Source organism: Macrobrachium nipponense, chromosome 13 (assembly GCF_015104395.2).
Source record: "Macrobrachium nipponense isolate FS-2020 chromosome 13, ASM1510439v2, whole genome shotgun sequence".
Lineage (NCBI taxonomy): Eukaryota > Metazoa > Arthropoda > Malacostraca > Decapoda > Palaemonidae > Macrobrachium > Macrobrachium nipponense.
The window spans coordinates 88061981-88184480 of NC_087206.1; the positions used below are offsets into that span (position 1 = coordinate 88061981).

Here is a 122500-nt window from a genome sequence, read left to right on the forward strand (position 1 = left end):
ACAATAAGTTTGTTCATACTTACCTGGCAGATATATATATAGCTGTATTCTCGACGTCCGACAGAATTTCAAAACTCCCGGCACACGCAGTGGGCGGCCAGGTGGTTAGTACCCATTCCCGCCGCTGGGGAGGCGGATATCAGGAATCATTCCCATTTTCTATTCAGATTTTCATACCACTGTCCCCTGAGGGGAGGTGGTGGGTACTTTAATTAATATATATCTGCCAGGTAAGTATGAACAAACTTTATTGTATCATAACAATAACATTTTGTTCACGAAACTTACCTGTCAGATATATATATAGCTGAATCCCACCATGGAGGTGGGAAGGGACAGAATAGAAGGATTTAGGAAAAACCCTCAAGTGCAGATGATTGACATCTTGATTCCTTACCTGTTAGCATAGCTGACTTCTTGATTACTGTCACCGAAGTCTGCTTTTGCTTTACTAGAGTTGCCAACAAGGTAGTGACCTGTGTAGTTGGTGCGCTCTAGATGATCTGTCAACGGGGGCGTGACCACAATGTGACTAAGACCATATTGACCATACTGTGAGGGCAACGAAGCTAAAACCACCACCTGACCTAACCTATCGAAGTTAGTCCCATAACTTCTAGGCTAACGAAAGGGAAAGCGCCTCAAGCGACCAACCCTTCAAAGTTAAAAGCACACCTATCCCTTTTTCTATAGGATAGGATTCGTGCTGCTTCCTGCCTCCAATAATATTTCTTCTTACGGATATGTATGGTCCTAGCGACTCGCAGATCTCATATGTCGTCTTCACATCCCGTCGGGAGTGTGAATCGAACACAGAGTTGCTTCGCTCAAACGTGGCACTCAGGATATTACTGAGTGTCATGCTCTGTTGAAATGCTTCCGAGGCCGCGCCCTCACCTCGTGAGCACTTACTTTAAAAGGTTTCAAATCTTTGTTCAAACATGACGAATGAGCCTCTTAGAAAGACTCCTTAAAAATAACGCCAGGGCGTTCTTCTTTTCGACATGGGCAAGTCTGGTCTTTTTACGGAACACCGCAGATTGTCCGAATGACCTTGACTTTCTTTAGTTTTATCAAGATAAAACTTGAGAGCCCCGACAGGGCACAGGACTCTCTGTGGCTCTTGCCCAATAATTTGTGCCATCCCCTTGATCTCCAGGCCTCTGGGCAAGGGTTAGACGGGTTTTCGTCTTAGCAAGAAAACGGAAGGCTTAGAGGACACCGAATTATGTCCTCTAAAGCCAAAACCTCTGATGATGGCTAAAACCTCACTAACCCTCATTGCCGTAGCTAGAGTGGTTAGAAAATTAGCCTTTCTGGTCACGTGTATTAAGTTTACAGAAAGGAGAGGTTCGAAATGCTTTGACATCAAGAACTTCAGACTACGTCTAAGTTCCATCAAGATTTCCGCAGACCTCAAAGATCGTGAAGGGCTTTGTTGTTTGACAGATCCGAATCTCTGAGCCTAGAGGCCGTCAACAACATAATTTCCGTATTCTACAATCGTTGGGACTGTTAGCTTATCCCATACTTCAGACGGAATGGGAAGGCGGTAAAGTCATTCACAGAGGTCAGAGGTAGAGGAACAGTCATTCTTCCTGCCCTATGTCCAGAAACGGCCCACTCCGATTGGTACACTGCAAAATATGCATCACTGCTTTGCTTTGGCAATGAGACTTGCAATTAATCTTGAAGATCCTCGCTTCTTGACAGTCTGAACGCATTCAGACTCAGAGCGGAGAGATTTTAGGTACCTCTCGAAGTGAGGCTGTTAGAGTAGACCGATTCTCTCGGGAAGGGTCCTTGGAAAGTGCTCTCTGAAGGACGTGACCTCTGTGAATCCAGCCTCTCGAAGGCCAACATGGGGCGATCAGCTCTTTTTCTCACTCCCTCTGACGCCAGCGATTATCTTATTACATTTCCTAAGCTTTTGAATAGGGGAAAAGGGCTAACCAACTATCCCCATTCCATACTATAGGATGGCGTCTATTGCTACCGCTCTCGGATCGAGAATAAGGGCGCAACGTAGAGGAAGCTTCTTCGTCTTCAATATTGCAAAATCTACGAAAGGACGTCCCCAAAGTCCTCCACAACTCTCGACTACTCTAAGCGAGGATTACTCAAAAGTCAAACGTCAGTAGTTGCTGCCGTCGATCGAGAAGATCCGCACGGACGTGCAATCGTGTAACGAACCTCTTAAGGATCGTTACGTTCCGTGCCTATGCCGATAACCATCTCTCTTTTCTTGGGATATGAGAGAGCTGCGGAATTATCCGAGATGATTTGGACCACTCGACCAAAACCACCTCACTCTTCGAGGAACTGGAGAGCCAACCAAATTGCTTCCAATTCTTTTAGATTATGTGCCAGGACCTCTGTCCGGATGCCTGGCTCCCTCTCATTATCACTGAGGTGATCCTTAACCCATTGAGAGACGTTTAGAATTATCTCTAGATCTTTGATGTTATTTCAGTTCTCCTGTAGGAAAAAACTGTAGAGGTCTGAATTGCAGTCTATTCAGGGAGGGAAACAAGCTTCTCCAGCGAGGAAATGGTGCCAGCAGACTCATCCATTCCCTCACTAAGCATGCTTCCTTCCCTAATAAGGCTGCGCTTTGCATAAGCAGGAGAGCATTATTATAGTGCTATGCTGCGGTAGACTCGTACAGAATTCTGTTACAGTGCGGTAAGCAGCGCCGAACATGTCTAAGAGATATCTCTGTTGAAAATTTCTTAGCAAAATGAAGTCGTTTATTCATGATTACCAGAAATCCCCTCACCCGAGGCGAAAGTCATGATTGTAGGGCAGAGATACGGTTCGTAAATCAATCCCGCGGGAGAGAGAGACGTAACCGACTGAGCAGTACAACGAGCTACCTAACACTGAGTTGGTGACAGTGTGAGACACTGTGACAGTTACAGGCAGCAGCTTATGTTCACCTTCTCGCAGTCTTATGCCGAGTTGCCAGCTATTCTATTCATCTAAGGAATAGATTTTCCATTATTTGAACAGAAACTCTCAAGTTGGCATATCTAAGCGAAACAGAATTCGCTAATACAGAAGCTGATTTTGTGTTGTCGTAACATTACGCTTAATTAACCAAATGTTAAATCGGAAACTCCTGAAAGTTGCTGGGAGTACCGATTAAATATACTGCGTCATCCACAATGACAGCAACCTCTCGTTTCGCACTATTCTGCCTGAGTTACCAGCTACTCTCTTCTACGAAGGAATAGGTTCGTTACTATTATCGATCATAAGAACATTCTCAAGCAGGCATATTCAAGCGAAACATAATTCGCTACATGCAGAAGCTGAGTTGGTGTTGTTGTAACAATACCTTCAAGCATTGTCCTTACACCGGAAACTCCTGGAAGTTTGCAGGAAGGACCGATTAAATACACTTAAAATAACAGTCCTTTCGGTTGCCATCTGTAGAGGTAACCACGATATGCGTATATGAACTTGAAACTTTACATTAGTAATATGACGCGAAGATAAAATACCTAAGTATTGCAGTCACTTGAACATCTAATTCTCTACTACATTCTTTCCTCGACGAGGAAGAGAGAGAGAATGGAAATCGACTGTCTTCATTCTCTTTGCCAAGAAAAGGAATAATATTATTCCAATGGAAATCCTCAAGTGAGAACCGAAGATCGAAAAGGAAAGTTCAAGCTTCTTATGATATTTGACATAAGACTTCATGGACGTAGTCTATAAGTCTTTTTCCTGGATGAGCCTCTGACTAATGAATGAGAGCTCTTTCGAAATTTTGTTACTTATCCGCTTATGCGATAAAATGTTATTAAGAACTTTGTCAATGAGAACTAACCCAATTGCATGACGGAAAGTAATCCAGGAATTCGAGCATATAGCCTTCCCGATTCCCGCAGAAATCGAGGAAGGGGCAGGATTCCTGATTAGAGACTGGGCTTACGACAGGAATGACCTTAATGTTCCCCTTCGGCAGCGCAATCCCGAAAGCAGACGAGGCGTTTTATGACACCGAAATCTGCTTACAGTTTTCCTGGAATTCATCAAGTGATGGATTCTCTTGAACGCTCCCTTCGTAGAAAGAGAAGGTATACATCTTGACGAGACCAAACTCCTTCCTCTACTTCGACGACGCTCTCTTGAAGAGCGTTCTTGCAGGAATCCTGCCGAACGTCTTGATGCGTAGGACGCCTATCGTTCTGAAGAACGTCCTGGCAAGTGCTCTACCGAGCGTCATGACGTGTAGGATGCCGAGCGTCTTCAAAAGCGTCCTCGCTAGCGTCCTGGCGAGCGTCCAGATGTGTAAGACATCGAGCGTCTTCCAAAAAGCTTATCAATGTTTATGACGTCGAGCGTCTTCTGAAAGGCCACCCGAAAAGCGTCCTGGAGAGCCGCACACTGCTCCTGAAGTGTGAGAGCACTATAGGAAGACGTAAGGCTATCGTCTCCAAGACGGCCTTAAAGACTTTCGTTACCTTCTAACAAAGACGGTGGCCGCCTGTGCAACATTTTGCGTCTTAGTAATGCAAGTGAAAATATCCAGACACGCGCTCAAAAAAGGAACGCCGAGCGTTCCGAAAGGCATCGTCGCGAGGTGCTTGCCGAACGTCCTGATTGCATTCTTTGAGCGTCTTGAAGAGCGTCCGGAATAGAAGAGCGACGAACATCAAGGGAAGCGTCATAGTGAATGACGTGCGTCAACACGAGTAACTTGAGAGGCTTCCTGGCGAGGGGGAGAGCCGCTCATGAAACGCGAGCGTCCTAAGCATAAGTACGGTGATCGTCATCAGGACGAGTCTTAAGGACGTTCGCCACTCTTGACAAAAACGACGGCCGGCTGTGCGACATCTTGCGTCTTTGTCACGCTCATCGACACTGCAGAAGGGCATTTAAAAGGACGCCTGTGTGTTCTTGGTATGAGGAATTCTTTGCCCTTCTCCTGTCGAAAACTAGGATAGTCTGTCCAGTGTCATCTCTGTCCGCTGACAGAGCGTCCCTTAGGGACGAGTAAGATGCGTCTTGGCGAGCTGTTTGACTATGCAAATCAGCTTGCCGGACGTCAATCTTATGAGCTTGAACAATATCCCGTTTCGAAGTAAAGCGAACGTCACCTAACGTATACATAGCGCCATGAGGGGAGGAGGAAACCTTAGCCGATGACAAATAAGACCTTGGAGCGTCCACCAAATTGGCGAAATCTCCTTGAGAAGAAGACGGTGCTTTCAATCCTGCTTCTTCTCCTGTTTCGTACCAGATCCCAGCTCTCCCTTTCAGTCTAGATGGAGGAAGTGCAAACGAAGTCTTCCCTTTAACCTTCCTTGAATCCATCCAATCCTGGACTCTCTTAAACGCTCTCTTCGCAGAGAGCGAAGTGGCCATCTTAACGAAGCCAGGGGCCTTCCTGGCCTTCGATGAGGCAAATTGTGAAGGTGGAGCGTCTTGGAAAGCAAGAAAACAATCCTTGCTACAAGAGTAAAGACGTTCCTTCCTCTCGATAGAGCGTTGAATGTCTCGAAAGGCGTCCTTGTGAGGGTCCTGCCTTAAGGACATTTTTAATCTCTTGACCAAGACGACAGCCGCCTGTGCGACATTTTGCGTCTTTGTCACGCTTATCGATATTAAGTCAAGCCGAAGGGACGCCAGATCGATGTGGGTTCCCCGTAACCCTCCTTCGGCTTTCGACATGCCCTCTCCCTAGTCCTGGGAGTCCGACAGAGGTCCAGGCCTAGAGGCGTTATGGGGCGGATCTGACGTTCCCTCCTTACGAGAGAGAGGACGTGAAAGCGTCCTCTCTCTAAAAGCTTCTTAGAGGGCGCGAGTCCTTCCGAGAGCTCCAACCTTGCGGGGAGACGCCTCGGAGGACGAGAAGCAATCTTTCATGATTCGTGCACGTGCACGATCTTTGGCAGCCTTATCCTGCCGAAGGGACGCCAGATCGGTGGGGGGGGTTCCCGTAACCCTCCTTCGGTTTTCAACTTGCCCCCTCCCTGGTCCTGGGAGTCCGACAGAGGTTTAGACCTAGAGGCGTTATAGGACCGATCTGACGCCCCCTCCACAACACTAGGGGCAAAATCAACATCACTACACTCACAACACTGATTGGAGAGCGAGCACTTTTTCAAGCTTACTTGATGTAATCCACAATAATAGAAAGGGCATTACTTCTCACAGAACTTCCTCTAGGCCCGTAAGCCATACCACAGGGTTAGGCAAAATAAAGTCTACTGGAGGTTAGTAGGTTCATTATCCTAACTTCTGTTACTGTGGAGGAAGACCTCCTGATTCTATCACGCTCTAATTTGCGTACATACGAATCATACGTCTCTTTCGGAATCAGTCAACATTACACTAATTACATTGATCTCTCAACAAAGAAAACATGTATACTAAACGAGTGTCTACCGAAGGTTTCGGTAGCCTCCCCTTACCCGTTGCAGACAACAAAATCTGAAACTAGGCTAACTAGATTCAGACATCATATGCAATGAAAAAATTTTAATTAATTTATGATAGCGTATGCCTAGCCACAAATCCAAGTCAATCATTCAAAAAAATAAGTAGGATACTTAAGCGGCTAATGAAGTTTCAAAATCCTAGGCGGAGGTAGTGGAAACAGGTGTTTTCACTACCGCGACAGAGAAAAATCTGAATAGAAAATGGGAATGATTCCTGATATCCGCCTCCCCAGCGGCGGGAATGGGTACTAACCACCTGGCCGCCCACTGCGTGTGCCGGGAGTTTTGAAATTCTGTCGGACGTCGGAGAATACAGCTATATATATATCTGACAGGTAAGTTTCGTGAACAAACCTGACAGTATTACAAAAAGGTTTTGGCAAGTAACAATGGTGGAAAGAAATCATACTTATCAAAAATGAGATAAGCATGTAGATATGGCTAAATGCATGACAAGATGTGATACAATAGAAAAACTTTGTCAACTTTTCTGTGAGAACCCTTTAAACAAGTCTGAGGACATTCATACACATGACGTTTAGAGTGAAGTATATAAAAAAAACTTGGTGATATTTCCTTTTGGCATTAGGTATATGTAGATTATAGCATCCCAGTACATATCGTAATAACCTCTTACCATCTACGTCACCAAATTTCAAAGACAAATGTAAACAGTAAAGATTCTATGAATCCTCAAATGGTAAGAGAATGAACATCCATTGTAAGTTATTGAGGATATACCTATGTAACTCAGTCTTCACATATCATTCAGAAAATGCAAAAACTATGTACGTAATAGCCTTTACAAAGCCTCAAGTACATATATAATTTCCACCAAGGTTGCATGACTACATTAGAAGCAAAAGTAAAGCCATTCTTGCTATGACTTTTACAAGGCTATATGAACACATAGTACATAAAGATATTCTTTTAATATCACAAAAACACTTTTAATTCACTTCCTTCTAAGGTTAATGAACATACTAAAAGGCCTAAAAACTTTTACTATTTGGAACAGAAAACAAACCAGGCAGAAGCATTACTCCCATTACCAAAAAGTATGAACAGATTCAGACTTCACGACTACAAAACCTAAAATTTATCAAAATGTGTCTAAAGGACAAATATGTAGTTTTATATAAGTATTTAACTTACCAAGTAATTACATAGATATTAAATGTTTTACTCGCTTGGTAGCTAAAATTTAGAAATTAGTGGGTCACGTTATTTTGTTTTGGGTAGGTGACTTTCCCCACCCCTTTTGGGGGAAAGATAGGAACAACTTAGCAAAGAGGTTCAATTTGCTGCTGCCGGCTGATGGCTGTACACCAGTTATTAGCAGCAACTTTATTTTTGAATCAGTTATTTTTCCAGTTATTCATTTCATCAACTAGTGAAGTATTCTTATATTGGTAGCCTTTCAGCACACTTAGATAGCGTTAGGTTTCTTTTTAAGACCATTATTAACTGAATTACAACTTTTTCCCCAATTGTGACTTATTAGTTGACTTGTTTTCTTCATCACGATGTCAGACTCAAGTTCAACTAGCTTTAGGTATTGCAGCAAAGGCTGCAATAAGCAACTTACTAAAGAATCCTTAGACTCACATACGATTTGTACAGACTGTAGGGGGCAAGTATGATCAGTTGACTTGAGATATCATTAGTGCTCAGACTGGGACAATAAAAAGTGGAAGGCTTTGAGGTCACATTTGAATATGGCAGTCCCCGGTTATCAGCAGGGATTCTGTTCTCGTACGTTATGGCACCAAAACTCTATCAACGACCCCTTATGGCTGATTTTATAGCACTAGACAAGTGCCATAAAACCAGATTGCCATTAACTAAGTTTGCTGATAACTGGGGACTGGCTGTATTTTAATAGTTTTATCACAAAAAGTGCATTTAGCCAAAAAATTATACGAAAATACAGTAATCTGTGAATATTTCGCAGTTAAAAATACTACGAATAGGAGAATTTTCCGGGAATAATGGGGATATATATACAGACCATAGAAAAATCCACAAATAGGAAAGTCTGTGAATTGTGAGTCCACGAATAGAGGGGGTCGACTGTAGTTAGCCAGGAATCTCCTAGATCTAATGTTAATGTTGATATTGATATTCCTGTGATTTCTGTGACCCCTGTTCCCAGTCCTCGATCTGTGTCACCCTCTCCTATACCTGGCTCCTATGCTTCCAAACCCAACCCCATTGCCTTGAGTTGAAAATTGACAAAAGGTTTGCGTTAATAGTGGAGACCATGGGTCAATTAGGGTCATCAGTGAAAGTCCTAATGGACAAAGTGAGTGCTTCAGAGCACCCCGTAGCGGTTAGTGCTAGCGAAGTGTTGGTGGAGGAGGTGGCTGCTCATTCCGCTGATTTTCCTAGGCAAAGGTCAATGGCATACTCCCCTAATCCTGGAAGGAGTCAAACTGGTAGCCGAAGGGAGGTCATTGAGATCTGCCTACGGGTAGTCGCCCCCTCGGTTGAACCTGTTGCTGAGTCCCAGGTTGCAACAAAGTGCCACTGGAAAGGTTTATCTATGGATGTACATTGTGTTTTGTCAAGTTCAGAGGAGTTTAGTTCCAAGCACCAATGGTGCTTTGTGGACAAATCATGGCCTGAGAAAAGGCATGCGCTGGATGTGTTGCATTCTTTTCCATTGCCTTATAAGAGGTTCATGGAGCCTGTGTGTAGCCCTCATCCATCCTGTAGTCACTGGGATAGTCCAGAGTGTTCTTTTCAGTGGTGGCCCCCTTGGTAGGGAGTCAAGAGTTTACCTCCGAAACACTCTACTTCTCGTAAGCACTCCTCATCATCCAGGAATGTGTCTTCACCTAACAGACCCCCAGCACCCTGAGGGCCATCTGGCATCCAAGCTTCCTGTAGTTCTTGAATTTTCCTTGGGGTTTGAGTGCCCAGTAGGGTCAGAGTTCCCAAGAATGTTTAAGCGCTCATTAGTGCAAATGCTCATCAGTGACAAAGTACCCAAATGTTCAGCTGTTACAAGCACCTGAAGGCAGGCAAATGACCGACTTCAGCCAATCATCCAGTTTCAGCCATCAGCCTCTCAGCTCCATCTTCTTTGGTTGGGGCTCCAGCAGTCCAGTGCCCAGTGCTCCCATTTGCACAGCTGATTCCTCTCCTTCAGGCTAATCCTGCTAATAGTTCTCAGGTGCCTGCAGCTGTGGAGCCTCTTCAAAGTAAGCTGGGTAGTATTTTAAGCCTAGTCAAGAAGGCCCCATTGACTCCTCAACCTCCAGACTTCTTTGTCTCAAGAATCCTCTGATGAGGAGGATGATGTAATGGACCAGGACACTTGCCCATTGGCTTATGCATCCTTACAGAGATATCTCCTTGTTACTTTTCCGAGTTTCTTTTCACCAGCAGCTCCGTCTTTGCCCACTTTTGCCTTTTTGATGGAATCTCAGGCTTCTGGAGCAGTGAAGTTGCCCAAGTTAGAGCTTTCTTCTTCAGGAAGAAAGCTTTGAATGAATTTAAAGGATGGCTAGCGAAGATGAGGGACCAAGGAAGACCATTCTTCAGTTATCCTCCTTCTAGATGATCTAGGAGATACAGTGGAGCCCCCGTATTTGCGTTCTCTGCATTTGCGCATTTCTCTCTGGAACGTATCCCCCAATTATTCAAGGGAAATTTGCCTATTTGCAGTATTTTTCTATGAGAAATATATACAAATTCCTGGGGTTTTTTTTCATCAATTTCACCATAAAATACACTTTTTGTGATAAAACTATTAAAAAATCAAGTACATATAACAATTTTTAGTGGGTTTTTCTTGAGTTTTAACTAACAAAATAGGCCATTTTTATAGAGGTTTTAATTGTTTGCGGGTTGTAACTATTTGTGGGGGCTCTGGTACGAATCCCCCGCAAATACGGGGGGACCACTGTATTTATCTTATGCCATGGGAGAAGCTCCTTCCCTGGGAGTTTCTGCCTCCTCCCAGAGGGACTTCTCCAGTATGACAGACACATCCCAAAGATCTGTGTTTTCTTCAGTGAAGATTATGTTCTGAGCTTCGGAATTAGCTCTTCTTCTTGAAAACTTTTTCAGAGTTTTCGAAGTTTTGAGCTTCCTTAACTGGTCAGTTGGTGCTGTGGCACTTAGGATCGAAGATTGTGCAGTTTTACCTGAAGATTGTGCCATAGACTAGTTAGGTGTCCTCTCATGTATCGATAAAGGCATCAGGGATGGCTCCCAAGAGTTAGCCTCCCTTTATGCAATGGGAATACTTTAAAAGAGGGAGCTTTGGTGCTCATACACTTCTAAGGGAGTTACTCCCTCTCCGAAGTAAGTTGGCACTCATGTTTTCTCCACTGGACCGTCATCATTTGTTCCCACAGGCCAAAGTACATATGTACTTAGATCAGATCTCCAAAAGAAAAGCACCCAGGAACTTTTGACCCAGTCTTTTAGGTATCCTAAAGAGATGTCAGCCTTTGGCTCCAAGACAGTCTCTCCTCCTCCTTGACATAAGTGTGTCAAGTTGTTTTTCTGGTTGTATGTTATGGTACTGCACCCTGGGCAGGGATATCTTTTTTTATGCTTTGTCAACCATTGGAATCATTCTTCGCTACAAAGTCCCCACTAAAGTAGTAAGTGCTCCATGGCTATACTACCACCACGCCTTTATATGATAAGATGAGCACCAACCAGAGGCAGTATCTTCCTGTAGCGGTTATCAGGTAAGGAAACAACAAGCATCATATCTATGCTAGCAATTTTTTCTTTTCTCAAATTCATTATCATTCCTTTTGGGGGATAGATATGTCCATGCATCATACATCCCACTTTCAATATGGGAATCTGTTATGTAATTACTTGGTAAGTTACTTACATATAAAAGACATATTCATGATAAAGTTTTATATACACTGTATATACTTACCTAGTAATTATATGATAGGATCCCTCCCTCCTCCCCTCGCATGAACATAAGGGTATAAACAAATTGAAGCACTTTGCTAAGTTGTTCCTGTCTTTCCCCCAGAAGTGGGCAGGGCAAGTCACTTACACCATCCCCCCCAAAAAAACAAGCACAACCCACAAATTTCACAATTTTAGCTACCAAGCAGGTGAAACTAATAGCTACATAATTACTTGGTAAATATATATAAAACTTTATCTTATCATAAAAATGTCATTTTCCCCAAAAAGAATTTAAATTTTGTTTTATAAAATACAACGTCAAGCTAGCATAGTAAAAATTTTGAAATGAACTATGCTATACTGAATAAGTATAAAATTTGTTCAACATTGTCTTACCTTTACGGCCTCAGCCAATTTCCCTCCATCTACGTTTGCTTTTATATCAAAGAAGTTGAATCTTCTCCACTGAAAGCAAAAAAATACACTTCTATAAACAGAGAATATGCTCAAAAGTAAGTAACCTGAGTATCCAGGCTGTTCAAAGAAAAAATACTTTTACAAATATTCCTATTTAACTTACCTCCCACTTACTGGTGCTCTTCCTAATTCCTACACTTGTCCTGGACCAAGAAATCTGATATGATGCTTTATATTAACTTTATATAAAGATATTTGTAAGGAAAAACTTAACATATCACTTCTTGGACAGTTATGGCACAAATCTTATGCTAAGTTTGCAAGGCTGAAGCACTCTATAGATCCCTTGAGACTAGTTTTCCTCTTCTTGTAAACTATTTACCTGAATCACCTCTCACCAAACTTTTTTTTCATTCATGAGGTGTTAGCAAGTTAAGAGAAAACTTAAATACGTACACTGGTTTCGGTAAATATCTAAATGGATTTTCTTGCTATTTTTACATAATAACCTCTAAGGTCCAGTCTCCCAAAATTGGTATATGTACTATTTATCATTTTGATATTTCATTATTTTTCCAAATGGAAAGAACATGGCAATGCTGTGCATCTTCAAAAGAGTTAAATATGCATTGGCTACAGCAGTTACCGACCAATTAGCCTTCCATTGCTCTCAACTTGCACTGACTTAATTTGAAATAAATGATGCATTTTTCCGAAGGGTTACCATGTGGTTATGCATTTTAGACCATTTTTGTTAATGCAATCCATTAATTTTTTAATACCCCTTAAAGACCTGAGTTTCCCATTGGGGTCATACCATAATTATGGAAACAGTGGTTTACACAAAGCAGAGAGCACAGAAAAATCTTGTGATGCCAGCAAGCTGAAGTGTGAAGTAGGGTTTTCAGTATTAGTTGGAATCAAAACAAAAAAAAAGAGACAAGCTGAACGTGGCAAGCGATCTCCAATGTCCATTGAGCCAAACATCACCAAATATTCCCCGACTAGTTTGTCAATATCACCCATCCCACTGATGACTACTACCAAGTCAAAAAGGCCACAGGCTGCAATTCACTGTTTTGTTGATATTATTACATCCAATTAAACTAGTAACAAAGACAAAGAATTGTAATAAATATGGTTTCATTGTCATCAGTTTATAAAAGGCAAAAATTTCAGGGGTAGGGGGGTTGGGATCTATACATAATGAAGAGGGGTCCACAAAGCAAAAAAGATTAAGAACCACTGCTTTATATCTAATAGCTAAACAAATGCTAAGGCCTGCTGTAGGTCTGGCTATGTACATTTTTTCTTAGCCAGTGATCAATTAAACTAGAAGGCTAGGCCTCCCTACACAAATGCAACAACAGGATATGAATAAAAGAAATCAAAATGGTAAAACTGAAGACTGCTACTGTGGCCTGATTCCTGCAGGTCATTGACCGGAATATTTGCCTTTTTTTATATTTTGTCTTCTGTTCATGTTTATGTTTTCCATCTTTTTATTATATTCTTCCCATCGCCAAGAGTCTGGTACTAAACACTGCACCCATTTTGCACATGAACTGGTAGTTACGAAACCAGAGTGGGGCAGTAGTAGTAACTTCAGTTTTAACAATTCATGTATATTTGCAGTATAATTAGCCTTGACTGCTGGGAAGGATGACAGAAATCTTGATACATCATTACACTTATTTCAATTATGAAAAATATAGCTAAACTAAATTATCCATTAAACTAAGGCTAAGGCCTAGGTATGCTGATTTTTTCTTATAAGGTAGTAGTACGTAGGCCTTCTAATAGATTAACCTAGTCCAAGCAAAGTCAAAGGCCAAACGACATACTAAATGCAATAATTAAATGAATCACAAGCATATTTAAACTAGTTGGCAATGAGGCCAAAATTCAAAAACCAATTAAGACAGGCCTAAGGGCTTGCTTACCCTCGGTAAGGCGGTGCTACCCATTCCCCGAGACAAATTACAGGTAGCTACTCTTAATTAGCTACTAGCTAGGCCATTCAGAGGTAAAGTATGGGCGTTTATTTGACAAAATAATAAATAAATTTCTTATTAATGTATTAAAGTAAAATTCAAGCCTCACCTGAAGTAAGGCTGCCATAAATCTTGCAGTTTGCTTCAAATCGACTCGAAAATGTTTAACTTCCTTCCAATGTTTACATCAGCTGTCTCTCCCACCCACAAAATGTCAATTTGTAATGTATTATCTGTTGGGCTTTCGGGAATTATTATGCGTTTAGTTTGATTTTCGTGTTGTCTCTTTATTCCAGCAAGACCGCAATGAATTTCGTGTAACATTGTCAAACAAAATTCATATTCTTGTTTATCTTTTAAATGTATTTTATGATTCCACATCACTGTAATACCTAATATATCATCTTCACCATCCATATTTACATTCTGTAAGCCTTACAAACTGCGAAGAATTCCTAGTAATATTTTAAAGTTTTAAAGTAATGATTTACAATTTTGTTTTATTTTTTAATGAATTGTATAATGCCACATCACTTTGTTCCCCACTTTATCAGTACCTTCATCTTCCACCTTCCATATTTACTACTTTAGGAGCCTCTACATGGGCCTACTACTTTGTTTAAGAGAGTCCGTTTCAATTTTATATATTTTTTAGTTGTAACCTACAGTTTCCGTCACTTTTGTTAAAGTATGTCTTTGCTTTTAGCCTGAAATATGAGTCTTCATACAGTACTATTTATGTACAGTATCATTTCTTTATCTGATGATGATGATGATGATGATTCCGATTGTATTGAAGTTCACAACAGGGTCACGAGGGTGAAGCTGTAGACCACGAATGAGTTACGAGTATTGTTTCTTAAAAATCGAGTGACCATCTCATAATGTAGGAATGAAGGATGTATTTTGAAACAAAAACTGGATATTAGTACTGTATTATCTTGTCACCTTGGGAACAGTTCGCAATATGTGATAAAAGAGAAAGAAATAAGGGGATATGCCAAGCAAAACAGATGAATCAATAAGCACTGGAATATTTACGTGCAAAAATAACCAAAAAATGAAAGGAAGTAAAGAAAAGGGTTTGATAGTATGACAGTAGAGCTCAGCAGTTATGGGAACTAATACTCTGCTAAATACGAGTTTCCTGTTGAAACTGAGTTTATGACAGTTAGCCTAATAGTATGCCTTTTAACCGTGATCTAAACTTTACTGAATGCCGGAGCAAGAGCCCGTGGCATCAAGAGGCCGGGTTTATCTAAACAGATAGTCTAAACTTTGTTTGAAGAGAAAGGAACTTGGAAGGCTGAATTCATGCATCCAGGCAAGCAAACAGTATTCAGTATCCCAAAATTGGTAGCATTAGCAGGTAGAAGAATGTGACGAACACCGTCATATCTGTGGAGACAAGAAGCCTTATGAATAATATACCAATAATACAGTTTCTGGCAATTTTGGAGGAATATTTTCAAGAACCGTTCAACTGAAAATTTGTGTCGACGGCGATACCAAGTACTGTCAAATATTCAGAATCATCAAGTACAGTACAGCTAGTAGGCCTATAGTTATGCACGATGCGAGACCAGCCTACCCAAGAAAGTTTTAGCTTCCCTAGGTGTCTGTCTCAAAACCTTCTGGTTGTCCCGCTTATTAGATCAAGTCTTGCCAGAGAGATTAATTCTCTATATTTTTCTGTGGATTTCTTCTCCCTTTCCTTTTTAAGATAGTGCAGGTCAACGATTTTCATATGTCAAACCACAGAGCCCATCGCATTAACATTGGTTATTAGATATGCACGATCATCTGGTTACAAAGGATACCAATAAATAGACCCCCTTTCCAGCAAATTCTTTGGGTTCTTAAATTGTTTTCATTATCTTAATCCTTCCTGCGATTATTATAGGTAGAGCGTAAGAGCAAGCCAGGTTCGGATATGTGTCTGCTTCTAAAGTTGTCACCTACAGGGTCTCTCAAGGAGGTAAATAGAGGCAGAATATTTTTTCATTTATATTATTGTACTCAACATAATATAACGCCATTGTTTGTAGCTCACACGTCAGGAATAGCCGAGACTGATACACTACACAGACAGGAAGATATTGGAGAAGGAAAAAGTCGTCTGCTCCAGTGGTCTGCTCCACTTTCACGAGATCCAAGCGTTAGGCTTAAGTCGCAAGGCTCGCCATTTCGATTCAGCTTTCTGCGAGATGTAGTCACATGCAGGAATGATTATAACTGACAAACACTAGACAAGAAGATCTTATTTTATATGTAACGAGTAAGCTTTAGTTAGTATTTCAATCGAAGTCACGCGACTTCCCTATCTAGTTGTTAATCTTGAAAATTTAGTATGCCGACATAGCGTTTGTTCGTGGCTCGAACTGATACCGACAACAAAAGTAAAAAAAACAATTTGTGTGATGGCCTTTGTCAGATGTTGCAACTCACTAACTTAGTAAAGAATAATGAAAATTATAGAAAAAAATATGGGAGAATATTCCCAGCGGTGAAGGGAATCATTTTATGAAACGCGAAAATAAGAAAAAGACGTGTTGGGTGTGAAAGCGGGGGGAAAACTCAGTTTTTGTGTGTGTGGGGTGTTGTGTAGGGTGTGTGTGTGGAGCGAAGAGAGGAGGAGGAGGGGGAGAGGGAAGAGGGAGGAGAGAGAGACGAGAGCTGGAGGGAGATGGAGAGAGAGAGAGAGAGAGAGAGAGAGAGAGGAGAGAGAGTTGACACAAGATTATTTCAAAGGATTGCCAGCCAAACTCTCTATGCTTCATCGCCAGCCGTAATAATACTATTTACGAAAATAGAGAGAGAGAGAGAGATTATAGTCTGTTGACCTTGATAATAGAAAATTAACAATTTACATTTATATGTTATTTCCTGGAAGATAGCATGAAATTATGTATACCAACAATCTTACTGTATGGTTATTCGGACAGTGAGAGGAGACATGTCTTCTTCAGCATAAGAAAGTCTTCTAGGTTATTTATTTATGATTATGAATCACCCAAAGAATGATGCTGAATAATTTCATGTGTATTTATGTAATTGTTTTTTTAGATTGCAGATTGATGGCGTTAAAAAAAAAAGAAAAGAAAAGAAAAAAAAAAAAACACTGCGCAGCGCCAGTAGGACTGAACAGAGCCTATAGTTAGAGTTGTTAGACTCAGTCATAGATAGAGCTTCCCTCTATATCTATGGTATGTCCAAAACTCCCAATTCCCAATTAAAGTTAACATGACCCTTTTTCCACCATGCATCATTGGGTTAAACTGCCATTTTACAGACCAAGCTCCATTGTTCTTATTTTCATTGTAGCGATGTGTCGTTATGAAAACCAATAGCACTGAACGATAGTAATGAACCTGCATAGCTACAATCCTATATCCTACGGCCACAAGCAAGAGTACCTGGATTATAAACTGTTTATTACTCTGTTTGCCCTCTACGAAACGGCTGACTCGTTGAAATAGTTAAATTACACTTTATATGAATAGTCAGTCGCTACAGGGGAATATTTTGTTAACGAAAGTAGCTATAGCTACGTGTATATTTTAGCCTCTGGATACAATCTCGAAAAGCAAAATTTTGGTAGGTTTTACCAAGACCGCTCACTTTCGTCAGACAAAGACTATGTACTAAACGAGTGACCAATGTTTTGTAAGAATTGTCTACAAAATCGAGAAACATATCCCCTACACTTACCAAGCCATGTCCATTATCTGGGGGATGTAGTAGAAATCCGGTATCTAGATCCATATCAGCGATCAGCCCACCCGTGATATCTCTGAAGCTTGGTCCTTCCAAATGCACAGTGACAGTATTGGAATTTAGACAGAGATCTTAGTAAATCTTCTGCTGCTGGTATCACGTGACTCCCGAATTCCGCGTGGACAGATGCATGCTTTGTCCCACTGCTGGCGGGTAACTGTGTCATTTCAGGTCCTGCGTTGAACTCTGGCATTTGCTGTTCTAGGTCATTCACACCCAAGTCCAGAGATGGGCTTGGAATCACACTGTAGTCTGAATGCCGACCTCCAACGAAATTTCTTGGGAAAAAATTCGTATTCTGAATGACTTCGAAAGCTCCTCTCTCTCTCTCTCTCTCTCTCTCTCTCTCTCTCTCTCCTCTCTTCCCTCTCCTCTCCTTCTCTCTTCTTCTCTCTCTGCTCTCTCTCTCTTCCTCTCTACTCTCTCTCTCTCTCTCTCTCTATCTCTCTTCTCTTCGCTCCCTCTCTCTCTCTCTCTCTCTCTCTCCTCTCCTCTCTCTCTCTCGCTCTCTCTCTCTCTCTCTCTCTCTCTCTCGTTTTGATATCGTTTTTGGGTACATCATTTACATTTATATAATAATCTGAGTATGCGAGTATGGCCACGAGGAAAGTGAAACAATGCTGCTGTTTTAAAGCGTGCCCAATAAGGTCACCAATTAGTCTGCTTAAGAAACAAGAAATAATCCCCCGAAGTTTCTTTGGCGCTATCGAGCCGCAGTCCATAAAGCCTTCAACCACGTTCCCAGTGGTGGCCTTTCCTATAGCGTTGCTAGACGCATGATTGTGGCTGACTTTAACCTTAGATAGAATAAAAAAAAAAAAAATACTGAGGTTAAAGGGCTTCTTGACATGTTTGATGATTGGAGGATAGATGATTAACATACCAATTTGCAGCCTTCTAGCCTCAGTGTTTTTTAAGATCTGAGGGCGGGTGGTCTCTGACAGAGCTCGTCAGGGGAAGTGAATTTAGTGGTAGCGAGCACTGATGCAGCGCGTTTAGTAATTAAACATTTGAAAATAAATACAATTTCGTTAAACTGTGAGGGGTCCCGGTACAGACAAAAATGCCCAACACCTAACATACCACTGAAAAGAAAAAGAAAATTTGCTTTTTCTTACCTCTCAAATAAGCGTTGAGGGCACACACACACACACACACACACACACACACACACACACACACACACACACACACATATATATATATATATATATATATATATATATATATAGATATATATATAAATATATTAAAGAGAACAACGGCTTTTTACCAAATAAAATTATTGCTAATGGTTAAAATTATACATTGTCTATGTGCTTTACCGATATCTATAATTGCATTTTCATTTTCATGCAGCATAAACTTACTGTACTTCATTCTGAGGAAATATAGAAAGATTTGCTTGCAGTAGGTTTCTCAAGAAAAAAAAAAAACTTACAAAGAAATATGTTCCTCTTTTACATTTACTATTTTTTGTCAACACAAAATATGACATCTGATGCCAAAATTCATATTAATCCTAAAATTTTAGTGTTCGGTACTTAAAAGGTATAGTTATAATGGGAATATAAACTATATTAAACTACTATTTAAAAATGCTTACGAAAAAAAAAAGAATGTTTGTTGCTCTCGTCTTGAAAAACAAACGATAGAATCTCTTGACGCTTAAAAGACTGTCCACCTCTGAGTTTCAGGTTATGTTTTACTTCATAATAGTTTTTGTCGTAGATGGTCTCTGCTGTTTTCTTGCAACAGGTATCTAAAATACGCCCTAGTACTATCGTGACTTCCTCTCCTTCGTTATCTGGAAGTTCAGAACCTGCAATATTGTTCAGAATCTCTCAAACATTATCCAAAGATCCCTTGAAAATGTTTCAGATATTGCTTTCATAAATGAACTTTTTTCACACCGTTATTTTTCTTGTGTGTTGGTGGCATTATTCTGGAAAAGAATACTGATTTCTATGTATATTTCAAAGGCCTGGTTCCTTTTGAAAGTTAATATATGTTTATAGTTTTATTTTCGTCAAGAAATGGATGGATACATTGATGTTTTCTGTAAACCGAAACGAACCGGCATAAGGTGTGGAAGAACTGTCGTGATAGAACTATTAGAGTACGTACGGTAAAGTCAGACCACCTAATTGTATTTCCAGTATTGTGAATAATATGGATCCCGTTATTCGTCTCTTTATTACCACGTCCCAGAGAAAATTGATCCTGGTCTCTACTAGGCTTCTGTGGACACCAGAGGAGCTTGAAGACTTCGACTGACACAGGTTAGAGCTATGGGACTAAGGGAAACTAAACGTAGGTTGGTACTATACTCTGTTTCTTTTTTTTTTTTCTTTTTATCTGTCCATCCGACTGTGGTGTTTTTTTTATGGTAACACTGCGTCCCGGGCTCTAGATAGTTACATTCAGCTTACATTCAACATTATAATAATATCCTATTTCGAATATTAACGGTGTAATTCGCATACAGTAAATTATTAAAACACTTTTCAGTTGCAAATGTACACCCAGATATCCTTTTATTTACCTAAAACTTACACATAGCGTAACTATCTAAAGCCCGGGACGCAGTGTTACCATACAAAAACACCACAGGCGGATGGACAGATGAAAAAAAACAGAGTATAGTTTCGGGAAGAAAGCAAAGACATGCGTGATAAAATTGCGTCGTACGGCGTTGGAGGAGATGATTTAGGAAAAAAAAAAAAAAAAAAAAAAAAAACTTACTCAGGGAATAAGCCTATAAACTACTTTGTTGTTGTTGCTGTAGCTGTGGAAGGGGGTAGGAAAGGTCTAAAAGGGTCTAAAAAATGTTTCGTGTTGAGTTAAAGATAAGGAATTTTAGGATAGGATATTTATGCTTTATTTATTTAGAATGAAAATGTGAAAAAAATGCATAATGTGCATATTAAACAGTACAGAAAAATTATTTATAATAATATATATCGTGTTGTATTTAAAAACAACGGTCTATCTGTCTGTAGATTTAAGCACCTTTTAATCTATTTCATGTACTGAATTTAGAGGCTATATTTTTGCTCAGTTATTTTGTGTTTGCACTTATAACTGAGTGCGTTTGATTCGTGTCCTTTGTATTTGATCCTTGTTGTTAGTATGAGTAGTACTAATTATGAATATTAATTACGAAGACCACTTCACGTTGAGTTAGGAATATAATGTTTGCAAGCGTCACTGGAAAATCTTGCACACGTCCAGAGCTAGTAAGCTGGAGGTCAGATCATGCCTTGGTAACATCTGGCAATGATGAATAGATAACACGAATACAATGAAAGAAAAAATATTTCATTGTTAATTTTTTTTTATCTTCATTGGTTGTCTGGCTTATTTCTCTGTCTCAGCTTCCTTTCCTTTTCTCTGCAGACTTTTAAACATTACTCTTATATTGAAACAAACAGAACTTCATAATTCCCAACATACGGGAAAATATTCTCCCTGTGTTTTCTAAATCATCGCCTCCAACCGTGGCCATGATGTTGGGTATTATGAAGAGTTCAGTTTGCTTCAATATAAGAGCAATATTTAATCCTGAAGAGAAAAGGAAAGTGAAAAGTGAAAAACAGGCTGAGAAAGAGGAATAAGCCAGACAAATCATAAAAACTATTAGCGCAAAATATTAGTCTAGCAATAATGGAAATTTTCTTCTTCTTAGTATAAAGTCAAAGATCGCCGGCATCCCGTCCCTCTCTCTCTCTCTCTCTCTGTCTCTCTCTCTCTCTCTCTCTCGCTCTCTCTCTCTCTCTCTTCTCTCTCTCTCTCTCTCTATATATAATATATATATATATATATATATATATATATATATATATATCCTCTTAGTATAAAGTCAAGACTCCTCTCTCTCTCTCTCTCTATATATACTATATATATATATATATATATATATATATATTATATAATATAATATATATATATTACATACGTACATACAAAATGTTCTTACAAAATTAACCAATCGCCACCACGACAGCAGATTGCTAAGCCCGGAACACTTGACCAATTATGAAGTTTTGACGTTTGTACACACGTGTGACTTTTTATACTTACAATATCAAACTGCCTATAAACGAATTTACTTCATCTTGGTAAATAATTTAACCTTAGAAGGATTATAATTGATAAAGACAGTCGATGTGTCTTTACTTAGAATAGAAATGACTCATGCACCACATTGGAAGTAAATAAGTAAATTTATCACAAGTATACTACGCATGACTTTTTATTGCTTACATATTACTCCAATAATACAACTTTATCGAATTCACTTTACCCTGTGATTGGCTGTGAATAACATTCATCCAGTTCGCCCTGAGTGTAAGCAATTCCTAAGACATAATAAATTCGATATAACTGATTTTTGTGGCTCATATGTATGTATGTATGTCTGTATATATATATATATATATATATATATATATATATATATATATATATATTATATGAACGTATGCATAACAAGGACTGATTTTTCTCAACCGGAACTTGGGATTAGTATTTATGGAGCAATGGTTGAAACTGGAGGCGATAGTGACTCAACGTCAACGGGCGAATACCGAAGAAGGAAAAGATTGGGACTGTCTAGACTTAACACTGCTAAATCTAATTATGCGCGGAGTAACACAGTTTTGTGTTCGTGAATAAAATTGATTTGAACTGATTATATTCCAGGGAGAGATAAACATAATAAATTATCAATTAATTATAACTTTTTTTGCGGTTGATGCAGCAAATGTTGCACCACTACATCTGCACTAACTTTGCTACTCAGGTGCGCATAATCCTGACTGGGTTGAATGACTATCGAAACAAGTTTGTTTTAAAAAGTCGCCTTAACTCGTTTCAATTTAACAGATATTACTCATATGACATAGGAACACGATCCCTTTGTCGTGTGTATATTTAAAGAACCATGTGACGTATAATTAAATGTTTGTTGTGATCTTTGTTTGTTTACAGTTTAACAGCTGATGTCTTTGCGCATGCGTCGAGTCCAGCTGTATTTTCCTGTTCGTATTTGTTTCATCTCGTGTAAATTCACGAAAAAATTAGTTTCTGATGTCATGAATGTGTATTAGATATTATTTTATACAAATATATATTTTTATATGCTGTTTATTGTGAAGTATTTGTGATTTTATATTTGAAAAAGTAAAAATAATAATACCGGATTTCACCATCTCGCGAAAAATCGGACAAGTGTTCTACGATCTATCATTTGTATGAGAAGACTGTTGTTCGCGTAGGACTGTAGCAAGTGTTTTTGCTTTCTTTATGTCCTCTAGGAAACTTCGTAAGACGTTTTCTTCCCCATAGAACGACAGATGGAACGATGAAGTACGGCATCATCAACTCGCCGGAGGAAACAACGTCTTGCGACAAGAGAAATACGGAAGGGGAAAGAGATATGGCGTCGGAGGAGGTTCAGTCGTCAGAAGCTGCAGCTATGGCGAAGCAGCGACAGCAGTCGGACATTGATGCCGTCATATTTTCGATCCAGTTCTATGGCAAGACCATTGGCGAAGTCGGGTTGATGGACCAGGACCTGTCCGAGCTGGACTGGAAAAAATTCAAGTCTTACTTGGTTTGTATTTCGGTTTTTCGTCGCTTAAAAGATTTACATTAGGCTAAGCCTGAGTCATCTTTAGGTAACGGGGTTAGGTATTTCTTCTGCCAGACTTTTAAATCCTTCGAGACAAAGATAACGCGACCACGAATGGTGTTTAGATTACTGTTTAGTTTTGCCCTAGAAATCACGAGTTTCGGATTGCTGTATCCCTGGTCAACCTTTAAGTAACTCGAATTGTCAGATTAATAATCATGGCTAAAGCCATTTGAACCACCTCCAGTATTTACTCCAAGGTCCTCTTTACTAGGTATATAGCAATAGGAAAAATGCAAAAAACAAATAATTTGTATGAATGATAATTTTATAAACAACCATAAGATAAAGTTAAAATTGTAGACAACTACTGCATCCCTCTCGTTCTGCAACTACTTCAGTTCACGCTCATATGAAAGACAGTAACTATCATAAACATTAACAAAAGATATAAAAACACCAGGAAGAGGTGGTAAATGTTCCGGGCAGCAACGGATAAAAACATGAGGAACAGGCGATAAATATTCTGAGTTGTTTCACAAAATAAAATTAGTCTCCCAGAAATCTGTGTTAGCCTTACCTAGTCTATCAGATGCCTGATTCTTGTCATTAGACAATTTAAAAATGAAAAACTCTTGGTTTTAACTAACAGTAAAGGTTAAAAATGCACAAAACACAAGATAAACATCTGGAAACTTATGTCTTGGTTCCACATTATAAGAATATCTTAACAGAATTTGTGATATTACAAAATTTATCCAGATTATTAAAAATCTGGGGTACTAAATAAGTCTAGATTGGTGAGGTTTGATTGTACCTATTTAGTTCATTGTAATCATTTTCTGTTATAGCCTGTGCTGACAGTAGAGTATACAAAACTTGTTTTTGATGACCAAAATACTTAAAAAAAAATTAAATTTTTCTTTTATACTAAGTGGTAGAGCTGAAGTTAAAGTAAATCATTTTGCAAAATTTGATGCACAACAATGTTGTGGCAGTAGGCTAAACAGTAGGTTTTCCTCATACCATTTCTAAAAGAAAATGTGAAAGGACAATATCGGTAGACAAACTGTTGCCCTTAATTTCAATATGTAAATGTATCTAATAACTATCACATGGCTGTTTCTTCTGATGATTTTGGTCACAAGCTGTTAAAAAAAGTAATGAAAGTAGCTAGTTGTCAGAGTAGTAACAGGCTCATTGCGTTTTAATGTCCATTACATTGTATATCTAGATGAAATATTTCAGATTTCTTATTGATTTTATAACCATAGTTAAGAACAAATAGACACACACAATAAAATAAAATGAATAGGTGCAGTGCACCGCTCCTAAGAATCTGATCTAGTGTCACATTAGCAATGTGCTGAGATTCAGCTCCCTTATCATGGGTTTGGTAGAGTTGTTGAATGGTTGCCAGATACTACTTACTGAGAATGGTAGTCGATGAATGGTTGCCAGATACTACTTACTGAGAATGGTAGAGTTGATGAATGGTTGCCGGATACTACTTACAGAGAATTTTGACGTGGCAGTATGTTTAGTAATGTTTAAAATGTAATTCCAGGTTTGTTGTAAACATGTACAATGAAAATCCTTAAGCTTTATGAAGATTACTGTCTTATATGATATTAGTAAGCTTTAAGAAAACAACTCTCCTTATAGGACATTAGTTTTTATAAAGCTTAAAGATTTCAGTGTATCTTAAGAAATACAACAGGAATTAGACTTTAGATCTAAAAGGTCCTGTTTTGTCGTCATCTGTAAATAATATGATTGTTATTCATATTCATGACATTTTGTCCCAGATATTTCAGAATCAGTTGAAATATTTTCTATTGGGATTGTACTGTAGCTCAATCTTATGCATTGCCATTGTGAAGTTATCAGTAGGCATTTGAAAGAGTGGGGTTATATATTTTGTACTCATATTTCATTCACTTTCAGTGCTGAATGTTTGTTCCGACACGGCATACAAACCTTCGGTCCTTTTACAATAGGAAGGTACTAGCGGCAGCTGGATAGGTCGTAAGCTTTCGAACAAGGGGTTCGGTAGTTAACTGCTTGTCCGACAGGCGCGCGCGCGCGACTGGGAGGTAAACAAATCACTTTTGCTTTCGGCCTCACAGCGAGTAGACGTGTGTGTTCGACGCTCTCTGCCCGCTTCTCGTCGTTTGCTTTCCTTGAGTATATGGTTGTGTTTGTGTATGAAAGAATCATTGTAAGTACAATCATTTCTCTTTATTCATTTAATTGTGATTTATTGGTCAATCATGGAATCTCCTCGCCTCGCTACCCCACGGAGACTATGCCCGGGTACCGAAGGGCGTAAATGCGGAAAGTTCCGCTCATTCCCAGAAATTGACCCACATATTTCAAACATCTAACTCACCTGGTAGTTATATATATAGCTTACGTCCCTGACGTCACGGCAGAATTTCAAAACTCGCGGCAATCGCCGATTGGGTAGTCAGGTGCACCACCTGTGCGCCCTCTACCAGGTACGTAGCACCATACCAACTATTCCTCAGATCTTCCCTGCCGCCGCTACGGTGACATCGTTGGAACTTCGCTCGTTATAGCCCGTGTCTTTTGCAGTATTATTTGGTGAAGTACACTTTGGCTTTGGCTTTCGCTTGATTGGATTTTGATTTCGTTTCGATATTGTTGGTTTGACCTTTGCTTGTTTTTGATCTCTCTTTTTGATTTCTCATCATGTCTGATTCTGCTTCAAGTTTGAGAATGTGTGTGAAAGGTTGCAAGACTAGACTTGCTAAATCCTCTTTAGATCCTCATTCTATTTGTAGTAAATGCAGAGGAAAAGTTTGTGAGATAGGTGATAGATGTGATGAATGTGTGGGCTTGCCTGAGACTGAATGGATTGAATATTACCGCTATGTGCGTAAATTAGAGAAGGATAGGATAAGGAGAGCGAAGAAGACCTTGTCTCACTCCTCCATAGACAGTCAAGGAATAGATAGTTCTCTATCCCTCGATAATCCTATTGATCCTTCCTCCTGTTGTATCATTACAAATCCAGTTTCAGAAACAGGTAAAAGTCCATCATTACAGGACATGATGACGGCCATTCAAGCCCTTGGTCAACGGGTAGAATCCCTGGCACAAGACAGGGATAAATTATGGTCTAATATGAGAGATATTAAAGTGAATAGTGAAATTAGTGCAAGTGCAGTGGAGGGTGCGGCCGCTCGACTTGTCGTGCTCCTAGTCCTAGACCTCTTCCAAGCTCACCAACCCCTGTGAGAAGGAAAGTCGACCGACGAAGGGAGGCGAGAGGTTTTAGCTCCCGAGCGGTCGTCCCTCGAGGCGTACCTGTAGACGATCCCCAGGACGCTCACCCTCGCTATAGGAAAGGCGAGGTTAAAGTGTTTTCTTCGTCTTCTGACGACGCAGTACCTAGACGGGGCTGGCGTCAGACTTCTAAATCCAGACCCATTAAAAGGAAATCCCAGGACGCCGAGCGTCTTGATACTGGACGCCAGGACGATATACGTCAAGAGCGTCCAGGATGTAGTCATTGGAGCAGCCCCGAGCGCTTCCCTTCAGGTTCCGATATTTGCTCTCCTACCAAATTAAGACGTAAGACGTCGCACAGGCGACCATCGTCTTTGGTAGGAGGCAAGGAAATATTGGAAAGGGGGAAACCTTCGGTGCAAACTGCAACTCCGGATCGTTTCTCTTTCGATTCCGATGCTTGCTCTCCTGCCAAATCAAGACGCATGATGTCGCACAACGCGCCGTCGTCTTGGCAGGAAGTAAGGAAGGATCGGACGAAGGGAGACTTTCGGTGCGTGCTACAACTCCTGTTCGCTTCCATTTCGTCTCCGATGTTTGCTCTCCTACCAATATAAGACGTAAGATACCGCACAGGCGGCCGTCGTCTTTGGTAGGAGTAAAGGAAGCATCGGACGATTGGATGCCTTCAGTGCATGCTCCTGCTCCTCCTTCGGATTGGCGTTCTTCAGGCCTTTCATCTCAAGACGAACAGAATGAAGAGAGAGAGATTGACTTTGCAACTTCTCTAGTCTGTTCCCAGCAGCAAGAAGCTCCACAGTTTTCCGTACTGCAAGATTTTAAGCAGAAACTCTCCTCTCTTATGCAGTCATATCAACCTGCTACTCTTACTGTTAAACGCCAGGATAAAGCACGACGACAGGACGAAAAACGTCTTGAAACAAGACGCCAGGATGAAAAACATCTTGAAGCAAGACAGCAGGACGATAAGCGTCTTGAAGCAAGACGCCAGGACGAAAGAAGTCTTGAAGGAAGACACCAGGACGAAAAACGTCTTGAAGCAAGACGCCAGGACGAAAAACGTCTTGAAGCAAGACGCAAGGACGAAAAACGTCTTGAAGCAAGACGCCAGGACGAAAAACGTCTTGAAGCAAGACGCCAGGACGAAAATCGTCATGAGACAGGATGCCGAGACTCCAGGCATCAAGAAACTGGACAGCAGGATGCACAAACGCAACATGACATCGCTACATCAGTTGTGTCTCAATCAGAAGAAAGGTAATGAAGACATCCCCCATTCTCCTTTTGATCAGATGCAAGTCGTTTCCGAGGAAGAATATCAAACAGATCTACAACCTTCAGCAGATCTTAAAAGGCTTATGAAAGTTTTTGCGGAACTTTTCCAGAAAGTTTTGTGCCAGCTGCCCCTCGTTCTCCACCTTCAGAGTTCACTTTAGGGAAGGCTTCTAAAGAATCCGACTTTACGAAGATGGTATTATCGCGCTCTTCGAAAAGAGCCTTGAAATTAATGAAGGAATGGATGGACTCTAAGAAAGACCAGGGAAAAACAGCTTTCTCATTTCCTCCGGCCAGATTAGCTTCCAGATCCAGCATCTGGTACGACACTGGAGAAGTCCTAGGTTTGGGAGTTCCAGCTTCTTCCCATGGGGACTTCTCTAGTCTTGTGGACTCTTCTCGTCGGACGGCCATGGGGAAGACGAAAGTGTTTTGGTCTTCCTCTGAAATGGACCACCTCCTCAAAGGGATTTTTAGAGCCTTCGAAGTCTTTAACTTCCTAGACTGGACTCTGGGTTCGTTGGGGAAAGAAAATGAAAACTTGAAGTCTTACCAAAACGGAAGAACTCGTTCACCTTATGTCATGCATTGACAAAGCGCTTCGAGACGGGTCGAACGAGCTAGCAGCCCTTTTCTCAGCTGGAATCTTGAAGAAAAGGGCCCAATTTTGTTCTTTTCTTTCGAGTGGAGTAACGCTCACTCAGAGAGCGGAACTGCTTTTCGCTCCCCTTTCGACTCATCTTTTTCCGCATAGTTTGGTAAAAGAAGTATCCTCAGCTCTGACTCAAAAAGCGACACAAGATCTGATGACTAAAGCAGCAAGGAGAGTTGTTCCGTCAAGTTTTGCAGGACAGAAACTTAAAGAAACCACTCCTCTACCACGTAGTTCTCGGCCCTTTCGAGGTAGATCCCTCAGGAGAGGGAATGCAAGACCTATTACAAAAAACTCCAAGAAAGGAGGCTTCAGAGGAGGAAGTAATAAAGTCTGACAAAGTTCTTCTTCAGACAGTGGTAGGAGCCAGACTCAAAAATTTCTGGCAAACATGGGAGAAAAAGGGAGCAGATCCTTGGTCTATTCAGCTTCTCAAAGAAGGATACAAGATCCCTTTCTGGAAAAAACCCCCCTTAGCAGAAAAACCGATTTTGGACGTGAGTTCCCTGAATTTTTTCGTGAAGAAAACAAAATTCACTATGGAGACAACGAAATCAGTTCTTGCTGCAGTCAGACGAGACGACTGGATGGTTTCGTTGGATCTCCAGGATGCTTATTTTCACGTCCCGATCCACCCAAACTCCAGAAAGTACCTAAGATTTGTTTACAAGACAGAAACATTTCAATTCCGAGCTCTTTGTTTCGGTCTAAATACCGCACCTCAAATTTTCACAAAACTTATGAGCAACGTAGCAGCAATGCTACACAAGAAACGCATCAGAGCCTCATTGTATCTGGACGATTGGCTCCTCAGAGCCCATTCCTACGCCAACTGTCTGGAGAATCTTCAGAAAACAATTCGATTATCAGAAGACCTAGGCCTTCTGATAAACCACCAGAAATCCCAACTGATCCCATCCCAGGAAATCTTGTACTTGGGGATGAGGATTCAGAGTCAGGTTTTTCGGGCTTTTCCGTCCACATTGAGAACGGAACAAGCTTTAGAGAAAATAAGAAACTTCCTAAAGAAACAGAAGTGCTCTGCGAGGGAATGGATGAGTCTGCTGGGGACCTTTTCCTCGCTAGAACAGTTTGTCTCCTTGGGAAGACTGAACCTACGCCCTCTGCAGTTTCATCTAAATCAGCATTGGGACAAGAAGAAGACACTAGAGTCAATGTGTATTCCTGTTTCGAACGACATGAAACACTATCTACAGTGGTGGAACGATCCCGTCAAGCTCCAGGAAGGCCTCTCCCTAGAGCAGAGGAACCCAGACCTAGTGTTGTTTTCCGACGCCTCGGACTCGGGCTGGGGAGCAACACTGGGGAAGTTAGAAGTCTCGGGCTTCTGGAACAAGGAGCAAGTAAAGTTCCACATCAATCTGAAAGAATTGACTGCAGTTTTCCTAGCTCTCAAGGAATTAGAGAGCGTAGTCCGGAACAAAGTGGTACAGGTCAACTCCGACAACACAACGGCGTTGGCCTACATCAGCAAACAAGGCGGGACTCACTCAGTCTCTCTATACAGAGCAGCAAGAGAACTGCTCCTCTGGACAAAAAGGAAAAAACGTGATTCTGGTAACACGCTTCATTCAGGGAGAAAAGAATGTGAGAGCAGACATCCTGAGCAGAAAACATCAAGTCTTGACAACAGAATGGACTCTCCATCAGGAAGTTTGCAAGAGTCTATGGCGAATCTGGGGGCGCCCTTGCATAGATCTCTTTGCAACAGCGCAGACAAGACGGATGGAGACTTACTGTTCTCCAGTCCCAGACCCCGAAGCAATCCACATAGATGCGTTCCTTCTGAATTGGACACATCTAGACGTGTACGCCTTTCCCCCATTCAAAGTGGTACACAGAGTGTTACAAAAGTTTGTGGCTCACGAAGGAACCAGGATGACTCTAGTGGCACCCTTCTGGCCGACAAGAAAATGGTTCACAGAGGTACTGGAATGGATGGTGGACACCCAAGAAGCCTTCCGTTAAGAGTAGATCTACTCAAACAGCCCCACTTGGAAAGGTATCACCAAAACCTCCAAGCTCTTCAGCTAACTGCCTTCAGACTATCGAAAAACTCACAAGAGCTAGAGGATTTTCGAGGGAGGCAGCGAGTGCAATTGCAAGAGCAAGGAGGTCTTCAACCATTAAGGGTACCAATCGAAGTGGGAGACTTTTAGAGGATGGTGCAGGAACAACTCTATTTCCTCTTCCAGTACCTCTGTGACTCAGATAGCAGATTTTCTGCTATACCTCAAGAAGAGGACGTAAACTTTTCTGCTTCTACTATCAAGGGTTATAGGAGCATGCTAGCAGCTGTCTTCAGGCATAGAAACCTTAATCTATCTGATAATAAGGATCTACAAGATCTTCTTAGATCCTTCGAGACAACTAAGGAAAGAATACAATCCTCAACATCTTGGAATTTGGATGTAGTCCTCAAGTTTCTCATGAGTGACAGGTTCGAACCCTTACAGGAAACTGTAGGTTTCAGACAGGGCAAAGCCATCTGCTCGCTACAGTTGGGATTCCTAGCCAAAAACGAACGCTCTCAACCCTGGCCCAAGTCATTCGAAATTCCGAACCTCTCGGATCTCACGGGTGAGGAAGTAGAGAGAGTTCTTTGTCCGGTAAGGTCTCTGAGGCATTACTTGGAGAGAACGAGACAAATACGTGGCACTTCAGAAGGGCTTTGGTGTTCGGTCAAGAAACCCTCTCTGCAAATGTCGAAGAATGCGCTATCCTTTTTTATAAGGCAATTAATTAGGGAAGCGCATTCAGCATGTACTGAAGCAGATATGAAGCTACTTAAAGTTAAGACTCACGAGGTTAGAGCTGTAGCAACCTCGGTAGCATTTAAACAAAATAGATCTCTTCAGAATATCCTGGACGCAACATTCTGGAGGAGCAAGTCAGTTTTTGCGTCGCACTATCTTACGCAAGTGCAAACTTTGTATGAAGACTGCTACACACTGGGTCCGTTTGTAGCAGCTCTTTCAGTAGTGGGAAAAGGGTCTACCCCTTAAAACCATAATCCAATACTCTTTTTCTTCTCTTGGAACTATTGAAAAGTTATGGTTGTTTGTGGAGACTGGATGCAGTCTTCCACAATCATTGATCTTTAGTCAGGTGATCAACTTGTTCCTTAGTAGTGCCCGGAACAAGAGTATTGTAGGGAGTCTAGTCACATAGAGGTTTGACCGGTTGACAGTCTCCAAGAGGTCTTCAGCCCCCTGGGTGGATCGCTGGACCTCATAAGGAAAGCAGACACAATGAGACAGGATATCATTAAAGTCAGCTTCCTTAACAGGTACGAACCCGTAAGTTTGTTTTTATTAACACTTATGTCAATTCCAACGATGATAGCTGTTTCTGACCCTCCACCAAAGGTGTTAATCAGCTATATATATAACTACCAGGTGAGTTAGATGTTTGAAAATGTTATTTTCATGATAAAATAAATTTTTGAACATACTCACCTGGTAGTTATATATAATTAAATTCCCACCCTCCTCCCCTCTAGAAACTATGGGCATGGAAGATCTGAGGAATAGTTGGTATGGTGCTACGTACCTGGTAGAGGGCGCACAGGTGGTGCACCTGACTACCCAATCGGCGATTGCCGCGAGTTTTGAAATTCTGCCGTGACGTCAGGGACGTAAGCTATATATATAACTACCAGGTGAGTATGTTCAAAAATTTATTTTATCATGAAAATAACATTTTTGTGCGCTCGGTGTCGGGGGCGCGAATGCACCCGAGCCGAGCCCTGTGAAGTGTGTAATAATTGGTCGGAGGCGCAGTGGACTTTGTATGAGGGCAGGAAGAGGCGAAGGCCTGCAAAGGAGTCGTCGGAAAGCTCTCCCGCGACTCCTTTGGTTACGGACACTTCGTCTCTTTCCTGCCGCCCGCTCAGCTTCCACGTTTGGCGCCTTCCCCTTCGGGGGGGGTTTCTGGGTCCTTCTCCTCACCTGACTTGTCGAGAGTGGAGGAGGGCGCTAGATACCCTGACGTCGAGTTGTACTCTGGGTCCTCTATCCGTTCGTCTTCGCGCGAGCGGGTAGAGGATCCTGCTAATCACCCGACTTTTGCTTCCTCAGGTGCGGTTGCCGAGAAGGACGACCTCGGACAGGTGTGGGCATCGTTGGGGCTGCAGGGCGTACCGAGTGTCCAGGGGCTGCTCTATCATCTCGCTGGCTCAGTGGCGGTCACCCATGCGACGGTTACGACCACCACCACGACCCTTACAACACCTGGCTACGCTTCACCTCCTCATCTGGTGTACACCCCGCACGCGGTCTCTGTAATACCTACTACATCGGTGCAGGGGCCAGTCGCCGTACCACGGGGGAGTGTGATGCCGCCACCTGGGTTTGCCGTGCTGCCGCGACCGGACTTCATGTGCCCGAAGAGCTCGCCCCTGGACCTCCCACCAGTACCAAGGATGTCTGTTCCGCTGGTCCGTCCAACTGGACAGCCTGCACAGCCTGCCGTACCGGCCGTACCTGCCCAGCCGCCGTTCACGGACGTGACGTTGATGACCACTGCTGCCGTTACTGTACCTGCTCCTGCCGTCTCTACTGCTGTTCCTGTGATGCCTGCACCTGCTGACGTTGTTCCTGTTCCTGGCCCCGCTGCTCCGATGCTGATTCTGTTCGGACAGGTGCGTCCGGGCCCTGTTGCTTCGGCAACAGCAGCCCCGGCTCCGCTCTGGATGACAGATCTGACGTCGGTCCTGAGGAGGTTGACGAAGAAGAAAAGAAGAAGAGGAGGAAGGTGTCGTCGTCGTCTTCATCGTCTTGTTTCTTCGTCGTCGTCGTCGTCTGCCGCCTCTTCCCCTTCTTCTTCTAAGGCTCCCCCGCCGAAGAAGAAGAAGGTCGTCTCCCCCCCCCCCCCCCCTAAGAAGTCTCCTTCGGAACTTCTAAGGGCCCGTCTCGCTCTGGTGAGACGGGGGGTTCTTCCGCTGGTCACCCTGCTCCTTCGGGGGCAGGACCCGTCTCTTCTTCCGCGAGGAAGAAGACTACGGGGACCAGAGGAGTGCCGGCTAACACCGGCACTTACTTACCTGCTGGTAGTGGTTCGGCCACGGCAGCAGGATCCGTCTCGGCCTCTCGTTCGCGAGAGGTACCGAGTGTACGGTCGCCTAACAGCGACCGTGCAGCCAGGAACCAGACCTCTGAGTCCGCTCAGCGTCAGGTTCACGGCACGGAGCGGAAGACTGGTGACAGCCGCTCACGCGACTCTCACCAGACCAGCTCTCGCTCTCGTGGCGAGCAGCTGGCTACCCGGGCGGACGTGACGGTCCATGACCGGCCACGGGCTGAGGCTGGGAAGAGGTCCCCCCGTTCGCCGGCACCAGCCACGGCTGGTACCAGCGAACTGACGCGCCGTGAGGACACGCACCGGTCTCACCGTGACAGTAGAGCTCGCCGGTCGCCTGACCGTCACTCGCACAGAGAGCGATCGGGTACGGCGACCAGCACCAGCTCTTCTGACACACGAGACCGGGGCCGCTGTTCTCGGTCCAGCCGTTCTCCACAGCGAGACGGCTCGACTAGGTCTGCAGCTCGATCGCCACCGCGGGTTGACGATCGCCTGCAGTCTTCCAAGCCCGCTGGTTCTGCCAGCGAGCGAGGAGGGAGCGTCAGGTCTGCCTCTCCCACACCTTCAACCTCCTCGGGTTACACCGGGAGGGGCGAGGTATTGAGGAGTGATCGTGAGGGGTGCGCCCCTCAGGATCCCACCACGTCGTCGTACGTACCAGGCACGGTTCTCGGACCAGCCAGGTCGTACGCACAAGTGGTTGGAGGAGACCGAGAGGGGTCTGTCGCTGTTCCTCCCCTTGAGGGAGGAGGGTCTCGGGAGATGCTCCTGTTTGAGGGACTGGATGGTCCGACTCCGCAGGACGCAGTCACTCCTGAGATCCAGAGGAACTTTGCCGAGGTTATTGCGCTGATTCGTCAGCACAACGACCTCGGGGAAGGATCGCCGCTCCCACCATCCGAGCCCACGTCCCGGCTCGAGTCGTTCTGGGGCCCGAAGAGGGAACCCAGACCGACGGTGGGTTTGCCGCGTTCCGAGCTTGCTGACTCAGTGCTGGACCAGGTTGAATCGCTTGTTTCCGGACAAGACGGTTCGCTCAAGGCTAGCAGGTCGAGCAAGCTGCTTCCACCTCCTCTGCTGCGACAGCGGCGGTTTTACGTGCCATCTGAAGACCCGATGCCGCCCAAACAGGTGAACCCGGAGTTAGCCAGGCTGACTCCGGGTGTGTCTCTGCAGCAGCTCCTGTCCGAGAACCTATGGTTCTCGCAGCAAGAGGCACTCGGCCTGGAATCTACCGCCATGGCAGCTTTCCAGGCCGTCTCCTGGCTAGATCTGTGGTCCCTCACAGTATCTAAGGTCGCAGCCAACTCCGGGGGAATTTCTACCTGAAGATGACTCGGCCTTTAGGAGACTTTGCCAGTCTGGAGGAAGAGCCATCTCCTTCCTTGCCCACCAGACGGTGAACCTGTGGGCCAACCTGGTTCTCCGACGAAGGGACGCGTCCTTACTCGGGTTTTCCAGGGTGGCGGCCGGGCGTGAAGCGGCGTTGGGACTTCGCAACAGACCTTTACGGAGTTCCACGTCTCTCTTTCCAGGAGAGATGGTGGACGCTGCGGTGGACAGACGGCGCACTGACGACAGTGACCGTCTGGTACACCAGGCAGTCTCGAAGGCTTCTGGGCAGCCTCGGACTGCGGCCAAGTCTATGAGCTCGGCTAGCGCTTCCTCGGTGGCCAAGACGGTAGCTGCGTCGAAGCCCCGGGGAAAGACTCTGTCTTCTTCGACTTCTAACAAGGGGAGCCGTAACCAGCCCTCCTCCCAGCCCTCCTCCTCCCGTGGAGGCTCTGGGAAGAAGTCGAAGAAAGGGGGGAAACGCTAGGGACGGCGTTCCCCCTCACCTGCTGCCGGAAGTGGGGGGGTGCCTGGCCAGCCATTGGGCAACTTGGCAGCGCTACGGCACCGAGACTGGATTGTAGATGTCCTTCGGACGGATATCTATTACCCTTCGAATCTCGGCCACCCCTCACCTCCAAACCCGGTCCAACAGCAGTCGTACGTTCCAGGGTCATCGAAGGACGTAGCACTGAAGACAGGAGATCAAGACCATGCTGAGCAAGGAGAGCTGTAGAAATCGTCACGGATCAGTCACCGGGCTTTTACAGCCGACTCTTCCTGGTGGAAAAGTCTACGGGGAGGCTGGCGCCCGGTGATAGATCTCTCTCCCCTGAACCGGGTTGTTCGCCAGATCCCTGGCTCACGATGGAGACGGCACGCTCAGTGCTCGACTCCATCAGGGAGAACGATTTCATGCTTTCGGTGGACTTGAAGGATGCGTATTTCCAAATACCCATTCATCAGTCCTCCAGAAAGTACCTCCGCTTCATCATCGACGGGACGGTGTACCAATTCAGGACACTTTGCTTCGGTCTCTCAACCGCCCCACAGGTGTTCACGCGAGTGTTCACTCTGGTGTCTGCTTGGGCCCATTCACACGGGATACGTCTGATGAGGTATCTCGATGATTGGTTAGTCCTGGCGAGCTCCCGCTCGCAGTTGCTACAGGACAGGGATCGACTGCTCGAGTTCTGTCGCGATCTGGGGATCGTTGTGAACTTCGAAAAGTCCGATCTCGAGCCCAAGCAGAGGATGAAGTACCTGGGTATGCTGATCGACACGGTAGCAGGGCGAGTCTTCCCCGCAGACTCGCGGATCAGCAGATTCAGGAAGGCAGCCAACCAGTTCCTGTCTCGACAGGAGCAGGTAGCTCAGCGGTGGGTGGCAAGTCGTGATCGGACACCTGTCGTCACTCGAGAAGTAGTCCCTCACGGGCGTCTTCACCTGCGGTCTCTTCAGTGGAGGCTAAAGGAGAGTTGGTCGCAGGCGACGGATCCCCCAAGCTTTCCAGTGTCACTGACACCGGAAATAAGGCAGGATCTAGCCTGGTGGCTGGACGACAGGAACCTCTTAAGAGGAGTGCCTCTGCGCACTCCCCCCCCGGACATGCAGCTGTTCTCAGACGCATCGACCGAGGGATGGGGCGCACACCTGGAGGAGTTGCTGACTTCAGGAGTGTGGGACGAGAACGACAAGCACCTTCACATCAATGTACTGGAACTCAAGGTAGCGTTCCTCGCTCTCCAAGAGTTCCAGGACCGCTTGGTGAGACACTCAGTGGTGTTGATGTGCGACAACACCACGGTAGTGGCCTACGTCAACAGACAGGGGGCCTAGTGTCTCTCCCGTTGTACCAGTTGACTCGGCAGGTGCACGAGTGGGCCAGAGGCCACACTCAATAGAGCTGTCGGCACGCTACATTCCAGGGAAGAGGAATGTAGTAGCAGACACGCTCAGCCGTCGGGATCAGGTGATAGGGACCGAATGGTCTCTACACCAGGACGTGGTGGAAAGGCTCTTCGACCTATGGGGGCAATCAGTCGTGGATCTGTTCGCCAACCGGCACAACAGGAAGCTCCAGGTGTTCTTCTCGGCCGTGCCGGACCCATGGGCAGCTGCAGAGGACGCTCTTCAACACCCGTGGGACAAACCTCTTCGCCTATGCCTTTCCCCGTTCTGCCAGCCTGATTCGCAAGGTGATCAGTCGAGCACTGGTCACCCCGAATCTCAGGATGATCCTGGTGGCTCCCAAATGGCCACAGGCCATTTGGTATCCGGACCTGCTGGCTCTTCTCGCAGGAGAACCGAGAGAGATTCCCCCTTGGCACAACCTTCTCGCCCAGCCACACGTCGAGCGGTACCACCGAGCAGTCCAGTCCCTACGTCTTCACGGCTGGCTGTTATCCACCATCTCTTGCGAACGAGAGGCTTTTCTCGTAGTGCAGCAACAGAGATGGCTGGAAACGTCCGTCAGTCCTCTGCAGCTGTGTACAGGGGAAGTCGGCCGTTCTTCTGGGTTGGTGTCGTAGACGGGGTCTATCTCCTCTCAGAGCCACTCTTCAGCAGGTAGCGGATTTCCTCGTTTTTCTTCGCCGAGAGAAGCTCCTCTCAGTCCCCACAGTCAAAGGATACAGAGCCGCCTTGGCGCTCGTCCTGAAACTGCAGGGATTGGACATCTCGAACTCGTTCGAGATCTCCTTGCTCATGAGGAGCTTCGAAAGGTCTTGCCCACCCAGGGAACTCAGGCTCCCTGCGTGGGATGTGACTCTCGTCCTTAGGAGTTTGACTCGAACGCCGTTCGAGCCACTCCGAGAGTCGTCAGACAGGGATCTGACCCTCAAGACCCTCTTCTTGCTGGCCCTGGCATCGGCGAAGAGAGTACGGGAACTTCATGGTCTTTCCCATGATGTACGACATTCCAGGGGATGGGGATCTGTGACCGGCTCGATTTCGTCCCGAACTTCGTTGCGAAGACTCAGAAACCGTCGATCCCTGACGACAGGTTCGAGTCGTTTCACGATTCCCTCCCTAATGGACTTCACCGATAATGATGCGGATGAGATGCTGCTTTGTCCTGGGAGGGCGCTACGCGCCTATCTGAAGAGAACTCGACACCTCAGGCCTGAGTGTCGACGCCTCTTCGTTAGCACCGGGGTAACCAAGAAAGGAGTATCCAAGAACACTCTTTCATTCCGGCTGCGTGAGGTCATCAGGAGGGCGTATGAGGCTGATGGTAGTGACGACTCCGTACGTCCCGTCCAGAGCTCACGAGTCAGAAGTATTGGCCCCTCGTTGGCGTTTCGTAAGAACTTCTCCGTGGCGCAGGTACTAAAGGCAGGGGTCTGGTCTAACCAGACTACCTTTACGTCCTTCTACCTTCGGGATATTGCCCACAGGTCCTTGGATACCTTTTCCTTGGGACCCGTTGGTGGCTGCTCAACAAGTTGTGTAGCAAACCCAGACCCTCGCAGGCTGAAACAGCATCGAGTCCTGGTGTGACTGTGGGGATGGATGTGGAATGAGTGAGTGACTGGCTCCCTCTTCCCGTCTTTTCCTCCTCCTCTACCTATGGGCAGAGGGCCACGGTCGTCACTACGCTGGATGAGGACGAGATGCAGGTGAGCTATATGACAGAGCCCCATCCTATCCCTTTCACTAGGGATGGGAGCAGAATATCCACCACTTCCTCCTACAAGGGGGGGGAAGTGGATGCCTACAGGAGTCAAATCCATGACTTTATATTTGCTCCTGTACAGGAACAAGTTCTTACATTGCTGGTACGAAGAGATACGCTTGCCTCTCTCTTAGTACTCGGTCCAGAGGTCTGACCATTGATCCTGCGGTGCACACCCCGATCAATCGGACAGAGGCTTGGATCCCTCCCTCGCTCTTACGACCAGGGAGGCTTCCAAGGTTGGGCGAACACCAGTCTGTTCACAAAAGACTCAGATTCCACCCCACCAAAAGAATGAGTCTTCCTATTGTAAAAGGACCGAAGGTTTGTATGCCGTGTCGGAACAAATGACAATTTGTCCAAAATTGCATTTTTAAATAACCTACAAAACCTGAGGTAACAAACCTGAGGCGGTCCTTTTACACATAGCCCCACCTCATGCCACCCCTCACTCTGCAGTTTTTGCTTGGGCCAAAAGCAAAAGTGATTTGTTTACCTCCCAGTCGCGCGCGCGCGCCTGTCGGACAAGCAGTTAACTACCGAACCCCTTGTTCGAAAGCTTACGACCTATCCAGCTGCCGCTAGTACCTTCCTATTGTAAAAGGACCTCAGGTTTGTATAGTTAGGAAAAATGCAATTTTGGACAAATTGTCATTTTGTAAACACAGAATGTGATTGTTTATAAGAGGTATCTCTGTATATGGTGTCTGTAGATTGCTCAGTTTAGTCACAAGTTCTATTGCCAATTATGTAATTAGTTCTGTTTAACTTGCAGGTTATTTTGACTTGCAGATGAAATTTAAGATTATGCTTTCCAGATTAATTCAGTTTATACGCTATTTATTAATTGGAACTTAAGCCAAATGCAATGTTTGGTCTATTTTGAATAGGTTCAATAGGCCTATTCAGAGTGATATATGATAGGCCTATTTGAGACTGATAAGACAGATATGGTCTTTATTGCATTAGTAATATACATGCTGCCAATTGTATTCAGGATTTCTTTAGAAGTGTACATACAACCCTTTTGGTATGACCCTTAATTATTTCTTCAATTGTGATGGCTTATCTTTGAAGTTAAGAGCTGTTTTTTTTTTTTTTTAGAATTATGCACTCTTTAAAGAATACAGGGAATGCATTATCAAACCTTAGTGGAAACATGACAAAACAAAGTTTAAGGAGTACAGTATATATAACAGTTTAGTTAAATAGTTGAAAAAATTCTAAATACGCTATGTCATTTATCTTAAATTGGAAGGTGTTCATGGGAAATGTAGGTGCTGATTTAGGTCAGGCAGCAGAGAGGCGACAGTAAGCAAATTGGGATAATAATTTTAGTTATTAGATCTCTTAAAATGAAAGAAATTGAAATCACTTAATATTAACAGTTACGTAAACCTAAATCCAGAAACAGGACAGAAGTTATAATTATGAAGATAGTAAGAAATTTGACAAGTGTATTTTATTATTCAGAGGCAGTCAAGTTAAGTCTACATAGTATATGATAGTTTATAACTGAATTGTATAACATAAATAATGCTCTGTCAGTCCGTACAGTCCGTGTTCAGGGCATGTAAAACAGACTTATAGCTTGTGTTTCCCCTGTTGAAAAGATGTTTTATATGTAAAGAATTTATTATACCATGTTGTCCACCATTCTTGTTTTTAATTTCAAGTAAATACTTGCAATCCTAGGTTAGGAGCCTCTTATTGTATGAAATTTTCACACAACCTAAACTAAGTTAAGGTAAATTAAATAAAATACACTGTTTTTATTCTTTACTTTTATTGCTTGATTGGCTAAATGTGAGTGAATGCCCATTGTAGGTTATGTAAATTTATGTTAGGTTGGAGTCTTTGGTTTGTGTAACATTGGCCAGGAGTAGAACATCCTTTTAGCTATAATTTGCAATTTTCTACATCCCCCTGGGACATAGATTTGTGCTGAAGAGGAAGGTTAATGGGCTAGTATACGTAGAGCTCCACATTACTTCACTTCTTACAAATGAAAACATGGGGTAGTTTTTGTTAAGCAATAGAACAGGTTGTGTTCTTTCTACATTGGTAATGATGAGAAGGAGTTTGTACATGTGATAATCTGTGTTGTAGTTGTGCAGAGCTAGTAAAAATGTTATGTAGTATTTGCCTTCAATTTGATTTTAAGGTCATTTCATAATTATCAGGTTATAAGCAAATGAATAAGTAGTTTGCAGGCAATTTGGTAGGTTTTGAGTAGTAATCAGGATTTCCATAATATAATGGTTCATCATTGCTGTTGTTGCCTTCCATATCCTTCTTCATCAATTCATCATGTGGTAAATTTCAGCTGTTCTTTGTCTTTAACTGTTGTGGTTGTGGCTTGGTCACTTTTTACAACAGCTTTGCTGGTAATGATAGGATGTTGAGGAGAGAAAGGGGTCTATATCCCTTTTAGGGTGCTGTAACTGCTTAATATGAATCCTAATTCTGAGTTGTCCAAGGTCTGTCTTGCCCAAATTCGACCAAGTCACTTTTGGGTGAACCAGTGGATGAAAACAACTCCATGCTAGGAAGATTAAAATTTTATTTGTTCATGAAACTTACCTGTCAGATATATATATAGCTGTATTTTCTGAAGTCCGACAGAATTTTAAAAACTTCCGACACACGCAGTGGTCGGCCAGGTGGTTAGTACCCATTCCCGCCGCTGGGAGGCGGGTATCAGGAACCATTCCCATTTTCTATTCATAATTTTTCTGTCGCTGGTGCTGAAAACACCTGTTTTCATACAATCAACTTACCTGTCAGATATATACATAGCTAAGACTCCGTCGTCCCCGACAGAAATTCAAATTTCGCGCCACTCGCTACAGGTAGGTCAGGTGATCTACCGGCCTGCCCTGGGCGGCAGGACTAGGAACCATCCCCGTTTTCTATCATATTTTCTCTGTCGCCGGTGGTATCAACATTGTTGTTATTACCTCCTGACTTAGATTCATTTTTCATCCTTTGATCATCGTTTTTCGGCTTTTTGGTGACGTATTTGGATCGTGATTCGCTACAGTGGACTGTTTTTGGAATAACTCTTTTGGATTTTTCTCAGTATGTCTGATTCTAATGTGAGTGTGAGAATGTGTGTGAATGTAGGCTGCAGGGTGAGGATACCGAAAGCTTCGGTTGATCCTCACACTGTATGCCGTAAATGTAGGGGGTTTCAGTGTTCTGCTATTAATACTTGTAAGGAATGCGAGGGATTCAATGCAGAAGAGTGGAAGACTTTGACTTCTTATTTGAAGAAGTTAGAGAGGGATAGAATTAGACGATTGAAAGGTGTGAGTTCAAGGCCTATTGAGCCTTTCACTGATAATTCTAATCCTACTGATGTAGATTCTCCCTATGTATCTCATTCTCAGAGTGCTTTTTCGGATTCGGCATTTTTTTCGGAAATCGACAACTTGAAAGCTACAATTAGAGACATGAAGTCCAAGATGGCTGACTTCAAAGGTTTAAGGCTAGTGAAAGTGAGCATTACAGTGAAGTGAGTTCTCCCAGTGTTGTGGAGGGGGCGTTTGATCGTCCCTGCGACGCTCCCAGGCCTAGACCTCTTCCAAGCTCACGAGCCCAGAGGAGAAGGAAAGTCGAAAGCCTTAAGGAGGTTGTGGGGAATCCCCAACGGTCAGACGTCCCTTCAGCTAGCTCTGCTTCGTTGCAGGCGGCTCAAGGGCGCTATAGAAAAAAGCGTCCTTCGCGAGTGTTTCTCGTCCTCTCCCTCTCCCTCACCTAAACGAGGGTGGAAGGAATCGAACTTGTCGAGACCGCTGAAGCGTCATATGACGCCTGACATGGATTCTAGTCCAGAGCGTTTCTCAGATGACGCTCCGTCTTCTAGCAAGAAAGCGAAGGGGGCGTCAGCGTCACCTGAAGTGTACGCGGAACTACCCTTTCCTTCTTCTCCACCGAGTGATGACGAAAGACGTCATGCACTGGACGTGGGAGAAACGTCAAGAAAAATCATTATAGCAGTTCAAGAGCAACTGTCATCTCGAGTGGGAGTTTTAGCGCCACGTCGGAAGGACGTGACGCTTCCAATTAAGAAGTCTCGTCCTCTCTTACCTGTTCAACGACAAGCGTCATACAGACGGGAAACGGCTAAACGTCTTACAGAAGCGTCTAGTGCGAGAGCGAGAACAGGTGCTTACGAGAGTTTCGTAACGCCAGAGAGACGTAAGACGTCTTTTAGACGCGAAGCGTCATTGGAAACGGAGCATAGACATGACGCTCCGTCCAATATTATGACGCCAAGTAGGACGCCTTTGGAGAGCGGAGCGTCTTCCAAGCGCGAAGCGTCATCGAGACGTCAGCAAAAGACGTCATCCATGACGCTTGGCGAACGGGAAACGTCATGTAAGCATGAAGAGTCTTCTAAAATTCTAGAGAAGCCGAAGCTTATGACGCCTTCCAAGACTATTAGAGCGGGAAAGAGGAAGGATTATCATTCCCTTAGCTCCTCTCCTGTTAGGAGTTTGTCTCCGCAAGAAGAAGAATGTTCGGAAAGGAGAGCGGAGACGCTTTTAGATCCCGAGTTAGAGGAAAACTCGGATGACGAATATAGTGGAAGAGAAGGTCTGTCTAACTATAAGGTGTTGACTACCCTACTTCTTGAGGAGTACGGAGACGAGTTGACGCCTGCCGCTCCTCCTTCTCCTCACTCGCTCTTTTCCAGTGCTAAGACGAAGAAGCCTTCGTCTTTTCTTAAAATGAAACCCACCATATCGATGAAGAGAGCATTACATTCCTTAGACTCATGGATGAAGTCTAAGAAAGACTTAGTGAGGACAGTCTTCTGCATGCCTCCAGCAAGATTAGCTGGGAAAAGAGGCATTTGGTATCGGACGGGAGAAAATATGGGTATTGCTCTCCCTTCTACAACCGAAACAGTTTTTTTCGACTTTGGTTGACGCTTCAAGGCGTCAAAGTCTCAATTCTGCACGGATTACGTGGGGAATTTCGGAACTGGATCATCTCCTCAAGGGACGCTTTCGTGTATTGGAAGTTTTTTAACTTCTTAGATTGGTCCCTTGGGGTGATGTCCAAGAAAGCCCATGATTCGGAAGGAATCGAACCTGAAGCCCTGTTATGCATATTGTCTTGTATTGACAAGGCGGTACAGGATCTGCTGACGCAGTCAGCAAGAAAGAAACCTGTTGCTGCATCGGACAAGAAAAGACCCAGTACAACGGTGCAGCCCTTTCGAGGTGGTCCGACCTCCAGACCTTCCACAAGGAGGAAGGCTACAGAGAAGAGAGGTAGATCTGCTTTTCGTCCCTTTAAGAAGGGAAAATGAAGATTCTCTCCTCCAAGCACCAGTAGGTGCCAGGCTCCTGGGATTTGTGGAAGCCTGGACACTGATAAATGCAGAAGCGTCATCTTTGGCGATCTTAAGGAGGGGATATCGTATCCCTTTCTGAACACTCCTCCCCACTAACGTCAATACCAAGGGAACTATCAGCAAATACAAGGATCCTGTGCTGAGGGATACTCTTCGATCGATGGTGGAACAAATGTGGGACAAGAGAGTGATAGAATTGGTACGGGATCAACACTCCCCGGGGTTTTACAATCGCCTTTTTCTGGTGACGAAAGCCTCGGGAGGCTGGAGACCAGTACTGGACGTCAGCTCTCTGAACAAATTTGTTCAGAAGGAGAAGTTCTCCATGGAGACTTCTGCTTCAGTCATGGCGTCATTACAACAGGGAGATTGGATGGTGTCTTTAGATCTCCAGGACGCCTACTTTCACGTCCCGATCCACCCTTCATCGAAGAAGTACCTCCGTTTCATGACGGGGGAAGGATCTTTCAGTTCAGAGCCTTGTGTTTCGGCCTGTCCACAGCTCCTCAGGTCTTCACAAGCCTGATGAAGAATGTGGCGAGGTTTCTTCACCTCAAAGGAGTGAATGTCTCTATGTATCTAGACGACTGGCTCATCAGGGGGGCCAGATCGGAGAGACAGTGCTTGGAGGACCTAAAGTTAACTCTGGATTTGATCAAAGCGTTGGGATTGCTTGTGAACCTCGAGAAGTCTCAGCTGACCCCCAGACAAGACCTAGTCTATCTGGGGATTCGGATGGATTCTCGGGGTTTTCGAGTTTTCCTTCGCAAGAGAGAATCGCAAAAGGTTTGCGGATAGTCTCTCTCTTCTTAGAGAAGCAACAAACGTCGGCGAGGGAATGGTTGAACCTTCTGGGGACGCTTTCCTCGCTAGAACAATTCTTCCCTCTAGGAAGACTTCATATACGTCCGCTTCAATTCTTCCTCAAGAGGTCTTGGAGCTGGAAAACCGGACAACTGTCGGACGTTTTTTCCCATTCCAGTGGAGATAAAGTCACACCTACAGTGGTGTTGCGCCCTCTGGAAGAGAACAAAGGGATCTCTCTAAGACACAGAACCCAGACCTAGTGTTGTTCTCCGACGCGTCGGAGAGAGGTTGGGGAGCGACATTAGGCTCAGAGGAAGTGTCAGGCACCTGGGAACCACAGGTGTCTTGGCACATAAACTGCAAAGAGCTCTTCGCCGTACATCTGGCCTTGAAGAGCCTAGAACCTCTGGTGTCAAGCAAGGTAGTGCAAGTAAACGTGGACAACACCACCGCACTTGCCTACATTCGGAAACAGGGAGGGACGCACTCCTCGTTCCTTTACGAGCTCACGAGGAGACCTATTACTTTGGACGTCTCACAGGAACATCTCCCTGATGACAAGGTTCGTACAGGGAGTAAGAATGTGAGGGCGGACAGGCTCAGCAGGAGGAACCAGGTCCTTCATACAGAATGGACTCTACCGAGGAAGTGTGTCTCGATCTCTGGTCTCTGTGGGGAACCTCCTCATGTGGATGTCTTCGCAACATTCATTTCAAAAAAGGCTCCCAGTGTTTTGCTCGTCGTGGAAGATCCAAGAGCACTTATGGTAGACGCCTTCCTGCTAAATTGGTCTCGAGTAGACGTTTATGCTTTTCCCCATTCAAAATCCTGGGTTAGTAATGAAAAAGTTTGTGGCGTCAAAGGAGACGAGGATGACGTTAATAGCCCCCTTTTGGCCGGCCCAGGAATGGTTCACGGAGGTGGTAGAGTGGATCGTAGACTTTACCAAGATCCCTACCAGGAAGGACGGATCTTCTCAGACAACCGCACTTCAAGAGGTACCATCAAAACCTCCCGCCTCTCGCTCTGACTGCTTTTCGACTATCGAAAGACTTGCAAAGCGAGAGGCTTTTCCTCGCGAAGTGGCAAGCGCGATCGCGAGAGCACGCAGAACCTCCACTACGAAAGTGTACCAATCGAAGTGGGAGGTATTTAGAAGGTGGTGTAGATCCCAAGAAGTTGTCCCTCCTCCACTACCTCTATAGCGGAAATTTGCTGATTTCCTGCTATTCCTGAGAGAAAAATCTCATCGAGCCGTATCCACAATAAAGGGATACAGAAGTATGCTCTCGGCTGTATTCAGGAACAGAGGATTAGATCTGGCAGATAATAAAGATCTCCACGATCTCATAAGTCTTTGAGACTTCAAAGTCTAAGGAACCAGTATCTCCGAACTGGAACCTAGACGTAGTTCTAAAGTATCTGTCATCGGAAAGATTCGAACCTCCTCATCGGGCATCGTTTAGAGGACATTACCGAAATGAAAAAACTGCCTATTCCTATTATCTTTAGCTACGGCAAAAGAGAATTAGTGAATTGCATGCTCTGCAGGATAAAGTAGGATTCAAGGGAGACTCAGCGATTTGCTCGTTTAAGACCCTAAGCGAAAACGAGAATCCTACGAATCCCTGGCCTAAGTCATTCGAAGTCAAATGGCATGTCGAGTCTCGTAGGCAGAGAAAGCAGAGAGGTCTCTATGCCCTGTTAGAGCTCTGAAGTTCTACCTTCAGAGAAAGCATCAAATGGGGTGGAGGCTCTAGACAAGGTCTTTGGTGCGCGGTATAAGACCCCACAAGACTGATGTCCAAGAATGCGCTGGCATTCTTTGTAAGAAACGTCATTACAGACGCTCATAAGGCCTGTCCTGACGAACAGTTACAACTGTTGAGAGTATAAGCTCATGAAGTGAGAGCTATAGCGACGTCTCTCTCGTTTCATAAGAATATGTCGTTTAAAAACATCATAGATACGACATTTTGGAGATGCAACTCAGTATTTGCATCTCATTACTTGAAAGACGTGCGTGTGACATATGAGAAATGTTTTTCTCTAGGTCCTTTGGTATCGGCGGATACGATTCTGGGTACGGGAGCCGACCCACCATCCTTAAATGTATATACTTTTCTTCTTTTTGGATATGGTCGAGTCTCTTCGAACAATGGAGGACTTAGGCTAGCACGGCGGCCGTCTATGTTGTTCAGTAAGAGAATTCTTGTCATATCCAATTAGTTGAGTATAATTTTTTTTGAAAATTATGTATGTGTGCGTAGTGGTTTTGAGTTACGGTTGTTGTGACGAGTTCGGGGATAACTCTTAACAATCTTTAGTTCTAACATATGGTTAGGATCAGGTGGTCGGGATTGGTTGTGTGCTCCTTCATAAGGTGTATTGTCATATAAGTGGATCAGCACCCATTGACAAAGTCCTTTTAGGCTCTGCCGAGTAAGTGGGTAAGACCCCATCGGCAGACCCACAAGAACTCTTGGCCATAGATCATATATCTCGCTAAAGTTTCTTGAGGTGATGCAGACTACTGGGCAAACACCCACGAAGTCTACCACCTATCAGGTAGGAACCAAGGTTTTATTTATACCTACAACATATGTTGTTTACCTGTCTATTCCATATAGAAGCTGTCTCTTACCCTCCACCGAAGGGTGCCAATCAGCTATGTATATATCTGACAGGTAAGTTGATTGTATGAAAATGATATTGTTATGTTACAATAAAGTTTCATACATACTTACCTGGCAGATATATACAATTAAAGGCCCACCCAGCCTCCCCGCAGGAGACAGGTGGAAGAGAGAAAATATGATAGAAAACGGGGATGGTTCCTAGTCCTGCCGCCCAGGGCAGGCCGGTAGATCACCTGACCTACCTGTAGCGAGTGGCGCGAAATTTGAATTTCTGTCGGGGACGACGGAGTCTTAGCTATGTATATATCTGCCAGGTAAGTATGTATGAAACTTTATTGTAACATAACAATATCATTTTCAGTACCTCCGTCTTAGGATTTTGGAAACTTCATTGCCGCTAAGTATCCTAATTGTCTTTTGATTTATTTACTTGGATTTGTGGGATTTGTGGCTAGGCATACGCTATCTTAAAATTGATTTGAATTTGATTCATTTTTGCATAAAATATCTGAATCTAGTTAGGCTAGTTTCAGACGGGGTTTGTCTGCAAAGATAAGGGTGTGGCTACCGAAAGCTTCGGTAGATCCGCACTTGGTATGTACGAGGGGTATGGGTCTTGCTTCTTTGATTGAGAATTGTCATGTAAGGAGTGTGAGACTTGTCTATTCCGTAAGGAAGACGTATGATTCGTATGTACGCAATTAATCAGTAACAAAAGTCAGGGTAGTGAACCTGCTAACCTTCCTGTAGACTTTATTTTGCCTAACCCTGTAGTATGGCCTACGGGCTATGAATATGTCTACGAGAGGTGCTCGCTCTCCTTCATTGCTGTGAAGTGCTACTTCTGTTAATTGTTACTCCCTAACCCTGCAGTGAAGTGTTTGCCTTGCCTTCGGGCCCTAAGCAGTGTCTGTAGAGGAATTGCCCTTTCTCTGATACTCTTTCGATTCGTAACTTAGAATCGAAAGTGCTTGCTTTAGAGAGTAAAAGTGAAGTGCAGAAGTGCAGTGATACCCCTTGTGTAGTGGAGGGTGCGTCAGATCGGCCTCGTTTCGCCTCTAGGCCGGGACCTCTGCTTGACTCCCAGGACCCGGGGAGGGAGCATGTCGAAAGCCTAAGGAGGGTTACAAGGAACCCCCACCGATCTGGCGTGCCTTCGGCAGTTTCTGATGAAAATCCCCAGACTGCCAAAGTGCTGTGCGCGTGCACGAATCCTGAAAGATTGCTTCTCGTCCTCCGAAGCGTCCTCCCCATGCAGGGTTGGAGCTTTCGGAAGGACTCGCGCCCTCTAAATAGAAGCTTTATAGAAGAGGACGCTTCACGTCCTCTCTCTCTCTCTCGTTATGCGTTTCAGTGAGAAGTAAGAAGGCGAACGTCGCCTGAACTCGTTTCCGTCTTTCCACCGAGAAATACGTAAAAGAAGTCATAGTAGCAGGAAGCTTTTGAGAGCGGACGCCCGGGACGCTCGGATGGACTCCAGGCGCGCGCGGGTGCACGCCAAGCGCGCGCCAGTGGACGCCAAGCGCGCTCCAGTGGACGCCGAGCGCGCGCCATAGTGGTAGCCGAGCGTGCGCCAGCGCACGCCAGGTGTGTCGCCTGCTGAACGTTTCTGTTGAACTCTTCAAGCTCTTGTTTCAGATTTGGGCCTAAAGAATTTTTACCTCTACCTCCGGTGATACCTTCTACCTCACCTGCAAAGAATGTGAAGTAGGCAGTGCTTCGGAGGAAGTTTAAAGTGAACAGACAACTTCTTCTTCGAAACCCAGCAAGACATCGGGTTTCGTGAATTCAAGAGGTCTCTGTCAATTAATATTGCTTTTCGCATATAGGTGGATGAGTTAAGGAAAGCTCAAGGGAAGATCTCGTTTGCTCTACCGCAACCTTTGCCATTCTGCCAATAAATTTAAGTTGCCACTACCGCAGTCAAGACTTTGCGATAAGGCAGTTACAGGTTATGTAAGGCTCGATGTCCTGCACGTCAGGACTCTCGGCAACGTTCAGTGGGATTCTTGCAAAGGCACTCATCAAAAGGACGCTCTTCAGGAAAGCGCAAGACAGGACTTCCTTTGCCATACTGCCAATAAATTTTAAGCTTTAGCAGGCATTAGTTGTGATACGGGAGAGGAAGCTGGTTGGAGAGTTTCTTCCTCTTCCCAGGATAATTTTGCAAGCTTTTTAGCCCATCTGAAAGGGTTTTTCAGATGATAGATTTTGTTAGTTTCTAGTCGGGACTACGCTGCCGAATTGAACATCGTCGTTCTACCTGCCGTAAGCCCAGTCTCTTAACAGGATTCTTGCCCCTTCCTCGTTTGAGACGGGAATCGGAAAAATTAAATGCTTGACTCCCTGGATTACGTTTTGTCAATTCAGTGACTTTCCCCCATTGACAAATATACTTTCGTTTTGTCAAGTAAGTGGTATCCCCTCCATGACAAAAATATCTCTTTGTCCCGTAAATGGGTTAGTTCTCATAGACAAACATCTCATTAACTTGATATTGCGTAAGCGAATAAGCTCTTATTGACAAGATTCGGAAGAGCTCTCATTCGTCATTCACAGACTCGTACAAGAAATAGACTTGTAGACTACGTCAATGAACGCTTATGTCCAATAACATGAGAAGCTTGAGCTGACTGCTTCGATTCTCTTAAGTTTTGTTCATGAAACTTGCCTGTCAGATATGTATGTAGCTGTATTTCCGAATTCAGCTATATATATGTCTGCCAGGTAAGTATGAACAAACTTTATTGTGATATAATTTCATATTTTGCCTTGCGTTATTTTACTTCTGGTTGGTTCAAGTCATATACGCTTGCTGTAGTTACCTCTTCGGATGGCAACCGAGAGGTCTATTGTCTATTTGTTCCGACACGGCATACAAACCTTCGGTCCTTTTACAATAGGAAGGTACTAGCGGCAGCTGGATAGGTCGTAAGCTTTCGAACAAGGGGTTCGGTAGTTAACTGCTTGTCCGACAGGCGCGCTTGCGCGCGACGGTAGGTAAACAAATCACTTTTGCTTTCGGCCTGCTGGCGTGTGGACGTGTATCATCGCTCTCTGCCCGCTTTCATCGTCGTTGCTTTCGCATGATTGTGTTTTTCTTTTCTATTTATCTAGTGAAACTGAATTGTAAGTACAATCATTTCATATTTATTCCCATTGAATTCAATTGTGAATTAAAGGATCTTGGTTTTCTCACCACGCCCTCCGATTACCCGAGTGCCTGGGACTGAAAGGGCGTAAGTGCGGGAATTCATTTTCCCAGAAAATGATCCTCGTATTGTGTATGCTCGGTGCCGAGGGCGGGAGCGCTCGCTCCGAGCGTATATTTGGGTTGGAAAAACTTATTCAGTATGGAAGTGGAATCGCAAGTACAGTATTCTTTTTCATTTTCATATATTATTTTGATTGTAGCAATACTCATTTTGGATCAGTTTCCGAGCTTACCCGGAAATTGATCCTTTCCCCTTTTTATTTTGAATGAAGTGAAATCGCAAGTGCAGTTCTTTTTCATTTTCATTTTTTATTGAGATTGCATTGTTTACTGGGATCAATGTTTCCGCTATTTCCCGGGAATTGATCCTTCCCCTTTTATTTGTATGAAGTGAAATCGCAAGCGCAGTATTCTTTCATTTTCATATATTTTTTGATTGCATCATTAATTCATTATGGATCAAGGTTTCCATAAACCTTGATCCATAAAGGTAAGGAATGGATGCCTTTTACCCTTGCGCTCGGTACCGAGGGCGCAAATGCGCTCGATCCGAGCCCTTATTCATTGTGAAGTGAATCGTAATGCAAGATGCATTTCATTTTATTCCTTATTATTGATTGCAATCAATATTTATTTGGTTCAAGTTCCGCTCAGTCAGGGAATTGATCCTTATGCCCTTGCATTCGGGCCGATGGCACGATTGCTCTCGGGCTCTTATATTGTTGTTGGGTACATGGGTACTGTGCGGGGGTGGGGAACGAGAACCCCCACCCGCTCAGCTCCCACAGATGGCCCTTCCCCTTGGGGGGGGGAGGTTATCGGCGTTCTTCTCCTCGCCCGATCCGTCGAGCGCGGGGGAGGGCGCTCGGTGCCCGATGTACAATTGTATTAGGGGTCTTCCACTCGTTCGGAGAGGGCTCACCCCCCCGCGCGACAGGGGGACTTCCCCCCCACCCCCACTAATCGCTACTACTGTTATTTCCGCAGGTGCTACTGCCACGAGGGTGGACCTTGGTGAGGTATGGGCGTCCTTCCATTTGCAGGGCGTGCTAGTGTCCAGGGGCTGCGGTTCTATGTCTGGGCCTACTGCGGTCACCCATGGAGTGGTGACCACGCAACCAGGTGACGACGTCCCTCCTCACCTGGTGTACTCGCCTCACGTGGTAACAGTCTTGCCTACAGCCGCTGTGAAGTGCCGTTCGCCGTACCGAGAGGGGGGCGTGCCGCCGCCGCTCGTGGTTGCCGCGCTGCAGCGACCACACTTCCGCTGCCCTAGAGCTCGCCCCTGGACCTGCCGCCGGTACCAGGATGTTGCTGGCTGCTGCTCCCCACTCCTGTTTTCCGGTGCTACCTGCCGTACCTGCCGATTCTGGGTTGACTGTCCATGCAGTTGCTGCGCTGGCTGTCCCTGCCGTTGCTGCGCTGCTGTCCCTGCCGTTGCTGCGCTGGCTGTCCCTACCGATGCTGTCTGCTGTGCCTGCTTTTCCTGAGATGCCCATACCTGCTGATGTCGTTCCCGGTTCGTGGTGGTACTACCCCAGACTTTGGTCTGTCTGTACAGGTGCGTCCGGGCCCTGTGGCTTCGGCTACAGCAGCCCCGGCTCCGCCCTGGATAGCAGATCTTACGTCTGTCCTGAGGAAGCTGACGAAGAAGAGGAGGAAGGTGTCGTCGTCGTCGTCTTCATCTTCTTCATCGTCGTCGGCTGCCGCCTCTTCCCCTTCGACTTCTAAGGCTTCACGCCGAGGAAGAAGAAGGTTGCCTCCTCCCTCCTAAGAAGTCTCCCTCGGGAGCTTCTCGGGACCCGTCTCACCTCGGTGGGACGGGAGGGTTCCTTCCGCTGGTCCTCCTGCTCCTTCGGGAGCGGGGCCGTCTCTTCTTCCGCAAGGAAGAAGACTACGGGGACCAGAGTGGGGTACCGGCTAACACCGGTACTTCCTCGCCTGGTGTCAGTGGTTCTGCCACTGCATCAGGGTCCGTCTCGGCCTCTTCGTTCGCGGGAGGTACCGAGTGTACGGTCGTCTACCAGCGACCGTGCAGCCAGGAACCAGACCTCTGAGTCCGCTCAGCGTCAGGTTCACGGCACGGGGCGGAAGACTGGTGACAGCCGCTCATGCGACTCTCACCAGACCAGCTCTCACTCTCGCGGCGAACAGCTGGCTACACCCGGGGACGGTGACGGTCCACGACCGACCACGGGCTGAGGCTGGGAAGAGGTCCTCCGTTCGCCGGTGCCAGCCACGGCTGGAACCAGCGACGTGACGTGCCGTGAGGACAAGCACCGGTCTCACTGTGACAGTGGAGCCTGCAGGTCGCCTGACCGTCGCTCTCACAGAAAGCGACCGGGTACGGCAACCAGCACCAGCTCTTCTGACACTCGAGATCGGGGCCGCTGTGCTCAGGTCCAGCCGTTCTCCACAGCGAGACGGTTCGACCAGGCCTGCAGCTCGATCGCCACCGCGGGTTGACGATCGCCTGCAGCCCTCAAGCCTGCTGGTTCTGCCAGCGAGCAACGAGGGAGCGTCAGGTCTGCCTCTCCCGTACCTTCAACCTCCTCGGGTTACACCGGGAGGAGCGAGGTATTGAGGAGTGATCGTGAGGGGTGCGCCCCTCATGATCCCACCACGACGCCCTACGTGCCAGGCACGGTTCTTGGACCGGCCAGGACGTATGCGCAAGTGGATGGGGAAGACCAGAGAGGGCTGTCGCTGTTCCCCCTTCTTATTGGAGGAAGGTTCTCGGAATATGCTCTTGTTCGAAGGGCTTAACGGTCCCACTCTGCAAGATGCTGTGACTTCCGAGATCCAGAGGAACTTTGCCGAGGTTACGGCGCTGATTCGTCAGCACAATGACCTCGGGGAAGGATCGCCGCTTCCACCAGCAGAGCCACGTCTCGGCTCGAGTCGTTTTGGGGCCCGAGAGGGAACCCAAATCGACGGTGGGTCTGCCGCGATCGGAGCTTGCCGACTGTGTTGAACCCCAGGTAGTCTCTCGTCTCCGGACAAGAAGGCTCTCTCGTTCTGGCCGGTCGAACAAGCTACTTCACCTCCTCTACTGCGACAGAGGCGTTTCTACGTGTCTTCGGACACCGTATTTAAATACCCCTTCGGTCCTCCTGAGGTTTCGACCTCGACGAGGACTGGAATGAGTCGGAGCGGTATCGGCTCTCTCCTGTCAGGTGTCGATCAGCCCCACCCAGACGACGTTCACAGTGGCGGCAGACACTTACCTACAGTATGAGTTCGTAACCCTCCTCGGGAAAACGTTTTCTCCTGACGATACGTTTTCCCAGGCTCTGAGAGGCCATCGCCGTAAGGCGATGGCTGCTCCTTTTCTTCTCCAACTGCTAGTTCCGCTGGGAAGGCGAGCCAGTATCCAATTCCTCCCCCATTCCCTCTCTCCTTACGGCTACGAGGGAAAGGGGAGGGATCCTACAGAGATTTCTCTGTAAGATCCCACGTTAGGGGCTGCGCTACCGGGGGGACCTCGGGTCCTACCTGACGTAAGCCCCGGCGTCATTGAGGAGGGATCCTGCCCCTTTCTCGATTTCTACGGGAATCGAGAGGACCACCAGCCGATATCGTTTGACGAATTCGGTGGGGGGTTTCGCAGAGTGCTTAGAATTCTACGGAATTTCTAGCGCACTCAAGAGTGTTCGAGTTTTTTACGATCTCCAAACACTTAGGCGAGACCACGGTCCAAAGTGAGCGAGAATCCCCGATAATTGTTACACGATAATCGGGAACCTCGCTTAATATGCTCGAATTCCTGTAATTTCTAGCATTTGGAAGAAGACTGCTGCTGAAAGAAGAGATCTCACAGTAGGGGGCGCTTAAAACCTGGAATAGAGAAGAACGGACGGGAACTTCCAGTTTGGCTTGAACTATCGTCTTCGGTATTCTGTTCACCATTGAAGCTTTCCTTTGGGAAAGACTTCTCCTTCACTCTCTTGACTAGAGAAGCGAAGGCGGTCGATCTCCAATCCTTATTCTCATTCCTCGAGGGGAAAAGATTTTAGGATGGAGGTCGTGGTACAGAACCTACAAATATACTACGTATATTACCCTCGCGACATGATTCTTTAACAGTTGAATTGTCCGTGGGGTAGGCGCATACCGTAGTTAACTCTACGGTTTGTGACCGAGACGAATTGTATCTTAATTGAACTGCAACTCGGGGTTGCCTGCAACCTCCCAGCAGTTATCAGTTTCGATTTTAGATACTTGGTATTGTCATGACAACACCAAATCAGCTTTTGTATTTACCGAAATCCGTTTCGGTTAAATATAATTGCTCGAGCGTATTCTTTATGCTCGATGGTTCTAGCCGAACGCATTCCTTCGTGGAATAATGGATTACCTGGCAACTCAGGATGACGAGTCACCGAGAGCTACTGCGTATTGAACTGCCTGATAGCGGCTCAGTATCAGCTAGGTCTCGGAGATGCACGGTCGGTTACGTCTCTCTCTCCCCTGGTTGGATTGACTACCGAACCGTATCTCTGCCCAACAATCATGGACTTAGGTCTCTGATTAACGGGGATTCTCGCAATAATGAAGGACCATCTACTGCTGTGACGCTCGATTTCATCGCCTCGACATTGCGAGAATTTTCAACAGAGATATCTCTTGGACTCTTTCATCTTTCTGTTTACCGCACGGTAACAGAAGTCTGTACTAGTCAACCGCTGCATCGCACTGCGATAATGCGAATGATTTTTGCAGACATCTGAGTTTGTCTTCAAAATATCTCGTATTCGTAGGTGTGCAATTTCATTGCTCGCCCCGAATTAACAGATATGTCAGAAGACATCGCCTACTCTCCGACCTGACAGCTCTACTTCCAAATGTTCAGCCCATGAGAAGCAGTTCTTCAGGCAGTAGTTCCCTGTCTTCATTACTGGAAGCGCTCCGCTTTTATTGCAACTACGATCCTCACCGGACAGCAATCAATAGCGGTTAGCGTTCTCAGTCTTTGTAGCACAGGTTCAGAATCTTGAGAATCCTTCTCTCGGTTCAGCTGTGAAGACGTAGGTTGCATTTTCTGTACACCTTCGTCTTCAACGTCACATAGTGTTGTTTCTCCTTACCCGAGAATCAACTATACTATGAGATATCTTGCCATCAAGGACCTCGGTCTCTAGAAGGCAATTGACTTTCGCCTGTTGGGCACATGCCTTAAGAGAGTCATCACCTTGCCTTCTGGCATCGGTGACGAACAAATTATTTGTTTAGTCTCTTGGCATAACCCTTTTAAGGCGAAGGTCACGTGACTTGCTCGGGTGCTTGGACAACTTGCCTCCTACCGAACGCAGTCAGTAGGCAGCTGTCAGAGCGCCCAAGTCTGTTTACGAACTTCGCTGTGGACTTAGTTCGGTTGTTCCATAACAATCTTTTCTTCGTCCTAACGGCTTGTCACAGTACCCATACCATCGACACCCACCATTGAGTGTCGGTGTCCTATCCACTACCGAGAACAACAACGTCGCGGCAGACGGATAGACCAGTATGGGTACAGGACATCACCGAAGTCGAGAAGAGGGATAGGTCATACGACCATTCCCTTCTTTTCCTCTGAGGTAATTGCATGACTTTTCCTGCGAAGTCAAGCATCCAGGGGATGGGGATTCGTGACGCTCGATTTCGTACCGAATTCGTAGCGAAGACTCTGAACCCTTCGGTTCCTGACGATCGGTTAGAGTCCTTCACAATCCCCTCCCTAATGGACTTCACCGCCTTCGATGCGAAGGAGATGCTGCTTTGTCCTGTGAAAGCGCGACCGCGCTTTCTGAAGAAACTCGACATCCCAGGCTGAGTGTTGAAGACTCTTCGTCAGCACCAAGATGACCTAGAAGTACACTCCCTCGAGTTACACAAGAACTTCTCCGTGGCGCAGGTACTGAAGGCAGGGGTCTGGTACAACCAGACCACTGGCACCTCCTTCTACCTTTTGGATATTGCCCACAGGTCCTTGGATCGTTTTCCTTAGGACCCGTGGTGGCTGCTCAACACGTTGTCTAGCTAACCCAGACCCTAGCAGGCTGAACAGCATCGAGTCCTGGTGTGACTGTAAGAATAGATAAGTGAATGAGAGAGTGACTGGCTTCTCTTCCTATCTTTTTCTACCCCTCTACCTGTGGGTAGGGGGATACGGTCATCACCTTGCTGGATAAGGACGAGATGCCGGTGAGCTACTCGACAGAGCCCCATCCTATCCCTTTCACTAGGGATGGGAGCGAATATCCACCACTTCCTCCTACAAGGGGGGGGAAGTGGATGCCAACAAGAGACAAACCATAACGTTATGTTGCCTCTTGCAAATAGGAACTTGTTCTTGTTTGCTGGTACGAAGAGATACGCTTGCCTCTCTCTTAGTACTTGGTCCAGAGGTCTGACCATTGATCCTGCGGTGCACACCCCGATCAATCGGACAGAGGCTTGGATCCCTCCCTCGCTCTTACGACCAGGGAGGCATTCCAAGGTTGGGCGAACACCAGTCTGTTCACAAAAGACTCAGATTCCTCCCACCAAGAAGTGAGTCTTCCTATTGTAAAAGGACCGAAGGTTTGTATGCCGTGTCGGAACAAATGACAATTTGTCCAAAATTGCATTTTTCCTAACTATACAAACCTGAGGTCCTTTTACACATAGCCCCACCTCATGCCACCCCTCACTCTGCAGTTTTTGCTTGGGCCAAAAGCAAAAGTGATTTGTTTACCTACCAGTCGCGCGCGCGCCTGTCGGACAAGCAGTTAACTACCGAACCCCTTGTTCGAAAGCTTACGACCTATCCAGCTGCCGCTAGTACCTTCCTATTGTAAAAGGACCTCAGGTTTGTATAGTTAGGAAAAATGCAATTTTGGACAAATTGTCATTTTAAGGACATTTAATCGTTACTCCCTGCAGCCTTCCAGGAGTTTCCGATTTATCTTTTACCGTTGTATGGTAGTGTTCTGACGACACAAACGCATCTATATATTTAGCGTTTTCTGTTTCGCTTAAATATACCAGCTTGAGAGTCTTTCTGCTCAAAAAATAACGAACCTATTTCTTCGTAGAATAGGGTAGCTGGCAACCCAGACATAAAGTTAAGAGACGACGTTCGTAAGCTGCTGGCTGCTGCTGTCACGCTGTGTCTGTCCTCCAGTCCAACCGAGCCAGTAACAGATCGTGCGGTGTCATGCGCGGTAGGTTACGTCTCTCTCTCGTGCGGGATTGACTGACTAACCGTATCTCTGTGCTGGCGGTTACGTCTCTCCTGCGGGATTGACTGACTAACTGTATCTCTGTCCTACAATCACGGACTTTAGCCTAAGATTGAGGGGATTTCTTACGTGAATGAATAAACGTTGCATTCGTTTTGCCTTACTATGTTCAACAGAGTTATCTCTTAATCATTTCGGTGCTCGTTACCGCACGGTATAGAACTACGAGTCTACCGCAACATTGCACTTTTATATGCTCTCCTGCTTAGGCAAAGCGCAGCCTTATTAGGGAAGTAAGCATACTCGGGGAGGGAATGGATGAGCTGGCTGGGGACCATTTCCTTCCTGAAGAAGTTTGTTTCCCCGAATAGACTGCAATTCAGACCACAGTTTTTTCCTACCGGGAAACTGAATATTATTCAAGATCTAGGAATGATTCTGAACATCTCTCAGTGCGTTTATCACCTGAGGTGATAGAAAGAAGGTGCCGGACATCTGGATAGGGTTTCAGATGTCCTGGATCTTAATCTGAAAGAAGTAAAAGCGATTCGGTAGTCCCTCCAGTCCTCGTAACGAGTTTTGGGAACCAGTGGTCCAGATCAACTCTGATATTCCACAGCTCTCTCATATCTTAAGAAGTATCTTCTCTCGGTCCCTGTTCGAGTTTACGAGAAAGCCTATTATAACAACAGGTGTAGAATGTAACGATCCTCTAGAGGTTCGTTACAGGATTGCAAAAGTCCGTACGAATCGTCTCGATCGACGGCCAGCAACTATTGACTTCCGAGTGGAATCTTTCTTTAGAAGTAAGTTGAGAGTTGTGGAGACTTTAGGGACGCCCTTTCATTCTTCTCTTCGATATATTGAGGACGAAGAGGCTTCTTCTTCTCTGCTCCCTTATTCTCGATCCGGGATCGGTACCATTAAACGCCATCCTATGATATTGAACGGGGATGGATGTTTAGTCTCTTTTTCCCCTTTTTCAATCGCTTAGGAAATGTAATAAGAGGATTTATGACGTCACAGGGAGCGACAATGATGCTGATCGCCCCATGTTGGCCTTCAGGATCCTGGATTCACAGAGGTCACATACTTCCTAGTTCACTTTCCAAGGACCTTTTCCGAGAGAGTCGGTCTACTCTAACTCGAAAGGTACCTATAACCTCTCCGCTCCTGAGTCTGACTACGTTCAGCTATCGAGATGTTGACAGGAATAAGATTACCGTCTTCCATTTCCGTCTGAAGAATGGGATAAGCTGGCAGTCACAACTATTAAAGAATACGCAAATATGTTGTTGACGGCCTTTGGGCTCAGAGATTTGCGTCTGTCAAACAACAAAGCCCTTCACGATCTTTGAGTTCTGTGGAATCTCGAACCTCGCTCACCATCTACTTTTTGTCTCACTTGTTTTCTCGGAGTCAGACACTCGTGCGAGATCAGGCGACATATAGTAGCCCTGAGTTTCTTGTTGACGAAGTCGGTTGCGTTTATACACCCCCGATGATAGTGTAACATGAGACCAGGTTGGACTGTCAGGCATTCTTCCTTCGGGACTGAATCGCCTTTTTGCTCCTCGCTCCTTTCTCCTGGCACCAGAAGCTCGAGTCAGGAGTTGATTCGCTGACGACGTTGGGTTGCGTTGTTACACCCCCAAGGTTTGCTTAGATTGAATCGCCCAGGCAGTCCAGACACTCATCCTTCAGCGAAGAATAGTGCCTTATGGTCTTCAGGGTACAGCCTTGCTGTCCTTGATTTGTCTGACTGGTCAACTGGTCGGTCACCTGACTTTAGTACAGACGGACTGACTGTGCATGTCCAGATCGAAGCTTTCAATATGGAACTTAGACGTAGTCTGAAGTTCTTGATGTCAAAGCATTCGAACCTCTCCTACCTGTTAACTTCTTGCATGTGATCAGGAAGGCTTTCTTCTAACCACCCTAGATACGACAAAGAGGGTTAGTGAGATTTTAAGCCATCGTCACAAGTTTTGGCTTTAGAGAACACAAGGCGGTGTGCTCTCTAAGCCTTCCGTTGTGGCCTAAGAATGGAAACCCGTTTTGTCCTTGGGCCAGGAGCTTGGAAGCAAGGATGGCACAAGTTAGTGGGCAGGAGCCAGAGAGAGTCCTGTGCCCTGTCGGGTCTCTCAAGTTTTATCTACATAAAACTCAAGAAAGTCGAAGTCATTCGGGCATCTGCAGTGTTCCGAAAAAGACCAGACTTGCCCATATCGAAGAACAGCCTGGCTTTAGTGTTAAGGAGTTCTTTCAAAAATGCTCCTTCATTGTGTTTGCACAAAGATTTGAAATCTTTTTATCTGAATGCTCACGAGGTGAGGGCGCGGCCTCGGAAGCATTTCAACAGAGCATGGCACTCAGCAACATCCTGAGTACCATGTTTTAGCGAAGCAACTCTGTGTTCACTTCACACTCCCTGCGAGATGTGAAGATGGCATATGAGATCTGCTGCTCGCTAGGGCCATACGTGTCTGCAGACACAATCTTGGGGGCAAGAAGTACCACTCATCCTATCCTGTAGAAAATGGTTAGGAAGAGCTCTTAATTTAGTTGTTGAGTCGCCGACAACGGCGACTTCTTAACTCTTAAGCCTTAGTTAACACACCTTAACTTTGGCTAGGTTGGTCAGGTGGTGATATATATTTATATATATATATTTATTTTACTTCTTAGCCCTCATGGTATGGTCAATATGGTCTAGTCACGTCGTGGTCTCGCCCCTGTTGACAGATCATCTGGAGTGCACCAGCTATATAGGTCTCTACCTCGCTGGCAACTCTAGTAGCACAAGCAGACTTACGTGGCAGTAACCACGAAGCCAGCTATGCTAACAGGTGGAACCAAGATGTAAATCATCTGCATGCATTTGTTTCCCAAAATCCTTCTATTCTGTCCCTTCCCACCTCCAAAGGTGGGATTCAGCTATATATATATCTGACAGGTAAGTTTCATGAACAAAATGATATTGTTATGATACAATAAAGTTTGTTCATACTTACCTGGCAGATATATATATAGCTGTATTTTCTGAAGTCCGACAGAATTTTAAAAACTTCCGACACACGCAGTGGTCGGCCAGGTGGTTAGTACCCATTCCCGCCGCTGGGAGGCGGGTATCAGGAACCATTCCCATTTTCTATTCATAATTTTTATTTCCACTGTCCCCTGAGGGGAGGTGGGTGGGTACTTGATTATATATATCTGCCAGGTAAGTATGAACAAACTTTATTGTATCATAACAATATCATTTTTCAATATTTCTTTATAATAACTGAATCATATTTTGTGCAAAAATATTATGAAAGGAATTTAAATGATGAAAAATCCCCAACTTTTGTTAGAAAAAATATACAGGTAAAAAGTCATCTGCCCGTTCCCTGACAGTAAGTAAAGCAAGTATAGTGATAGTGAGAGAATGGGTGTCTCCAAATAGGCTAGAGCAATGTCTCAATAATCAACAATTGCAAAAGTGTCTAGATTAGAGCAAGAACATCCTGAAAAATTAAAAGTTTTTTGTGTATGTGAGGGAAGCACCATTTAGTAAATGTTTTGATCTGATGATGATAAAGCAAAAATGTGTTTGGTTTTCATCCTCATCTTTCCCTTCATGTCATAATGAAGATATAAGTATGTCAAGTGAATTCATTTTTTTCTAGTTTCAGAATCTGCTTACTGTTAATCACCAAGAAAATATTTGTGTCAGCTACAGTGATGAAGAAGGAGATAAGGTACAGCCATTTTTCGTTTTGTAATAATTTATTTTTACTGCATGAAATCTTTATTAATACATTTTCACATACATTGCACAGTACGTATATGCCTTTTTGTCAGATAGAAAGATAATTTTTGGAGCAGGCTTAATTAAAAGTGCTTTTTTTTTCCCTCCCCAGTTGCCAATAGACTCTGATGAGGAATACAGAGAGGCTCTTAAGGTATGTTATCATTAAAGGGTGTAGGTAATATATGATTTAGTACTATGGTACAGTGATATTTGATGTTGTTCACCATTAGATGATCTTAAGTATTTTTATAGTTTGGTAAGTTTTTATAACCAGTAGTTTGAAATGTAAAATTTTCTACTAGAATCCAAGCTAACTATCATGTTATGGAGGGCATTTATTGCATTGTTGAGGAAAACACATAAATAAAGTTATTAATCCTGCCACCTTGAAGGTTGAGGAATAAGGCTAAGGGGGCTGATGCCATCAGTGCACCTCATTCGGTGCAATATAGGCATTATTTAAGGGTCTTTGCAGCGTCATCTTTGGCGCCTAGCTGCAACTACTTTCGTTCCTTTTACTGTACCTCTGTTCATATTCTCTTTCTTCCATCTTACTGTCCATCTTCTCTTAACAACTGTTTCATAGTGCAACTGTGAGGTTGTCCTCCTGTTACTCCCTTCAAACCTTTTCCTGTCAATTGCCATTTCAGCACTGAATGATCCTAGTTGCCCCAGTGTTTGCCATAATGCCAAAAATCTATATAAATAAATAAATGAAATAAGGCTAAGTTACTTAGAAAAAGGAAATAACTCATTGGCTCACCCACCTTAGGTGCTTAATATTTGAGTGGTTTCTCAGCGATAGATAATTCTTACTTTTTTACCTTATTTAATCACAGTTGATTATCTATAAATGATGTTCACCAACTTGTGCAGTATTTTGATGTATGAATTTATTTTTCATTGAGTTTTGTGTATATGGTAATATGGTAGGCTATTTTATATAATCCAAAATGAACGGTAATACATATCCTTTGTCTTTCACACTACCTTTTTACTGATCATATGTATTTTGCTGTGCAGTACAGCATGCTCCTTAAATGACTTATTCTCCATTTCTGTAATTAGGAAGTGACATCTGCAGAATCTGTCATTATTATTATTATTATATTTATTCATAATATTATTGTTATTATATACGTAGTTCTACATTTATTTTTATTATTTGTTGAATTTTTCTTATGATGAACTTTGTTTTTTGAACGAAATTTTTTAGAAAATTGTGTGTCGTTTGTCGAACAAATGCTCGTACTTCAAACTGACTGATTATCTAGTGTGTGCTTGTATTCGACGGCCTACTTGGTCTAGCAAGATAAACTGTATTAAACAAAATTTTCATTTACAATATATAGTTTAATGATAACCATATTTGACAAAAAAAAAGTATAAAGCATTTAATATAAAATTTTACTTTCAGTATAATATTTAGCATAAAAGATGTATAAAATCGTACGTAACCTTGATGTCACGCCCAGCTTACTTGAGACTGACCAAGGGAGCGTTGATATTTTGAGTTGAAACATTACTATATGTATAAAAGCAATAACAATTCACATAAAAAAGGGAATTTCCCAATAAATTTAATGTAATGATAAAATATGAAAACAATCAATTGCAATAAAGAAAAAAAAAAGAGAGAAAAAAATGTCTTAATTGAACCAGTGTTCGGTGCACCGAGTGTGATGGTCTAGTTGAACAATATTAACAAAATAGTAAATGAAAGAATAAAGATTTTCACAATAAAATTTAGCATAAACAACTAACAAAATCATTCATCATTGCAGTGATACGCAACTAACTTTTGAGAATAATGAATGAATGATTTTAAGTTAAGTGTTGTGGTATTGTTGAGGAGAGAAGAGACAGTAAAATCTTTACTATGATATGTATGTAAAAGTAGTACCAATTCACATGAAAAATAAAATATTTCACAATAAATTTAACAATGATAGAACATGAAAACAATCAAATGCAATACATAGAAAAAAAGAGAAAAAACAAGCTTGCTCAAGTCAGTGTTCAGTGCACTAAGTGAGATGATAGAGAGAGAGAGAGAGAGAGAGAGAGAGAGAGAGAGAGAGAGAGAGAGAGAGAGAGAGAGAGAGAGAGCAGAGGAGAGGGAAGAAGGGCTCTGCTTCTCACTGGCTTATCAGCTGGGCTGGGATGATTATTTGCCCATATCTTTCACTTACACTCGATCTGCCCAAATCACTTATTTTTGTTACAGTAAAATACCTATCTAGTGACAATTGCTTTTTACAATTTTTTACTGCTGTAAAAGTAATTAAGCTCTGTAATAAACAAACTGGCGTCGCTTTCAGCTTCTGCATGCCTTCGATTGTTTGTTTAAATGGCTTTGTTGCGAAAAGTTATTTGATCTCTCTTGACTTATTACCTATTTGTTTGCAAAATCCTCATGCTTATTTTAAAAGTCTGCCGTTTGCCAACAGTAAGTTGATGTATTGTCTCTCTCTCTCTCTCTCTCTCTCTCTCTCTCTCTCTCTCTCTCTCTCTCTCTCTCTCTCTCTCTGACACACAATTGGACACACACTATCGATTCCTTTGATTATCCTTGTACCTAATATGTGAATAAAATTGATTTTGTTATTTAACCTTTTGCATACTGCAACCAATTCGGTTTCCTCAAAGGGTTCCTGTCTCTCCTCCCTCCATCCCCCAGCCAGCCGAGCGCCATTTTCATCAAACTGTTCGTAAATTGTTCACAGAAAAAATAAAATGTAGAAAATTTTACTTCATTTAATGTACTCTTTCATTACTTGACACTCTTAATTTAACTTTTGAACACATTGATAATAGAAAAAAAGTGAAAAGAGGGATTTTTTGGGTTGGCTGGAACGAATTATCCTGATTCCCTTTATTTGTTATGGGGGATATTTATTTCATATTTCGAACAAATCGTAGTTTGAACAGCCTTCTGGAACAGATTAAGTTCGAAGTCTGAGATGCTACTATATTTGTGAGAATGGGTACCATTTATGTGTGTGTGTGTGTGTGTGTGTGTGTGTGTGTTTTTTTTTTTTTTTTTTTTTTTTTGCTTATTTCATTCTGCCCATTTTGCAGTGTGTTCCTTTCTTATGTTCTGTTTACAGTAATCATCTTAACATTTCACATTGACATTGTTAGAATAAAGTTGTTAACTTTGTAATCCTTATTTTGTTTTTCATATTGTCATGATTATATTGTAAAATGAGAATTAGTCAGTTGAACAGGTTTTTGAGGAACACGTGTAAAAATAGGAAGGGGAAGAGATTTTGCTCCATTAGTGACTTTGGACTTCTACAGAGGCCCTTTAGAAGTGCTAATATGATGATGTTGGTGATCATCCTTTTTTTTATCTTGATTACGTGGATTAGTATTGAAATTAGCTGTTACAAATAGTAGTATACAACTAAATTTTATGTAAGCCCCTTTTGCTTGGAATTAATTTTTATCCCCTACACCTGACAGGTTGCTAAGAAAAAAGCAGAAATGCATGACAAATTGGTGCTTGATATTACTCGCCAAGGAGGATTTCCCACTGTCCTCTCTATGGTTTCTTCTGGAATAAAGAAAGTGAGCTCATCTCCTCCAAAAGAAGGTGGAATTTCATTTTTCAAAGCCTCGTCCCCACCCAAGGATCACTCTGGATTTAAAGCTATTGGTACAGAACGAAAGCTCTTTCAGGGATTCTTTATGCCTGATAAAGGTATGATTTGTGTTTTAACTACTGTTATAGTTTCCAAGTATAATCATGTCATTATGATAATTCCATAAATACATAAATGTTATTAATTTTCTGACCCTTTAGCTGCAAGTTTATTTTAAGGAATGTGGAATCATCTTCAATGTTATGAAAATTTTCTATCAGACCCCTCATATAAGATGTTTGATGTATCTTTGTAACAGTGTATTGTACCATTACATTACTGGTACTCTGCATGAGGATTATAGATAGGTGTGGTTATATGCAAATGCTGTTTGTTTTACATAAAAACTAAATCACCTGATCATAAGTTACAGAACTAGCTAGTTGTATTATTATTTATGTGTTTATAGGTTTGTTTCTTTACGTCATACTTCTCAAGTGAAGGAGGACAGCAACATGCATTCAATATTGTGGTGGCTTTTTTTTCTTAATATTTTTACCATTTGCAAAGGTGTTTTGAGTTGTTTTAACCTTTGTATACTAATTTGTAGTTTCCATTTTTTGGTTTAATGCCTTTGTAGTTTTGAGGGCATGGAAACTGATCTTTTTGTTGTTTTATTTTATAATGAAGAGGTTAGCCAAAATGTGTTAATAGACAAAGATCTCTGGATATTTGACTAACACTGAATTAAGACATCAAGATGGACAGAAAGGAAAGGGTTCGTGTTCTATTTTTTTCACTCATAAAAGAATCTCTTGGCTTCCTGCAATTGCATGATTGAGGAAGAAATTTGTAGGCACAATCCTCATCCAATATAACAGGAGCCTTATTGTTATTAGTTATAGAAAACTGGTTTTTATGCTATAAAAAACAATAATTTAAAGGAGATTGAATACATAGAAAATATTCTCTAACTTCTAGTTAATGTTATGAATGGGTGACTTCATTCTTCACTGGAAAGTTTATTGAAAATACTATTTAAATTGGGAAGGAACTAATAATATAGTAGTTTAGGAATGTATGTTGTAAGTGCAAGTGTCAGAAACTGTGTTTGGGAGGTAATGAAGCTTTGATAGAAACTGTGAATGGTGAAGTAACAGAATTTTGCTTGATGCCTGAATCTCTACGAGGAGTTCAACCCAGAATGATTTAGGAAAGTGTGTAGTTCTGTTTTTGTGAATGGTTTTGTGATTTCCCACAATTGCTGTGCTGTTACAGTATGTAGTAGTGTTTAGAGACTGATTTTCATAAGTGTCTGTGCCCTTAGGTCCAATCCCAGGTCATGTCCAGGGTGTGTGGGGTTATGACTGTGATGAAGCACTTGAGTGTGGTAAGGTAAACACCACCTCTACCACCACTACCACAACTACCACCACTTCGCCTGTACCCACTGCACGGTCTGACTGCAAGAGGGGTCCGCCAGTCAGGGCTTTGCGCAGCTCTCCTCCCAATTTACTTTTCAACTTTGAAGCACCCACTCATAATGTTAGTCCGACCCTAGAGACCTCTGCCTGTCAAGATGTCTTTGGTGCAGGTATCGACAAGTTGACGGGCGCCAGACCAAAGGATGTGCGGTTGAAGGGGGAAATCTCTGAGCAACCTCCTGAGTGGTTTACCAGTTACATGAACAAGGTAATGTATAACTGTAATAAACTATGATTTATTTCGAAATATTTATGTAGAGTAAGGTTTATATTCGTTGCAATTTTGAAGTCATTTATTTAATATAAATTACAACATATTGGAGCTCTTGCATATTATTATATACAACTTTTTCCATATATTAGGGCTTTATAAATGCTTGTATTATAGAGACATGTGGATATGCATTCAGCATTAACTGAAAGTTCTTAAGACTGTTAGCAAAAATTAAATTGCCAAGGTATCACCAGCACATATCATAATGTTATAGAGATGAGGGTTTGGATATTGCTATTGTTTGATCTTTTGCCAATCATGTATGGAGGGTTTTGGATGAATAATACAGTGACTTGCTTTCATAGCTTAGATTTCCCTCTTCATTATTATTATTATTATTATTATTATTATTATTATTATTATTATTATTATTATTATTATTATTATTATTAGAGAACAAGCCCACATGGGCCATTGACTTGAAATTCAGCATTTCAAAGAATATTGTGTTGATTAGAAAGAATAACAGAAGGTAATGGGGAATAGGGACAAAAGAGATCAGTTATTAGAAAAAAAATCATAAATCATAAAAATATAGTGTTAATTAGAAAGAATTAACAGAAGGCAATGGGAAATACCGAAAGTAGAGATCAGTATAATTGGAAAATTAAAAAAATGTTTCATAAATCATTGAAAGTATAAAGTATTAAACTACAATGGGAATTGTTTTAGTGGTAGTATTGCATTGCATGTTTGCTTGAACTCTTGAGGTTCCAAGTGTGCAACTTCCTCATGAAGACTTCGACAGTTCAACAGTGAGGCACATTTACTGCATATTGGTGCTGCTGTGAGGCACATTGACAAACGAGACCATCTGTAGATGGTCCAAGTCATAACTGATAATGTTATTAAACAAACCTACCATTGTGAACTGCTATCTAGAGACTAATCTCTGGCAGAAGCAGACATCCATACTGGAGAACAGTATTCTTGTAAAGGAAGGACAAATAACCTAAAATTGGTTGGATTGCTTTTATCACTGTTATAAATATATATAAGGCCTTACGCACATATAAGGCCTTACACACAATACGTAACTTTTGTGCAGCATTTGCTGACACTTTCATTACACAAGAAATACACAGAAAACAGAAAGGAAACATGGGCACAAAACAACCGGCTTGGAAGGAGAGCAAAAGCGATAGCATCTACTCCACGGCGGTGAAAGAAAAGACTAAATGTGTCACGGAGTGTGATGTGCGGTCTCTGACCAGCTCTCACCTCGTAAGCGCAGGAGTTGCCAGATCTCACAGATTCTTTGCTATACAATCTTTGATTGTGTTAACCAGTTGCCAGCTGGTGCTTGGAGACTTAACTTTTGTTAAGACTGAAGGTTTGTTAGCTATGAAAAATACAATTTCATACAATGAACTTACCTGTCAGATATATACATAGCTAAGACTCCGTCGTCCCCGACAGAAATTCAAATTTCGCGCCACTCGCTATCGGTAGGTCAGGTGATCTACCTGCCTGCCCTGGGCGGCAGGACTAGGAACCATCCCCGTTTTCTATCATATTTTCTCTGTCGCCGGTGGTATCAACATTGTTGTTACTACCTCCTGACTGGAATTCGCTTTTCAAGACTTTATTGATCATCTTTATTGGATTTCTTGGTGACGTACTGGATCGTTGTTTTGGCATTCGCTACTGTGGACTGGATTTGGACTTGCTTTTGATTTTTCTAATAGAATGTCTGATTCAAGTGTTAGTGTGAGAGTGTGTGTGAATGTAGGCTGCAAGGTGAGGATACCGAAGGCTTCGGTTGATCCTCACACTGTATGTCGTAAATGTAGGGGGTTTGACTGTTCTTTGGCTAACACCTGTATTGAGTGTGAAAAGTTGGATGCTAATGAATGGAAGACTCTAACTTCTTACTTGAAGAAGTTAGAGAGGGATAGGATTAGACGGGCTGCACAAAAGAGTGTGAGTACAAGGCCTATTGAGCCTTTTTCTGAGTCTAACTCTCCTTTTGTTAATGAATATGATTCTCCCTATGTATCTGAATCCTCACAGGCTTTGCATTCGGATTCGGCTTCTGAAATCGCCAATCTGAAGGCTTCTCTTCGTAAAATGAAGACAAAGATGGCGGCCATCTTAGGTAAGGCTAGTGATTGTGAATTACAAAGTGAAGTGAGTGTTCCCAGTGTTGTGGAGGGGGCGTCTGACCGCCCTGCGATGCTCCCAGGCCTAGACCTCTTCCAAACTCACATACCCAGAGGAGTAGGAAAGTCGAAAGTCGTACGGAGGTTGTGGGGAATCCCCAACGGTCAGGCGTCCCTTCAGCAGGTTCTGTTTCGTTACAGTCTGCTCAGGACCGCTCAAATAGAAGCGTCCTACGAGATTGTTTCTCGTCGTCCGGTTCTCCTTCACCTAAACAAGGGTGGAAGGACTCGGATCTTTCTAGGCCACTGAAAAGGCATTGGAAAGAGCGCGCGTTCGACTCGAGCCCGGAGCGCTTCTCGGAGGAAGCTCCTTCTTCTATCAAGAAGGCTAAGCTGGTTTCGACGCCTCCTAGAGATGTATTTGATGATCGCACTCCTTCGAGTTCTCCTGCTTCTTCTATTGAAGAGGACGCTGGGGTGGCTTCCAAGAGGATTTTGCTGGCAGTTCAAGAGCAGATTGCCTCTTTGGTTGGAGTTCTTTCAAGGGATCCCCCTCGCAAGAAGGACGCTAGACTTCCTATTAAGAAGTCTCGTCTTCTTTCTCCAGCCAGACGTGAAGCGTCCGCCAGACATAGGACGTCTTCCAGGCAAGAAGAGGCGTACAAACGTCAGGATCTTTCTGAGCGAGTTGCTCGAGATCAGGATACGCTCAGGCCTGAAGCACCAGCCAGGCGCGAGGCGCCAGTTAGGCGTGAAGATTCAGCCAAGCGCGAGGCGCCAGCCAAGCGCGAGGATTCAGCCAGGCGCGAGGCGCCAGCCAGGCGCGAGGAGTTGCGTGAGGCGCCAGACAAGCGCGAGACGTCAGCCAGGCGCGAGATGCCAGCCAGGCTACACGCTCCAGCCAAGCGTGAAGCGCCAGCCAAGCGCGAGGCGCCAGCCAAGCGCGAGGAGCTGTTCAGGCACGAGAAGTCAAGCAGACGCGAGACTTCTTTTAGACGTGAGAGAGAGTCGGTTCACTCTATGAGCCCCTCTCCTAGTAGGAGTTTGTCACCAGTAGAGAGAGAACGGGATGAAGATCCTCTCGTTTTTCAAGCCGATTCTCCACAAGGTAGAGAAGGAGATTCGGAAGAAGAGGGTGACGGGAGAGAAGGAGTCTCGAACTATAAAGTTCTAACTGACCTTCTTTTACGAGAATACGGAGATTCTTTAACTCCTGCCGCTCCTCCTTCGCCTCGATCACTGTTTTCGAGTGCGACTGTGCCTAAGTCTTCGTCGGTCTTGAAGATGAGACCTACGATCTCTATGAAGAGAGCGCTTCAGTCCTTAGACAAATGGATGTTGTCTAAGAAGGATCTGGGCAGGACCACCTTCTGTAGGCCTCCAGCCATACTTTCTGGCAAGAGAGGTTTCTGGTACCGAACTGGGGAGAACATGGGCTTTTCTCTTCCAGCGGCAGCCGAAGCGGACTTTTCAACCTTGGTTGACTCGTCAAGGAGACACGCTTTGAATGGAGCTCGCGTGTCTTGGGCTATTTCGGAGACGGATCATCTCCTCAAGGGACTCTTCCATATTTTGGAAGTGTTTAATTTCCTAGACTGGTCCCTTGGGGTGATGTCTAAGAAAGCTCATGACTCGGATGGTCTTGACCCCGAAGTCATTCTCAGTATTCTTGCTTGTATTGACAAGGCGGTACAAGACGGATCGGGAGAAATCTCCTCTCTTTTCGGAGCAGTACTCCTTAAGAAGAGGAGTATTTTTAGTTCATTCCTAACCAAGGCGTTTTCTCCCTCACAGAGAGCAGCCCTGGTTTTCGCTCCCATGTCTGACTTCCTGTTTCCTTCTCAGTTAGTGAAGGACATTTCTCGATCACTGACTGAGAAGGCGACTCAGGATCTTCTCCTGCAAACTGCAAGGAAGAAGAGACCTCTTGTTTCTGTTGACAAGAAAGGACCGACTTCTACGGTTCAGCCCTTTCGAGGAGGGCCTCTCTCCAGAGCTACCTCTAAGAGAAGAGGTCTTGAGAGGAGAGGTAAGGCTCCTTCCCGTCCCTTTAAGAAAGGGAAGTGAGACAGACAGCCTCCAAACACCAGTGGGGGCCAGGCTTCTCGAATTTGCAGACGCCTGGTCACTCATAAACTCAGACGCCTCTTCCATGTCCATAATCAGGAAGGGATATCTTATCCCCTTCCAAGACAGTCCGCCACTAACGACCATTCCGCGGGAACTGTCAGCCAGATACAGGGACCCTGTACTGAGGGATACTCTTCGTCTGATGGTGAATCAAATGTGGGACAAAAGAGCTATAGAACTGGTTCTAGAGCAAAACTCTCCGGGGTTTTACAATCGGCTTTTCCTGGTTGCGAAAGCCTCGGGGGGCTGGAGACCAGTTCTAGATGTCAGCGCTCTGAACAAGTTCGTTCGAAAGGAGAAGTTCTCTATGGAGACTTCGGCCTCAGTCCTGGCGGCGTTACGTCAAGGAGATTGGATGGTGTCGCTGGATCTCCAGGACGCCTATTTTCATGTCCCGATTCACCCTTCGTCGAAGAAGTACCTCCGTTTCATGTCGGGGGGAAGGATCTTTCAGTTCAGGGCCTTGTGTTTCGGCCTATCCACAGCGCCTCAGGTCTTCACAAGCCTGATGAAGAATGTGGCGAGGTTTCTTCACCTCAAAGGCGTCAACATCTCTCTATATTTGGACGATTGGCTCATCAGGGCCAGAACAGAGAGACAGTGTTTGGAGGACCTTTCTTTGACCCTAGACCTGATAAAGGCGTTGGGACTACTCGTGAACCTCGAGAAGTCACAGCTGATTCCCAGACAGAACTTGGTCTATCTGGGGATTCAGATGGATTCTCGGGGTTTTCGAGTATTTCCTTCGCAAGAGAGAATCGTGAGAGGCTTGGAAAAAGTCTCTCTCTTCTTAGGGAAAGAACGAACTTCGGCGAGGGAATGGTTAAGCCTACTAGGCACCCTTTCCTCGCTCGAACAGTTCTTTCCTCTAGGAAGACTACATCTTCGCCCTCTTCAGTTTTTCCTAAGGAGATCGTGGAACTGGAAGACGGGACTTCTCTCCGACAGTTTTCTCCTTCCAAGGGAGATGAAACCACACCTGCAATGGTGGTTGTCCCCTCTAAAAGAGAACAAAGGAATTTCTCTGGAAGTTCCGAACCCAAACCGAGTGTTGTATTCCGACGCATCGGAGAAGGGTTGGGGAGCAACACTAGGACCGAGAGAAGTGTCAGGCACCTGGAAGGCAGCACAGGTGTCCTGGCACATAAATTGCAAAGAACTTCTAGCAGTTCACTTAGCGCTAAAGTTCTTCGAACCCTTTGTGACGAACAGTGTGGTCCAAGTGAATGTGGACAACACTACAGCCCTGTCCTACATTCGGAAGCAGGGAGGAACACACTCTGTGTCGCTTTACGAGATAGCAAGAGATCTGCTAATTTGGGCCTCACAAAGAAACATCGCCCTCCTAACAAGATTTGTTCAGGGGACGAGAAACATCAGGGCGGACAGACTGAGCAGGAGAAGCCAGGTCCTTCACACAGAATGGACTCTTCATTCAGAGGTGTGTCAGAGTCTTTGGGATCTTTGGGGCACTCCTCACGTAGATCTGTTCGCCACATTCCTTTCCAAAAGGCTGGAAGTCTTTTGTTCAGTGGTGGAAGACCCAAGAGCTCTCGTGGTCGACGCCTTCCTGCTGGACTGGTCTCATGTGGACGTGTACGCTTTCCCCCCTTTCAAAATCCTGGGACAAGTGTTGAGAAAGTTCGTAGCGTCCAACGGGACAAGGATGACCCTGATAGCCCCGTTTTGGCCAGCACAAGATTGGTTTGCAGAGGTGCTGGAGTGGACAGTAGACTTCCCAAGATCCCTTCCAAAAAGGATGGATCTTCTCAGACAGCCACACTTCGAGAGGTTTCATCAAAACCTCCCCGCTCTCGCTCTGACTGCCTTTCGACTATCGAAAGACTTGTCAGAGCGAGGGGGTTTTCTCGCGAAGCTTCAAGCGCTATCGCTAGAGCCCGCAGAGCTTCCACTAGACGAGTCTATCAGTCGAAGTGGGAGGTTTTCAGAAGGTGGTGCAAGTCTAAGAAGTTGTCCTCCTCCAGTACCTCTATAACCGAAATCGCCGATTTCCTGTTGTTCTTGAGAGAGGTCTCTCATTTGTCTGTATCGACAATCAAAGGATACAGGAGCATGCTGTCGGCAGTATTTAGAAACAGAGGCCTAGACATTGCTGACAATAAAGATCTGCACGACTTGATTAGATCGTTTGAAACGACAAAATCGAAGGAACTAACTCCACCCAGCTGGAACCTGGACGTAGTTCTCAAGTTCCTTTCGTCGGACAGATTTGAGCCTCCCCACGTAGCTTCGTTCAGGGATATAACAAGAAAATGCTTGTTTCTCCTATCTTTGGCGACAGCCAAAAGAGTTGGCGAACTTCATGCCCTAGAAGATGAAGTCGGCTTTAACAAAGACTCGGCCTTTTGCTCGTTTAGAACTCTGTTTCTAGCGAAGAATGAAAATCCATCGAATCCCTGGCCCAAGAGATTCGAGATCAAAGGCTTATCGAGTCTAGTAGGGAGAGAAACAGAGAGGTCTCTTTGCCCGGTAAGAGCCTTGAAGTTCTTCTTACAAAGAAAGAAACAAATGGGAGGCTCTAGACAAAGTCTTTGGTGTTCGATTAAGGACCCCACAAGAATCATGTCTAAGAACGCATTAGCTTTCTTCATTAGGAGCGTCATTACGGATGCTCACAAGTTCTGTCCTGACGACTCTTTTCCGCTTTTAAGAGTAAAAGCCCATGAAGTTAGAGCAGTGGCGACGTCTCTCTCTTTTCAGAAGAATATGTCATTAAAGAAAATCATTGACACGACATATTGGAGGTGCAATTCAGTTTTTGCATCTCACTATCTTAAAGACGTTCGCGTGACCTACGAGAAATGTTTTTCTCTGGGACCTTTTGTATCGGCGGATACAATACTGGGTACGGGAGCAAAACACCAATCCTTAAATTTGTACATACCTTCTACTAGATATGTTCTAGATTCCTGCTGACAAAGAGGGCTTGGGGCTGCACTGGCGGCCAGTCACTGTTGTTCAGTAAGGAACTCTTGTGATATCTTTTAGGGGAGTATTTAAAATTTTTTTTTGAGAATTTTTGTATAAATGAGTTTTTCGTTTCGAGTTATGGGTTGTTTGTTATGAGTTCGGGGATAACTCAGAACAATTCTATATACTAACATGGTGGTTAGGATCAGGTGGTCGGGATTGGTTATGCTCCTTCACAAGGTGTGTTGTCATAGAAGTGGTCCAGTACCCATTGACAAAGTCCTTTTAGGCTCTGCCGAGTAAGCGGTTCTTATACCCATCGACAGACCCACAAGAACTCTAGCCATAGATCTAATATCTCGCTAAAGTCTTGAGGTGATACAGACTACCGGGCTACAGCCACGAAGTCTACTACCTATCAGGTAGGAACCAAGGTTTTTTCTTTTATACCTACAACATATGTTGTTTACCTGTCTATTCCATATTAGCTGTCTCTGACCCTCCACCAAAGGGTGCCAATCAGCTATGTATATATCTGACAGGTAAGTTCATTGTATGAAAATGATATTGTTATAATACAATAAAGTTTCATACATACTTACCTGGCAGATATATACGATTAATGGCCCACCCAGCCTCCCCGCAGGAGACAGGTGGAAGAGAGAAAATATGATAGAAAACGGGGATGGTTCCTAGTCCTGCCGGCCAGGGCAGGCAGGTAGATCACCTGACCTACCGGTAGCGAGTGGCGCGAAATTTGAATTTCTGTCGGGGACGACGGAGTCTTAACTATGTATATATCTGCCAGGTAAGTATGTATGAAACTTTATTGTATTATAACAATATCATATTGATTAAAAATTTGTTATTTCTCATTAGTAAGATGTGAATCAGAGTATAAACCAAGACTAATCAAAGCTTCAGGCTCATCTGCCAGAAGAGGATGATGGGTTGAAAAATCTGTAAGAGATCTACTCAATTGTGTATTTTCATTTTAATGGTGGTTAGCCTTGTAACCCACTGACTACACTATTCTCTGATCTTCTCCATGTCATGGTTGAGACTGTGGGCAGCTTCATTTCTCATAAGTGGAGAACTGATGCTACACACACACACAAGTGTTGCATCATCGGCGTAATGATCAATCATTTACCAGGACAACAGGTGTATCATTTGTATACAATAAAATTAACTTTGGATCAGAAACACTGCCCTTTTGAACTTTAGACACAGTTTGTCTTGGTTTGCTTAAGATCTCGTCAAAAGCAACTCACTGCTGCCTGCCTATAAGGAAATCTTGAATGAACCTCAAACATACCCACCTACTCCAAGATTCTGCGGTTTATGAATAAGTGCCTTGCGATTTACTAAACTGCAGCACTAATTTACTTTATATTCAAAACCCTTTCCATTATAGATAAGTTAATCTAACTAGGAAAAGTTCAGTAGGCAAAATTCATACATTTGCTTACCATGATTTTTGAGGAATAAGCCACCAGACCCAATCCCTGAGAGGGGTGAGTGGTGAACAGTGCTTGCAATCAAACATATCTTTAGTGTTTGCCCAACTTTTAGTATGTAATGATAAATATCAAGTATCCAAAACAAATTATTAAAAGAATGTTGATCAGAATAACATATTTTCAGTTTATCCAGTTATTGAATTTTTAAATCTTTATATATTAGATGAAATACAATCATTAACAAACCCCTTTGCTTGGCGTATCAGAATTAAAAATGTTAATTCAGTAATCTGGTTTAACTATTCATAATAATTATCATGCTGCTTTTATCTCAGTGGCTGTGATCCTTTATATTCCATAAGTAGGATAAGGATAACATTATACATTTGCGTGGTCTGCTGTGTCACAGATTTTTGTGAAACACATTGTTCACTTTTCCACAGGAAACTTTCAATAATTTTTGGATTTTGTTTATTGAAAATATCTAAAATTATTTGCTTTTTCTATGTAGTAACATTATTTATTCACTAATTACTGTGTTTTTTCGTATTTTGTATGTGACTAAATAGTACTGGTTTTTATGATAAAAATGATTTACAGCATACTTATAATGTAGTTATGCATCTATTAAGCTCATTCTCTCTATCTCATTTGAAATGATATCGCTGTAAAGATTTTTGATGATAAAGCATATCCTTTAATGGCCAGATTGATCTTCGGGAGTAGTATTAACAGGTTTGGGGTGGTGGACAGATTGATCCTGTAGATAAATAATATTAAGGACGCCGGCTGGCTAATGCCATTTTTTAAGGACAGGACTTGGACCTTCATACCTCTTATTAAGATGACTTGGGACATCTCCAAACCGCATATGATTTTTGCCTCTTTCGGTTTTGTGACGCCAGTGCGATTTTTCCCGAAAGTAACTGTTGTTCAAATTCTGTCTCCCCTTGATACTTAACATTAAGACCTGGGATTACTACCTGATGTAGACCTCCAATCAAATGTAGAGTGTTTTTTCTAAAAGTCATTTTTTTGCCAGATATGAATGTTTTCATTATGGTAAAAAAATGTATAAAAAGAAAACGAAACAAAAATTGGAAAAAAAGGGGCTACATTGATTGTTCTATAATGTCTCTCTTAGTTATATACCAAATTTCAGTGCTATAGATTTAAAACTAAGGGAGAAGATAGAATTTGAAGGTCAATAAGTATAGTTTTGAGATATGGGCATTCAAACTTTTTCTTTGGGTTTTTACAAAGACATTGTTAATATGATTATTAGGAAATTTATATTCCTTTTTGGGTATTAATAAATCAAAACTATGTTGTTTAGCATAATTTAATCATAAATGAAGATCCCTGAACTCTTATTAGAGCGAATTTTCTTTTTCTGTATGTTATCGAGATGTTTTGCTTGTCTTTTCCTCTATGGCATGATGAAAACCTTGCCGAAGCAAAGAAAAACAGACATAAAAGGCTTATGTATACAGCACAGGAGTAACTTGATTAGTTGTCAAACGTTCTGTAAGACAGTTTGTTCATGCCACTTACCTGACAGATATATATATATAGCTGTATTTTCTGAAGTCCGACAGAATTTCAAAACTCGCGGCACACGCAGTGGGCGGCCAGGTGGTAGTACCCATTCCCGCCGCTGGGAGGCGGATATCAGGAACCATTCCCATTTTCTATTCATATTTTTTTCTGTCGCCGGTCGGTAAACAACTGTTTACAGACCTCTGCTCAGGATTTTTTGGATTTGACTCGCTTTTAAGTATCTGATTGGTTTTTTGGTATTGAATTGGATTGTTGAATTGGCATGCGCGATAGTGGACCGTTTTTTGATTTTGGATTGGCTTTTCTGTAAACGTGATGTCTGGATCAAGTGCTGTGAGTTTCAGAGTGTGTGTGAGGACTGATTGTAAGGTGAGGCTACCGAAAGCATCGGTAGACCCCCACACAGTATGTATGAGTTGTAGGGGGCATAATTGTTTGGTGGATAATCGGTGCAATGAATGTGAGAGATTGACCGATGATGATTGGAGAGTATATGAGTCCTATCGCCTTAAATTGGAGCGCGATAGGATCAGGAGGTCTTCCTCCAGGAGTGGTTCTACCAAAGGTAAGGCTAACATCTCTCCTGTATTAACACCTGTAGAGTTTGCATCTCCTAAACCTGTGTTGCCTTCGGGCTCTGATTCTGTGTCGGGAGAAGCTAATGCTCTCTCTCTTATTTTGGAGTCTCTACGCACTCTGGAGACCAAAGTGAAAGCCTTGGAAACTGGCTCGGTGCAAGTGTGTGATCGTGCCCCTAGTGTTGTGGAGGGGGCGTCAGATCGGCCCCATAATGCCTCTAGGCCTAGACCTCTATCGGACTCCCAAGACTCAGGGAGAGGGTATGTCGAAAGCCGCAAGAGGGTTACGGGGGCTCCCCACCGATCTGGCGTCCCTTCGGCAGGCCTTGTTGCAAAGTCCCAGGCTGCCAAGGAGCGCGCACGAGCGCGCGTCCTGAAGGAGTGCTTTTCGTCCTCCGAAGCGTCCTCCCCGCGCAAGGGGTGGAGCGCTCGGAGAGACTCTCGTCCTCTGAAAAGGACGTTTCGTGTTGAGGACGCTTCACGTCCTGTATCGCCGCTTTCGTCGGAGGATGCGTATGACGCTTTTCCGCCTCAGAAAAGGGGTAAGATCTCCTCCGATGAGGACGCTGGGTTGCGTGCACAGGCGCGTCTCCCTGAGAAGCAGGTAGCTGTACCTGTGAGAAGGAAGGAGGCGTCCCCTCGTCTTCTCGCAGGATCAGTCCTGCTTCCTCTGTTCGTTCCTCTCCAACGAAGAACATTCTTTTGTCCCTTCAGGACCAGCTATCGACGCTTATGGCTCAGAGGACTCGCCCAGCAGCAGTCGAGCCTAAGCGGAGGAAGGACCTTAGACTGCCCGTCAAGAGGACGAAGCAGTCTCCTTCTCCCTCTCCTACTTCGTCTCGTTCGCCGATCGCGTCTCCTTCGGCGATTCGCCGATCTCGTTCGTCCTCTAGGAGGACGTTGCGTCAAGACGCTTTTGAGGACGCTCGGCAGGACGCTCAGCACGACGTTCGACAGGATGCTCATCAGGACGCTAGGCAGGACGCTAGGCAGGACGCTAGGCAGGACGCTTGGCAGGACGTTCGGCAGGACGTTCGACAGGACGCTTGTCAGGACGCTCGGCAGGACGCTCGGCAGGACGTTCGTCAGGACGCTCGCCAGGACGCTCGCCAGGACGCTCGCCAGGACGCTTGGCAGGACGCTCGCCAGGACGTTCAGGACGCTCTTCAAGACGCTTTTGGGGACTCCGACCAAGAAGTCGTACCCCAAGACGCTAGTTTGCGCACACATGCACGTATTCCGGCTAATATGTCTTCCCTTTCGTGTAAGAAATGTAAGGACGCTTCTCTGGCAAGTGAGGCTGCCTCGGGTGTCGCTAAGGACGCTCGTCCTCGTCAGGACACTCTACCTGCTTCAAGTGGTAAGCGCCATAAAGAAGACAGCCGAAATAAGGCTTCATCCAGTAAGGATAGGGGTCCTTTGATTAAGACAAGACCCGACATTAGTACGCCCTCTCCGGACAGGCGGTCTCCTCTTCCGTGTAGAGAAGAAGGAGAGCTGAGTAGTTCGGCTGACTCGGTTGAAGAGGAACCTTCTGCGGCCCCTTCAATCTCAGACTATAAAGTTCTCGTGCGGCTGTTGCGTTCGTCCTTCGAGGACAAGTTTCAGCCTGCAGCTCCCAAGTCTCCTCCTTCGCAGTTTTCATCATCTAAGACTGGTAAAACCCCGGAGTTTGTTGAGATGAAAACTTCGCTCTCCACTAAACGGGCGTTCAAGAAACTCCAAGATTGGATGGTACGAAGGAGAGATCAAGGCAAGACGACTTTCGCTTTGCCTCCAGCTAGACTCAGCGGAAAAGGGGTATTTGGTATAGAACCAAAGAAGAAGTAGGGGTTCGTATCCCTTCTTCAGCTCAAGGAGATTTCTCCAGCTTGGTGGATTCGCAGAGGAGGTCTCTTTTATCCACTGCTAAAGTGACCTGGACCTCTACGGAGACGGACCATCATTTGAAGGGTCTGCTCCGGACTCTTGAAGTTTTCAACTTCCTTGACTGGTGCTTGGGAGTTCTGGATCTGCAAGCGAGAAGCCCAGAATCTCTCAGTCTGGGGGAGCTGTCCAGCGTGTTAGCATGTATGGACAAAGCCGTCAGGGATGGTTCGGAGGAGATCGTCTCTCATTTTGGAACGGCCTTATTGAAGAAGAGAGCTTTGCTGTGCAATTTCACAGCTCGTTCAGTGACTCCAGCTCAGAAAGCGGATTTGCTTTTTTCTCCTCTTTCGAACCATCTCTTCCCCCAGACTTTAGTAAAGGACCTGACTAGCAGTTTGCAAGAGAAGGCAACGCAGGACCTCTTAGCCCAGTCTACAAGACGTTCGGCAGTACCTTCAACTTCTTCAGCTTCGGTTCGACCGCCGAAGAAGGTTAAGCCCTTTCGTGGGGATCCCCCCTCGAGAGCAGCTCCTCGAGGGAGAGGGTTTTCACGAGGAAGAGCTTCCTTTAAGTCAAAGCCTTCCAAGTGAGAAGCATGTCCTTCAGACACCAGTCGGAGCCAGACTGAAGTTTTTTGCGGGAGCGTGGAGAGAGAGGGACACGGACTCTTGGTCCCTCAAGATTGTGGAGCAGGGGTACAAGATCCCCTTTTTAGATCTTCCTCCTCTTTCTACGACTCCCAGAGACCTTTCTCCATCCTATCAGGGAGAGAAGAAGCAAGTGTTATTCGATCTTCTTCAACAAATGATCGAGAAAAGAGCGGTGGAACAAGTCGCGGACCTGGGGTCTCCAGGTTTTTACAACAGGATTTTCCTAGTACCGAAGCAGTCGTCAGGTTGGCGTCCAGTTCTAGATGTAAGCAGGCTCAATCTTTTCGTGGAAAAGACCAAATTCACGATGGAGACGCCTCATTCTGTTCTGGGAGCCTTGAGACGGGCGACTGGATGGTGTCCTTAGACTTGCAGGACGCGTACTTTCACATCCCGATCCACCCTCTTCAAGAAAGTATCTAAGGTTTGTCTTAGACAAAAAAGTGTGGCAGTTCAGTTCAGAGCTATGTGTTTCGGCCTGACCACGGCTCCAATGGTGTTTACTGTAGTCATGAAGAATGTGGCGAGGTGGCTACACTCTTCGGGGATAAGAGTTTCCCTGTACCTCGACGACTGGCTGATCAGCGGCGTCGAGAGAAAAGTGTCTGAAGGACTTGCAGTTCACTTTAGCCCTAGCAAAGTCCCTGGGACTTCTTGTCAACCTCGAAAAGTCGCATCTGACCCCGACACAGTCCATCGTGTATCTGGGGATTCAGATGGATTCAGTGGCTTTTCGAGCGTTTCCGTCCAGGAACGTCAGCGGCTAGGTTTAGAAAAGATCTCGGCCTTCTTAGGGAAAGAGACTTGCTCGGCGAGGGAATGGATGAGTCTGCTGGGAACCATTTCCTCGCTAGAAAGGTTTGTTTCCTTGGGAAGACTGCACCTCAGGCCTCTCCAATTTTTCCTTGCGGACGAGTGGAAGGCAAGGACGATCTCAATGCCATATTGAGAATATCTCTTCCGATAAAGAACCATCTAAGATGGTGGTTCGACCCTCAGAAGCTACAGGAGGGCGTGTCCCTAAGTCTTCTGAGCCCCGACCTAGTGTTGTTCTCCGACGCTTCCATCACGGGCTGGGGAGCAACACTAGGAGGGAAGGAAGTGTCAGGCTCCTGGAGAGGGGAACAGGTAGCCTGCACATAAATGTCAAAGAGCTTGCAGCAATATTTCTGTCTCTGCAGGTTTCTTCGAAAGGAGTTTGAAGAACAAGATTGTTCAGGTAAACTCAGACAATACCACAGCACTCGCTTATTTGAAAAATCAGGGAGGAACACACTCCAGAACTTTGTTTTTCCTGGCGAGGGAGATTCTGCTGTGGGCGAAGAGAAGAAAGGTGACAATCCTGACGAGGTTCATTGCAGGAGTGCAAAACGTCAGGGCCGATCTTCTCAGTCGTTGGGAACAAATCCTACCGACGGAATGGACCTTGAACAAAGACGTGGTGTCGAGACCTTTGGAGGTTGTGGGGACGTCTCTGGTCGACTTATTCACGACGTCAAGGACCAAGAGACTTCCTCTTTATTGCTCCCCGGTCCTGGATCCAGAAGCGATCGCTGTAGACGCGTTGCTTTGGAATTGGACGGGTCTAGATCTGTACGCCTTCCCACCATTCAAGATTTTGGGGGAAGTCATGAGGAAGTTTGCGGCCTCAGAAGGGACGAGGTTGACCCTGATCGCTCCGATGTGGCCAGCGAGAGAATGGTTCACAGAGGTCATGTCTTTCCTTGTAGACTTTCCAAGGACATTGCCCTGGAGGAAAGATCTACTCAAACAGCCTCACTTCGAAAGGTTTCACCAAAACCTCTCCGCTCTGGGTCTGACTGCGTTCAGACTATCGAAAAGTTGGCCAGAGCGAGAGGTTTTTCGAAAGCAGCTGCGAGAGCAATCGCAAAAATGCAAGACGTGCTTCCACAAGAGCTGTTTACCAATCGAAGTGGGCTTCCTTCAGGGCATGGTGTAAAAAGGAGGGAGTTTCCTCTTCCTCGACCTCTGTGAACCAGATAGCTGATTTTCTGCTCTTTCTCAGGAATGTGCAGAAATTAGCGGTCCTACCATCAAGGGATATAAAAGCATGTTGTCAGCGGTTTTTAGGCACAGAGGCCTTGACCTTTCTGACAACAAGGACATTCATGACCTTTTAAAATCTTTCGAGACTTCGAAGATTCCTCAAATGAGACCTCCGTCATGGAACCTTGACGTGGTTCTTAAGTTCCTTATGTCAAGTCCTTTCAAACCGCTTCAGGCAGCGTCTCTTCGAAACTTGACAAGGAAGGTTCTTTTCCTAACTTCTCTTGCGACGGCTAAGAGAGTTAGTGAGATTCAAGCGTTTAGTAATTTAGTGGGATTCAAAGGAGACAATGCTGTCTGCTCTTTGAACCCAACTTTCTTGGCGAAGAATGAAAATCCTTCGAATCCTTGGCCGAAAACTTTCGAGATCAAGGGTATGTCAAGTCTGGTGGGCCAAGAACCAGAGAGAGCCCTGTGCCCGGTCAGGGCTCTCAAGTTCTATGTACATAGAACAAAAGAGGTAAGAGGTCCCTCAGGTAATCTCTGGTGCTCTGTGAAGAGACCAGAGTTACCTTTATCTAAGAATGCTGTTGCTTTCTTTCTAAGGGACGTCATTAAGGAGGCTCATTCATCTTTCCAGAAGACTGATTTGAGCCTCTTACGAGTGAAAGCTCACGAAGTTCGAGCTGTCGCTACCTCTCTTGCCTTCCAAAAGAACATGTCAATCAAGGACATTCTTGATTGCACCTTTGGAGGAGTAACTCCGTCTTCGCCTCACATTACCTAAGGGATGTGAGAACGATTTATGACGACTGTAATTCACTGGGGCCATACGTTTCTGCGGACACAGTCTTGGGGTCCGGAAGTAGCTCTTTCCCTATCCCTTAGTTAGGCTTAGGTTAGTTTTATTGTTGTGTTTTTAGGTTGTGGTGAGTCTTATGTGAAGATCTCCCATCCTTTAGTTAGTTTTAAGGGTTTTTTTGAATAGTTGGTCAGGTGGTGGTCAGTTGCTTCGTTGCCCTCATATGTATGGCTCGATGGTCTTGTCACGTTGAGGTCTCGTACCCGTTGACAGATCATCCAGAGCGCACCAGCACTACAGGTCTCCACCTGGCTGGCAACTCTGATTTAAGCAAAAGCAGCCTTAAGTGACAGTAATCACAGAGTCTACTTTGCTAACAGGTGAGGAACCAAGATGTATATCATCTACTTAATTTAAGTTTCCTAAAAAATCCTATTCTGTCTCTTCCCACCATCCGAAGGTGGGATTCAGCTATATATATATCTGTCAGGTAAGTGGCATGAACAAAATGTTATTGTTATTATACAATTAAGTTTGTTCATACTTACCTGGCAGATATATATAATTAAATTGCCCGCCCTCCTCCCCTCAGGAGACAGTGGCATTAATAAAAATATGAATAGAAAATGGGAATGGTTCCTGATATCCGCCTCCCAGCGGCGGGAATGGGTACTACCACCTGGCCGCCCACTGCGTGTGCCGCGAGTTTTGAAATTCTGTCGGACTTCAGAAAATACAGCTATATATATATCTGCCAGGTAAGTATGAACAAACTTAATTGTATAATAACAATAACATATTTATTTAATTTGTATTAAACATTTTATAGATATTTTGCTTTTTACATTAATATTAATATTTTAAAATGAGTAAATCATTGTTGTAAACATTTATATACTTAATAGTAACAGTTGTAAAATGTTACTAATCTAAGATGTCTTAGGATGTTTTGGGATGATAGTTTGTGGGTGTAGTTTTGTTTGGAATGGTATTAAATTGTTTTAGTATGATAATTCAAGGTATATATTTTTGTTTGAACTATCAGATTAAGCAGTGAAATGTTAAAATAGACAGTTATAAGCATTTCTGTTTATGGGGTACTGGGTATTTAGCAGTTATGAGGAATTTTAGAAGGGATTTTTGCATTTCCCCAGTTTCTGCATTTCCACTGCAGGTTCTGGAACCTAATACTGCGTAAAAGGGGGGGAGCACTGTAGTAGGTCAACTCTATACCTATTAATTTTAGATATGTAAAAAGTAAAGACGGTTGTTCATACAAAATAGTCGTTTGTGTCAGTGATGAAATATTTGTGAAATCTTGTTTATAAAAGTTTGCGTACAATGTTTTTAATTTTTTTTATCTCCTTTGGTCCCAGGTTTCTGTAGCAGTTAGCTGGTCTGTCATCTAAAGATAAACCTTTACTAAGTTTTCAGTTATACTATTTGTAAAAGTACTTTTGTAAAGGTCTTGTATGTTATAATCCATAGAAAAGAGTTTGCCCCTTTAAACTGCCTCCTTGAACATTTATGATTATGAAAGATTGTATCTTGTGCATTTTCAGTAGGTCTTGCATAGTTTTCAGAAGATTCTTTTTCTAATAGCTTTTTATTTCAAGTTGTTCATGGTAAAATATGTCATAGGTAACGATTTGGCATTATTTTCCTTAAAAAGAGTTGCTGCATGGTGTGCCTTACAAACTGAATTGAAGGCACTTTGTCTTTACCTTGGCTTTTCATCCTCTTAACTCTTTCCCTCTTTGTTATACTCTCGGCATTTCAGATTGACCCTAAGAAGAGTTGCAATTTGAGTCTTAAATGTAAACTACATAGGAAATATGTAAAGTAAGTGTATTTTGTATTTCCAGGAATCAATTTAAATTTTATTTTGTATGTGCATTACAGTTTCGTGCAGAGATATGTGAAGAAATTAGTGAACGTGTGTTCTCCAAGGTTACTGAAGCCTTCAAGAATAACAGTGTGCAACCCTCATCTAATCAGGTGGAATCGCATGGTAAGATATGAGTTGTGTAGTGTTTTGGTAGCTTTAGTTGGTAGGAGAACCACTGATGTATTTATTCTTTTACTTTTCAACTTTATACATAAACCATAAATATGTCCTTTCATTAAATCTCATTGCTTTATACAGTAAGTAGTTTTATACATGAGAAGATCATTATTTGGCAGTTGTTCCGATACGTAATACAAACCCTCGGTCCTTTAACAATAGGAAGGTAACTAGCGGCAGCTGGGACGGTCGTAAGCTTCGAACAAGGGGAGAACGGTAGTTAACTGCTTGTCCGATCATGCGCGCGCCCGCGCGCCCGAGAGGTGAAGAATCACTTTTGCTTTCGGCCGCGGGTGTGAAGGACGTGTTCGTCATCGCTCTCTGCCCGCTTCATCGTCGTATGCTTTGTTTATATTGTGTTTTCTACTAATGGTTTGTTTGACTTGAAAATGAAACTGTAAGTACACTGTTTTCATTTTCATTACTTAATTATGAACCAACATGGAGCTATCGCCGTAGATGCGGCGATTTCCTCTCTTTTCATGAATTGAACCCTTGAATTATGTCTCGGTGCCGACGCTCGCGCCGAGTCATGTATTTGGGCGAAAGTGTGTAATTGAAAAATGTAAGTACTTTTTTCATTATATTTTTGCCCTGTGCGTTCGTTACCGAGAGCGTGATTGCGCTTGGCACGAGCCTTTTATTTTGTATGATAAAATGCAATGAAAGTGGATTCGCAATGCAGTATTCTTTTCATTTTAATTTATTTATTTGCATAAATTTAATTTGGATCAATTTTCGCTCTTACCCGGGAATTGATCCTTACGATTATTTTCTGTGAAAGTGAAATCGCAAGTGCAGTATTCTGTTTCATTTTCATATATATTTTTATGATAGCAATCATATTATTTGGTTTTTTTTTTTTTTTATCAAGTTTCCGTTCTTACCCGGGAATTGATATCTTTTCCCCTTTAAGTTCTATGAAGTGAATCACAAGGGCAGTATTCTGTTTCATTTTCATATTACTTTTCACTGCTGTGCGGGGGTAGGGGAAGCGAGGGTCTGCCAGGAAGTCGTCGGAAAGCTCTCCCGCGACTCCCTTGGTATCCGATTCTTCGTCTTCCTTCCTGCCCCCCGCTCAGCTTCTTCGTTGTATTTTGTATTTGGGGTCTTCCTTGCGTTCGGGGTGGGGCATGTCTCCCCCCCGTGCGTGAGGGAACCCCTCTTACTAATCTGTCTGTGCTACCGCAGGTGCTACATCCGTGGGAGACGACCTTGGACAGGTATGGGCCACTGCGGCTGCAGGGCGTGCCTAGCATCCACGATCTGCTGCAGCGTCTAGCGAGGTCTGGGGCGGTGACCTTGGAGCGGTCTCCACTACAACCTCCACGGCCGCTTATGCTGCTTCCCCCCGCTGGTCTACACTCCCCATGCTGTGTCGGTGACGCCGTCTGCCGCTTCTAGGGCCGGTCGCCGCCGTACCGAGGAGGGGTATGCCGCCGCCGCCTGTGTTTTCTTCGTGTTGCCTGCCCCAGACTTCCGCTGTTCCAGCAGCTCGCCCCTGGACCGGCCGCCAGTACCCAGGTTCCCGCTGGCTGCCGATGATTCTACGAGGCGATGGCTGGGCCTGCCGTACCTGTCGCTGATGTGGTTCCCGCTACTGGCTTGGCTGTCCCTTCTGTGTTTACCGCTGCCGCTGTTCCTGCCGCTCCTGAGCTGGTTGCTGTTCCTGTCGCTCTGGTTCCTGCGCCTGTCCATGCTGGTCCTGCCCATGGTGTGTCTTCCCCAGTCCCAGGTCCTTCCGGACAGGTGCAGTCGGGCCGTGTTGCTTCGGCAATAGGCCCGACTCCGGCCTGGATGGAGGACCTGACGACTGTCCTGCGTGAGCTGACGAAGAAGAGGAAGGTGTCATCTTCGTCTTCGTCTGCTGCTGCCTCTTCCCCTTCGACTTCTAAGGTCCATAAGCCGAAGAAGAAGAAGGCTGCCTCCCCCCCTAAGAAGTCTCCTTCGGGAACTTCTAAGGGCCCGTCCCACCTCGGTGGGACGGGGGGTCCTTCTGCTGGTCCTCCTGCTCCTTCGGGAGCGGGGCCCGTCTCCCCTTCCGTAAGGAAGAGATAGACGGGGACCAGAGGAGTATCGGTTAGCTCTGGTACTTCCTCGCCTGGTGCTAGCGGCGATGCCGCTACGCCAGGTTCCGGCTCGGTCTCTCGTTCGCGAGAGATCCCGAGTGTACGCTCTCCCTCGGGAGACCGTGCAACCAAAGTTTCGGCGCCAGAGTTCGCTCGGCGCCAAGACCACGGCACGGAGCAGAAGGCTGGCGAGAACCGCTCAGGTGACTCTCGCCAGGCCAGCGGCCGCTCTCGCAGCGACCAGCTGGTAACCGGGTTTTCCCCCTAAGAAGACTCCTTCGGGAACTTCGAAGGGCTCGTCACACTCCGGTGTGACGGGGGGGTTCTTCTGCTGGTCCTCCTGTTCCTTCGGGAACGGGGCCCGTCTCCCCTTCTGAGAAGAAGAAGAAGACGGGGACCAAGGATGTGCTGGCTACCGCTGGTACACCCTCGCCTGGTCTTGGCAGCTCTGCTGCTAAGCCAGGTACCGGCTCGGTTTCTCGTCCGCGAGAAGTTCCGAGTGTACGGTCTCCTTCGGGTGACCGTGCAGCCAAAGTTAAGACGCCTGAGTTCGCTCAGCATCATGACCGAGGCACGGAGCAGAAGACTGTCGAGAGCCGCTCAGGTGACTCTCGCCAGGCCAGCGGCCGCTCTCGTAGCGACCAGCCGGTACCTCGGGTGGACGTGACGGTCTCTGACCGGCCACGGGTTGAGGCTGGGAAGAGGTCCCCCAGGTCCCCTCGACCAACGGTACCAGCCTCGGCTGGTATCAGCGGTTTGACGTGCCGCGAGGACGCTCACCGGTCTCACCGCGAAAGCGAGCTCTGCAGGTCACCTGACCGCCGCTCCCACAGGGACCGGGCGGATACGGTGACCAGCAGCAGCTCGTCTGACGCACGGGACCGGGGTCGACGTGCTCAGTCGAGCCGCTCGCCACAGGTGAGCGGCACGGCCAGGCCTGCAGATCGATCCCCACCGCGGGTTGTTGATCGGCTGCAGCCCCCCACGTACGCTGGTCCTGCCAGCGAGCGGGGGGGGGAGCGTCAGGTCTGTCTCTCCACTACCTTCAACTTCCTCGGGCTACACCGGGAAGAGCGAGGTAGCTAGGAGTGATCATGAGAGGTGCGCCGCTCACGATCCCGTCACGACGCCGCACGTGCCACGTATGGTCTTAGGACCAACCAGGACGTACGCGCAAGTGATTGGAGGCGACCGTCAGGGGGGGGGGGGGGGGAGCGTCAGTTATGTCTCTCCGATACCTTCAACTTCCTCGGCATACGCCAGGAAGAGCAAGGTATATAGGAGTGATCGTGAGAGATGCGCCGCTCACGATCCCGTCACGACGCCGCACGTGCCAGGTTTGGTCTTAGGACCAGCCAGGACGTATGCGCAAGTGATTGGAGGCAACCGTCAGGGATCTGTTGCTGATCCTTCTTCTGAAGGAGGAGAGTCTTGGGAGCTGCTCTTGTTGGAGGGACTGGACGGTCCTACTCCTCAAGACGCTGTAACTTCCGAGATTCAGAGTAACTTTGCCCAGGTTATTGCACTGATTCGTCAGCACAACGACCTGGGGAAGGATCGCCGCTCCCACCAGCAGAGCCCATGTCTCTGCTCGAGTCGTTTTGGGGCCCGAGAGGGAACCCAAACCGACGGTGGGTTTGCCGCGATCGGAGCTTGCCGATTCTGTCTTGAACCAGAGTCTCTCGTCTCCGGACAAGAAGGCTCTCTCAGTTCTGGCCGGTCGATCAAGCTACTTCCACCTCCTCTACTGCGACAGCGGCGTTTCTACGTGTCTTCGGACACCGTATTTAATACTCCTTCGGTCCTCCTGAGAGGTTTCGACCTCGACGAGGACTAGAATGAGTCGGAGGACGGTATCGGCTCTCTCCTGTCAGGTGTCGATCAGCCCCACCCAGACGACGTTCACAGTGGCGGCAGACCCTTACCTACAGTGAGAGTTCGTAACCCTCCTCGGGAAAACGTTTTCTCCTAACGATACGTTTTCCCAGACTCTGAGAGGCCATCGCCGCAAGGTGATGGCTGCTCCTACTCTTCTCCAACTGCTAGTTCCACTGGGAAGGCGAGCGAGTATCCAATTCCTCCCCCATTCCCTCTCTCCTTACGGCTACGAGGGAAAGGGGAGGGATCCTACAGAGATTTCTCTGTAGGATCCCACGTTGGGGACTGCGCTACCGGGGGGTGGGGGGACCTTCGGGTCCTACCTGACGTAAGCCCCGGTCGTTGAGGAGGGATCCTGCCCCATTCTCGATTTCTACGGGAATCGAGAGGACCACCAGCCGATATCGTTTGACAAATTCGGTGGGGGTTTCGCAGACTGCTTAGAATTCTACGGAATTTCTAGCGCATTCAGAGTGTTAGAGATTCTTACGATCTCCAAACACTTAGGCGAGACCACGGTCCAAAGTGAGCGAGACGAGAATCCCCGATATGTTACACGATAATCGGGAACCTCGCCTATGCTCAAATTCCTGGAATTTCTAGCATTAGGAAGAAGACTGCTGCTGAAAGAAGACTATCTCACAGTAGGCGACCAACCTGGAATAGAGAAGAACGGACGGGAATATCCAGTTTGGCTTGAACTATCGTCTTAGTATTCTGTTCACCATTGAAGCTTTCCTTCGAGGAAGACTTCTTCACTCTCTTTGATAGAGATCGAAGGTGGTCGATCTCCAATCCTTATTTTGTTTTCTTGAAGGAAAGAATTTAGGATGGAGATCGTTGTTCAGAATCCTACAAATATACTACGTATATTAACCTCGCGACATGATTCTGCTAAGCAGTTGAATGGTCCGAGGGTAGGCGCATATCCTGGTTATTCTACGGATTGCGACTTAGACGAAAAGTATTCTAATTGAACTGCAACTCGGGGTTGCCTGCAACCTCCCAGGAGTTTCCAGTTTCAATTTTATATACTTATGGTGTTGTCACAACAACACCATTTAAGCTTTTATATTTACCGAAATTCGTTTCGCATAAATATAATTGCTCGAGCATATCTTTTTATGCTCAGTGGTTCTAGCCGAACGCATTCCTTCGTGGAAAGGATTACTGGCAACTCAGGATGACGAGTCAGCGACAGCTACTGCGTATTGAATTGCCCGAGGCATTTCAGTACCAGCTGTCGCTTCGAGATGGAAGGTTGGTTATGTCTTTCTCACCTGCTTTGATTGAATACCAACCGTATCTCTGCCCAACAATCACGGACTTAAGTCTCTGATTAACGGGGATTCTCGCATACATGAATGACCATCTACTGCTGTGACGCTAGTATTCATCGTCTTCGGTATTGCGAGAATTTTAAACAGAGATATCTATTCGACTCATCTTTCTGTTTACCGCACGGTAACAGAATTCTGTAATAGTCTCTTGCTGCATCGTATCTCGATAATGCGAATGATTTTTGCGGAATCTGAGTTTGTCCTCAAAATATCTTGTATTCGGAGGTGTACAATTGTTCATTGTTCACCCCGGATTAGCAGATGTATTGAAAGACATCGCCTACTCCCACACCTGCCAGCTCTACTTCCAAACGTTCAGCCCATGAGAAGCAGTTCTTCAGGCGGCTCTCCCCTGTGTTTCATTACTGAAGAACGCCCGCTTTCACTGCACACCGGACAGCAATGAAATGGCGGTTAGCGTTTTCAGTCATTTGTAAGCACAGGTTAGAATCTTGAGATTCCTTCTCTCGATTCAGCTGGAAGACGTAGGTTGCATTCATTGCCTACCTTCGTCTTCAACGTCACATAGTGTTGTTTCTCCTTAAGCTGAGATTCAACGTCTATGAGATTTTCTTGCCATCAGGGACCTCGGTCTTTTGAAGGCAATTGACTTTCGCCTTTTGAGCTTATGCATTAAGAGAATCATCGCCGCGCCGTCCGGCATCGGTGACTAACAAATATTTTATTTGTTTGGTCTCTCAGCATAACTCTTTAAAGGACGAAGGTCACGTGACTTACCCGGATGCTTGGACAACTTGCCTCTACTGATTCCGAACCAGTCAGTCGGCAGCTGTCAGAGCGCCCGAGTCAGTTACGAACTATGCTGTGGACTTAGTTCGGTTGTTACAGAGCAATCATTACTTCGTCTTAATAGCTTGTCAGTATGAGTACTGTACATAACCAAAGTCGAGAAGAGGGATAGGTCATACGACTATTCCCTTCTTTTCGTCTTAGGTAACTGCATGACTTCTCTTGAGAAGTCAAGCACAAAGGGATGGGGATTTGTGACGCTCGATTTCGTACCGATCTTCGTAGCGAAGACTCAGAACCCTTCGGTAACTGACGATTGGTTCGAGTCCTTCACAATACCCTCCCTAATGGACTTCACCGCCTCCGATACGAAGGCTATGCTGCTTTGTCCTGTGAAGGCGCGACGGAGCTGTCTGAAGAAACTCGACACCCAGGATGAGTGTGGACGCCTCTTCATCATTCTCTCGCGTTCCGCAAGAACTTCTCCGTGGCGCAGGTAATGGAAGGCAGGCGCCTGGTCCAACCGGACCGCATGCACCCCCTTCTACCTTCGGGATATTGCCCACAGTTCCTTGGATCTTTTTCCCTGGGAACCGTGGTGGTTGCTCAACACGTTGTGTAGTTAACCCAGACCCTCGCAGGCTGAACAGCATCGAGTCCTGGTGTGACCGTAAGAATGGATGAGGAATGAGAGTGTGACTGGCTCCTCTTCCCATCTTTTTCTTCCCTCTACCTCTGGGTAGAGGGACACGGTCGTCACCCTGCTAGGTAAGGACGAGATGCAGGTGAGCTACTCAATAGAGCACCATCCTATCCCTTTCAGTAGGGATAGGAGTAAATATCCACCACTTCCTCCAACAAGGGGGAGGAAGTGGATGCCAATTTGAGACAAACCCATCATTTTATGATTGTCTCTTGCAAACAGGAACAAGTTCTTGCTTGCTGGTACGAAGAGATACGCTTGCCTCTCTCTTAGTACTTGGCCCAGAGGTCTGACCATTGATCCTGCGGTGCACACCCCGATCAATCGGACAGAGGTTTGGATCCCTCCCTTGCTCTTACGACCAGGGAGGCACTCCAGGGTTGGACGAACACCAGTCTGTTCACCAAAAAGACTCAGATTCCTCCCACCAAGAAGTGAGTCTTCCTATTGTTAAAGGACCGAGGGTTTGTATTACGTATTGGAACAAATGACAATTTGTCGAAAATTGCATTTTTCCTAACTATACAAACCTGAGGTTCTTTACATATAGTCCTACCTCATGCCACCCCTCACTCTGCAACTTTTTGCATGGGCCTAAAGCAAAAGTGATTCTTCACCTCTCGGGCGCGCGGGCGCGCGCACAATCGGACAAGCAGTTAACTACCGTTCTACCCTTGTTCGAAGCTTACGACCGTCCCAGCTGCCGCTAGTTACCTTCCTATTGTTAAAGGACCTCAGGTTTGTATAGTTAGGAAAAATGCAATTTTCGACAAATTGTCATTTAAGTAACATTCAGTCTGTAGCATTGAGATTATTCTGTACCTGTATGAGAACATCATAGTCCATTTTCATTTCATCAATTGTGGTAATTTTGTTGTCTGATAATGTACAGTATGTATACAGAATTTCTATATTTTATTATTTATTTGTTTGCCTTTTTGCTTTTAAAATTGATTTGTTTATAGGTTATAGACTTCAGGCACAGTTAGAACTCAATAAAACTGATACCTCAGAAGTCAGCCATGTTGGATTCAAGAATTACTTTGGTACTGGGAGTGAGAATGCTGATGGAGAAGTTACAAAGAAGGACTGTGAGAACGAAGATGTGAGTGTTGACACCCTGAATTTAGATAACACCAAGGGCAAGAAGAAAGAAGATAAATGTGTGGGTGTAAAGAGGAAGAAGCTTATCAAAGAAGAGGAACGACTTGCCAAAGAAGAAGGCAGACTCCTGAAGAGGCAGGAGAAAATTGAGAGGAAAAAACTGAATTTGACTTCAAAGTATGTAATTTTTTGTTGTTTGATTGACTTCAAAGGATGTGATTTCTTTTTTTATTTCATGTCTACATCTGTAAATGTTTAGAAACTTTGTATATTGCCTTATTCCAAGTATTGTTCACAGTGAATGTTTATCTGATGACATTTTATTATGTGAACTTTTTCTTCTGTAAGAGGTTCGATTTCCAGGTATGCTGATGAAATGGATAGGGCTAGTCGCACTCAAGAGAAGGTGTTTGCCAAGATGGAAGGTCTCCGTAAGAAGCAGTTTTGCTCTCAGGAGGAGCTCAGCAAACTTAGGAAGATGGTAGACAAGCAACAGAGATTTATGTCAGCTGAGCAAAGACAGCAACGTCGCAGTGAGAGAAAAGCTGGGTATCAAAAATTTGGCAAGGCCAAGAAGATCAATATTGATAACAAGGTAGGTTATGTTTATGCTCATATAAATTTGTCACCTTTTCTTTTTCACACAGTATGTAGTTGGTCCCTTTATTGTTTGTAAAGGTTAGATGATTATCTAGACAGGAACTCTTTATATACAAGGTCTTTCATGACTCTTAGCAGCAACTTGGATACCACTTACTGAACTAAAGAAGCAATAACTTGAAAAGAAGACCCTCAAGTTTCTCATTAATGTTGAAAAAATTGTTTTGTACAGTACAGTTTATGACACTCCATTTACGAAAGTTATGGTTCTTATACCTAGGAAAAATACAAACTTCTTGAAAAATTTGGTATTTTCATCCCTCCTACTATACTTTTTTCTCCTGTTGTACTTGTCACCCTCTCCTAACAATTGTTCCAATAGGGTTTTCAGTGCTGTATGACCTCATAGTTCCCAGTACTTAGCCTTTGGCCTGAATATTGTATTCAGATACCAATTCCAGTAGATTTATAAAAGTTATTTCCTATTTTTTCCCATCAGTGCTTCCCAGTTGATGCTTCCCTGTTACATGCAGCATTGCAAGAACTAGAAGCCTTGGCTGAAGATTCCACAAGTGATTGTGCAGTGGGGGCAATGACAAGAGGTTATGATGCCCTTTATCTGAGGGATATCACATACCCTGATGGCTCTGTCGTACACCCAGGAAAAGAGTTTGTTAAAACATGGCGTGTTGTCAATAATGGAGTTATGCCTTGGAATGAGAAGGTAATTTTCTCAGTTATTAGCTGCCATCATTTTACAATTTTGTGAATGATACATAACTTTTTTTTTTTATCACATATTGAAATGTAATGTTGTATTTCAGACAACTCTTTGCAAGTGGAGTCAGGTTCGCTTCCGTGGTTCTCCAGCTGGCTGGAAACTAAAGCCATCTATGAAGAGAGTGGTGTGCCCACCTCTAGAACCTGGACAAGAGGGCGACATCTCGATTACGTTTACAGCCCCCAGTAAGTTTTTTCCGTGAATATTGAGTTATTCATACGTGAAGTACATTAACCCTTAAACGCCGACTGGACGTATTTTACGTCGACATTTTTTGTCTCTCGGGTGCCGACTGGACGTATTTTATGTCTACATACAAAAGTTTTTTAAAAATTCGCGGAAAAATACTTTTAGGCCTACCAGCCGAAAACTCTTGAATCACGCGCCTTGGGGGATGCTGGGAGCTCACGGATCAAGGTGTTGTTTTGTTTACAATCATTACGCAGGCGCGCAAGCGCGAATTTCTTTCTTGCCGCACTAAAAAGTATCTGTTACACATCTCAGAAATTATTTTGTCACTTTGACATAATTTTTGTACCATTTTAAATTAGCCGTTACATGGAGTATTATATATGAAAATGTGCGCATTTTTATGTAGAATACAACGAAAAAATACTCATGATTGTAGCTTTTATCAGTTTTGAGATATTTTTATAAAAATAACGATAAGTGCCAAAATTTCAACCTTCGGTCAACTTTGACTCTACCGAAATGGTCAAAAAACGCAATTGTAAGCTAAAACTTATATTTTAGTAATATTTAATCATTTACCTTCATTTTGCAACTAATTGGAAATCTCTAGCACAATATTTCGATTTATGGTGAATTTATGAAAAAACTTTTTCCTGACGCCCGCGTAGTAACTCTTCCGAAAAAAATCATACATGCGATTGTGGTAATGTTTGCACCATTTTAAAATTAGCTGTTACATAAAGTTTTATATATGGAAATGTGCGCAATTTCATGCACAATACAACTAAAAACAACCCATGGTTGTAGCTTTTATCAATTTTGAAATATTTTCATATAAAAAATGATGTGACAAATTTTCAACCTTCGGTCAACTTTGACTCTACCAAAATGGTCGAAAAACGCAATTGTAAGCTAAAACGCTTATATTCTAGTAATATTCAATCATTTACCTTCATTTTGCAACAAATTGGAAGTCTCTAGCACAATATTTCGATTTATGGTGAATTTATGAAAAAATAACATTTTCTTTACGTCCGCGCGGTAACTACAGTGGTCCCCCCGTATTCGCGGGGGATGCGTACCAGACCCCCCCATGAATAGTTAGAATCCGCGAATGTTTGGAACCCCTATGAAAATGCTAAAAACAGCCTATTTTGTTACTTAAAACTCAAGAAAAACTCACTAAAAATGTTCATACTTGGTTTTTTAATAGTTTTATCACAAAAAGTGCATTTTATGATGAAATTCATAAAAAAAAACCAGGAATTTGTGGATATTTATCATAGAAAAATACAGCGAATGTGCGAATTTTCTGCGAATAATGCGGGGAAACGTTCCCCAGAGAAATCCGCGAATGTGTGAGTCCGCGAATCTGGAGAACGCGAATACGGGGGGTCCGCTGTATTCCGAAAAAATCATACGTTCGATTGTGGTAATGTTTGCACCATTTTAAATTAGCCGTTACATAAAGTTTTATATATGAAAATGTGCGCAATTTCATGTAGAATACAAAAAAAAATAATTAAAGGTTGTAGCTTTTCTTATTTTTGAAATATTTGCATATAAATCACGATAAATAGAAAAAAAACCACGTTCGATCAACTTTGTCTTTACCGAAATGGTCGAAAAACGCAATTGTAAGCTAAAACTCTTACAGTCTAGTAATATTCAGTCATTTATCTTCATCTTGAAACAAATTCGAAGTCTCTAGCACAATATTTAGATTTATGGTGAATTTAAAAAAAAAACTTTCCTTCCCTCCGCGCCCGGATTCTCCGCCACAAATCTCCGAAATGCGTACGTTCCATTCTCGGAATATTTGCTCCGTTTCATATTAGGCATTTCATAGAGTTTTATATATGAAAATGTGCGCAATTTCATGTAGAATAAAACGAAAAATATTTGAAGGTTGTAGCTTTTCTAATTTCCGAAATAATTGCATATAAAAAATATAAAAAAATTCGACATTCGGTCAACTTTAACTCGTCAGATATGGTCGAAAACTGCAATTGTAAGCTAATACTCTTACAGTATAGTAATATTCAATCATTTGTTTTCATTTTGAAAGAAATTGGAAGTCTCTAGGACAATATTTAGATTTTATGGTGAATTTTTGAAAAAAATATTTGTTTACGTCCGCGCGTTACGAATTCATGCATTATTTTGTGATAATATTTTCTCTGTGTTGCTTTTATCGTTTTACAATGTGGTATATAACAAAGTGATCGCAATTTAGTGTACATTACAACGAAAAAAAAGTAACATGTTACCTTTAACCGTTTTGCGCACAGCGCGATTTGAATACAATTATATATGAAATTTCTTTTTTGCGCTATCATATATTGCATTATTTATATATGATAATGATAATTTTTTTCATTTCTGATGGTTGCATACTAAACTCCAGCCAATGACAAAAAAAGGAGCCAAAAATGAACTGTTAATCTTGAAAACTAAGCTCGCTGTGATTTTTTGAAAAAAATATTTTTTCCGCTTCCGCGCTCACTCCGAAACACCTCCGGCACACGGGAGACAATTTTTATTTTACCGCTTCGGCGTTTAAGGGTTAATAATTTTGTTGCATGGGACTGAGTTATTAGAAAAAGAGATAGATTAATAGATTAATAAATAGGTAAAACTAAAAATATAGTAGAATGCAAGATGAATTGTTTGAGGTATTAATGCATTGCATTAACCCTTGTAATTGTTATAAGATGCTATCAGATGGAAGTATGTAATGTGACTGCAATTCATAGTGGATATTGGTTATATGAAATCATAATCCTCAGGTGAACCTGGATGGTATGCTACACACTGGCGATTTTGTCAGCGTGGACGAGTCTTTGGTAATCAGATGTGGTGTGCCATTCGTGTTGAAGAGGAACCCAGTGGTTCAGGAGCACCTGAGTCACAGCTGGAGAAAATATTGATGGATGACACCGGAATGAACAAACCATCTTTTTCAAGAGATGTAAGTTATACATTTCTGAGGTTATTTATTTTTTATTAATGTACTTGTGATTTTGTAAGGTGTAGAGAACTTTACTTTTGTCACATGTCTTATGGTTATGAAAATGTTTTCCTAACACATGCACTTCATTAGCTCTGTAAACTTTTACGTATTCATGTATAAAGTGTAATTTGTGTGAGTTTTGGTAATTTCCACCTGTGAGCAAGTGTAGTAGTAGAAATGGAAATATCCGGATGAAGACCTACAAGAAGTGCATTAGAATCAAGAAAAAGCACAGAGGCAAAGATCTATACTGGATAGGAATTGAGGCAGAAAGTACATAAACAGAAATAAGTGGATAGAAATAATTTTTAAAGAATCTTATTTTTAGATTACATATTTTGTAAGGGTATTCATTGTAACCAACTACTTACCCTGTACTTGAAAAAGAAATTTTTTTGATTGTCTGCCTTTTTTGTTACCACCATTCTCTTTTATGTAACATGATTTTATTTAACTGTCATTCCAGCGCTGTAAGCTCATTTTGAGCTTAGTGCTGTGGTTAAGCTGATTGATATGAATTTGGTTACTTATTTCATCCTTAGGTGGTGCATGATCTTTCTGCTGCCATTCTGCACGATGGTATCAGAGAAACGATATTTGAAAATTACCCAAATGAAGATTCTAAAACATCGAAAATAATCACTCCTCCTCGGGAAGAACTTGGTCCTCAGAATGATCTTGGCATTGTTGAAAACTACTATGATGCAGAGGATCCAGTTCAGGCAGAGTGCATAGAGGTCTGTGTTTTCTCTTAAGTAAATGCCACCATTGACAATGAATGTAAAAATGAGAGAACTGGACTGTTCCTTATTTTGTTAAGTTTAACATTTTATATTTTGAAGACTGATTAGTGGTAATAGTAACAACTTGTTTCTTGAAGTTTGAATAATGGTCAGGTCATGGGTGACTCAGAGGCCTACTGATGGGCTTTGTTGTTTATTCAAGTGAGTAGGTAGCTGCAGCATGCTTTTGTGCTGAGTACTATCCATCTATGAAAGTAGGTTCTTATTCTAGGAAAAATACAAATGGCTTTTTAAATTTGGTATTTTAATTTACTGGAACAGGGTCTTCAGAAGCTGACATTGTCTTGTGCTGCCAAACCAGATGTTTCTAGTGAGGAAAAGAAAGAGAAGGATCTGATCACTTTTGAGGAGGAAGCAGAGGTGGTTGACTCAGGTTCATCAACCCCTGAATTATTACCAAGTGTATCACAAGCACAAGTAGTAAGTTCTTCACAGTTCTGTATTTGCTAGAAGCTATTATTTCCCTTAACTCATTAGCTAAACAGGAAAGGAGCAGGCAAAAATCAGTTAGAAATGTTGACATATTTATTGAAATAATTGAATAGCTCACAGGAGTTACATAATACCATGAGCAGAAACAAAGCATTAATACATTATTCTGTGCAGTGACTCTCCAGCCACATTCTGTGTTGCAAACTGAGATAGCTAATGATGGCTGCCATATATTTTTCAGTCTTGTAGAGATGAACACCACACTTTAGTGAGATTAGTATTCTAAGCAGAGTTTTTGTTTGATAGTAACAACTGAAGCTGATGACAGTGTTTGGTATGCTACAAAGTATTGTATTTAATTTAAGGAGTGTATATTTTTGTATTCTTACCCTCAGGTTCCACTGAAGGAAATGGCAAAGGAATCTGTGGAGAGTTTAATTCACAAGGATCAGGAAATGAAATCTCCAGACAAACAGAGCACATCTTTCATCAACCAGTCAGATTCTATCAGTATGTCTAGTGGGTCTTTCTCTGAATTAGATTCAGAAGATCAGGCGATCCTCAATGAATCAGACAGTGATGGTTCTGACCACGAATACTACGTTGTACAGTTACCTGAATGCTTCAACACGAATTCTGCGCATGAAGGTAAGAAACAGTTTTATGTGGAATATTCTTTTTTTTTTCCCATTATTATGAAGCTGCATATAGGTGTAGAGGAGTCTCATTTATGAAACTGATTTGCATATTTTCATGTGTTCATTCATGTGCTAAAGTTAAACCATAACTGATTAATTTTCCAATTGCATATTGATATGCTAGGGTCAGGTCATCATGCTTTATCAAAAGAGTTCTTGTCCTCATGATTTATAATGCATAATATTATGTGCAAGGTTTGCAGTTTTTATTTTTTTGAAGTGCTATTGTAAAGTATCTCTGTTTTTAATGTAATATGAAGGTTTTTTTCTTTTTACTGAAAAGAAAATCTTTCATAAGTATATATAAACACAGATCTTGTTCTGTTAAGTATGTCATCCTGGAGTTGCCATGGTAAAAAAAATACTGCTTTAGTGTCATCAGTTTTTGCTTTTCCTTATCTTTTCTGTTAAGATTCTAATTTAGAGATGAAACTTAATGAGCTTGTACATGATCACATTTAGTCTCCCTTGTGTAAGGTTGTATATATATAAGCAATTTATTTTTGTGTGGGCATCCCTGAGATTTTTTCTACTTTCGCTGTAGTTTTTAAATACAGTATTGTTGAATGTTAAGTGTTATTTTGTCTGTATTTGCAGATTCTGCAAGCAATGAAAATGAGTCAGATTTAGCAAAGACTCCAGTTGCATGGCCAGAAGAAGTTGATCGCCCAGATAGCCCAGACTTTCTCACTGCTGATGAAGATGACAGAACAACAGCAGTAGCGTCCAACTCCTCGGAGGATCTGACATGTCCTGTCAATGACCCCAGTTATACTTCAAGATCATCCAGTGTCAGTCGAGAAAGTGACAGCACAAATCCTGAAAACACACAGAGCAAGATGCAGATTCAGAAAGGCAGCAATTCCTCTTTACCAGACCCTCCTACAGACACGAAACCTTTCATGGCCATCCCAAATGAAGCTCTTCAAACTAATCTTTTGTATTCAACTTCTCAAAGCAAGTCTGGGGATCAGTGTAACCAGGCAAGAAAAGATCAAGAACCTGGCACCTGGGTATCAGGAGCAAACTGCCAGAGAAGTGTTGTTTGTGAACAGCCCTACTCTTCACAGGTGAGTGTATTGGTTTAATTTCAAAGTAGTTGACTGTGTAAGGAAAGGATTTACTGATTTGGCTGTGGTTTTTAGAATATACTTTGCAGAGTCTTTCTGCCTGCAAAGAGGATCTTTCTGCCAGTACTGTTTATATGTTGACGGATACTGAAAGGCTGGATGAAAGGAGATAGACAGAAAGATTGAGTGTTATGTTATCTTGAACATTATCTCTTCTTATGCTTTTTTGTTTTTGTAAAATATATAATGAAAGTTGGTTGTGGTTGCAATAGACTTAAGAAGTATAGTTCGCTGAAATTACAAAAATACGAAGATCTATGCATGGAGGTTTACAATTTTGTCAATTTTTTAATCATCTACCTTACAGCATAAAGAAACCAAACACAGTGGCTTAAATAGTGATGGGGTAACCTCTTCATTTACCGAGTCAACCACAGGCCCCACCACTTCGCAGATGCCTGTGGATCTTGTGGGTGCATTACCAGATGAGTTGGTAAGCATCATTCCAGAGGATCTAGTCCGCGGAGCATGGAACACAGCACGGTCTTTCATTACTCGTATAAACCAGGTTGGTGTCGGTGAGCTATAATTGTATGTGACATGTTGTAATGGCTGTCCTCACCATGGTCAACTGTTTTAGGCAAGTCTCCAGATCGTGTTTATTTCATCAGCTTTTACCAAAATGTTTTTTTCTTATTCCTCATCTTTGTGAATTTTACAGGTAAGTGCAATAATACAATAACAAACTTGAATTTTATTCATACTCTGCTTGTGAATATATTGAAGTTAGTTTTAAATGCAGTTGGAAAGTTTTTTTTAATCATAGTTCAGAATTAGACAAAGGTATAAATTAAATTCCTGATATGTACTTTATAATAGGGTTGCAGACTCAGTTTTTTTTCTATTATATCATAAATAAAGCAATAGTAATAATAAAATGAAGAAAGTTATCCTTGGTATTTACTGAATAACCCACTTGATTCAATCCCAGAAGGCAGGGAATGTAAAACAAGACGTACAATTAAACAAATTTGTGATTGTCTGGTTTACTACCAACAATTCCTTGAAAGAAATTTTGTCAGAATCAACATTTGCACTATATCCAGTTAATTGACTTTTAAGGGTTGTACCTGAAATATATCTTTACTTAGTGGTCTGGTTCAATTACTTTAATAATAATGACAATCTCGAATAACTTTCCCAATAATTTCTTAGTCCATGAAAAATCACTGAGATTTAGTTGGTTTTAATAGATAGTTTCCAACAATTAGATGACAGAGGATACCATTTTTGGCATTTTCCATGAGGATTGTCAGTAGATATTTAGAGCTTTACCTTTGTAACATGATTATTTTGCTTAAAGACAGACTACTTGTTCCAAATTAACCTGAGTATAAGACAGCATTGCAGTTATGGGAGATAAAACTGGTTATCGAACAGTGAGAAGATTCCATGGGTCCATTGTCACAGTAGCAGCAGTGCAGATTTTTCTCCAACTCGGAACACCAACACTAACACTGGGAGTCATAGTTTGAATAGACATTGAAAGGTTGAAGACAACTACGGCAGGAAGGATGGACAACAAACCTGTTAATAAATAGACATTTGATTATGTGGTATCAAATTCTAGGGGTCTACAGTTAGTGAGATAGCTCAGATAATAAACGTTGTGTCGACTAAGCCAGTAGTTATTGTAAAAACAAGGATGTCTTCACCAGAAGCACTAGGTATCATCTACTTGTTCAGTAACTTGATATTATGTTTTGGTGTTGTGTTTGGGATTGCCCTAATGAAGATATGTCGGGTATCAAAAATTGTTGACCTTGCACCTGGATCCCAGGGGTTGTAAATGTAGACGGTTTCTTTGTTATCGGAAGATTAAGCAACTTAGTGTTTGCATTTTGGGAAAAAGAATATTTGTGAGTGTTGTCTAGTGTTGTTAGGAGTGTTTTAAAAACCAAGGGAAAATACGCATTAGTTTCTTTTACAATTTGGTATTTCTTAAAGTTGAACAGTTGAACATTACAGAAAGATAAATTAAAAAAAAAGTCCTAAATTAAGGCCCATAAGTGTTTCTGTAAACAATCATTATAATGTTTTGATAAACTTACAGGGTATCGTACAATTGTTACTTTTGCAGTCAGGCCTAGTTTCAGTTATACTAGAAGTCTGCACGTGAGTATGGCTGGGAATTGATGAGGTAAATCATTAGGCAAAAAATGACACCATCAAACAAAGCAGGCAATTCCTTTTTCTGTTTGCATGTTACAACCTAAAATTTTTTCTTTTGGCGTCGACTGTAGATCTAAACTTCTCCGACCGTGCAGGTAACAGGTAATCCCCTTTAGAATGTTGATTAGAAAAATTAATCTTTGTTCACAGAAATTCATTCTTACTGAAGTGTTCTAGTCTTAGTGCTTGCAGATAATCAGCATTGCTGCTGACACTTTGATTTCCATATTTGTTAAAGTGTCTCAATTTTAGGGAAGTTCGGTTAAAAGAGCAATTTTTTAGTAGGTATGATTGTGAAGATGATGATTTTATGCCATATTTTGTTTTTAACTACAAATTGCTTTATGTGCGCCAAAGTTTTCATGTATAAAACAATCATGAATTAGTATGTGATTTTCAGGAAGAGTGAAAATCCTGGTTTTGTTTTCATCAGTTTTAACAAGGTGGCATTAATACAGAAAACTAATTTTACATATTTGTTGAGGTTATTTAGAATTTTTTTAATAATCTTTTGAATTAACAGTAGTTACTCTTGAAATAGTAATGGGGATCTCTTTAAATTACAGGAAATGTTGTCTCCAACATCTGATTCTCCTGGACGCGTGTATGCTCGTGAAGAGCCAGCAATTGAACCGCCAGAACCAGCTCAGTCTTCACCAGTTCCAGATGTAGCAACCCAGCCAGAAGAATCTGTCTCAGAAATTTCTAATGCAGCAAACACAGCAGTATGTACTGAGGACCATGTTCAATAGGCATTTATTACAAGTATGATGAAACTTTTTTAATTTTTTAGTTTTGGTATTTACCATTTTATTAATTTTTGGCTTCAGGAGACAATTTTGAAAGTATGTTTTGTGTACTAGTCCAAGATAATAAGTAAATAATGTTTCATGAATTTAAATAAATACATCTCAGTGGCCATTCATACAGAATGGTCTTTTCCCTATGTATTCTTGCAAATGTCTGTTGTCTGCTTGAGATGTGCATCACAGCAATATATATTAAATGATAGCTTTTGATGACCTTATAGGAATGAGTATAGTTGTTAAAAGCTAAGAAAAATATTTTGAATTTTTATTCTTTCTTTTCTTGTCAAAAGTAAAAATTTTTCTTGTAAACTTAAAGATAAATAGCTAATATGTCTACCTGTTAAGTACATAGAGATTTACCTAACATCTAATTTTTTGTTTTGAAAATTATGGCATCTAATTTTGTTAAGGATACATAGTAGTATATTGATAATTGTTTCTTTCTCTTCCTCTCAGAAGGAAACATCCTCACCACTTGCACCTCCAATGCAGCAACTAGAAGACATGGGGTTTCACAATAGGGAAGTTAATGAACGCCTCCTGACAAAGTATAATGGTGATGTATCCTGTGCTGTGGCAGAACTTATTATTCTCGATTGTCATTAGCTTTCTCTTCAACTCCTGACATATACAGCATGGATAAATAGGTAAAGGGATAATTGTGATTACAAAATCCAGGTCATTTGCAGTCAGGAATATTGTTACTGGAAAAATTTCCTTAATGCTGTTGAATTCAGACTAAGATGAAGTACTTTAGAAGTCTACAGCCCTCATGTTTTAATGCATGTTTCCATATGGGACCATGGTTTTATTTGTTTAACTGACATTGTTTCTGTATTTTAGTAGGCTGCAGTTCAGTCTTATATTCATCACCCTTTTCTGTGTAGGTAAATGCTAGCATAAGGTTGCAAGCCAGTGCAGAGCCCATGAATCCACTTATAAAACTTTTGAGTTTGCAGGTTTAGATATCATAAAGTATTGTTGTAGTAGGTCACTTCCAAAAAATGTTCTTGTGTGATAATGAAGTGGGTTTTATTCAAAAGTTATTGCTATATTGTTTTGAATTAACATGGCTTATGTTAAGATATATGGTGCTTTTTGCATGTTTTGAAATTGTATGGTGAATACATAGCCCTTGTAATGAATTCATTCTTTTAACTTGTATGTTTTAAAATGTTTAAGTAATACCCACGTTGAGAACCAGATTCTTGTCATGGAAAGTTGCACTGTACTTATTTGATTTTTACTGTTGTTTGCTATTAGCAGTACCTTACATTATTAGGTTTTAGATAATCAATTTTGTAAGTCTTCACCTAGTGTTGAGTATGGTCTTTGTCTATTATCCAGTAATTTGCATTTTTCATTTGCTTACATTCGTATAGGTAGTACTGAATGTAATGTGTGTAGTAACTCTTATTAACTAACCTGATCTTTGCTATTTTTGAATACTTGTATAAGTAACATATCTTACTAATAAAACACAAATGAGTATATCCTATTTACTATGTGTCAATACCTGTTGCAGCTTAGAATGCTGCTACAATCCCCTCCTCAGCAAATGAAATACTTGCTCCTGTATTGTTTGAGGGGTATGTGTCAAGTATACCCTTGGTTTCATTCTCTACATGTTCCCAATAGTGTGACTTTGCATTTGCTTTTTATATCTCACTTATTGCTAGCTCTGCTTACAGATGAATGAAATTATATAAGATGCAACTGGAGGCTCTGATTGGATCAAATTTTTCCTTCACCAATGTTTTATTTATAAGCTTTATAATATTTTTTTACATTTTTTATTAGAGTCTTACTGTATAGTTGTAGTAAAAGGAATCTTACTATTTTGGTAATTGTCTATGTAGCTTTTGTTGACGATGCTTTTTTGTGTTTTTACTTGTGCTGTTCTTATCTAGGTTAGTCAGGTATTTATCAGTAATACTAGCATTTCATTTGGTTTTGTATACTTTATGGCAAGTGAAGGTAATGAATAATACCATAAAGATTATTAATATTAACACATATATAAAGGCAGTGCTTTTAAGAAGTTATATGAGGCTCAAATAGTATGTGCACATATTCAAGGATCTTGTTGCTAATGTAAGTGATATGGTTCTCAGATTTATATAATGAACCTTTAGGAGTTCTGTTTGAATGTACAGTAAAATATTTTTATAAGGTCCAAACTTATCTTAATGCTGTCATTGCACTAATAAAGTATTGAGCTGCTACCATGATTCCCATCTTGGTTAACCCACAGTTTAATGTCACTTTGCTGTCATGATTTGACAAGCCATAGTTAACTTTCTATACCACCTTAATGTTACTTAAGGTGTTGGTGTTAGTAATTGTATCAGTAAAATTGTAAGAATGTCCAAGTTCATACCATTCTTCTGTTGTCATGTGCAAGGCAATTAAGGTTCTTGTTGCAGGAATTCCAATGTAATAAACGAATGAGATTCTGTCAATAGAATTCAGTTTTATGAGTGAAAAGAAAGTACATACACATTCATGTATTTCTTGCTCCCAGATTTTTTTAATCTGATAATAACCCAGATAGAGAAATATTGAATGTAAACTGTAAAGAATGTTGCATTAACACTGCACTGTTGTCCAAAGAAGTATCTTGATGAATTAATGACCTGTTTAATGGGTGAAGCAAACTTGTTGGAATGATTTATTTTAAATTGAAAGTTATGAGTGTTTTGCTGGGCATTTCACATGAACAGATACTGTTACTTGTTTATAAATATATTCTGAATGAAATTTTAGGGTGATAATTGCTAGTGCTGGAGTAGGATAGTAATGCTGAGACACTTGAGGTGTGATAGCTACTATATTAATACCAAATATACATATATATATGTCAAAGGTATGTATGCTATATTATTAAAGGATGGATATATCTGTGAATGGTTTTATTCTTATCCGTAGATTAAAAGAAAGAGTTTGCAGAGCGAATTGGATGAGGAGAGATAAGCATGTGATAGGTTTAAGATATGTGAAAATAAAATGGGCAATGGAAATGGAAAAGATAGAAATAATGTGAAGGTGGAGAACCAGTCATGGATGAGTTGAAGAGTGTACTCTGTAAGAATATGATGAAGGAAGGTGTGTAGAAAGTATTACTATTACACGCTTGAGATTGATGGAGGAGTTCTGAAGAGATGAAGGAGAGACCAGGGAGACAGAAGAAAAGATGGAAAGTCAATGTTGCAAACCGAGGCTTATGGTGACTCCTAACGAAACAAGAGAAGGTAATCAAGAAAGTGGTTATGTTGGGTACTGGTAGACAGGTGTAGAACTGATACATTGTGTAAAGAGTGTAACATCTTGTGTCATGAGGTGCATAGGACTGGAAAATTACAAAGTAAAGATTTCAGTGTTCAAAATATGGAAGAAAGGCAATTGAGTCATGTTTAAAGGCAGGTTCTGGAGGAAGAAGAATATTTCCAGTAGCCCACCTCGGCGACATAATGGATTGATAAGAAAAACAACAGGTTTGAATAAGAAGGAAAAAGGTTGCTGTACTAATGTACTACTCTTGTAGTAATTTTCGTATCCTGTCCCATAAGGTCTGGCTGGCAATGGAATGTATTCAAGTTGCTCTTAGTTGGGATTTGAAAATTGGACTGGTATCTAAAAAGAGGCCAAAGGAAATGCGATGGAAAGTAAACAAGATGTGATCCGACCTCCAGCTTACTTGGGACGTGTAAGATTTCCCTCGTATAAATTGTAAACATTATATTCTTAATGTAAATTAAAATGTGCTAAAATCAATGGTCAAATAGAGCCTTGTTTCACCAACGAAAATTAAAATAGGTACGCTATATTTTTAGAAAACGATTGTTCTTTACTGTTTAATGTACACATCTTTTACATTTGCATTCCAATAAATATCATCAATATATTATAAAATTCCTGTATCTTTAATAGATGCGAAAGTGAAACACCTTTTTCAGACCTTTGAAGGCTTTTCCATAGGCCTTTCCTACCTCCCGAGTAAGCGAAAAGCAGAAAACAATGCAGTTAGCTCTGACAAGCTGTTGCTTTGAAACCCATAGCACCAACCTACAACGCGCCTGTCAAGCTTTGCTCTAAGTAGCCTAGTACTACTTCATTGGTAATTACTGGGGAACTGGTAAGATCATCCCATTACTATTGTTATTATTCAGAAGAAGACTCCTATTTATATGGAATAAGTCCGCAAGGGTCACCGACTTGAAATTCAAGCTCCCTCAGAATATGGTGTAGGTACTGCAGAAGTGACAGGAGGCAATAGGGAATACAGAAAGATAAGCTTTTAGAGAGAGAGAGAGAAAAAAAAGAATTACCAAATTAATGGGTAAGTACAAGTGTAGGTAAATTATTAAAATACACGGAGAATTTTATTAGGTTACCCTAATAAAATTCTCCGCTTGAACTTTTGACGTTCCATTAATAGCATATCTCCCTTTGGGAGACTGTCCTGTATGTGGTTGGTGCTGTCATTGCACCTCATGCAGTGCACTATAGGCATTACCTAAGTTTCTTTGCAACGTGCCTTCGGGCCCTGGCTACTCAGCCTACAACCCCTTTCGATCCTCTTACTCTACCGCCATTCACATTAACTTTCTTCCATCTTGCTATCCATCCTCCTAACAATTATTTCATGGTAGTACAGTTGCAAGGTTTTCCTCTTGTTACACCTTTCAGACCTACATATTGTCATTTCCTTTCCAGCGCTGAATGACCTCATATGTCGCAGTGCTTGGCCTTTGTCCTACACTCTACATTTCATTCCATTCCATTACAAACTCGTGTAAGCGGGAGTCAGTCGCCTTAGATTTTCTGCCTTTTGGCGCAACAGACTATTATACTGCAAGTGTCAATTACAGACCAAAGTGAAAAAAATAAATACTCTTATGTAAAATAAACGACCTAAAACACACCAGCAACATACAAGTGGCATTTATAATCTTGTGAAGTGGAGTATAAAGTTTTTGCCAAGATAAATAAAGCAAATGAAGAGCAGAGCAACATGAGGTATAGAGCAATTTGTTAACACTGAACACAACGCAAAACAAATAACTGGTTTCAAAAGTGGAATGTTCTATCCAGTGCTTATGGAAAGGTGTGTGTGTTTGTACACACACACATACTTACATCTGTCGTTAAGAGATGTTCTTTCAAACGGGACCAAAGAATAATCGGCTTATGTCACCTTATAGTAATATGTATAATATATAATATAATATAATATATATATATCTATATATATACATATATGTATATTAATTCTTACTCACATCAGGATCAAACCGGGTCTTTCAATTGAAAGACGAGACCGCTGCCAACCAGGCCACACAAGTCATAAAACATAAAAGAAGTGGGAACCTGAGTAGGCTGCCATAGCTATAGAGGGGAGAGATTGGACAAACAAGTGACGATAGCGGAGACCAGCGACAAAAAAGCCACTTATCATCTTATGGCATCCAATGTTGGGTCATCAACTATGTCAATTACAGGAACAAGTTCACTAAAGAACCAGGATCACATTTCACTAGTAAGAGAATTATTTTCATTCATGAAAAGCTTTATGACAGCTGAAATAACCTCAAGTAAACTTGTGTTAGATCACAGTCAACTACCTACACGCCTGCTTTTATATCTATTAAAAATACGTAATGAATGTTGTTGCAATAAGCTTGTTATTAAAGCAGGGATGTTTGTTTACTCGCGGTACGCACCTACAGCTCCGAAAATATGACTCCAAATGACAAATTGTACAGAATAAAAGTTCAGCGTGCTGAAAAGTCACCGGCAAGTAGGGTTTACCATCAGTCCATACAAACATGGTTATGCCTGACAATTTTTTCTACTAGTACAACAATGTAATACTAAGCTAGTATCATGAAGACTAGATCCAGGCCTGCTGCAGTTGTATGTGTTAATGAAATGTTATGGTAGTGTTATTTACATGTTATCAATAAGTTCTCAAACTTGGTATGGAGAAGACTGCTGAATTTGATCTGCCAGTTACTAACACTTGAAGGTTGTATTCTTCAATTTTACCATTATCCTTTTTACATAAAAGGAAACTTCAAATTCATACTAGCCTATGTTATAGCTTGAAAAGTAAATTTTCCAAATTAGCTAGTCTACCAGGGTTGATCATCAGCTAACCAAGGTAGCAGCCAACCATAGCCTAACCTTAGCTTGGCAATGTAGCCTAACTTGGCATAAACTTCAGGAATGGTGATTTTTTTTTTACGAACTGGAAATTGGTGCGGCAGCCGTATCCCAGATTGCGATAGATATTGGTACGGCTGTGAATTGCGCTTTGGCGATGACAGTATGGTGCTTCACTTTGACATTTTGAATTAAACATGTTCAGCGAAACAATTCAGTTCGACTATTATATTACTACCGTCGCTGATCTAGTGCCGTACCTATAGCTCTTAGCAACAGTGTACGGCAACTGCTGGATGATTAGCAAACTGCCGTAACTACAGCAAGCAAGTCAGTAACGCAATGCGACACCACTGACAGAATATGACGTAAACGTCCCCCCAACTCCCCTACACTGTGTTATTTGTACAGCAGGAAGTCTGAAATTGACGCATGCGCAATTCACTGCCCTACCAATATCCAAGGGCTTGCCAATATATCTATCGCAATCAGAGATACGGCTGCCGTACCAATATCCTGTGCCAGTTTTTTATTTCCACAGACTATGAAATTCAGGTCAAGTCTTGGCTAGCTATGAAAGACTGAAGTTTTCTTACAGGCTAACCTAACTTAGGCAGTACAATATGAATAAATGTGTTGAATTACAGGACAGTGAGAGTGTGACGTTACACAGCTTTATATAATGTACCTCCTTGCACTCGAAGCTGTACAAATAGCTTCTACGTCGTTCAGATGCTTTGATCTGGTTTTGTACAGTGCTTACAATGTACTCTTCCCTGAATCACAACTGTATGAATCAATACAGACTGTAATTGCAGGTATACTGTAATTAAATAAATAGTTTCTCTTATAAGAATTGTGAGTAGACTCGTAGGCTCAAATATGCCTGAAAAATGTCTGCAGGTCAATCAAATTTGTATGGAACTCAGCAAGGATTTAAAAAAAAAAAAAAAAAAAAAAAAAAAAACTCTTACGTACTGGAGGAAGTCTTGTAGGGTACCACAAATTACTGATGTATTTTCATGTAAGCGATGGGAGGAATCGAAGAAAAATTTGCACTTCAACGATATTTCAAACATGCCACAACTTACAGATGAAAAGAGGGGTAAGCTGTTCTAAGTTAGTCTTCTGTTTGATACATCGCTTCAGAAATGTCAAAAATCCCCCTCCAACAAATGATGTGCATTGGTGAGCAGGGTAATTTAGGCAAATAACTGAAAGTGTGCTTCCAACAAATTTTCGAATTTTTTTTTTCTTATTTTAGTTTTATGATTTATAGTCTTTAAATGTGTATTTGAAAATAAATTTACAATGAGACTCGGAAAGAAGTGTGAATTTGTAGTTTACAAGAAACTTGTAACCAAAGTGCCATGTATGGTATAAACTCAAAACATATATTCATTGAGCATTCGTTAATTTTTGGTATTGTATGACTTGCTAGTCACAAATCAAGACAGGAAAACTTCTTGACGAAAGTTTTTTTTTTGCTCTACACAAGTTTTGGTCCATAAGAGTTTAGTGGAGCCCTCTTCATAATAGAAACCTTTTCAGAATGATTTAGATTTTAATTTTCTTTACTAGAACAAATACTTTTATGCACAGTATTGTTAGTTTTTTTTTTGCTCGAGAATTAATTAAATTTTCTTTTTATCAAGAAAAATATACTTGAAATTTATAAAAACTCTGGATTTTCAATACTTTATATTCTTCTATACTGTCTAATTCTTAAGTGAATATTGAAACTTATGTTTCTGTATTGAATGTTATACTGGAATTTTTGAAATAACAAAAGTTAAAAAAAACTATTTTACAATTCAACACACACACAACACACACACACACACACACCACACACGTACACACACACACACACACACACACACACACACACACACCACACCACAACACACACACACACACATATATATATATATATATATATATATATATATATATATATATATATATATATATATATAATTTTTACAGCATCTGGATTACAATGATACAGCTTTCAAATTAGATATTAGTGTCACAAATGGAGACTGGGTAATTTCTGTATGATATATTAGTCGTTGGGCAAAGCTATTTAGTAGTACTACTTCAAGAAATGCATTCTTACCCAAACATCCGAATCAGTTGACTATATTTTGCTAGATGACACCTAATTTGCCAATGTAACTCGTTGAAAGTTACATCTCTTGATATTCTTACCATTAAATACCAGTGAAAATTAATGACGTTTGTTTTATTATCCCTATAATTAGGATTTTATCTGTTAATCCTTTGAATGCTCAACAATGAAAATATATTTAAAAAAATTGTATTCCCAATTTCCCAAGGGAATCCCGGGATTATTTTCTAGATGTCCCGAAATCCCGGGATCCAAAATCGGGCTCAGACTGGAAACCCTAATTGTGACCGAGCGCCTCAGTGGCGTGATCGTTATGGTATTGGCCTGCCACCTCGGTGGTCGGGAGTTCGATCCTCGGGCATTCCATTGACGACTTAGAGATGTGTATATCTGGTGATAGAAGTTCACTCTCGACGTGGTTTCGGAAGTCACGTAAAGCCGTTGGTCCCGTTGCTGAATAACCACCGGTTCCATGCAACGTAAAAAAACCATACAAACAAACAAATTGTGACCTTGCCCAAGATAAGCTTGTTTCACTTCTCATCCCGACCAATAGTACACACTATAGTGAATACTGGCTGATAGGTATAAGCCTATTGAATTCCTTGTCCTTGGTAAATGCTTCAACGATCATTTACCAATACGTATTGTATATATAGTAAATGGTGCAAAAATCATTTGATAGTCTTAACGGACAGCCGAGAAAACATATTTTAAAGAGTAGGATAGGGTTTCCCATTAGATTGTATGGGTTGCAACCATTGTTTACATAATGGTATGGCCGTCATACGGTGTCCAATCTCTCCTCTCTATACCTGTGCTGAGTATCGGATTTGCCTGGCCTGTCCGCAAGAGATGCTCTTTCAAACGGAACCAAAGAGCAACAGGTTTATGTCATCCTACAGTAAGTTGTAAGTTTACATGTGTGTGTATATATATATATATATATATATATATATATATATATATATATATATGTGTGTGTGTGTGTGTGTGTGTGTGTGAATATATATATATATATATATATATATATATATATATATATATATATATATATTTCTATATATAGTATATATATAACTTACTGTAGGGTGATAACCCGATTACTCACTGATTCCGTTTGAAAGAGTATCTCTTGAGGACAGGTTGAGAGATGGACGGCGGTGAAACGATGTGAGAGAGAGAGAGAGTTACCCACTGCTTCGCTATGACCTCGTTATCGCAATGTGGGATAATAATTACAAGCACGGCCTAGACTGTGATTGCAAGGAAGCTCAAAATTTCGTTAAAATTCTGTGGTATAGAAAGTATGAACGTGAAAAAAGTAGAGAGAGAGAGAGATCCCCTCGGTTCTCCCTGATATAAAACCCAACCCACTTTTTCTGGTCTTAGCAGCCATACCCACGTCAACCCCAAGGTGACAGGATTACCTACCTGAGAGCGGCGTTAACCTCTCGGCTACAGTGGTATCCTTACTGAATTTTCGCTTTTTTTTACCTTCCAGGATTTACTCTTGTTTTATTAAGCTTTTCTTTTGCGACAATAATTGTCAGCGGTACGACTCGTTTTCTATTTGTGAATGAGGAAACAATAGCGAAGGAGACTTCGCTTTCAATATCTGCATCAGTCTAAATTTCCCCCCCTCATTTTCGTAATGTTAAACTCTGATCATTTTACGTCTCATTCATATTATGGCTTAGATATCTACACGAACGCCTTATTATGAAATCGCATTTGAATGTAAAAAGGAGAGATCGGCAATATTTATACGGATAGTCCTAAAATTAATGTATAAGCACAATTAATGGGCATGAGCTGACTTGAGCAGTACAACAAATTCGCTTGACGTAGAATATTTTCATACTACGCAAATTGAGCTTTATTTTTTTTTTCTTGCATGACAATTTATCCTGCGCGAAAAATCAGGAAAATGACGGAGTTTTCGATATGCAAACGGCGCACGGAAGTACCATCCATTCGAGAGCACGAAAGTGAAAACGAACGATAAATTCAGGAAAAATAGCGATATGGTGTCGGCCCCATTTCAGTAGAGTTGCCATGTTGTTGTCGAGGTTATTGGTATGCGCAAAAAATAAATCATTTATTACGTAGCATCGTCTTTCATTGGCGTTAATTCTGAAGCAGATGCGACTAAACACCTGTTAAAAAAGGGGGCAAAAGTGAGAGGGTATTTACTCAGATTCCTTAGGAATGTCCGACGTTTCAAGAGGCTGTCCAGTTGCAGTCTCTGGGTTCTCGGAGTTGCCATGTATCCTATTTCAATTTGAATATAACGACTTTGTTTTTGGGTTTAAGTTGTGAGTTATACAGCTGAAAATTTAAGACTGGAATTATGTTAATGACGTTGGTATGAATGTGAGTGATTGTTACTTAATTATTGTGTAAAGGTGGATATGAGAGTGGAATGCGGAAAGTCGGCAACCGCCCTCTAGGTGAACAGGTAAATTTAGGGGGGGTGGGGGATGGGCCAAGGAGGAAGGTGTGCATGCGGTACAGAGCCAAACGTCGTCGAATGGAGTGTGTGTGTCTATCCGTTTCTCTCTCTCATTTGTGCCCTTTCATTAGTGAAAGAGGACATCCCTCGCTTTCCAAGTGACTCTGGGAGGAAAGCGGGTGTGAAAGAACCCGCCCAGAACGACAGGTCGCCGATAAGTCGAGCCCGGAAGCGACGAACGACGTATCTGAATGACGTAAAGTCAAGTTATAGAGGCGGTGGGGTTGAAACGGTGATGGTGAATTTTCGGCGTTTGCAAACAACAACAAACAAGCTCTGTGTTTGTTGTTTTACTAGACAGAAGCTTGTGATTGATAGATCTCTGGTTCGAGTTTGTGATCCGTTCAAATGCTGGAATTGGAAAGAACAGGGTCGAATATACCTATCCGACCTCAGTGCGGAACTTGTAGTACAGTGATTTGTGTGAGAGAGGTTAGGTCAAACAACAAACTCGTGTTTGTTGTCTTTTATTCGACATTGCTCGCGATGTATAATCTCCTGATTCATGTTTCTCATGTGTCATGATCCGTTTATAAGTGCTGGAATTAAAAAAAATGAATAGTCGACTTCAATCGATCATAGTTTGGCAAACAACAAAAAATTTCCGGGTTTGCCGTTTGTTTTAGTCGACATTACTTCTGATAAATTGACCCCTGGTTTTCGTTTGTGCTGTGTCATGATCCATTTTAAGTGCTAGAATTAAAAAAAGAAGGTGGACTTTATTCGACGGCAGTGTGGAACCTGTACAGTGATTAGTGGAACCCGTATAGTAATTAGTGTGAGAGGATAGAGGCTTAGTATGCAAATTAGCCTGCGCTTATACCACTGGAAGTTTTATGATCTGTCGTATGTGTCCTGTTTTTTATTTCTTCAGTGATAGATATTAATAATAAATATTAATATCATTATATATGAAAATGACCCCCAGAAGCCGTAAATGATATAGAAAAATGGTCGAATCTAGGTACTACTAGTACTAGGCGTAGGCCTACCTCAAGACCTTTCAGCTTTAGCAGTTGTCAGGATATTTCTAATTTGGATTACTCGATTTTTGCTCTGCATTTTGACCCAAATGTTGAAGCTAGGGTCACATCATGGCCCAGGATAGTGCCAACGGGGGTAAATTCGGGATTCACTCAGAATGCACCGGTAGGTGATTACAAGAATGAATGACGTAGGCCTATGGCAAACCTAGCTGCAATGTCTGTCCTTTTTGAGTTATAGTTACTGCAATACAAATTTGTTATCTCTCTCCCTCCCTGGTAAAAATGCAGTAAGATTGTTTAACTGTAGAGGCAATGCAGCTCGTGCTGGCATAGTAGGCCTAAGGCCAGCTAATTTTAAACATTATTAAGTAAACTCTTCTCTCTCTCTCTCTCTCTCTCTCTCTCTCTCTCTCTCTCTCTCTCTCTCTCTCTCCGTAATTCCATTTTCCAAGAAAGGTTAAGCCTTCCGTGGGAATATAAATGATCGCTTGCCATATAAGGCAGTGAAAGTTTAGCTGGACTGAATTACAGTCCTTTAAAATTCAGTTTGAAAAAAAGCCAGGTGTGTAAAAGGCCATATTGTAAAAAGCCAGTGTGTAAGAGGCCGTGTAAATTCATGGCATATTTGCTGTTTGCATATTTTCCCCCTTGTTGAACAATGTGGCTTCACAGTTATAATTGCAAGGTAATTTTACGGTTGATACGAATGCAATGAGAGAGAGAGAGAGAGAGAGAGAGAGAGAGAGAGAGAGAGAGAGAGAGAGAGAGAGATATTGGGGGAAGCGGGCGAAGGACGGTTTATTACATGCCTGTAATAATTCCTTTTGTTACTGTTAAAATCAGCACCAGTTATTGAATGAAATGTGGTTCAAAATTCAGCAAAGGCATTTCCTGTGGGGGTGGGGGTGGGGGTGGGGGGTGGGGGGTGGGGGTGGTCTCGGCGGTGTGTAGAGCAATTCCGTCCCATTAGATTGATTTCGTCTCATTAGACTGATTTGGTTCCATTAGACCGGTTTGGTCCCATTAGACCGGTTTGGTCCCACTAGACCGATTTAGTACCACTAGACATATTTTAGACCTATTTCATTCCATTAGAACGATTTCGTTCCAATAGTCATATTTTGTACCATTATACCCAGCTATTTCATACCAATAGACTTATATCGTCCTATTAGACCGATTCCATCCCATTAGAACGAAATCGGCCCATTAGAATCGTCCCAGTAGACCTCTTTCATCCGATTAGACCGATTTCGCCCCATTAAACGTATTTTGTCCTATTAGTTGTATTTCGTCCCATTGGACAAATTTCGTTCCATTAGACCTGTTATACGTCAAAAATGTTCGTAAAATGAAATTATATTTATAGGAATGTATGTCATGTTGCATAGTGACTTCTTTGGAAATTTTGCGTAAATCATGTGTAGTTGTGGACTGAGAATTAAAGTATATGTTTTATATTTAGACGGAGTTGCAGATAAAACTGCTAATTTGGCTTGTTATCTACGGGCTACCTACTCATGTTGTTCACTTAACGTATATATACCTAGTCTTGCATATTCAGTTTGGCTACTTGATATGCAAGTGGTTTAGCTTCATGTTGTCTTGGTAGAGTTCGGAGGTCCACATCAGGCCTCTTATTCCCTTGAACACCGTACCACACTTAGGGTCCACTTCTAACTATGAACCCAAGCTTGGCCTAACCCAACTAATCAACCAAGGTTCACAAGCGCCTCAGTGGCGTGATCGGTATGGTCTTAGCCTGCCACCTCGATTCTCGGGCATTCTACTGAGGTGTTAGAGATGTTCGTTTCTGGTGATAAAAGTTAACTCTCGACGTGGTTCGGAAGTCACGTAAAGCCGTTGGTCCCGCTGCTGAATAACCACTGGTTCCATGCAACGTAAAAACACCTTACAGACAAACCGGGTTTAGTGAATTAGGTCTATGTATGGAATACCATTTGTACAGATTTTTCCTCATGCCACTGTTAATTTTTCGTTAGTGTGAATGATTTCGTAACTCCCTGTAATTTGTCTTGTTAATGGAAGGTAGTTACGTATCATTCGAGAATGAAAAAATAAGTAAAAAAAAAAAAAAAATATCGGCTTCTTACTCAAACACAAAGAGTACATTATTATCTACTTTTACTCCAACACAAAGGGCTCATTAGTGGCGTATCGATTTCCCTTACAGTCACTGAGATATTCACCTTATGTTTGTACTATCAAGCTTTCTGGATACTGATGTCCTTCCTTTCCAATAGTCCTACCTCCAACACATCATGTATCCAGTGATTCCCAGGTTTTATGAGATACTCTCGTAGCCTACTCATTTATAGGTCTATTCTAAATGCTAGTTGTGTGAGTCAGCATCTTCCCTCTATTTGAGGAATCAGAGGTCCACACCAAGCGTCTTATTAATTTTTAAAACCTTACCCGAATTACAGGCTGTCACTGAGCAAGAAATCGTGCTTTTAAGGCCAATTTAGAGACTGAGCAACCGTTCCCGAATGTGGATATAGTTAGACCTATATAGAGTATATATTTATTCATTTATTAACTGTGCACAATAAAATTAAATTATTCATCGCTAGCTATAAAGTGAACGATGTATTATTTACCCATCTTTTTTTATTATTTGTTAAAATACGGACGTCCAGTTTTAAAGACGGTAGCAAGGGGAACTCATGACAACTGGCTTATTCCACAAGGATGCATTCATGATGAACAATAGCAATTACAGTGATACCATAGATGAAAAGTAGTTTTGCTTATGTATGGTATTTAGTCCATGACAGTACCATGACTTGAAGTCATGTGCACCTATAAGTAGGAGTATTTAGGGTGAGCTTCAATGGTGACGCTATACGGTGTGGCCTTGGTACGCAGATCACGAAAGCAACACCCACCCACCCTCTCTCTCTCTCTCTCTCTCTCTCTCTCTCTCTCTCTCTCTCTCTCTCTCTCTCTCTCTCTCTCTCTCTCTCTCTCTCTCTCTCTCTCTCTCTCGTTTTACCGAGTGTGAAATTTTAGTTTCAACACTAATTAAATGAAATGAAGCTATTGGGTAATTTATTTCGTATTGCTATGCATTAGCTCACACTGTAAACTTTCAAGGTTAATTTAGACCTGTGTTTTATCATAATTTATACGCAACGTGGGCGAATATTCTTGAAATGCAATTTGAAATTCAAAAGGGCGTTTGTTGTAAATAGCTTAGTTAGTAAACTATTTAATAATGATTAACTTTCAGCATTATAATATTCTTGTGGCAGTGATCAAGCTATGAGTCCGATTAGACCAATCTACTTGAGAAGTTACTGGCCTTCGAGGGACGAACAGAGAATTATTAATTATATATTAATGCAACTGTGGGATAGAGAATAATTAATCTTATCAGCTTAGAAGAACCGGTATAGGTAGACCTATTAAATGCTTATCATCATCTTGAGGTTTTGCAGTAGGTATTAAACTTAAACTTACTGTCTGTCTGCCTGATTATCAAGCCTGTATATATATATATATCTATATATATATATATATATATATATATATATATATATATGTGTGTGTGTGTGTGTGTGTGTTGTGTATGTGTGTGTGTGTGTGTGTATGCGTGCTAGCGTATGCGTGTGGGCGTATGCGTGTGCGCGTATGCGGGCTTCACCAAATATAAAAAAATGATTGGATTTACACTGAAGGGAAAGTTGATTGACTTGAACAGTCAAAGGTTACTGCACTTGACGAACTTGAGTGGATCTCTCTCTCTCTCTCTCTCTCTCTCTCTCTCTCTCTCTCTCTCTCTCTCTATATATATATATATATATATATATATATATATATATATCGAGCTACAATGTCCTTTAACATCTAATTCGCTCTACCTCGGAATTAATATATTTTCATATATGCTTAACCGAAGGGGATTTTTTTCTCGATAATAGACTTGCCTGGACCAGGGCGCGAACCCATGATCCTTACAAATCCAGGAACGTCAGTGAAGCTTTATCCTACTACACCACCTCTCGCGGTGGTGTAGTAGGATAAAGCTTCACTGACGTTCCTGGATTTGTAAGGATCATAGGTTCGCGCCCTGGTCCAGGCAAGTCTATTATCGAGAAAAAAATCCCCTTCGGTTAAGCATATATGAAAATATATTAATTCCGAGGTAGAGCGAATTAGATATTAAAGGACATTGTAGCTCGATATATATATATATATATATATATATATATATATATATATATATATATATATATATATATATATATATGTGTGTGTGTGTGTGTGTGTGACAGTAAACAGAGAGAGAGAGAGATTAAAATGCCAGTCATTCCTTTGGAGAGAAAGTACCACTACCAGCCTGCCTCTCACCTCCTCCTCCACCTCCCCCCCCCCCCCCCCCCCCCCCCCCCCACCTCCCCGAGAGATTATCCTGAATAAAACCGGAGCGTATGAATGAACTGTCTTGTTCGGCATCCACTGTTGATCTTGACTTCTGTGTGGTTTTTCATGCTCAGTATTGTCTTTGTTTTAGGGATTTACTACTGCTTCATTAAGTGTCTGGTGGTCTAACTTTTATTTGACTCCATTTTCTCTTTCTTTGCAGAATATTTCGTTGTATCTGCTCCTTTTTTTAAAATTTTGCATTTCATAATTGTCAAATTGTTTTGGTAAAATGCCGCGTCTACATCTAAATTAAATCATGTTCTATACCTGTCTGTTCTTCGCACTAAGTTGAGTGGACATCTGACCAAAATAATAATCGCAGGATTTCTGGCTCACCAAAATGTAAAGATTAAGATCAGCGTTGCCCGTTTTATGTTCACTAAGTAACTGTTATCATTAATCGTGTCTAAAACGTTTGAAGGCTTATTCATTTTACAAGGGATCAGTTAAAACTCATTTCTCAGTACCCAGGAAGTTTGTGTAGTTCCATGTTAATCTTTTTTTTATCTTAATTTTTTCCAGCTGATTTAGATGGGCATGTTGTGTGGTATGTATTCCGTATCGTTAACTCATTTTGTCTTTTCAAAGAGAGATTTTCTACAGGTTTATGATGCTGATGCAACATGTAAAATAAATAAAGTTATCATTTTTCCGACAAACGCTTTTCTACTGAAGATCTCCGGTTTCTTGGGCACGTTTGTGAGGAGCTGAAACTCGTATACAAATGCGTTTTGATTTGATGACCTGTGTTCGCTCAGCTCTCTCTCTCTCTCTCTCTCTCTCTCTCTCTCTCTCTATGTTAATTTCCCGTCTCATCTCAACTCAAAGTGCTTTACTATCCCTTATCAATCAGGATTCAATTATAAGAAAGCACATGGCTACGAAGCATTTTATTCTGTTTATTATGACATTGATTTGATTTTGAGTAGTTTATTTTGTGGTCTCCAAATAACAGCTTTTATTTCACCATTGTATTGATCCAGATGATGGAGATTATGCCATGCGTTTCCTTTTGATTTGCCCAGAAACCAAACTGATAAATCAAAGAATTTTATTGGAAATCGAATGAAACCAACCTTAGCTTATGATAATGCTGGAAATTATTATTATTTAATAATAATAATATAATAATAATAATAATAATAATAATAATAATAATAATAATAATAATAATAATATAATAATAATAATAATAATAATAATAATAATAATATAATAATTAATATAATAATAATAATAATAATAATAATGATTATTATTATTATTATTATTATTATTATTATTATTATTATTATTATTATTATTATTATTATTATATTATTATTATTATTATTATTATTATTATTATTTTATTATTATTATTATTATTATTATTATTATTATTCGGATATGGAACAAGCCTATAGGGCCACTGGCAAATTCACGCTTCCTAAGAATACGGTTTTCATTTAAATGAAGGAACAGAAGGTATTAAGAAATATAAAAAGAAAAGATAAATTATTAGAAAAGAAAAAAAAAGAGAGATGAATTAACAAATGAAAACAATAATAGGCAAATAATGTAAGTAAATTATCATTAAACATATAAATACAAGATTTGTATTAGGGAAGTCAGTCAGGCGGATTTGTGTGTTGGTACGTCTTAAAAAAAATCTCTTCCCTCATCCCACAACAAATAAAATCTTAGACCCAAATGCTGCTATTACTCTGTTTGTGGGCGTTTTAGCGCAAGACGATATAACTCAGATCTTGTGGTTTTGATAAGCAAAATACCCCATTTCATTCCTGATAATAGAATGAGTAAAAGTACAAGTTATATGATGCAATCACCTGTTGTTTTAAAGTAAATACTAAGTTACGCGTTAGATAAACTTTCCCTAAATGTCGAGTGTTGGATTATAACTGGGACTTGGTTTTACAGCGAATGGTTCTTCGTCCTGTCAGAGGATTGTCTTTATTCTTGACTTTTATCGTGATAAAACTCCCATTTAACGTGCATATCATTAATAAGACAGACCTTATTCATTTTATAGATAATAATAGCATGCCAATTATGACTATTTTGTACGAAATTACGAGTATTACTAATCTTCTTAGATAAGACGCTTATCTCTTTACGCTGGATTTCTCGGAAGTAAAACAAGACAAAATATATCTTGTACTATTTGATTATTTTTAAGTCCAGCTGTATATGAAGCAGCTATTGACAATGTCAAAAAAACTTCATTATTATTGTATAATAAAAAACAACAACATTTTAATACCTTCTAAGGGAAGACGTTTATCTTAGAACGCAAAAATCTCTGAAGAAAAAAACAAACAAACAAACAAAGAGGGAATAGAATTGTCTTGAAGAAATTTTGTGCCATCTCATCATTGTCAAGTCCAACTGTATGTGCATAAGGCAACACTGAAAATGTCGAAGGAACTTCATAATATAATAAAAACATTACTGTGGGAATTCGTCGAATCCTCAAAGTTCTTGGAGTCGCTCTGGTCGAGTTTGGGTCAGGTCTAGATTCTCATCGACAGTTTAAGAGATCGAGTTTGGGTTAGGTCCAGATTCTCATCAACAGTTTAAGAGATCGAGTTTGGGTTAGGTCCAGATTCTCATCAACAGTTTAAGAGATCGAGTTTGGGTTAGGTCCAGATTCTCATCGACAGTTTAAGAGATCGAGTTTGGGTTAGGTCTAGATTCTCATCAACAGTTCAAGAGATCGAATTTGGGTTAGGTCCAGATTCTCATCAACAGTTCAAGAGATCGAATT

The 122500-nt window shown here is 42.6% G+C and overlaps 3 protein-coding genes across 10 annotated transcripts in view; 2 read left to right on the forward strand and 1 right to left on the reverse strand.

Moving 5' to 3' along the window:
* The window catches only part of LOC135225172 (vacuolar protein sorting-associated protein 11 homolog), a 230146-nt gene extending 216078 nt beyond the window's left edge, over positions 1–14068 (reverse strand). Inside the window, exons 1-2 of one of the 4 annotated variants that reach the window (XR_010316924.1) lie at positions 13866–14068; positions 11742–11810 (exon numbers count right to left, since the gene is read on the reverse strand). Coding sequence is in view for 3 of the 4 variants with exons in the window: in XM_064264426.1 (XP_064120496.1) it covers positions 11742–11810; positions 13866–13883 (87 nt within the window). In the remaining variant the exon portion in view is untranslated. The remainder of the gene's footprint in view (positions 1–11741; positions 11811–13865) is intronic. The other 3 variants (XM_064264426.1, XM_064264424.1, XM_064264425.1) reach the window with 3 other exon arrangements.
* An 8688-nt stretch (positions 14069–22756) lies between these two features.
* Positions 22757–106385, forward strand: LOC135225174 (uncharacterized). 5 transcript variants are annotated; one of them, XM_064264436.1, is made up of 18 exons: positions 22757–23150; positions 61384–61455; positions 61618–61659; positions 64977–65214; positions 66423–66787; positions 84848–84956; positions 92716–93031; positions 93203–93449; positions 93954–94178; positions 94279–94420; positions 97217–97398; positions 97983–98177; positions 98505–98663; positions 99071–99323; positions 99971–100443; positions 100811–101011; positions 103242–103440; positions 103941–104078. In XM_064264436.1, exons 1-17 carry the CDS (start codon positions 22899–22901, stop codon positions 103425–103427), a joined length of 3657 nt encoding a protein of 1218 aa, XP_064120506.1. In that variant the 5' UTR covers positions 22757–22898; the 3' UTR covers positions 103428–103440; positions 103941–104078. The 5 variants fall into 5 exon arrangements, with proteins under 5 accessions (XP_064120506.1, XP_064120503.1, XP_064120505.1 ...); XM_064264433.1 differs by having other exon boundaries at positions 22758–23150; positions 103242–103400; positions 103941–106385; XM_064264435.1 differs by having other exon boundaries at positions 22758–23150; positions 100811–100936; positions 103242–103400; positions 103941–106385.
* Positions 106386–114285: 7900 nt separating this feature from the next.
* The window catches only part of LOC135225177 (uncharacterized), a 132773-nt gene continuing 124558 nt past the window's right edge, over positions 114286–122500 (forward strand). Inside the window, exon 1 of the mRNA XM_064264441.1 lies at positions 114286–114323. The gene's annotated coding sequence lies outside the window, so the exon portion shown is untranslated. The remainder of the gene's footprint in view (positions 114324–122500) is intronic.

Bases quoted from the DNA above. Each gene is read 5' to 3' on its own strand.
- LOC135225174 (XM_064264433.1), top strand. From the start codon at position 22,899: ATGAAGTACGGCATCATCAACTCGCCGGAGGAAACAACGTCTTGCGAC. The intron at 99,324-99,970 runs GTAAGAAACAGT...CTGTATTTGCAG, and splicing joins CACGAATTCTGCGCATGAAG to ATTCTGCAAGCAATGAAAAT. The intron at 103,401-103,940 runs GTATGTACTGAG...TCTTCCTCTCAG, and splicing joins CTAATGCAGCAAACACAGCA to AAGGAAACATCCTCACCACT.